A 144,179-nucleotide genomic window follows, 5' to 3' on the forward strand; every position below is an offset into this window, starting at 1 on the left:
TCATTTATTAAAAAGTGCTACAGTACTGATTCAGCAATTTTCAAACATTATATACTGATGATAGACATATATTTTGAATATTTAGGTGATGTAATTGTTTACCGTGTTTTGTTTACAGTCTAACCTGTCTTAAGCAGCCAGCCATGGGAAGCAGACAGTTTGGCCGCTTAAGCCAGGTGACCGCTGATCGGAGGTGCAGCCAGTATATGTATTTTTCAGACTTCTGACCAGTTTAGTCTTTAGGCCAGTTTCTTTTTCGGTTTTCTATTATTATTTGACCAGGACACATTGACGTGCATTTGCCTTCACAATACGAATGGTCTTCCTAACAATCTTAAGACTCCGGTGTGTTTTGTTTTTTTTACAACAAGAATTGTTACAGACAATTTTCCAACTTCAAAACAAGTCTGTTTACAGTTTTCGCCATTTTGGTAATGGAAGCTACTTTCCGCGCTTACTGTCTACGCTAAAATCTAAAATTGACGTTACGTTCTGTAAAAGATCAAGTTGTTTATATTTCTTTCAAACACAATAAATTTCATATAAATTTAATAGTATTTTGATAAAGAAATATAGTAAATCACAAATATTATGCTACTAATTAGATATTGGGTATTATCTTTAGACACGAGGTGACACGCTAATTGCTGATAATTACTGACCATTTGACAAAAAGGGGATCACACCTTTGGTTATCAGTTTTAATTGAGAAGCTCATGTCATTTCGTCGTTCTTATGGTGAAGTCACGCGAAACTTAGCAATCGTGTGTTTCTCAAAAATCGGGTATCTTCGGTGATTATCGCCTAAAAATAACTGGTTTTGGAAGAAACATGGCCACTGAAAAGGGTCAAATACGGCGGATGGGAGGCAATTTCGATGGCCGCTGGCCGCAAACAGGAGGTGGCCGCTGAATAAAGTGATGAAATATAGGAAAATTCGTCGGGGGCGTCATAAAATGACTGCTGATTGGAGGTGACCGTTAGTACAGGTTAGACTGTATTCATATAGCACAGGAACTGTTTTGTCAGTTCTGCTGTTTAATTCGCCTATTCAGTAACAAGAGTTTTCTGAAAATTTCTTCTCTCCAGGGTAGAAGAGATCAGTTGAAACTTGAATACATTGTGTATATCTTACATTATTATACCCCCACAAAACAAAGTTTGGGGGGGGGTATATAGGAGTGAGCTTGTCGGCCGGTCGGTCTGTCTGTCGGTCCGTTGGTTTCATGGTTTCCGGATGATAACTCTTGAAAGACTTGACCAATTTAAATTATTTTTGGTACACAGATGTAGCATTAGAAAATACAGGTCAAGTTTGACTGAGGTCAATAGGTCAAAGGTGAAGGTCACAGTGACCCTGAACAGTTAAACGGTTTCCTGATGATAACTTGAGAATGCTTGGACCTAGGATCATATATTTTGGTACACAGGCTTATCGTCTTAAAATGCAGGTCAAGTTTAACTTTGAGGTCAGTAGGTCAAAGGCCAAGGTCACAGTGACTCAAAATAGTTAAATGGTTTCCGGATGATTACTTGAGAATGCTTAGGTCTAGGATCATTATTTTTTGTACACAGGTGTATCATCATGAAATGCAGGTCAATTTTGACTTTGAGGTCAGTAGGTCAAAGGTCAAGGTCACAATGACTCAGAATAGTTAAACGGTTTCTGGATGATGAGAACACTTAGACCTAGGATCATATGTTTTGGTACACAGGTGTATCATAATAAAATGCAGGTCAAGTTCGACTTTGAGATCAGTAGGTCAAAGGTTAAGGTCACAATGACTCGGAATAGTTAAACGGTTTCTGGATGATAACTTGAGAATGTTTTCATCTAGAATCATAATATTTTGTACAGGGGTGTTACATGATAAAATACAGGTCAATAACTTCAAATTTTCTTTTGAGGTTTGTAGGTCAAAGGTCAAGGTTAAAATGACACAGAACAGGAAGATGGTTTCCAGGTGGTAACTTGAGAATGCTTGAGCCTAGGATCATGAAATTTGATAGGGAGGTTGGGTATGACCAGCAGATGACCTCTTTTGATTTTTGTGGTCAAAGGGTCACAGGTCAAGGTCACAGTGACATTTAAAAAGGTTTTCGGACAATAATTTCAAAGCAATTTGGAATAGGATTAAAAAAACTTATTAGGGATGTTGGTCATGACCAGCAGATGACTCTTATTGATTACGAGTTCCAAAGGTCAAAGGTCAGAGTGACCTGGAACATTGATACCTTTTCTGGACAATAACTTGAGAACGCTTAGGCCGAGGATCATGAAACTTTATAGGGATGTTGATCATGACTAGCAGATAGCTTATTGATTTTGAGGTCGGTAGGTCAAAGGTCAAGCAAGTTTGACTTGATATTGGCTTAGTTCTGTTACAAGGCCATAAGGTGGGGGTATAATTCGTCACTCCTGTGACAACTCTAGTTTTAATTGTTTGGCTAAAATGTAAGTTTTGTACGCATGTTTCGTGCATAAACATTTTTGAACTTTTGAAAAACTTTTGTAACAAACAACATAAACATTTTGCATTTATCTTCACTAAGCTATCTTGAAGCCAATAACAGATCAAATCAAAATTACAACTTAAAAGATTTGGTATCCAAAATGGCTAATATTTATATTATGCCATTGATACATTATTCAGAATATCTTTCAAATTATAAAAAATGTTCCAGGTCCATCCTTTTAGCTTTATAAAATGACATACAATATCAATGTTTTCATCAAATATATAAAAAAGGAAGTACTGAAAACATGTGTTACTAAACAGACAACACTAGATCATGTATACAGTGTATTTCATGCAAATGACATAATAAATATTACTTACATTCCAGTGCTTCAGCATTCAGTTTTAGACCACAGCAAGAATACTAGTTAAACATTTTTGAATGCATGTTTTTATGCCCCCGAAGGGAGGCATATAGTTTTTGAACCGTCTGTCTGTCTGTCGGTCTGTCCGCAATTTTCGTGTCCGGTCCATATCTTTGTTATCGATGGATGGATTTTCAAATAACTTGGCATGAATATGTACCACAGTAAGACGACGTGCAGTGCGCAAGACCCAGGTCCGTAGCTCAAAGGTCAAGGTCACACTTAGACGTTAAAGGATAGTGCATTGATGGGCGTGTCCGGTCCATATCTTTGTTATCGATGGATGGATTTTCAAATAACTTGGCACGAATTTGTACCACAGTAAGACGACGTGCAGTGCGCAAGACCCAGGTCCGTAACTCAAAGGTCAAGGTCACACTTAGACGTTAAAGGATAGTGCATTGATGGGCGTGTCCGGTCCATATCTTTGTCATCGATGGATGGATTTTCAAATAACTTGGCATGAATGTGTACCACAGTAAGACGACGTGCAGTGCGCAAGACCCAGGTCCGTAGCTCAAAGGTCAAGGTCACACTTAGACGTTAAAGGATAGTGCATTGATGGGCGTGTCCGGTCCATATCTTTGTCATCGATGGATGGATTTTCAAATAACTTGGCATGAATGTGTACCACAGTAAGACGACGTGTCACACGCAAGACCCAGGTCCGTAGCTCAAAGGTCAAGGTCACACTTAGACGTTAAAGATCATTTTTCATGATAGTGCATTGATGGGCATATCCGGTCCATATCTTTGTCATTCATGCATGGATTTTAAAATAACTATGCATGAATGTGTGACACAGTAAGACGATGTGTCGCGCGCAAGACCCAGCTCCGTAGGTCAAAGGTCCTAAACTCTAACATCGGCCATAACTATTCATTCAAAGTGCCATCAGGGGCATGTGTCATCCTACGGAGACAGCTCTTGTTTTACATTGAATTTATATAAGAATGGTAGAAAAGAACTTTAAATGGAGAAATGAAAGATACTGGTACTGATGATAAACTCGGACAGATGATAAAGCGAATCAACTTCAAATTTTTCGATTGCAATTGGTTATTTATATAACTGAACACGCCGTCAAATAGCAACCACTTACAGCACCAACTGGTGTAAACAAAAACAGAATTGGTAAATATTCTGTATAAATAAATGACTTACATTTATCTGTTTAAAAAATATTTATCCAAAATTACTGGAGAAGAGGATGATTTTTGCACATGCTCTCTGTCAACACATGAAGGCCTGACATTGTGTCACTTTTCATTACTTGATCCTGAATGACTGTTGTGGCATTTTTGGGAAAGTTTCAATATAATATTATGGAGAAAATACTGTAAATAAAAAGGTAGTCAAATTTATCATCAGTCAACGTTCGTACAGTCCCCAATTTACATACCCCTTTCAGGGCTTCACTTCATGGGACTTCGCTTGCTAAATATGAATTTGAATTATGTCAAATTTTCAGCAATTGTTAAGCTTTATTTTGATACCAACTATTGATAACAATTTGCAGAAATAAAAAAGATACAGGTAATAAACCTCATATTCTGTTCGAGTTTATCATCAGTACCAGTATATCAGATTTGCTTGAGCTGTCCTGGATTGTTTCACCATGAACATTTTATAGAAAATGAGAAACTTGTAATCCTAACAGAATGAAGAGTCCTAAAAAGATTTCTTTGACAATTATATTCTAGTTTATACATGTCTGACCAATTAGTACACTGAATAAATGAGTAGATTCCTTGTAAATTATGTTTGTAATATTTTATTGAGGGTGTACTTACAGACTACCATAGACTGTGTGTGATACACAGTACAACTATATTCCTTGTATATTATATCAAATTTTAAATTCAATCTATGCATTTTAGAAATTTTTATATACCCAAAAATATTGAAATGAAATAAGTATATATAAAACTCTCAGTAGCGGAAATTAGATATAGCAGTAATATATAAGGAATTTAGTTGTACTTTGCATCATACTTCTACTTTAGAATACATTTAAAAAATACTGGTTCATCAGTTTTAGCTCGACTGTTCTAAGAAAAAGGAGTGCTATTGGACTTGCATTGCTTCAAGTTTTTTTTTATAAAGTTAACATCTTGTTCATTACTTAAGGTATTGAATTGAAACTTGCTGTACTTCCTCATAGTGACAGTGTTTGTTAAGATGTGGGCATGATGTCTTAGCCAAGTTTGATAACCAGCAAGATAGCCCCTGTTGCTCTGGAGTAAATGCTCTTTGATGATAAATCAACTTTTAACTCGAGTAATTCTTATCCAATGTTCATCAAACAAACTGGGGGCATAATTGTAAAAACCAGCAAGATAGTCTCTGTTGCTCTTGAGGTGTAGCCTTTAAATGAATACTTAATGTTGCAAAAATTACAGTGTCTGCTCTCTAACCTGATCAGTTCTTTTCTGATGTTCACAACACTTGTACGGTTACCAGACAGCTAGAACACGGACTAGGCGTACGGATACTGGATGGCGAGACACTTACTAGAATTATTGCCTGTGGTCAGCAGATGGGCCCTTAATTGTTTTTGGATAAGTAAATCAGTAACTTTGAAAGTTTTGCTTGTAAACAGACTTCTCAGTCATAATGCAACTACCGGACTGTAACTGCCTTCAAACTCTCTCTATATATTTGTCCTTGGGGCCTCCATGGCAGAGTGTTAAAGGTTGCCGTTTTGAACCACTCTCAGTTTTAAACCACTCGCCCGTCACTGCTGCAGGTTCTAAACCTTGCTCGGGTAGTATACTTAAATGTGAAGAAGTCATCAGTTTGCCGCTTAAGGAAGGTCTGTGGTTCTCGGAGCCCATCCTTGCTTGAAAAAATTTCTGGAGGGGTACCTTGGAGCTTTTTGCCAAGAAAAATCTGCTGGAAAATCACAAAATCATTGTATTTTATCAAGGTGATGTTAAACCCAACAAAAAAGCAGTATGTTTTTATTATGGTGAAATGACCACTCTGAGTTGGATTCCATAACTTTGTCTTTATTATAAGATGCTATTATATGCAACCTTTGGTTCAGATATCGTACACAAAATCTAAGGACTGTTATAACACTTGTAAATCAAAATCCCATAAATGACAGAGTCATCTCTATTTAGTTAAAAATCTACTTTTATTACATCAGAATATTCAAGTTTTGAATGACTATACAATATTCAAATTTTAATAAAATAGGGAATGAGATTCTTATTTAGATATATAATTGAACTTGTTTTTTTTTCAACAAAAAGGGAGAAATAAAGCTGATATCCTTGCTTTAATGTAAAAACAGAAATTTTTGCGAGGGTTTAATTTTCGCTTCTCAATTATTAAACCTTGCAGACATACTAAAAATTTCAAATGCGCAAAATTATATGTGCTTTTACAGAAAGTAATGGATACGGAAAAAGATAACATATCTCAATTCTTTAAGTCACTCGGAATGCAAGTAAAATTTACGTTGGATACAACTGACATCTTCAGAAGTTCTTACTTCTTTTAAAAAACCATGCAAAATCACATTTACACAATATGAACAATGAACAAAAGTAATTTGAATTAATAAAAAGTCCTAAAGGAATAAAAGAAAAGTTATGCATGGAAATGAGTCCACACTTGTTAGTTAAAATCCAGTTTTACTAAACAAGAATATCCAAGTTTGAATAGTATTTGGACATTGGAGTTTATTGGTCAAGCCAAGCATATTATTTTCCTGAAGAAATTTCAGGATGGTTTCCTGTCAAAAATGACAATTGCACTCATTTAGATATTGAAGAATTTTGATAAAAACCTAAGTAAAAGTGATTTCTTACCAATATTTGAGCTGCGCCATGACAAAACCAACATTTGCGCAGTCGGGTCAGGGTCCATGCTGTTCGCTTTCAAAGCCTATTGCAATTAGAGAAACTGTTAACGAACAGCATGGATCCTGACCAGACTGCCCAGATGTGCAGTCTGGTCAGGATCCATGCTGGTCGCAAACGCACTGTGTTAGTTTTCTCATGGCGTGGCTCATTTATAGTTTGTTTATGTTTTAGTTGTTGAGATGCTAGTTAGGAAGCTTCACTTAAGGTGCTAATAACAAAGTCCTTTAGCAATCAATTGAAAGTTCAAAATGTATCTTTAACTAAAAATTGTAATTGTTTTTAAGTTACAAAAATGACATTATAATCCAAAAAATTAAAGACTTTAATAACAAATAATACATATCAATGTCTATAAAAATAATTATGATGTAAAATGTTGTATTAAAATAATGTAAAAATATGAATCTTAATATTTACATTTTACAAAACTATACACCAGGTTTAATTAAGACACCAAAGATGGGGAAAGTGTTCCCTGTAGTATGATTTCTCAGCAAATTCTCCACTAAATGCTTCCAAATTCCTCTCCAAACAAATGACACCCATTTTTAAACTAAGATATTTTAGTAATTAAAATAGTTATAGATAGATACTTTTATTTCCTCCATAATATGAAGAGCACAACATACATTACATATTATACACAGACAAACAAATGAATTAAACATTAAATTCACAATAAAATACATGTATACTAAAATACTATATACAAAGAAGAACCCATCCACAGCGAAAGCAACTATTTCATATATTTATATAATAATGCTTCAATCATTCCTACATCTGTAATGATAATGACAGATATGTGAGACTTTATCTATAATCTGGTTGCTGATCAATCATTTCAAGAGGTATAAGGTTTAGTAAAACGTTGTTAAATGTAAGAAAGTATACTGTAGAATGATGTAATATCAACGTCAGTAGTCAGCTGTTGCTGGTTTATTGCATGTAGAAGTACACAACTTTTTGTTCAAGCTTCAAAAAAGCTGGCTTTAAAGCAAATGATTTGTAACTATGGTCAGTCGTCTACAAACTAGCACTCAGCAACGGCACGTCTTCATTTTCTTCATTCATTTCACCATGGTTACCAGCTACATGTATATCAACCATGCAATATTCCTCAATATTACTGCTGTCCTGTATGGTATTGGCAGCCAGATCTAACATGGGAACATCCCCATTCCCTGCCGACTGTGCATTATTTTCAGTCAGTGTTAGCAAAGGTTCATCGTCTTGCCATCTATCTTCACTGTGTTCATTTGCTGCTGGTACATCCTGAACACAGTTCGAACTGGCATTGCTCCTTTCACCACATCTATGATCAAACACCTGTAATGTAACAACAGAATGATATATACTCAGCTCAAAAGGAAGTGTGCACTCTTTAAGTTTAAATATTTCAAAAAATTCCCCGACGTTTTTGTTTCATTTTTTCATACACTAACTCTCAGGTATAACTCAAAATCTAAAATGCACACCAATTTGTTTACGAACTGATTTAAATTTTGGTACCAAACATAAGTTTTCATGAAAATAACCGAGAAAAAATAACAGAAAACTAAGTGCACACTTCCTTTTGGAACAGAGTGTATTTGCAGTGATATATACAAAGGTAAATAATAGCTCTGGTCAGTAGATGAACCCATCGTTTTAGGGGTAAGGATGGCAATGGTCAAGATCTCGCTGACATTTAGACTGAAAACAATTTCTGATCTGATCAATAGCCTAACTAGAAACAGGAATTTTGTATGTGACCAGTACATGCTCCCTGTTGTTTCAGGGGTCAGTCTAATAAAGATAAAGGTCATAGAAGCTTTGAAAACAAAAGTAAATTGTTTCCAAAGGTCTGGAAAATTACTGCTCATATAACCATACACTTCATCGCATGACCATCTATTGGCAGTAGATGATCCCCATTGTTTTGGTGTCAGGGGTGACCTTGGAACTGGATGGTTTGAGATAAGTCACCTGAAAACGATTTGGCATATAATCTTTAAACTTTATTGCATGACAGTATTGACTTCCTACCGATTCCTACCTGTTTTATGTTTGTCACGTCAAAGGTCAAGATAACGCACACATGGGACATTTGACATGGACTTGAATTACTATAAAATAGCAGATTGAATGTGTACCTCTTCCGTGGTAGACTCTTGCTCTTTCTTGCGTCCACATATATTTACACCAATCTGTATGTTAGAAAGGAAAATGGCAACACCTGTTGCATACATCACCACCACTATGCCGATAAATACCACACTCAAGTATGCTTCGGTCGCAGTCACACAAGGGTTTTCTTGTGCGTCTTCTACCTTATACTGATAGTCACCTACACTCAAAGCATACTCCTTTCTGTTTTTCGGCATATATAAGTAACCCTCCGGACATTCGTGCTCACATTTTCCATGTGATAAAACTGCTCTTTTACAATCAGTAACATTGATACATGTAAAGTCATTCAAAACTTCATTTCTTTCACATGCCGAGACACATCGTCTTTCTGACATGTACTTTTGTATATACGGAGTGCTTTTTGGGCACGTGTAGACCAATTTATTGTTCCCTATATCATTCATGCAATCGTCAGTACAGTTGAATCCATCGTCCATTAGGCACGTATTGGCTGGACATATTGCAAAGCAGGACTCTCTATATCTGAAACTGTAGTTTCTAGGGCACTTCTCAACACAGGTTTTATTTACAGAATAACTTTGACACGAATCAACACACGTTCCGTTTAGTTCATATTTATCACAAGATTTTACACAATTCACTTCGCTAGTGCGACTATTTATCTGTTTGAATCCTTTAGGACATTCGCTCACGCAAGTCATTTCATGGACGCTCGTCTCTGCTGGACAAATTTCAACACATTCATTTGTAAGTATGTTTTTCTTGAAGTTTTTAGGACATTCTTTTAAGCACGTAAATGAATTCTCGACCCTGTAAGGATATGAATTTGGACATTCGGCTGCACAGTGAGATTCGTATATATACTTTGCGTCATTTGGACAGGAATCGGTACATAAATTATTCATAATGTACTTTTTACAACCTGTTACACAACGGAAACTACCAATTTCTGTTACGTATTCAACGTGGGTATCATTCGGACACACCCATAAACAGGTCCTTTCAAATTCTTTCATTCCTAACGGACACACATCGACACATGTAAAGTTATTTGCTACAAGTGGGTGTGGACACTCTTCACAACACCCTTTTACACTCTCTTCAGTCAAATATAAAGATTCAGGCTTATAACATGTATACCGTTTGTCCATTGGACAGTTCTTCACGCAATGCCCGTCGAGCGCGTACATAGAAGTTTCAGGACATCTGTGTACACAACTTGTATTGTATATAAAATAAGAATCTGGACATCTTTCTGAACAATACTTCTGCTCAGGCCAAACCCGCAGACACTTTCCCATTTGTATGCACACTTCTAAGCTGATTAAAACATGCTTGTCTGTTGGGCACTCTTTCAGACATTTACCATCGACAACAAATTGACCTTCATTGCATTTGGATACACACTCATTAGTAGACTGAAATGGATTCTTGGACGATTTATTGCAAGTTTCGCGGCATTCGATTCCAACCAGTCGGTTATCGTCAGAAATGTTTCGATGTAACGTCTTTAAACTAGAGCAATTGCTAGCACATTGTCCGTTCTCCACAAATTTGCTGTCGTGAGGGCAGGATCTGATGCAGGTATTATTGTAGGCAAAAGTATGTTCACCACACTGTGACCGACAAAATCTCAGCTTTTTAAATTTGAAATTAATTTGCTCCTCGATAAGTCCACTGCTTGCGGGGCAATTAGGTACACATGTACTGTTGAATATATACTGGTCAGCACAGTCCTGGACGCAATTTGAACCGTTGGTAAACGCACCATCTGGACATTGCAACACACAGCCAACTGGAGTGCAGTACGGTAAATGGTCTGGACACTTTTGGCCATCCTGACATTGATTACATTGTACCTGCAAAGTGGCAAAATGTATGGTTAGCTAATTTAAGAATGTTAATAAAATGTACATGATTGTGTTACTTTACATATATTTCGAAACGTCTTAAAATTCAGAGCATATGAAAATCAGTTAAAATATAATTACTATTTTTGTCGATGAATTTGAATATAACGGTGTCTATATCACACCCGTTCACCGGTTCCGAGCAAAACAGTTCGTGGCGGACAAAACAGTTCACCGATATTTTTTTCCGGCATCTGCATTGAGGTAAGTATTCTCCATCCAAGAATCGGTTGGTGCAAAATATGTAAAAGATTTTTATTTCTGTAAAAAGTAGCATGAACGAAGAACATGCCATGTGCTTCCCGTTTAAAAGTAACCTATATTTAGTAAGTTATGGCGAGTTAAAAATGTGATTTTGTTGAAAGAATGTGGAAATGAAAGTTTAACGCGGTATATTTAATTCACTTTTCAACTAAGGGCTATTGTATTAACGTCAACCTTTAAAATAATGTTTGCTCTGAATATTGTCCAAGTCTTAAGCGACAAAACGCAATATTCAACGAGTTATAGACATTCAAACATGACATGGTCGAAAAAAAGTGTGGCGGCATTGCACAGCACAAAATTATTTGTGTGGCGAGCAAGAGCAGTCCCGTGTCTTTTTTATTTTACTCTAATAATAAATGGTCTAAATAGTGATATCAAGCTCGTAACTCTTAAAACATAACGTTTTAAATCAGACAACAGCAATTTACACTAACTTTTATTAACAAATAGGTGTAAGTCAAAGCATAAGTAATCACAAAACCGCTTAACAATGTAATATGACATCAACACGTCTTCCTACATTTTTGAATTATGGTTACAGTGTTACGGTAGTTTGATTTGATGCCTTACAGTTTAGGAACGTTCCCCTTCAGTTATTATATCATTTGTAATATTTCTTTCAGGATCACAATGCAACCTGTACTACTACTGCAATACAGCAGCTGACGTTTATAGGCACTTAATTCAGCACCTCTGTAATAGCCATAGGTTTGACACGTTAAAGTACAAACAACTTGAGCTTGACTGACTGACAGAAAAGCCCGATTCAAAAAGGAGTTTGAATTATGTCCAAAATATATGCACGTGTTGAAGAGATTAAAGAAGAACATGTACAGACAGAACTTATGAAAGATTTAAGAAATGAAGTAAATGAAACGAACAGAGTAATTGGTGACAGAATAAAAGATTTGAGGGAGTCTATTGTATCATTAAATCGCGGCATTGAAAAATTTAATAAGCTGGGAAATATCGAAGATAAACAGAGGACGAAATCATGATCTGCACCAGTGATCGTTCGCTTGAATGAAATTTCTTGGCTTTAAAGTGCCTATAAGCATCACATCAAACTACCGTACCACTGTAACTGTAATTAAAAAAAAATGTAGGAAGAAGTGTTGATGATATATTACATTGTTAGGCGGTTGTATGATTAATTATGCTTTGACTTACATCTATATGTTAATACAAGCTAGTGTAAATTGCTGTTGTCTGATTAAAAACGTTATTTTTGAAGAGTTACGAGCTTGATATCACTATTAAGATCACTTATTGATGTAAAATAAAAATGACACAGGACTGCTCTTGTCCGCCACACAAATAAGTTTGAGCTGTGCAATGCCGCCACACTTTTTTTCGACCATGTCATGTTTGAATGTCTATAACTCGTTGAATATTGCGTTTTGTCGCTTAAAGCTTGGACAATATTAAGAGCAAACATTATTTTAAAGATTGACGTTAATACAATAGCCCTAAGTTGAAAAGTGAATTAAATATACCACGATAAACTTTTGTTTCAACAGTTTTTCAACAAAATCACACTTTTAACTCGCCATAACTTACTAAATATAAGTTAATTTTAAACGGGAAGCACACGGCATGTTCTTCGTTCATGCTACTTTTTACAGAAATAAAAATCTTTTGCATGTTTTGCATCAACCGATTCTTGGATGGAGAATACTTACCCCAATGCAGATGCCTGAAAAAATATCGGTGAACTGTTTTGTCCGCCACGAACTGTTTTGCTCGGAACCGGTTAACGGGTGTGATATTATAATTAAACATTTTTGACCAGCGGCCTATAGACTACGACATGATATTTACGGGCAGATTCTGACCGAGGCAAAGTAAATAATTGTACAATATTTGTACTTATGTTTTAAAAATACAAAAATATGTTTTCGTTATACATAATACACTGATTTTACAGCAGATGTTTTTGAATTATAGGTAAGAAGATCTCGCTAGATGATAAAAATTGGGTACACCTGCGAATAAGACAACAATTAAAGGCCTGGGAAATTAACATCAATTGAGCTCTCAGACTGGATAAATTAAATTTTACCTCGACTATTTAAAACAGGGAGCATGTAGATAAGTCAGTAATTATTCTCGGAAAAGGTCTGCATAGTGTTTATAGACCTGTGAGGAGATCTGAAAATCATTCACGCTACACTCGCTTGGTTCACAACTCCACTAACAGATCTAACACCATGCACACCTATCCATCGAACATGAACTTTTACTAAAAATTTAAGGTTAACATTTTAAGTTGATGCGGTGAATTTAAGCCACTAATTGAAAACAGCCTGATGTTCAGCTTTGTCTTCAAATGAGGAGGTAAGATATTTGCAGATGAACCACATGGTAGCATCACTCATGTTGGTAGTGAACTCTTTATTTGTTTGTTTCGTGATACGGTGTTACTGCACCCTTTACTTTGGGGGCTGCCCTCCGAACATGTCAAATTTAAAACGTGGGGTCAAGGGAGACGGGAGTTTGCCTCAAAAGACAGTGGTATTCTTGTCGGAGGGGAACGGGGAATAAAGAAAGCAGCAATTCAGGTTATATACAGTTTTGATGTGTTTACACTAGTTAAAGCAGATAACTTTTAAGATATACTTTATTTGCAAACACAAATAAGCAGAAAAACAAACCCTTCACTTTAAAATTATCTAAAATAAAAATTTCTGAAAGCTTGTATTATCTTTATCTCTGTTAACTTCGCCAAGAGAGATAATTTTTCCCGGACAGTTTTTTTTTTAAAATCATAAACAAACTTATTTCAGGGTTTTTTAACAAGCTCGGTTCTACCAATTTAATTTTCAATGACATTTTTAAATATATTTCCCGAAAAATGCTCTAATAATTTGATATGGGACACCCAAAAGCACTGCTTTTCGTATATATGAACTTCTTTTGTCATTTTTTTTTGCTTTTAGAAAGAGTATTATGTAAACAAAAATGTTTCATTAAAAAAAACTGTTTACGAGCAAATAGCTAAAATTTTGGTTCCTATTTTAAACGTGTGACGAACAAGCGCTAAATTTTATAACAATATAAATCTTTAACGGAGTATTCAGTATGTTTGAAGATGGTCATACAGAAATAAAGATTACACAAAAGATAACTTAATTTCAACAAACGTTGTAGTTCATTTATTTTTTTTCAGCTTCTTTTGGAAAAACCCCTGAGAAAAGGACCTTTTTGTGGATCCTGGGGGAGGTTTTTATCAACCCCAAAAACTCCGCCCTTAAAACGCTGGTTTTGGGTGTTGGACAAAATTACTTGGTATCCCACCGGACAGGAAAGCTACAGGTAGAGGGGGGGTTTGCCCTTTCAGAGTGCAGCGCGTTCATTAAAAACGATGAAATAACTTTTTTGGTCTTGTAAATCAATGCATTTTGGGGGTAAATTTTACAAAAACCTTTTGGGGTTCTCTTTTTTCCCGCGGTGCCCCACCTTTTTTTTGTAATTGTTTTTTTGGGTTTTTTTAAATTCTCTTTTTTTTTTTTGTTTTTTCCACGAGTCCGTAATACCCCTGCGTGGGGTTTGTTTTGGGGGGAAAAAAACATGTTATAACAAAATTAAAAAAATACAATTGAAATCATAATTATATAATAAAAATAACCCTTAGGTTTTTTGCAAATTTGCCCTCTGTTGGGGTTTTTTTTTATTTTCAATAAGGGGTTTTTCCGTGGGGGGGGGGGGCACGGTCTTGGGCTTCAACACTGCCTACCCATGTGGGTTTTTTTTGAACCTCATTTTTGGGGTTGGTTTTGTTTTTTAGGGTTTTAAATTTTTCATGTGAGGGGAAGGGCCCCTTCTGCGACTTTTCGGAAGGGCGGGTGGTTCTACCGAATTTTCCGCCCGTGGGCAAAAAAATTTATCTAAGCTTTGCATATTTCAGGTCGCTCTCAATTACGAGGTATGGAGGGGGCGGGGGGGGGGGTTTATTGCCGACCTTGCCCGATAAAAAAAGTTGCTATTCACCCCGTATTCACGTTGAATATGTTGTTTTGAAATTTTCTGTTACAAAAATGAAATTACTAAAAACGTTTTGTTGTAAAGTTGAAAAAAGAATGGAATATGGGTTTTGGATAGTACATTGTTCTTGATCTAAAACGAATAAGGGGAAATGAATTTCAGACCCCATTTGTCTTATATTTAAACATGTGCGCAGGTAGATCTGCTTTTTGGTGATTAAAAATATTAAAATAAAATTATTTTAAAATATATCTTAAACGTACCCGCTTATTTTGGAGCTGTGATCGTTTCATTGTCATTCTATTTTAGTTCAGTGCTCAGTGTTGAGCTATTGTGATCATACTGTGTCCGTCGCCCGTTGTCGTGCTACGTCAGCGGTCAATAGTTTGAATGTTAACACTCTAGATGTTACAGTTTTAGCCCAGTCTCAATTATACTTGGTCAGAATATTACACTGAATAAAATCTCGGACAAGTTTGTTACTGGGTTACAAGATCAGTTAGTAGGAAATCCTTGTTAACATTCTAGGAGCCACTTTTTGTACCTTATCGTTATGGAAGTTTGTCAGAATGTTTGTCTCTATGAAATCTAGGACAAGTTCAACACAAGGTTACCTGAGGTCAGACATTGATCACCAGGTCAAATCATAGAAAACATAGAACTCACTTTCTGTTTAAGAGTCCTCTGTGGCCGAGTGGTTAAGGTCGCTGACTTCAAATCACTTGCCCCTCACCGATGTGGGTTCGAGCCTCACTTGGGGCGTTGAATTCTTCATATAAGCTGGCTGACTTACGGACGATCGGTGTTTCTACCCAGGTGCATGCCCGCTCGCGAAGAAATAATGCACAGAGTGGCACCTGGGTCTTCCTTCACCATCAAAGCTGGAAAGTCACTATATGATCTTTAATTGTGTCGGTGCGACGATAAGCTCAACAACAACAACAAAAAAAACATTTTCTGTTTGACCTTCTTAAAGCTTTGTCTATGAAATCTAGGTCAAGTTCAAAATTAGTTTACATGAAGTAAAATACTAGGCCACTAGGTCAAATTCTTTGAAGAAAAATGTTAACTCCCTAGAAGCCATATTTTCTGTGTGATTGTCTTACAATTGTGTCAGAATGTTTGTCTCTATCAAATCTAGATTAAGTTTTAAAACTGGGTTACATGAGTCAAGAAATTAGATCACGAGGTCAAATCATTGAAAGACCTTGTTAACACTCAAGAAGCAACATTTTCTATTTGATCATTATAAATCTTTATTTGTTTCTTTAAAATCTGACTCGGGTTTAAAACTGGGTTACCTGAGGTCACTGAGGTACTCTAGGTCACTAGATCAAATCATAGCACTCAAGGTCACATTTATCTTCATGGGATTAGGTAGGAGTATTTGTCTGTTTAAACTCTAGAACAAATTTGTAACTCGGTCACTTGGGAAAAACTAGGTCATTAGGTCAAATCTTAGAAAAACTTTGTTAACACTTCAGAGGCTACTTTTCAACTTGTACACAATAGATCCTTGTCAGAATGTTTGATTGTATGAAATCTAGGTCAATTTCCAAAGTGGGGTACCAGAGGTCTAGCTGATTTACATAAAACATGGTCCAAAATTTTGTATCTTTGAAATCTAGGCCAGATTGGATACTTATCTGGGTCTGGAATTAGGTAAGGTGAGCGGTGCAGGGCATTCAGAGCCTTTTTGTTTTTGAATAGCTGTCAGACATTAATTATAAATCTTAATGTAATACAGGTAGTTGCTTCTTTTTAAGTTCTGAACAAGGTGTAATTGTAAAACCTGGCGACGAAATTCGTACAACGTGTGTGTACAAGTCAACATCAAGGGACACAACCACATACTACGGAGACGACACAACTGATGAAATGTGTTTTTCATTTTTGAGTTATTTCCCGGCCGAGAAAACCAGAAGAAGTAAGATATTAATAATATTTTAATACGTGGTTGATAATAATTGATTTTATGTCTGTGTAAAGAACATACAGCGATTTGAAAATAGGAGTTTAAAAGTCCGAACACTTTTAAGGTATTTCCACATGAAGCAGCAGAATCAGTCATTTCATAGTTTTAAATGAGTTCACGAAATATATATCTGTCTATCGGTCTGTCCGTCGTCGTGTTAACGGTTCTTCCTTCTGTCGGTCTACGTTCAATCTAATAGTTTGAAAACCAGTTCCTAGAAAATTTCCAGAGCAACGTCACACACAGCGCACAACATCACATACAATGTCATGATGCCACTGCTTATGTTTGAAAAACTTAATGTCTATTATTTGTAGATTTCTTTTACATTTGATTTCTATAGATCTACTACTGTTAATTTCTACATACATCTTTGGCTATATTGAAGCATATTTTGAAAAGTTCCGATTTTTTTTTTATTCTTCTCTTGTTTACAGTTTTATCCACCTTTTCCGTATCAAGCTGTTTTGTCCTTTGAAGAACTTTATCTCTAAAAATTTATTTCTTATATAAAATTCACATAATAGGTCCTTAAGAAATCCAAAGGTGGTAACATAGACTTTAGAAAAAAATCTTTAAAAGTTATTATTTTATCGTTAGAAACCTTTCAGTTGTATATTCAACCATTTTGGATTACTTAAAAGCTTTAAAATAACTAGTTTGATTTTATTTTTGATGGATTTTACTATTTTTTACAAAGTGTTTATTTTAAGCTTTTTATGTCGAAACACACAGCTAATTATTCAGGTCATAAGATTAATGATGAGAACAATCAATATTCATTTTAAACAAATTAGGAATTACACTGTTTTTTGTTGAAAAACACTACAAACTTCTGCTAAGGCGTGTCTTATGTATCGTCTTTATGTATCATTTTATGCACTCTCTCTTTGGGGGCGTAATATAGTAATTGCAGCGTCCGTCCGTCCGTCCGTTCGTTCGTTCGTTCGTTCGTTCTTTCTTTCGTTTGTTCCAAATTGTCCGATCTGTTACTTTGTCATTCAACAAGAGATTTTAATATCACTTGGCACAAATGATCCCCATAAATCGACGATGTGTCATGCGCAAGACCCTACCATTAGTATAAAGGTTAAAGTCACACTAGGAGGTCAAATGTCAGCAGGGTTTTTTTAGCTCACCTGTCACAAAGTGACAAGGTGAGCTTTTGTGATCGTGCGGTGTCCGTCGTCCGTCGTCCGTCCGTCCGTGCGTGCGTGCGTGCGTGCGTCCGTCCGTCCGTAAACTTTAGCTTGTGACCACTCTAGAGGTCACATTTTTCATGGGATCTTTATGAAAGTTGGTCAGAATGTTCATCTTGATGATATCTAGGTCAAGTTCGAAACTGGGTCACGTGCCATCAAAAACTAGGTCAGTAGGTCTAAAAATAGAAAAACCTTGTGACCTCTCTAGAGGCCATATATTTCACAAGATCTTCATGAAACTTGGTCAGAATGTTCATCTTGATGATATCTAGGTCAAGTTTGAAACTGGGTCACATGCCATCAAAAACTAGGTCAGTAGGTCTAAAAATAGAAAACCTTGTGACCTCTCTAGAGGCCATATATTTCACAAGATCTTCATGAAAATTGGTCAGAACATTCACCTTGATAATATCTAGGTAAAGTTCGAAACTGGGTCACGTGCCATCAAAAATTAGGTCAGTAGGTCAAATAATAGAAAAACCTTGTGACCTCCCTAGAGGCCATATTTTTCATGGGATCTGTATGAAAGTTGGTCTGAATGTTCATCTTGATGATATCTAGGTCAAGTTCGAAACTGGGTCATGTGCGGTCAAAAAACTAGGTCAGTAGGTCTAAAATAGAAAAACCTTGTGACCTCTCTAGAGGCCATATATTTCATGAGATCTTCATGAAAATTGGTCAGAATGTTCACCTTGATGATATCTAGGTCAAGTTCGAAAGTGGGTCACGTGCGGTCAAAAACTAGGTCAGTAGGTCAAATAATAGAAAAACCTTGTGACCTCTCTAAAGGCCATATTTTTCATGGGATCTGTATGAAAATTGGTCGAATGTTCATCTTGATGATATCTAGGTCAAGTTTGAAAGTGGGTCACGTGCATCAAAAACTAGGTCAGTAGGTCAAATAATAGAAAAACTTGTGACCTCTCTAAAGGCCATATTTTTCATGGGATCTGTATGAAAATTGGTCTGAATTGTTCATCTTGATGATATCTAGGTCAAGTTCGAAACAGGATCATGTGCGGTCAAAAACTAGGTCATTAGGTCTAAAATAGAAAAAACTTGTGACCTCTCTAGAGACCATACTTGTGAATGGGTCTCCATAAGAATTTGGTCAGAATGTTCACCTTGATGATATCTAGGTCAAGTTTGAAACTGGGTCACGTGCCTTAAAAAACTAGGTCAGTAGGTCAAATAATAAAAAACCTTGTGACCTCTCTAGAGGCCATACTTTTCATGGGATCTGTATGAAAGTTGGTCTGAATGTTCATCTTGATGATATCTAGGTCAAGTTTGAAACTGGGTCAACTGCGGTCAAAAAATTGGTCAGTAGGTCTAAAATTATTAAAATCTTTTGACCTCTCTAGAGACCGTATATTTCAATGGATCTTCATGAAAATTGGTCAGAATTTTTATCTTGATAATATCTAGGTCAAGTTCAAAACTGGGTCACATGAGCTCAAAAACTAGGTCACTGTGTCAAATAATAGAAAAAAACGACGTCATACTCAAAACTGGGTCATGTGGGAAGAGGTGAGCGATTCAGGACCATCATGGTCCTCTTGTTTCCTGTCCGGTCTGTCACTCAACCATCCATCAAGGGGTATTTATATTACTTGGCACAAATGTTCCCCATAATCATAGGATGTGTTCTATATATATCCTGAACCCTAGCCAAAACGTTAAGGTCACACTTGGATGTCAAAGTTAAGTAGTGTTATTTTCCTGTCCGGTTTATAACCCATAATAATAATATGACGGCGTGCAATGCATAAGACCCAGACTTCTAGCATAAAGGTCAATGTCACACCCAGGGGTCAAAGTCAGGAGAGGACAACCGTAAGCTGATAAATCTTTCTGTCCAATTCCTTAATTAATGTTTTGTAAATGTTTCATGTATTACTGAAAATAAAGTATGTTTAAACTAAACTAAAGTCAGTAGTGTTTTTCATGTCCGTTCCATAACTCTGTCATCATTGAAGTGACTTTAATATTACTTGGCAGAAATATATCCCATAATGAGACGATATGTCATGCTCAACCATCAGACCCCTAGCTCAAAGGTCACGGCTACACTGTCAGTAGTGTTTTCTACTGTCCGGTCCATAACTCATCCTTCAAGGGATTCTGAAATAACAAGGCACAAATGTACCCCCGAGACCCCTAGCCTGAAGGTCAAGGTAACACTCAGTAGTCATAGGTCAATAGGTTTTTTGTCCTGTTGGGCCCATAACGCTGTCATCCATCAAAGGATTTTAATATTGAATGACACAAATTTTCCACATAATGAGACGACATGTCATGAGCAAAACACAGATCTCTAACTCAAAGGTCAAGGTCACACTTGGAGGTCAAAGTTCAGTAGGTGTTTTTTCCCTGTGCGGCGGTCCATAACTCTGTCATCATATAAGGGATTTTAATATTTCATGGCAAAAATATTTTTCAGAATGAGACAATTTGTCAATTTGTCATGCACAACACCCATACCCCTAGCTCAAAGGTCACACTAGCAGGTCAAAAGGTTTATTTCCCTGTCCGGTCCATAACATACAGGTTATAAACAATTTATCAAAACATTTACCAAAATATTACATATCAGCTACCATTTCCATTCTTATAAAGCAGTAACGGGGATGGGGGGGGGGGGGGGACATTGGCCTATATATCAGAGTGCTAATTACAAATCTCATTTCAAACAATTGTGTTTTTGATTTTTAGAAATGTTAAATTCAGTATAGTTACATCTTGCAAACTTTAAGGTGTAGAGATCCCGATGGAAGTAAGTAGTACCAGTTTTTCAAGGTCATAGCAGGATGTCTGATATGCAAACACGAAGTGAACAAAATATGTATCAAAATCTTAATTTGAATGTGAAAAGTTTAATTTATTTACACATCCTGCATATATGCAGTTGAAAAGTGTATTAATTCTCTGTATACGAGTTTCAGTTACTTACTGTACTTAAAGAGATTATTACACGAGTTAAAATTCTTTTAATATTGAAGTTATTAAACGAGCCGAATGGAAATTATAAGATGCGAGGCTCTGTTGAGCATTATATCCTTTTTTCGATGAGTTTAAAAATCAGTGTGGAAAGACAAAAATGTTATATTCTTTTTTTCACATGTTAGCTTTTCCTGCTGAAATATTTAAGAATAATTTATAGAAAAAGAGTGTTTTATCAATATTTATGCACGACGGGCGGTTATAGGTCGGGCGTAATAATATCGCGAGGGCGCAGTCCGAATGAAATTATTTGTACGACGTATTACCGCCCGAGTGTATAAATAGTGTTAAAACACGGTTTTGCTAAAAATTATTTCAATTCTAATATGCCCTTGTTAATCTAAAACAGTAGATAAAATACAGAAGCGCTCTTTCTTTGTCGCAACAAAAAACTTTTGACGTCACCGCACGTTAACGTGACATCATTCTAGCGTAAGGGTGTTTTAACAAAGGCAAACATATTACAATAACATTTCTTCTTTCTTTATCTTTTATAGACTAAGTCAATTTGACCAGCGTCGCTTATACATGTATTTAAAACGACATCAACGTCAAAGTTTTATTACGCTGGTGAGCCTAAATTATGTAATGGCTGTATATTTCACTCCGACGACCTTAAACATGTGATAAAAGTAATCATATTGATCTTGCTCCTAAATGAATTTGAACAGGATTGAATTGAATGAACAGATACAAAACATTGTTGATATCTTATGTATCATATCAGCAATTCTTCAGCATAAAACTTTTGTAAAATGTCAACATCAAAGAATTTCAAATTTTTCACGTGCAAGAATTTCACATTGGGAGACTTAATGTTGGCCATTAAATCATCATTTAAAAGACGTATTTAAAAAAAACTTACTAACACACGGTAAACACTTTGTATGATTTATAACATATATTTCAATCTTACAAATAAAGCCGCAACTATTGAAATAATCTTCAACAGATTTGGAGGATGAAAGCTTAAGTATAGCTCAGTACAAGTGACTATCATAGTTGTATTGTAAAAGCAACGAACAAAATCTTTTTGTACAGATGTTTAATATAGTGTTCCTTTACATATGTAAAGTAATTGTATTTACGTTTTTTCACCATAGGATGCAATGCATGGAGAGATACCAGTCCTTGTGATTGGAAGGACAATGATAATATAGCTCTTGGTTGCGACTTTAGGTCTTTGCGATTAGAGTAAGTTTCTTCTAAATATACTAATGGCAGTTACTAGTAGGTTAGAAATATCAAAATTAAAAAAAAACTCCATTTTTATAGCTCACATGTTCCACCTGCTGAGTGGCTATGAATTAAGTGTAAAAAATGATATGCAAAAACAAGAGACCAGCAATACGTTCCTCTTTTCTATTATAACCTGGTCCTTCTGCAATACCATCCTTGGTCTTTTGTTTGAAGGCATAATGTTTTTAACATTGATTTTGAAGAAGTGTAGTAAACGATTTAAAATCATACATAAAAACTGATTTGGAAAAAAGATCGTTAAGTTCACAAAAATCACAAAAATCATAACAAATCATTTATACTTTCAGTAATCCAGAGATGAGGCACTTGGTTTCAAATGTAACCAAAAAGTGTCTCCCAGGTTTTTGTAAAGTCGAATGCTTGCTGTATGTTCGTGAAATAAAGAAGTTGCCATGTTTCGTAGGTGATGCAGATAAATACGCGAGATACATAGCACTGGTGGAGAAGCCCCAAAATAATACGCTCCAGTATATAAGTAACTTTTATGCAGCATTAGACTCATGTGACAAGGAATTGATGGATGAACAGATTCATGCACTTAAAACAGCATTCAATATGGAAAAAAAGGAGTCAGAAATAAATGGCAGTTGTGTAATGAACAGGTGCGACAATGAGTGCGGGGTGAGTTCCGCCGAAACGGTTGTGTTTGGTGTTCAAGTGTTCATATTCGTGACAATGCTTCATCATGTTTTGTTTGGCTATCCTGTATTCTAGTATTTGTAATTCGGGATAAATAATTATTTTTTGTTTGATTTAGTGTAACACCGACACAACCGATTGGGCGCAGCCAGCTGAATGGCTTCCTTACATGAATAATTCTACACCCTACCAACATCGGTGAGGTGGGGGGGGGGTGATTCTATGGAGGCTCCTGGAATTAGTAATTATAGTAGTTTGAAACATGATAACAAACTGAGTTGTAAATTGTCATACATCTGTCATATTATCAAAGTAGTCAACCGAGGTCAACATTTTCTAGTTTTTCTAGTGTAGATATTATAACATAACACAGCTGAAAAACTCTTTTAGATGTATTTGTTTATTGTACAAAGTAGCCTATACATGTGTATGAATTCATACCGATCACATTGACAAATTAAATTGGTTAATTTTGCGATTTCGTAATTTTATGCATTAATAAGTAAGTTGTAAGTACTTCTGTTGGCTTTATGTTGTAATTATAGTAATTTCAGAGTCGAAGTAAAAAAAACTGCTTAACACCTATCGTGTAGAATTTTATGCAAGCCATCATAATTTATTTATTTTTGCAGTTTATTCAATAATCAGGGGATAAGTGCCTATTTCATTGTAAGACCATAATATCTTTCGCCAAGTTAACACCAGAATGCAGTTTCACAAGTGAAAGTATATCATATGCTGTGAAATATATTCTGATCGAAACAACTTTTCTTTTTTTATTTCATGGATTTTCCGTTCCAATGAATATAGACATATTTTCATTACAATGTATTTTAAAGTAGCATAGAACAGGGTTAGGTAGCTGTAATCAAATACCGTATATCTAATGAAATTGTGGTATACGTGAAAACAGGATATCAAGTTTCCGTACTGAATTTATGGAACGAATAAAATTTGTAATACAATGCGAGACCCTCTGTTTAGCAGAACATAAATATCGTTGTTTTTTAAACTCAGAACTGGCACTACAGTATTTTAATATTCTATTTATCTCTTGCGCAATAACATTAAGGAAAAATATCCAGTCGTGACTCAGTTTATTATGAGTGATTATTTTCCTATTATTAACGTGACAAATGATGTACTTTCAAGCCAGTCTATAAAGAACGCCTTTATTGGCAGATGGTCTTTATTCACAGGTTAAATATACTGTAAATATTAAATTTGGAAACAAAACCAGCAGTATTTAGAGTCAGGAGGAGCCTGTTCAGGGGTGGTCTTTAGCGCTGGTTTGACTTAGTGTTGGTATATTATTGGTCCTTTGAGATAATTGACTCCATTTAATTTCACTAAAATTGAATTCCACTTTAGCTAAGGTGCTTAGGGACGTGAGAAGTATTGCACATTTCATTACCGCTCGTGAACATACTCGATCAAACCGAGTATGGTATTATTTTGCTTGGTTACAGTATATGCTTCCAAAGGATCCTCTTACAGATTTGATTATATACAACAAGCGAACTCAGTGAATTATTAAACTTTCTCCCGCGAAATGTATGTCTGGTCCCAGTCGGATTTAAAAAAAATGTCGCAGAAGTGAGAATGTTACATACATGTTCCTTTCAATCCATTTCTAGGGCTATAATTATATCATACAAGTAGGGCAAGTGAGAGGACATCTGCGGGGACGTATTTGCTAGTTTGTAAAAACCATTCGCAAAACTGAAATAGATTTAGTGCTGGATAGACAGAAATTGCAGTTTCGAAAATTTTTAGATTAAATATAAAAAGTCTGTTTAGATTTGCTAAGAAGTCTTCCGCCAATGAATACAAACACTATTTACAAAAAAAAAAAAAAAAAAAGAAAGAAAGTACGCACTACTTTGACAAAGATATCAGCAAAAATGATCATTTTCAAACTAAATCAGAGACAATAACACTTATAGGACAACGATTACATTAAAGCAGCTACTGTATAATAGCGCTTTTAAAAAGTGGGTCATCACAAGAAATTCAATGATTGCTGTTGTTAATGGACAGTAATCCTCTAAGTATGTGCAAACAAATGTTAAATGTGATGCAACAGGACATTGTTGTATTGCTGCACTGTCCGGCTATGATAGCGCAATCAGATACAGAAGTGGTAAATAGAACGCGGATGCAGATGGTTTACCAAGACAGCATGATCATATAGCAAAAATGCACGTTAAACAATAGATAAAAAGGTAATAAAGGCACTTAATTTTCTGCATATTAACATAAGTATGCACCATCGGCTTATAGTATAGATTCCAGGAATCTTACCTGATGTCGATCAACTCCTTCCAATGATCTTCGCAAAGATGTCATTGAATCAGGTTCTGTTGGAAGGAAGACTGGTGAAAAGCACAATATGGCGCTCTTCCCACATTTTACGTATCTAAGGAAAGAAACAAAACCATCTGCTAAGCAGACTTGTACTACAGACCCTGAGATGACTAAGTACTTAAGGGAATGGGACACACTAGAGGTAAGAGACGATGTCTTTTATCGACGTGATATCTTGAAGAAACAAGAGACTTCTAAAGAACCTCCGAGAAGACATTTTCCTTATTCACGAAGGTCGCGATACGACAACCTATCTATTCAGACAAGTCTCTTTGGTATGGATACATGGATCAAGGAAAAAGTCCATAAATCTAGCTGTATAAGACAAGAAACCTTCCTTAGCGTTGTGATACTAGTAAACATCAAATCATCTATTGACTTCCTCAGTCAGAAAGTTCGTAGGGTGCGTTTTCAAAAAAAATATACTCCTCACCTGTTTTTTGTCGTTGTTTTTATCTCAAAATTTTGATAGATTTGAATGAAAACTGGAAACGAAATTGAATGATTATTTTATTATAAAACAAATAACGATAACAATCGAAATAATCTCATTTAGTCTAAAGGTTACAAAATTAAAAGTCATGTGATCAGTTAATCCAAACATTACAGCAGTACACTTAGAACGTACCGAATAAATGAAATTCAAATTATTACATACTTATTTTTCAAGTCCGTTAAGTTAATCCAAAAATTGCAGCTGTACACTTTGAACGTACCAAATTGATGAAATTCAAACTATTACATACTTATTTTTTCAAGTGCGTTAAGTTTAAATGAAACATCCATCAATTATTAACAAAATAACGTATGAATCAGGTACGTAACATATAACTAATATGGCACCACATTAATGGATGACGTACGTGGCATGAAAAAAAGTACTAGTACGTAAACATCGATACTTTTCAAATTTATTGAGAAAAAAACATGTGTTATTTAATAAGTTAAATTGAATATACAATAATAAGATTATTACCCCTGCATCGAAAAATATGAGCTCAATATCTTTCGCGAATTGTTATTGCGCAGAATCTCCACTGCAGAACTCGTATACGTGTCTGGACACAAATCTGATAATTTACTAATGCACACTTGCAGAATAGTATCCGATGTCAGGATAAAAGCTTCCTTGGAAAGTGCAAGAATGGTCGCAAAACTGATTAATCCCCCAGGTGACACTACTAATGGTGCAATGACCAGCACCAAGTTGCACTTATTTTGTGACGCAAACTTTTGGGTATCCTTATTGCAACTGTAACGGCTAAATAAATTTGTACCCAATTATTATTGTTGTTGTGATTTATTCAACTTAATTGATCAGATTAAAAATTAGTGGGTCCTGTTTTCATTGAAATATGGCAATATACTACGGAGTTAAGAATAAAAGGCAGTGTTGAGTTTAAAAAGTTGCTGAATATATCGTGGTAGTTACAAACCAATTCGCCTAATATAGTTTTAAAAGACCACTGCCCGATCGCGAGTTTTGTATTTCCTGATACGTATAAAAGAGCAGAAGAAATGGCAAAACGAGCAGTAGAGACCAACAAAGACGATGGGATACCCGAGCTAAAGCCAATGCTATTGTAGCGCGCTGTTAACAAACAGCTCTTGTTTTTCTTATATATATATGCTTTATATAGTTAAACTCTATGACAAACAAGGATAAATATCAAACAGGGAATGCCACGTTCCAAATACACAGCCCGAAAATAACAACTAAACACGCACACACAAACACGCGCGCACGCACACACACAGATACACACGCACACGCATAGACACGCACCCACGCACGCACGCACGCACACATACGAGGACAAAACAAACAAATAAAGGAAACCCACAGCACGCAGAAGTGTCCACTTATAATATACACACTCGCATGCAAAGCAAACACACGATGACAAAACAAACAAAATAAAGGAACACAGTAGGACACCACCTTGGAACGGCCAGTGGCAAAAAAAAAAACACCACTGGGGAGCTTAAATCGGTTGATGGTGCGCACCCAACCTCACTCTTACCCCAACATGGTCCAAAGTCACGGGACATTGTAAATAAAAGTAATCCCCGCCAGGTGAATCTCTAACACATGCAATGGAAACAAAAGGCATGGCAAGTAACACACAAAAATGCTCCTGTATAATAATATAAAATAAAATCTGAAATGTAGATCCCTCGGAAGCACCGAGAACAAGGCAAACAGTGAAAATTGCAAACTCGGTCTGACTGAGTCTGTTCATGAGCAGTAATGGAAAATGCAACACTGCTCATGCCCCCTAGCACCGGCTTAAGCAGTATTCAATCTTAATCTAAATGAGTTGAAATCAATGATCCCGATGGACCAGAAAATATAACAACACTGAGATGAAGTCGGGGCGGCTTTTTACGGCCGCCACACAGCACTTGACACCCGCTGTTGTGAAGTAAATAAAATCTGAAATGTAGATCCCTCGGAAGCACCGAGAACAAGGCAAACAGTGAAAATTGCACACTCGGTTTGATTGAGTCTGTTCATGAGCAGTAATGGAAAATGGAACACTGCCCATGCCCTCTAGCACCGGCTTAAGCAGTATTCAATCTTCAAATCTAAATGAGTTGAAATCAATTATCCCGAAGGACCAGAAAATATAACAACACTGAGATGAAGTCGAGGCGACTTTTTACGGCCGCCACACAGCACTTAACACCCGCTTTTGTGAAGTAATTAAGCAAACCTTAAGAACCAAAAACGTATGTATTCCATTGCAGAAGGCAGAGCATCAAGAGAAACACCCTTAAGGGCCCGACGAAACAGGCCAGGAGACAGAAATCAAAACAGTTCAGTCCAATCGGGATTTAAGAACTGCTTATCACAGAGCCCCCCTCCCCACCCTTCTCGTCAGGGAAGCGTAGTGTCCAGCTGTTAACGGGTTAAACACTAAACATGCGGCGTGTCGCAAAACATTTGGGTCGTAACTTCTTTTAATAAAATGTACGTTTTATAGTTTTACCAAATACAATTGGAAAATTATAATGACCCAAAATTTTACGAAGTTTGTAAACCACACCGCTATAAAAATCGCGTTTTGAAATGCCTTCTCGCAGAAGTGTCTTTAAATTACTACTGAATTTTAAAACCAAATCAGAATTACGAGAGTAAAATTTAGTAAAATATTTACGCACTTTGTAATAACAAGTTTTAACAATGACTACAACATTCATTTCCGGTCTCACTTTCCCTAACACTGCTTTATTCTCCTCACTTTTTGAAATAACAGTTGGACGCGCACTCCTGACTGTAGCGCTCGTGGGAGTTGTTGGCAAAATCGTTAGATAGAAAGGTAGAATCACGATGCTGTTCTTCACTAACAGCAATGATGTACATTTTTGCGAAGAAAAATACATTGGAATGTATATCCTGGAAAATTAAGGCTAATTAGATAAACTTTTCAGAAAAGTACAAAGCATTAAGATAATTTTGAATTATCAATACAACTGTCTAGCAAATAAGTATCGAGATAATGATGTAAATTATAACACAATAATCTGTATCTGTATCAATACGACGCAGGACCACGTCTGAGTGAGTTACTGGTCGTTTAATCGCGACTCGTGAGAGCCGACTTAAAGCTCTCCACTTGTCTCTCGCATGCAACAGTTTCTTCAAGTTTATTCCATTCCTGCACTGTCTTTATAAAAAAAGAAGAAATGTTTCCAAGGAATCATCCCACTATTGAGATAATAGTTACCTAAGTAATTCTTTGACACTTTACGTATAGCATTAGTATAGCATTTTGAAAAGAACGTGATTATTAAAGGTGCAGGTAATCCAGACTAGGCTGGTATCACCCCAGTATTGAAGTACTTCCGGGTCATTGTATCCTATGAAGCAGTTCTTTGAAATTGTGAGATCTGCATTTTGAAGCCATCCCTATTTTGTCTGGTTACATATCAAATGTATTTATTGACATTTTGTAAATTTTGTTTCTTTTCTGATGTCTTTAACAGTTGTTTTGCCTGTTTTCTGCAGGAACACATTTCTGTGCGGAAGGATTAAAAAAGTACCCCTGACCAGACGGGGTGCGTATAAATATTTGTACAGTAATTGTGAACATTGAAATGTGAAATAGCAAAAACTTTCATTGTTTATGTAAATTGTTTTCTAGTCATAAATGACTTAAATAATGTTAAACTTCAGAAATACAGAGCTGCCTCCCATTGCTGTAATTTTATTGTGAAATGTTCATGTTCAAAATGCTTGTTCTACTATACAGCAAAGAAGGAGAAATGATACCGGGCCGACACTAGCCTGGCTCCCGACGTGTACTAGCCTGATGCCCGGCGTGTACTAATTGTAGGTACAGTAGTACTAAATAGGTAATCAAGCAGCATTTCCGGGCTAATCGGATAATGACGGAAAGAAAAAATCCACAATTTTTCCCCAGTTTAAGTAACATTTTCATGTTTTATGTAAGCCAGTTCCTCTTTTTACTTCATTGTGGAAATATACTTGACATTTTGGTTGCATTTTCAAGGAGGTTTTGTTTTGCATTTACAGAAATGTAAATAACCCTTATTATGTGTACATACCCAAATTTTAGCTGTCAGTTTGGAAGATATTCATAGTGATGACCTGTAGAACAAGAAATCTCTCTTAGAAGATACATGACCTCTACTTTTCTTGGTGTTTTTGGTGGTTTATATGCCATTTTAGAATATAGGGCTAGTAATTCTTTTTTTAAATGGGCTTGGCAATGTTTTACATCTCTTAGAAGAGCGTTAATTTTATATAGAATATATAGCAAATTTATTTACTACTGTACAGCCCATTGGAAATAAGTTGCAAAACTTTAATCATCATCATCATCATCATCATCTTGTTCTTCTAATTACTACACTCCTTCATAACTTTGAAGATTATGTGTAGGCGCTGAATAAAAAATTAAGGTGTTTTTACATCAAGTTTGTACATGTACTTTCCAAATTTTACATTATTAAAACTTTGTACACTTGTAGCTGTTTAAAGACTGAGGGCTGAGATCAGAACAGGCACAGTGACATAAGCTTTGAAGGAGTCAGTTGTGGTTGCTGTGTGTGCGACAGCGAGCAACATGTTCCACTGACCTACTGTTCTGAGGAAAAATGAATGTTTATAAGAATCTTTGCATGTGCCAATGTATCTGAATCTGTATATGTTACCATGTCCATGCCGCGTTCTTGAATCGGCTGGTATTATTTAATTCTTTTCCGGATATATAGATACTACATGGTGGACAATTTTAAAGGACATTATTAGACGGGCTCTAGTTCTTATTATCTCTAATGATGGCCAATTCAAATTTGTTATATCAAAAACTGAGCTTGTATTATGATAGCGATTAGTGACAAATCTAGCAGCCCTTCTCTGAACTTTTTCAATTTGATCTATTTGGCTTTTATAGTATGTGGGTCCCAAATAGTACATGAATATTCTAACTTTGGTCTTACTATAGCTTTAAATGCATGTTCTTTCACTTTAGAAGAGTTAATTTCTATATACGCAGAAAGCCAAGGGACTGCTGATTTGCTTTGTTAGTTATTTAGTTTATGTGCTTATTCCATTTCCAGTTGTTTTGAAGTGTAACACCTAGATACTTTGATGACTGAACTTTTTCTAGAGTATGATGATGTAGTTTATAATTAAACTGGACGGGATTCTTTTTATGCGTAATACTAAGGATGTTACATTTATCCGGATGGAAATGCATCAACCAATCCTGTTCCCATTTACCAGCAGCTTCCAAGTCAGACTGAAGAAGTTTAGAGTCATTTAAGGTTTTAATTTCTCTATAAATTATGCTATCATCTGCAAAAAGTCTTAAAGTACTGTGTTTTATATAGTCAGCAAAATCATTGATGTAGATCAAGAAGAAGATAGGACCCAGAACTGTGCCCGATTCTTTTTATGCGTAATACTTAGGATGTTACATTTATCCGGATGGAAATGCATCAACCAATACTGTTCCCGTTTACTAGCAGCTTCCAAGTCAGACCTAAGAAGTTTAGAGTCATTTAAGGTTTTAATTTCTCTATAAATTATGCTATCATCTGCAAAGAGTCTTAAAGTACTGTGTTTTTTTTATATAGTCAGCAAAATTATTGATGTAGATCAAGAAGAAGATAGAACCCAGAACTGTGCCCTGGGATACACCAGAGGTTCCAGACACCTTCCTTGACAGTTCTCCTTCCAGGACAACTGTCTGGGTTCTATCCTCCAGAAATCCGAACTCCAATTGAGAGCATTACAAGATATTCCATAGTATTTTAATTCATTCAATAGATGGTTATGTAGCAGCTTGTCAAATGCTTTGGCAAAATCCATTATGATAATATGCGTCTGGATGTTGTTGTTATGAGACTTACTAATGTTTTGGATAAAAGAAATAAGCTGAGTTTCACAAGAACGTCCTAAATGGATTATCCTGTGCATATATATGTCTCTAAACTTATTAATTAGCTCCATTTCCTATAATGTTATAATACCTGTGATAACTACCTGTAATACTTTGTGATTACTATGACATATATTCAGCTGCAAGTACGGAATTGTTACGTTACCAGAGATTTATCCAAACCAGTACGGACTGAATAATGAAATAAAAAAAAAAGATAAATACTTCTATATGGATGTTCCAATAGTCTGTCTTATTTTTTAACGAATATTTTGTAAATGCAACAAAATTTAATTGAAACAAGCTCGTGTTTCTATTATTTTGTCTGTTTGCGGAGACGCTATAATATTCGACCAATCAGAGTTGGCCACAATCGATCTTTAGGGCAAGAGGCGCCGCCATTGTGTAAGAAAAGTGAGGGATCGAGGCAAATGGACCCACAAGCTGCCTTTGCTGACGCTGTTGCCCGTGCAAGACAGGTATATTTGATTTAATTTTCTTTTAGAAAGTTTGATTTACAAAACTGACACAGTTGTTTAAACGTAGAGGCGTAACTTAAGCAATTTGAGTTGATTTAACTCGTCGGCGGAAAGCACGCGGTCGTCACCTCGTGGTTGTTATATTTTCGTGGCATTCTTTGGCGTACAGTAGATTTAATTCATTTTGAATTTGCAGAATTCTGATCAATAAATACACGTTGTTATTTTGGCGCATCGTTAATTGACTCGACTTGATGTTTGAGATCGAATTTTATTGTAAAATTTGTATGAACAGGTCGACTTTGGTTGGGAGATGTTCTCTTTATCTAAACATTGTCCATCATTCGGAAGACAAAATTTCTCGAGATCGAAAGACTAAAATTAGTTTCAGAAACAAAAATAAATGAAAGAATACTTAAAACTCTCCTTTTTGAATGGATTAATTTATTTCAAAGATTGAAGATTATAAATCTTTGTTTTATCAAATTTTCAAAATCCAAATTATTTGGGATTTTTTATGCCCCCAAAGGGAGGCATATAGTTTTTGAATCGTCTGTCAGTCTGTCCGCAATTTTCGTGTCCGGTCCATATCTTTGTCATCCATGGATGGATTTTCAAATAACTTGGCATGAATGTGTACCACAGTAAGACGACGTGTCGCGCGCAAGACTCAGGTCCGTAGCTCAAAGGTCAAGGTCACACTTAGACGTTAAAGGTCATTTTTCATGATAGTGCATTCGTGTCCAGTCCATATCTTTGTCATCCATGGATGGATTTTCAAATAACTTGGCGTGAATGTGTACCACAGTAAGACGACGTGTCGCGCGCAAGACCCAGGTCCGTAGCTCAAAGGTCAAGGTCACACTTAAAACGTTAAAGGTCATTTTTCATGATAGTGCATTCGTGTCCGGTCCATATCTTTGTCATCCATTGATGGATTTTCAAATAACTTGGCATGAATGTGTTCCACAGTAAGACGACATGTTGCGCGCAAGACCCAGGTCCGTAGCTCAAAGGTCAAGGTCACACTTAGACGTTAAAGGTCATATTTCATGATAGTGCATTGATGGGCGTGTCCGGTCCATATCTTTGTCATTCATGCATGGATTTTAAAATTATTGGGCATGAATGTGTACCACAGTAAGACGACGTGTCGTGCGCAAGACCCAGGTCCGTAGGTCAAAGGTCCTAAACTCTAACATCGGCCATAACTATTCATTCAAGGTGCCATCGGGGGCATGTGTCATCCTATGGAGACAGCTCTTGTTTTAAGCATGAATGATTTATAGTGCTTAAGCAAACTTTTATGAAAACATTGAATTTAGGCCAATTAGGGCTGTGGTTTGAATAGAAAAAATCGATATGATATGTATTGCAATAAAGAATGATCAATATACGATACTGGTACTGATGATAAACCCGGACAGATGATAAAGTCGACCATCTTGGAAATATTCGCTTGCAATCGGTTATTTATAAAATTGAACACACCATCTAATAGTTTCCACTTACAACACCAACTGGTGTAAACAAAAATAAAATTGGTAAATATTCTGTATAAATAAATGACTTACATAAATTTGTATAAAAAATATTTATCCAAAATTACTGGGGAAGAGGGTGTTTTTTGCGCATGCTCACTGTCGAAACATGAAGGCCTGACATTTGGTAACTTTTCATTACTTGATCAGGAATGACTGTTGCAGCTTTTTGGGGAAAGTTTCAATATAATAATACCAAGAAAATTTTGTAAATGACAAAGTGTTCGAATTTATCATCAGTCAACGTTCATACAGTCCCCTTTTTACACACCCCTTTCAGGGCCTCACTTCGTGTGAGTTTGCTTACTAAATATAAATTTGAATTATTTCAGCAAAGGTTAAGCTTGATTTTGATACTGACCATTGATTACAATTTGCAGAAATAAAAAAGTTACAGGTAAAAAACCTAATTTTCTGTTCGGGTTTATCATCAGTACCAGTACGTATTGGCGATTCAGTACAACAGCTAGTAGGAACTTCTTCAAAGCTGCAACATGACAAGTCCAAAATAATTGTTTGTTTTGGGCATGATCGTGAGAAACTCTGTAGGCTCCTAAAACTCTGTGGGCTCCTATTAATGATTTCACAGTAGATGTATCGGTCTATATTTTGATGCTATATGTCGGGAAAATGCACATATTTCTGCTTAGAGTTGTAAATTTCGACTGAGAACTTAATACGTATGCAAGGCCTTTATTAGTATACCTGATCTTTTATGTTTGTTTTGCTTTCAGTTTATTCTGGACTTGAATTAAACATGTGCGCTAACAACATCCATGTAAATCGAATTCCCCACAACTAAAATTACATAGCAGGTGCGTCCGAAATGGAAAGTTACCGGCGTGACATCAGAATTTCATTTCGTTTTAGCAAGTAATTTCCAGTCAGTGCGCAAGTGAAAATAAAAAGCCAACGAAAAACAGAATTTCCTTAAATCACGTGCTTGATTTACACGAGTCTGATGAGACGCCATGCTTATCGGCTGATGTCTTTGAACTTAGCTATCAAAAACAAAAGTGAAAGTACTCATTGACTGTTTTTGGGATATAATGGCAGCCCAAGGTTACAAAAATACACTTATTTTAATTTCTCTGAATATTTTATTGAAAAGTGATAAAAAAATAAAGAAGATTAATTTTATTTTGTGTTAAAAGGGGCATTACGTGAAGATACGGAATATATCGATATAGGAAGAAAGTTGATACGCTTATCAGTGTAATCATGAATATTCAGTTCATATTGATATACCGGTATATTGATCCAGCCCTAATAGAATTATATATGGAATTGCGATTTGATTTTAAAACATGATATACTGTTGTGGTGGCTTAATGGATAAGTTGAAAGTCGAAGGTTTGAGCCCTGTCGGAGAGGGTCTTGTTACTGAAGAAAGACTGGTTGGTGAGCCGTCAGCTACACTCAAAATCCTTCATAACACTATTCGATATACTGCAGTATTTGGTATAACGTGGTACGCTCTTGCAGGGATTTTTTTACCGTTTCAAACATGGGGCCCGGGGCAAATTCAATTTGGAAAAATGGCGCGTAAAACCTGAAAATTGGGAAATTTTAAAAATAAGTTTTACCATTGTATGAAATTTAATTCAGCATTGTATGTCACATTACAAATACAACTTACAAGTCATTTTTTCTGTTGTTTTTTGTCTCTTGAAAGTGTCTACTAAATTGCACAAAGAAAGTCACAAAAAAACTCTTAAGACAAAGAAGGGTCAGTAAAAGTTACTAAAACCTTCAGATTTTGGTGGGTCAGTACCAGCTTCACTTGTGTACAGTGTTTTATCCAATGTTTTATAACCAGTCTTGGTCCGAGGATGTGTTTAATTTGTCATCGGCGTTCGCTTACCTTACCGAATCCTGGGACTTTATCGCAGTGGCCTGTGTTTCTCAGCCCTTGTTTAATTGACAAAGCTGAAGCTTGACAGCTTTTTGTTGTCAGCAGCATACTTTTTATGACTTTATTTGTGTAATATAATATTTACTATTTATTACTCGATACATTTTCATTTCCGGGAAAATTGGCGAGCTTGATTAAATGTGATCGCAGGGTCTTGTATACGGAACATAGGACAGTTCGCAAGATTTAATCGAATCGGTAATTGAGTGGTTATTTGATTAAAACAGGAACAGCGCTAAATAAGGAACAAGAGTCAAAACGAATAATCGGAAACCTGAAAATTGATCAAGATTACCGCAAAATTATTTTTTGGCAGATTTCTGGGTAATTTAAACCTCAAAATTGGGAAAATAAGCACATTTCTGCAATTGGGATAGTGCCGAAATTCGGCCCAAAATCGGCTTTAAAAATCCCAGTCTTGGCTCCCGAATTTTCCAAGACCAAAAAAATCTGCACTTGCGGAAGTAATTTATTTTGATCATAACCAGTTATAAAACTACTGGTCAGTGTAACTTAATACCTTTTCCATGACAACTGTGACAAAAATAAATAACTATAATAAATAAATTAACACTTTGCTTTACTGTTACTAATGAAAGATATCCCAACATTTTGTTTCAGATCGCTGCTAAAATCAATCAACCAGGCCAGGGTGGTGCAGGGGATGGTGTAACACCAGGTAAAAGACCATTAGACGCTGATCCAAACAATTTTGGTGAGTACTTTAGTGTGCTCACATATGGCTCGAGCAAAGATCACAGACTTTTTGAGAGGATCCTTGAAATTTTGTTTTATCTTAGTAACCTTGTTAAAAAGTAAATTGATTTCAAATTTCAAATCGAGGAAATTATCCTATTCCTATACAGGATAGTCTAAATAATGAGACCTTTGGTAGATCGATTTTACTTTCTGATATTTTACATTCAATGTGGGATGTTGACCAGTCAAAAAATTTAACGATATTCAACTCCTGAGTACAATTATTTGGGCTATATACAGGGTGTGGAATTCCTATGTCCGATGTGGGACTTTTTGCCAACAGACAGGTGCAGTTTTTCGTTCCTTTTGTCAGCAGACAAGCATACATTTTCAGGTATAAAATGGGGAGCAAAAAGCAAGAATAATTCAGTAACGCTGTTGCTAAAAGTTAATGGAGGTGATAAAATAATCTTGTCTATGAAATCCATGTTTTACCCACAGAGGGCCTCTTGATTGCTGCAGTTTTGGAAAAAACACACTTCTAAATTTAGCATCTTTTTCACGTCTAAATTAAGTATCTTTTTCCGCGTTCTAATTGGCACTTGGTCTCGGTCTCGCATGATTTTGCACACATTAACTCTATGAATAGAAACCGGAAATGTAAACAATTCTTGCAAACTTGGACAACTTTGTTGACAGAACGTTGGTTGCCGATAGTCGGGTAATGACAAAAATCAAAAGCACAGAGAGATCACGAGTACGATTCAAAACGAGTCAGGTCATTTAAAGAGTTTCAACTGACTTCACACAGGCAATTTTTCGGCATGGCATTTGAAAATCTGGACGAGTGAATTTTGACTGCGGGCAAGTGGATTTTTGTCTCATTTGTCGTAAAAAATATTGGGATTTCCACACCTGTGCTATAGAAGAGTGATACTACCAGGGCTTGGCAAACAAGTGTTTTTTTTATGCATTCATTAATATGTTGTATTTCATATGATTCCGAGACGGGCTACTTTTATCATGTGATGTCACATCACAATGTCAAGCACCAAGACTCCAGCTCATGCTGTCTTAAAATAAATTTTAATGCACTGTTATTTGAAAAACTGGCATGCACAATGTAATAGCACCTTGCCGAAAGTAAATGTTGGCTGTAATAAAGACTTGAAAATCCTTAACAGAATTCCTATATACATGTTGCAGTTTATAAAATTGTTAAAAAATAAAAACTGTTATTTAGGGGTGTTTTCCTGGTTGTTCTTCGTGAATTGCAAGACTAATTCAGATTTTGCAGTAGAATCTGTAAACATACTGTTTTCAAAGAATTTGTCAAGCCCTGCCGAATCGGATTTAAATTAATTGACTGTAAGAGTACAGTGAGAACTTACTCAAGCTCTTCTTGCTGTACAGGGTTAGAAATACAAGACTGTATACTGTTGTAAATCTTCAAGTTAATATTTCACCATAGTTCTTGCATATTTAGGCTCAACATTGGCAAAGTCTTTCTGTGTGATCTGTAAGAATTATGTTTCATCATATGGTGAAATAAACTTTGGTAAATGTAAGAAAACTTCAAAAACAAACATTTTCTCAGTAAAGTTTTGTCATAAGTCCTCTCAAAGAGTCTAGAATGTTTGTAGTGCGAAGGAAAAGGTTTGCAAATCATAAAATTTATATTCTCCTTTTCTACAATATTTTGGATCAGCTAAATATCTTTTGTAATCTTTAATTGTAAGTAATATCATTTGAACTAGTCCAGATTTTTACCCATTTTAATTCGTCAGTGAGTTGCAGCTTAGATTTAGTGCTAACTGTGTGCCAGTGTTTTTCTTTCGAAGATTTTTGAATGTTTCACTCTGACCCATTATCAGACCCATTTACTTATAGTATGGGGAGCTGAAGGATTTTTTTCACCAAGTTAGGAAATTCTTTAAATGTGAATATTGTTATACTAAGAAATGTTAGATAATTATCAACAAGATGTCATACTCATATTTTAAGGGAAAACAAATATCTTTGTAAAGATCTGACATCTTTATTTGGATGACTGAAAACGTGTGAATATATAGAAGTTCCAAAAATGGGTGAAATTCTGGCAGTATTGATGTACTTTTGAGTTTTGACAGTTAACTATAATGCTTAGGACAGTAATTTTCAGAGAACTAACAGTTTGAATATTAAACCTGTTAAAAGTGTTTGTTAAAGTTTAAATTGAAATGCTGAGTCTGTTAGCATGATGTGTATGTTAGCAAGGTGTTGAAATGTTTTGTTTCAGACGAACCAGAATCAAAGAGGAGCCCTTTCTTACAGGACCGTATGTGTTTTACATGCTATAACCTACACTTTGGGATCCCTTTATGGGGTCGTGCTGCGCAATTAACATTCATTGTTATTTTCACTTGTTAGGTCAAGGGATGAGTTTATTGATTATAATATATGACAAATTGTTAGAATTTTTCTTGATTGATAATTGTCAATAACCTAGGTAACTGTTTAGAACAAATTTTAAAAGTTTATTTGTCTGGTTACAATGATTGGCATCCTGTTTTGTTTGGTTTCTTCAAGTAATTACATGTACATTATTAGAAAGCTAGAAAAACACGTCAAATGTTTTCATTTGTTTTGCTTCATTTGCTAAGATTGTGCAAGTTGAGTGAATTTAACTCTTTTTTTATTTAAGGCAATATTTTTATTTGATTATGTAATAAAAGAATTTTAAGAAGTGTGTAAGGGAGTCTTTGTTCATGTAAACACTAACCCAACAAAAAGCTTCTGAGGGTTTGAAGTAGCAAGTATATGTTAACTTGCACAATGCTCTTGTAAGCCACTTAAACATGTACATTACTTTAAAATATTGCCCGTACTTTCAAATGAATAGTTTTTGACATACTGCGTCAGGGCAAACATTAACCTGACTAAACAGAATGATGTTTATTTTGATTTGTTGGTTGTGTTCCCATTCAGACTGTAGGTATTAGCGTCAGCTTTTATGTTCCATTCAATTCAGGTGTAAGGTCGTAGCTAAAGTTTAAGCGGTTGTCTCTACATCAAGCGTTAAAAATATGTAGGAAAACTGCAAGTTTTTATGCCCCCGAAGGGAGGCATATTAGTTTTCAACTGTCAGTCCGTTCGTCACAACGTTAACTTTTTGCATGAAGGCAACGTTAAATTTTTGCATGAAGGCACTTTACTCGCGGATCACTGCACCCAGGACCTTCAAACTTCACATGCTGATAGTACTTATTGAGTACACGACCCCTACTGACTAGGGTCACCAGGTCAAAGGTCAAAGCGCTGCGGGGTCGGGGGCATTTGTCACCATTAGTGACAGCTCTTGTTCAGTCTATAGTGGGATAAAACATATTGCCTAGATGGATGTGCATACTATCAGCAACTTAGTGTGAGGTTCTAGTAAGAAAAACAAGTCATATGGGTGACTTGACTTTGTGCAATATATACAGTTTGTTCACAAAGTCAGAATTTTATAGGTTTTTCGTTGGTGGTCTTCAGAAAGGAGGCATAGTTGGTGTTATTGGTTGTGTGTTTTCTTTTTGAAGTTCAAAAGACAACCAAACAACTGAAAATATTTCTGGAAGTTCTTGCAAGCGTGAAGTGAAAATTCAAATAAAGTTTTTAGGAGAATATGGTCCAGAGTTTTCACTCTGAGAAAAAACACTTGCATGCAGATACCAAGTCCCTGATACTGATTCAACCTGTACTAATTGTAAAGAAAAATCTGAAGTACCTTGCCCATTCCAGGAATATTTCTTTGTCCTCAGTTTCCGATTCATTTGGGGAAGTTGAGAGTTGCTTGCTTGCTAAAAACAAGCAGTCCAAGGTTAACTGTCGCAATTGGAACTTAAACAAAGTTGGAAAATCTGCATTAAACCAGACAAAACAAATGGACAGTTGTGGGAAGGGAGAGGGCGGAGGGAATGAGCCTGAAAGTGGTAAACTGCTTAAGTGAGTTAAAAGAACATTACGAACATTTTACATCAGCATTTGTGCGGTCAACCCTTCAGAAGCTTTTTGTATCAATTCAAGTTGATGAAGAATAAAATAAGTCTGCTTTTGATAGAGCTATGTGTCATCCTATACTCTTTTTCAGAGGAGAAAATTATACCAGGCCACTTATTGTCATTGATTTCCTTCATCATTATTTCGTTCATAATGTTGTTTATATATATATTGGGATTTTTCCAGCTCCAGATTTTATTTTTAAACGTGTAGTTGTACTGTTTGTCACTATATTCCAAAAATAATAACATGCTTTTTAGATGAAAATTTGTAATTTCATTAATTATTCACATTAACACGTATATGCATGCATTTGGGAGTGAAAAAATCCCAATTTTGTTTATTCTATTATAATTTATTTGATAAAATGTAATGCATATTTTGATGTACATGTTTGACAATGTATAATATTGCTTTTGTCACATATATATATTTACAATAATATGTACTATTTTCATATCGGTGCATACACTTGTGTATGTAGTTTTTTATGTGACAATTTATAATTTTCTCCTCTGTTTTATGTTTAGTTCTCTTTTTAATATTCAGTCCCCCAAGTTTCTTGTTTCTGATATCCTTTGTTTAGACTCTTTGATAGTGTCAATGTTCCTTAACAGACACCGTAGTTGTATATTTACTGTGCGTGTAAGGGAAAAGAAATGTTAGAAGGTTTAATTGAGGCTTAATACTACCAGCACTGCTTAATCTATTCTTGCACTGATTTGAAAATATGTCATGTTGTTGTAAATATAGAAATATCTTGTTCGATTTTGTGTATTCTGGATTGATGAAAATGATAACTTTTTGGTCTTAGATTTTTTGCAGTGCAAGCCTTCTCGCTATTGGAAAAGAAAAGGACTTACAGTTTTTTCATGTTTAAAATGTTTATCTACCATGAAGCTTATTGCAAATACATATCAGTTTGTTTATCTGAATTTTAATGTACATGAATTGATAACACTCAAGTCCATTGATTGAATGTAACACATGTTTCTTACAATGCGTATGACATAATTGTTTTAACAGGGTAGTAACTTGCGTGTTTACTGTACTTTCAGCCGCAGGTGGATATCCAGGACTTAATCAACCAAGGTATGCATTCAGTCACACTATTTCTAAGGCAGTTTAAGGCAAAATTGTTTGTGTACTATACTTGGCTCTTTGGTCCAAAAACTTGGATTATCAGGTAAAATGGCTCGTAAAAGAAATGTGGAGCATTTGGTTTAAGAAAACATATTTAGCTGTTCAGTGTAGGGATTTTTCAAATTTTTGGGGAGAAAAGTTTTCATAAATTATGCATTTTGGGGGGAAGATGAAGGAAACTGAAGCTGATGCAAGATTACTAGCACATGTGATTGGGGACTACAGTGTTATTTGTGGGTCACTGTATGAAGGCAAAAGTCCCAGCAAGTAGAAAAAAAGATGGTAGTGTTTGAAGTTACTAAGTTTACTACTTGTAGACTGTATAGACTGTGTAAAATAACCAGAGTTTAAAATGTTTTAATTATAGAAATACTGAAGCAGCCCAAGCAGCAGCTCAGGCCGCAGCCAGAATAAATCAACAACTAGGGGTCTCCTCACCAAACAGCGGGATGATGCAACCACAGAATGATCAAATGAACCTCGGAATGGTCATCACCGAGGAGTACAAGGTGCCCGATAGAATGGTCGGACTAAGTAAGTCTTTTTGCGCTAATATAATCGGCCTTAAAAAAAAGTAGTAACACTTTGTGCAATACTTGCTGGAGTTTGAGTTTTACTTCTGCAAAATGTCATATAGATAAGTTTGCTAGAAAGTAGGCAGTAATTTTAAAGTTTAAAGAGAATGATGCAAAGTGATCTTCAGATTCTTCAAAAAGGGTATTGGTACTGCCACGGATAGAATTCAACTTTAAAATATGTTTCATTTATCATTTTTACAAGTAAAAGTTCAGCTCAAAAATACTAACTACTTGCATTTTTGTTCAACCATTTGATAGAAATTTTATATACATAAATACCTGGTTGGTTTTTGCTGACATTTTGTGTAGTCATGAGACAAACTGTTCCTGTAGTAAACATCATAAGACAAAGCATGTTTTGCTTGTGTATAGGACACCATGCATGTCTCTGAATGGCATCCCCCTTGTTTTTGAAAAAAAAACCCCCCCCCCCCCCCCGTTTTTCGATTTGAGGAGCACACTCGGAGGCTTGGCAGTTCTGTGAAGTGTTGAAGTCTAGCAGTGTGCAAGATTAAACACAGTTTGATAAAGATTTCTTGCTCTTGTAGTTAGATATCTTGCAAAACTGGGACAATTTATTCCATTTACATTATTCCATTTGTAAGTAGAATAGTTTTTTTGTAAATAAAGATTTTGGATCGAGTTGATAATGCATGTCATTGCCATTCTTTTACATGTCTTGGTGAGCTATGTGATCACTCACATCTAGCATCTGTCCAGCATCTATCAGTCCATCCACATTTCTACAAACAAAATCTCTGAAACTGTGGTGGAAGTTGATGAAACTTTGCCTGGATGTTCCTTGGGTAGTCTTCTTCCAGAATTGTTCAAACTGTTCCGCTTGATTGTACAATAGTAGGGACTGCCAGAGCCAAACCCCTAAACAGATTTTGAAATGATTCCACATAAATGGTCTACTGATTCCCCACCAAAATTGTTCAGATTATTCTGATTCATCAAAACACATGGCTGTAAAGGAGTTTGGTCACTTTTCCTTAGATGTTTATAGAGGAAATCATTTGAAACTGCTGGCATGATTGTTGTGTGAGACCCTCTACCAGGATTGTTTAGATTATTTGGATTTGTCAAAAAACATGACCGTCTGGGGGCTTGTTTACTTTTCCCTATATGTATTTAGTGGAAACATAATAAAAATCTTGTGTGAAACTGCTGGCCCGATTATAAAATAATTTCACACAAATGGTCGTTGTGTGACCCTCTACCAAGATTTTTCAGATTATTCTGATTTGTCAAAAAACATGGCCACCAAAGGGCGTGGTCACTTTTCCTATAATTATGTGTGTAGTGGAAACTGTTTACTGTGTCATCATAAGCGAACAAACGGACTAGGGGGAGTTTGGGGGTGGGCGTGGCAATTGATCTAGGGCCATGGCACTCTTGTTCAAAATGCTTGCATTTTGAGAGTAGGCAAGCTTTACTTAAGATGGAAGTCCTAGTTTACGGCTAGGATGTTGCAAATATCCGAGAGAAATGTTGCTGTTGAATAGGAGCATACTTGAGTTCTTCAAACTGATCAGGTTAAACACAATTTGATAAGGATCTCTTGCTCTTGTAGTAAGAGATCCTGAAAAATTGTATGTCATTGCCATCCTTTTACATGTGTAGTTAGGGAAAGTGATTGAAAGCTAAAAGATAAATTTATTTAGTGTTAGATATTGTCAAAGTATAAAATGAATGAGCATACTCGGAGGCTTGGCAGTTCTGTGAACTGTTCAGGTCTAGCAGTGTGCAAGAATAAACACAGTTTGATAAAGATTTCTGGCTTGTGTAGTTAGATATCTTGCTAAACTGGGACAGGAAGATTTAGTGAGATTATGTTGGTGTTTCAACGTGACCGACTTGCTAAGGTCACCGACTACAAATAACTTGCCTCTGACCTCTGTGGGTTTCATTCCCATTGGACTGTCATGTTAAGGGGTAAAAGTCCCTTTTTTTGCCTGCTTGCATTTTGAAGTTGAAAACTGGCAAGGACGAGTGAAACATTCCCATATAGGCAACAAACCAGGAGAGTGCTTATTGCAACATAATCGTTACAGTAGTTCTCAAAATGTTTTGTTTTGAAGACTTGACAACAAGATGATGTAAATATTAGTTGCATAACGATCATGATTACACAGTGTGTGTAGTTGCTTTGCTAAGGGTAACAAAGTACAACAAGATACTTTAGATAGTGACTATCATTCCTTTGTAATCTTTATTATAAATACATGTATACCTGTTTGGATGTAAATATATTTTATCATTGTTTTTGTTATTATATTCACCGCTTCATTTCCTGCACTGGGTCACATTGAATCATAAATGGCTTACAAAGCATCCTAGTGTATGTAGTTTGACTGCTATCTTCCTGAACTGGGACAGGAAGAATATTAATAATTACAAATGTATGCTAGTTCTTTATTTGAAGATTTAAAAGAAAACGTCTTGATTAAGTTTAAGGACAAGTTCAGGTTTATGGGGGAAGGAAAACTACACGTTGTTACATGTATCAAGTTGTTGCCAACAAATGGTTTAAAGTATGAAACCCCTTAATATGCATCTAGATCTTGGAAAATTAATGTATATTGTTGTATCTAAGGAAGAAAAACTAGTCTTGAATTGTGTTGTTTCATTTAATACAATGTTATTAAAAGTGACACTTTGCTTCTTTTCAGTTATTGGTAAAGGCGGTGAACAAATTACAAGGTTACAGGCAGAAACCAGTTGTAAAATACAGATAGCACCAGGTAAGCCATTTACAGTCTACAAGTTGCAAACTAAAGTTTTCTTGTGTTTTAACATGATGAATAAAGTCCTGTCATACTGAAGTAATTCATTTCATTGAAGTAATTCATTTTTGAAATATCTGTGATTAATATTATTATTATTATGTAATTTTATGTTTTTGTTTTGAATTTATTGTGAGGTCATATCTAAATCTGTATGAAGGTAAAAATGTATTTGTATGTACATTACTGGCTACATTTTAAGGATTTATTCATGTTAAGGGTCAATTTAAGGTGAAGCTTTGTGAGGATTATTAGATTTTTGACAGGACTAGTTATTGCCCTTTATCCATTCTGTGCCTTGTGCAGTGCTTACATATGAAGACATGTGTTGTTGAATTTCTGTAGGGTTGATATTAATAGTTTTACAAAAATGTGAATAAAAAATAAAGACTTATTTTTGAAGAATGAAACTAAAAGAAAATAAAAGCAGTACCTAAAGCATAGTTTGACAGTAACATTTACAGGGAATTTTCAGTCCTAAACAATCCGTTCAATAAGCAAGGTCATATTTGAATTTGTTAAGTAAAACGAGGCTTGGTACTGATAGGTTTTCTCTAGGGCATGCTAAATTAATAACACCAGGGTCTATATTGGTGTGTCAACACTAGTGATGGGCCTACAATCGGCGACAATATGATAATTAGGGGTGTAACGATACATCGAAATATCGATGCATTGCGATACTGAGTGTCCCATAATATGCATTGATAGAAAAGTCACGATCCAATAACAATCGCCGATAGTTCCTTCAACAAGCGATAGTTTCAATAGTTTTGAAATTTTAGTAAATACAGAAATAATTAATAATTTATAAACCAAGAAACAGAGCCAGCTTTCATTTGCGCCTCTGAGAAATGGTTACGTCTCCATTACAATAATTACCCTCACGGAAAAAAAATACCATAAAGGACTGAGAAGTCTAGGAGATAATTAATAAATTTAGTTCCTTAGAAACTATGATTAAATATATTTAAATAACCTGTTGATCTTAAATGAGAAAAAGTACTATGGACATGGAGAAAGTAGGCTACTTGTATGATATAGCAAACTGTTCGGTAGGGCCCTTCATTTAGTGCTGGTACATCTTGGTCTGATCAGTCAGTTTTCATCTTTTTCGATGCTTTGGGTTATTAAACAAGTTGACATTCACAACAAAATGGCCGATTCGTTTGAGTATACTTTGCACAGGTTTATTGATTTACTTATTGTTTCAAAGCCAAGGAAGGCAAGAAGTAGAAAAAATGTTAAAAAATATTTAATGTTAGATTTATTTCTGTCCATTTCAGTTATACAAACATCTCAGTGTGTATTAACAGCAATTATAAACAGTGCCGTGTCTTACACTGTGTAATAATGCCAGTTGGTAGTTTTACTGTATAAAACATGGTGGCCGATAACTATTGCAATAGTATCGCAATAGTAACCTGCAATAGAATAGTATCCCAATAGTTTTTCTACAGTATTGCAATAGTCAAAATTGGCCTCAATAGTCACCCCTACTGATAATCATTGATGTGACATTCAAGCAACTATCACCGACCACTTTCATCAACAGATAAATTACTTGGATAATGTAGTTTTATTTGACCACCTTCTTTCTGGTATTTATGTTCCTGGTAATTGTACCACTGAAAACTACTTGGAGTACCCTTCTGCAAGAAAAATGGCTTCTGTGGGGCTATCTTAAAAAAAAAAGTAACTTGATATATATATATATGTGGCCATCCGAGTGCAAAATATATTGGAAAGCAAGGAACAAAGAAACTCTGTACGAGTGTAGCAAATTGTAAATATGATGTGATAACGTCCAATTAATTGCATCAGTTACCTTATTCAGTCAGCGCTGATTATTTGGCTTGAAGATCTTTAATACCGATTTGCCCATCACTAGTGAACACCTATCCCCACCTCCGACTTTATCAGACTGACTTTATCTTGGTTTACTGGGTGGTTTAAGTTCAGTTCATAAGTGCTAAGTGCAAGGCATAGTATGTTTTTGTGTGTGTTTGTTTATACATGTATATCCTTGATATTTCAGAATGTGACGGCTATGGTACGTTTGTTTTATAACATCAAAGATATGTGCAGCATTCATTGCTGTACAATAAAGTTTGTCATACTTTTCTGTCTATTTTGGTCATGCAGGGGTTTAGAGTACACTTGTAATTCCCACACTGCTGCTCTTAAATTGACCCTTAATGTTGTGCTCTGATGTACAAAATTGTAGTGTAAGATTTCTTGGCTTTGTGTTGTTACCATTTTTTGCATCTTTGCAAGTTTTTTTTTATTGTTAAATTCTCAACTTTAGTTGTTAAAGCCCTTTCTAAGTGTTACAAAATAACAAAGCAGTACTTAAACTTTGGCGAGGATTATCATTTAGGAAACTTCAATATAAAAAGATTTATTTTATTGCAGATAGTGGTGGTATGCCCGAGAGATCTACAACATTAACAGGATCCCCTCAAGCTATTAGGTTTGTAAAAGTGCATTTACATTGTTATAGTATATATGCTGCATGTAACACGAGACATACAGGGCTTGACAAATCCGTTTGTCCACTTGTAAATGGGAGTAAAAACCTGCTGCAGGCAAGTGGAAGTTGCTGCAATAGTCTAGTAGGACGAGTGCGATTTTTGGCCAAAATTCTATAAATCCAATGAAAAAGCTGAACAAAGTCATATATTAAAACGATTGAAACAGTCGATTCGTCATTTGTAACTCTTAGATCTGTTGCATTATGATAACTTTGCTAGAAATAGATTCCAGTATGTAATGTTTTGACCAGACTTAGAATTAGATGCTGTGGATTAAATTATTTTTCCTTGTTGAATGGCAGGATGAGTACAATTTGTAGTTCAGTGAGTTGAAATTCTAGGCAGCTTGTTCTAAGGAATGACTTGCTTACAAAGAATTTGTTGAGCCCTGACAAATAAGAAAATTTTAGAGTAGATGCTGTATGGTAGAGCATTTTGGTCCCAAACTTAACTGGCTGGCATACAGAAGGCTATGTGTTACAAAAATGTGTCTTTGCCATGTCCTCCCACATATTATCGTAGCTGAGCACTTACGATACTCAAAAACCAGCAAAGCAAAACAAAAAAAGTTGTAAATATTATCAAGGCTTGGATTTAATATGGCTTTTGGAAAGACTTGTTTACATGAAAAAACATTTTGGGTAGTGGTAGGGAAGAGTACCTGTATTAATGTAGAAGGCTATTTGTTGATGCAAGCCTTATATATATATTCCATGACCTGTTTGCAGTAAAGTAAAAGAAGAAATCAACAAAATAATTCAGAGAGCACAAGGGTCTGACCAGGGAGGAGGAGGAGGATACGGTGATAATTCAGGGAATATCGAAATCTCTATACCGGGCAACAAAGTCGGTCTCATTATCGGTAAAGGTGGAGAAACTATTAAACAGTTACAGGTCAGTAATGTTAACTTGAAAGATAAGTTTTTATGCCCCCGAAGGGAGGCATATTAGTTTTCAACTGTCCATCCGTTCGTTCGTTCGTCACAACGTTAACTTTTTGCATGAAGGCACTTTACTCGCGAACCACTGCACCCAGTACCTTCAAACTTCACATGCTGATAGTACTTATTGAGTACACGACCCCTACTGACTTTGGCGTCACCAGGTCAAAGGTCAAGGTCGCCAGGTCAAAGGTCAAGGCGTTGCGGGGGACATTTGTCACCATTAGTGACAGCTCTTGTTTAAAATATATGTAAAAATTTGGTGAACCACTCCTGAAAAAGGAAACTGTTTTTACTTTTCATGTTCCCACTATTGGAAATAAAACCCTTTTGACATTTTTGCAGGCCTATATGACCCATTTTTGAAGATGGCCTAGATTTTATCAAGGTAATCATTCTGACCAAACTTCATGAAGATCAATTGAAAAATAGAGCCTCTATCGCATACACAACGTTTTTTCTTTAATTTGATCTAGTGACCTAGTTTTTGACTCCAGATAACCCATTTTCGAATTTGAACTAGATTTTATTAGGGTTTTCATTATGACAAAATTTCATGAAGATCAGTTGAAAAATAATGCCTCTATCACATACACAAGGCTTTTTCTTTGATTTGACCTAGTGACCTAGCTTTTGACCTCAGGTGACCCATTTTCAAAGTTGCCCTAGATTTTATCAAGGTTTTCATTCTGACAAACTTTCATGAAGATCAGTTGAAAAATACAGCCTCTATCGCATACTCAAGCCACATGTTGACGGACGACAGACAGACGCCGGACATCAAGTGATCACAAAAACTCAGGTGAGCTAATAGCAAGCAAATTGGCTCAAAATTCCTATCTTAATTTGATGTTGAACTGTGCTGAATTGTACTGCTATTGAATCATTTTTGGTTTGAGATCATGTAATGGCTATGTAGCCACTTTTTGTCTATTTACTATACATATCGAAAAATGATTACGTGCTTAATACAATAAGGTAACATACATACCAGCAATGGTAGCGTCATATGCTATTCCTGCGCTACATAATTTGTTGCCCTTCACAGCTGCAAGTACGCTGGCTACTCTGTTCCCGTGGCTAAATTTAAAAGAGAAAACAAACTATGTCATTATTTCAATGGGCATGAAAACTGTCTCGGTAAATGTGTTTTTTGCCTCGAATAATCAACTGAACAAGTCCAATACTACATGTTATACATGAGAAAATATCGATATATTATTACCTATCGGCTTTCTGGTTTTGAAGAGGTCTTTAAATCTTAAAAGGCGCTAAATTTGTCCATAATAATTATTTCAGAAATCTATTGTTTACAAGACTACAGAGACAGAAGAAATCGGTGCCAAACATTAAATGCAAACCTTCTGTCCGCAACTGAGTGACTAGGTAAATGAAACTATCGGCTATTTTACAAGCCTATTATAGATATATATTCTCGTTCAGTATTTCAAGTTGTTTTTAAGTTAAAAAAGACATACTCAGTAAGATTATCTTGGGACATTTCCGTCATAGCTTTTAGGCTTTGTCAAAAAAATGGTTCGTTAAACTCAAACACTAATAGAAGTAATAATGACTAATCACAATATCGCAAAATCTAAAAACATCAAAAATTTCCTCTGAGTTCAATATTAATTTAATGATGAGAATCGTGATGATTTTTCTTATAGTTTAAATGGAACGTAAATGTCAAACATGTATATTAGGAACTAGAAATGTGTCCATGGGACACAGATGCCCCCACTACATGACATTAGTCAGGGGCCAGAACTCCTACAATACTGAATGAATCCGGATGCGAAACCCCAGGTGCACAACTACACATGCTGACCAACATTCCTGTAAACTTTGGTGATTCTAGGTCAAATACTTTTGGGGCTATGCGCGACACAACATTAAAATGACCAATTTTTTACTAAGTCAGGGGCCATAACTCCTACATGACTGGATGAATCCGGACGCGAAACCCCAGGTGCACAACTACACATGCTGACCAACATGCCTGTAAAGTTTTGTGACTCTAGGTCATATACTTTTGGAGCTAGGCACGACACAACATTAAAATGACCATTTTTTACAAAGTCAGGGGCCATAACTGCTACAAGACTGAATGAATCCGGACGCGAAACCCCAGGTGTACAACTACACATGCTGACCAACATTCCTGTAAACTTTGGTGATTCTAGGTCAAATACTTTTGGAGCTATGCGCGACACAACATTAAAATGACCAATATTTTACTAAGTCAGGAGCCATAACTCCTACATGTCTGGATTAATCCGGACGCGAAACCCCATGTGCACAACTACATATGCTGACCAACATGCCTGTAAAGTTTTGTGACTCTAGGTCATATATTTTTGGAGCTAGGCACGACACAACATTAAAATGACCAATTTTTACAAAGTCAGGGGCCATAACTTCTACATGACTGAATGAATCCGGACGCGAAATCCCAGGTGCACAACTACACATGCTGACCAACATTCCTGTAAAGTTTTGTGACTCTACGTCAAATACTTTCAGAGCTACGCGCGACACAACATTTTCGGAAGGACGGACGGACGGACAGACGGAAGGACGGAAGGACGGACGGACAAGAGCAAATCTTTATGCCCCCCGCCCCCCCCCCTCCAAAGTGGGGGCATAAAAACAAACAGTTGAGTCTATTTTTCAACACCTTTTAATGACAGCAAGCTCTTAGGTACTGGAGATGGGTGGGGTATATGTGGCTGGAGAAAGATTTGACAAAGCACATTCTTCGTTTTCTAGAACAAGATTTCCATTATTTTGCCGAATACTGTTTATTTATATCAAAACAACATTTCACTGTACAAAGTTATGTAATTTGTTTTGCTCGGTCTTTAGCCCATTATCTAACAATAATCAATTTATGTAACAATCAGTTAACTGGAGTCTGTGCTAGTATTACATTTATGTCTACAAGTAACTGACAATATCATAACGAGGTGGATTACAAACCAGTTTAAACGTAAATATGAACAGAACAGAACAAAACAAAACTTCACCTATAACGAACACGGTTATAACAAGTAAGCGGTATTTAGGAACATTTAAAAATGCTGTTGTTATTTCGTGTGGTTATAGTCAACATCGGGGAAGTCATTGGCGAAGTGGTTTGCAGGTTGAATTACAACGTCAGTGATCCGGGTTTGATTTTCGGTTGCGGCTGGTATCCCGACTATTTTTCAGTTCTTGGAGATTGACTTAAATTGATACTAAGTATCGGCCTACACTTGATGTTTTGAAAGTTAATATGACACCTGCCGTGGGCTTGGCTGAAAATAAATCACTACACCAATTCAAGACGGGAACTTTCAACAACTACTGAAGCTAAACAAGAAAGTTTATCTTTATAGTTATACCGAATTATCGGATATAAGGAACAAATTTCTGTTTCCAAATGTTCAAAATGCATGGAAATAACCTAGGTTATAGCGAACCCGAAAAGGTAATTTTTAATATATTTATCAAAGGATTTCACATTAGTATTGGGTAGACATGGTACTAATAATTTTAATCATAAAAACATTGTGTGATTGTTGACATACCTCAGTGACATTAAAAACCAAGTTTAACATTGAGATCTTGATATGATAGGAATGTTGTCTAAGATCTTCTGAAATATGATACGTGTAATTTAGCTACCTATTATGCCACTGAAATATATATAATTACAAATTATAAAGAAAGAACATAATTATCTCAATGTTAATTGGTTTTCAAATATTTTATATCGTATGGCTTTTAAACCTGTACCATATCTGAACATTACTCGTTGTAGTTATTTGATTGTTATTTGATTTTATTTTCTACCTTTCGACACAGGCACTTGGGGTTAGGACGTCCGCACCCTCCATCGCCCCTGCCAACTGTTAGCCAGTATTTTTAGAATTATAACACCGAGTGTAGGTGACGATTACTCTCTCATAGTTTGATATGAAATTTAATAAGGATTGACAGTATAACTAAAAATAGATATAGAATATATTTGCTTGTTGCGGTGAAAGATGTAATTTTGTTTCATCGAATGAGCTTCGAAAATAGACACTCGTGAGAATGCAATTTCTGAAGTTCACTCGATGAGATAAAATGCACATTACACAAAAGCACACAAACATTTTCTTTTATATTTTATGTTTTATCGATACAAAAAAAAGAAAAAAAAGGTAATCTTTTATTTTGTCGATTTAATGTTCACCGCTAAAAGCCCCAGGAAGCAAAAGTGACTAAATACAAAGTGTGCCAAAGATATATCCGAAAAAAATATTTGCCACGATTTTTTTCCATAAAGCAAAAGTCTGTATGTTTAATATAATAGTTATCATTATACTGAAACGGCCGCAATATTAAACAAGAGGATCATTATGACCCTGGATCGCTCACCTGAGTAATATGAGCTACATGTTTCAAATGTCAAACTGATGATTTTTAGAAATTTCTTGGAAGATTTTCCGATGTACAATCAATTAACCCCTGGGGCGGGGCCAATTTTACCCCGGGGGTCATGACTTGAACAAAGTTTGTAGAAGTCTACTAGGCAATGTTACATATCAAATATCTAAGATCTAGGCCTTCTGGTTTATTTTTAGCAAATTTATGAATATTTTCCTATGTACAATCAAGTAAACTCTGGGGCCGGGTGAATTTGACCCTGTGGGTCAAGATTTGAATAAATTTTGTAGAGGTCTATTAGGCAATGCTACATTTGAAATATCTAAGCTCTACGTCTTTTGGTCTATTTTCAGAAATTTTTTGAAGATTTTCCTATGTAAAACCAAGTGACCCCTTGGGCGGGGTCAATTTTGACACCAGGGGTCATAATTTGAATAAATTTTGTAGAGGTCTACTAGGCAATGCTACTTGAGAAGTAGATTTTAAAATTTTTCCTTTCGGTTGCCATGGCAACCAGAGTTCTGCATGGAATTCAATTCTTTGAACAATTTTAAAAGGGGGCTACTCAAGAATCATTCCTGTGAAGTTTGGTGTAATTCTGCCCAGTGGTTTTCAAGAAGAAGATTTTTTGAGAAATTGTTGACGGACTACGCACGACGCCCGACTTCGTGACAGGTGAGCTAAAAATGCGAATTGAGGGAAAACAATGCTGGATTTATTTTATTCATAGTAAGGGTAAAATGCCTTTTTTGTATAAGCGTGTAATGACATGGCACTGCTGTTGTGAATAATGTTTCTTTTAGAGAGTAGTTGGAATCAAAAAGCATAGGAGAATTGACTACTGCTGACATGTGCACATATAGAGAATATGGAACATTAGTTTACCTTCCACACAATATACTGTTTTGATGATTTACTATTCAATGACAGTTTTTGCTGGGCTGCTCATGCATTTGCCCGCAACTATTTAAATTCAGTGGAAGAAGATTTGCAGAACAGACCATTTGACTAGTGGGTCTAAACCATACTATTTTTTTTCTCTGAATACATGGTGCATAGTGAGGTGAGAGCTAAAATTTAAGGAGGTATTCGCTTGTTGACGGTACCTTGCATTTCCCCTACCGTCTATGAACAGGCTCAATCAAACCGAGCCTGCAACATTTTCATTTATGTCGTGTTGGGCGACTGTGCTTTTCCATTGTTCTGTTCAATAAAGATTTGGTCTGTACACTAAAATTACTAAATGAATGACAATGTTTGAGGCATCCAAAAGGGAAATTATTCAAAGCGGTCGCAACCGAAGTACAGTAAAAATATATTTGATATTTTTCAGTGATGTTATTTAATTTTCTTTTGTATCTAAGTAATTCATCCTAATGCATAAAATATAAACATTTTAGAATGACATAATTAACCTACACTTGCAATAGAATAAGCATTTTCAAGTCGCCTGTATAGGACTTACTCTGTTACGTGTAATGTGTCCGGCCGTTCATCGTTAAAATGCTCAGCAGTCACATTCTTATTGTCTTGGACAAAATTATAACTCAATTCTGTATTCTGAAAAGTAAGAAGGGGGTGCATGATGCTATGTCCTGTTTGAAGTATCAAAATTGAACCTATCATATACAATACTTTATAACTTCATTAGTGACATATTTCAACGTGCGTCATTAAGATAAAAGTGATACAAACTAGAAAATTTAAGATTTAAGAAAATAAGAAAGGAAAACTTACAATGTTTCTCTCTAAATCCAGTAAATGTATATCTATTCCTCCATCCATAATTGCAATTGTGACTCCATTCTCCGGTAAACCCTTCTGCCCATGTTTGTTCAACACCCATACCATAGTAATTACTATTGGTGATGTCCGGCTATATCAAATAAATAGATTTGTGCCCTAATGAGTAAAACTAAGTACTAGTAATATATTATCAAATTAATTACAAATTAATGTATACTCAGATTTAAGTGCCTTTTTAAACATTTACTGAATTTAGTCTTAGGGTGTACGGAGGCTGCGTTTTAGGAACGTAGCTTCCCCTGTTAAATATTCTATTTTGCTTTCTACCACTTTCCCCGAATACCCCATCCTGTTATATACCCCTAACCCTTCCCCCACCACACACACACACACGCGCGCACACACACACATACGCACACGCACACACGCACACACACACAATGAAATGTTCTTTTTGGATTTTGGAAGCAATCCGTCTACAATATTTTTTCCGCGTTCTTCTTGTGTTTGGAGGTCTACTTTGCGACGTATGGCTCTATGGCTGTTTTTGGGATGCCTTTACCTTTTACATGTTTTCTACGCATTTGTTGTATCCAATATTTTAGTTATGAAAATGTTTGATAACAACTTCACACGTATGGAATTACACTTTAACCCAAAAGGCAAAGCAAACACCCTTTTATAAATTTAACGTAGTAATGTTGACATCCATATCACAGAAATATTTAACGTTTTTGAACGTAAACATTGCTACGTCATGCTTTCGCGCGTAATGCCATGCTGTTGCTCGTAACAATTTGTCTGTCTGTCTTGCATGTAAAATAGAAATATCCTTCACTAAAGAACACCAGCTTTTACATTTCAATTTGTAGAAATATTTACCAGAAGCATTATTTAAAGCTAAAAGGTTTCCATTAATCTTGATGTTGCAGTATGTCAAGAAATGACCTCATACCGACATCATACCTTAATATTAATAAATTAAACAGAACCAAAAACAAGAAGTTGCACCAACTGAATATAATCATAAGAGTACTCATTGTGTTATAAAAGTGAAATGTATTTTTAACACTAAAAGCGGTATATAACTTGCCATTTGCGGACTAGATGATTCGTCATAATAATCCGCTTTCCCTTGTAGAATGGTGTTTTTTTCTTGAATCTTAACAGACTCAACAGCCACTATCTGCAAATAATCACGTAAACAGCCATTAATTTAAATCGAATACTTTGGGTAAAATTAAGAAAACGTTCTTTTTTCAATGAAAGACATATATTAAGCATATACATGTATTATGTATTAAGATCTCTGCTATTTTGATTTTAACTGGGCTTTTATTAAGGTTATCTTATATCTAGCTTATCATAAAATAGACGACAACGCACTGCTATAGAATAAGCAGGTCGCTATTCAATCTTTGAATATGTATCTCAGGCCCAATATACACATAACAAATACAAAACTTTGGAAGCCTAGAACAAAACGATGCAAAATAAAAGCATAAAAATTCTTTGGTTGTCTGTTAAAGAGAGGTAATAAAATGTGCACCCCCTCTCACGCCCCATACCACCAGCTTAAGCTGAATTCGATAAAAGTAAAACTAAATAGACTTTACCAATCCATAGGACCAGAGTCCAATCCATATAACAACACTGAGTCCAGCTACGGGAAACTTTACAGCCGCCACACGGAACTCCGATTGTTCTTTATCATTGGGAAGTAAAGAACGCAACCAAGCAACCTAACAGCGAACTTTTGCCTGTTTTTCTTCATTTGAGTTATGATCAAGAAATTTTACTATTCAGATAAAATATCAAACGGTGTCCACTCATGTCGTTGTGAGGCAAATGCCTCTTTGTCAGCTCCGTTTCCTGCATGGTACACACATTTACATGTGTAATCCTATAAAGACTTTAAACTATGCTATGTTTGAAATGTTAAATACCCTTTTCTTATTGTCATCAATAGCTGTCTGCAGTGACTGTGAAAGTGTCCCTTCTCCATTATATTTGAATATGTAAGTTGTTGGTGTTATCTGAAATGTTGCAAGCATCCATTTTGAAGGTTTAAATAAAGTGTTTCAAGCGCATATAATTATTCATAAGTCACATATTTATTTTAATACTCACTGCTTGATCATTTACCTTCATCAACAAAGGAATAAAATATTATGTGAAACTAGACAGTGAATTAGAATCTGTAGGATATTGATAAATGTTTGGACAAGGTAAAGTGCTATTATTTTCGCACAAAAATAATTGTTGATTTTGAATGTACACAATAAGTTATTTCAGTTTTGTTTTTTTTGTCTTTATTTTAGTGAGCATTCCTTTGTGTGCTAATAACAGTTAAAACAGTATCCGTTTCATGTACCTAACTTTTTTTTTTACTTTTTTGCAGATAAATTTTATCATACCTCTTTTTTTCTAATTTCAAAGTCTGCGTCCCTTTAACGATCCACCACGACTTAGTGACCTACTTTTTCACCCACAAAAACTTCATGAAAATCGTTTTCATATTTCAAGTTTTCAGATGGACAATTTAGGCCCTTCCTGAATAAATGTGTTTTTAAAACTTCATCTGCTAACTTATTCATTCAATATCTGTTCAGCATAGTTTTAAGAATATAGAGGAATAACTACCTTATACTGTAGAAACAAAATGTTATTGATACTTTAGTTACATACATTGAATTATGTACATATTGCTAAATTATATCAATAACAAGTTAAGATATTAAACACATTGTCTTGGCCTTATATATGTCACTGTCAATTTGTAACTGGATACTTGTCATTTCTCATGTTCTTTATGCAAAGCATGTATAATTACCATCATGGAAACACAAAAGAATACAGTTATTTTGTGGTGCCTCTGTAATGTCATTCATTAACCTGATACGAAGATGATATCGCATATCCTCTTGACAGGAAAGGTTCCTATAAAGTTTCTCTAATTGCAACCGTAGGCTGCTGAGAAATGCTCTAGACAAGAATTGCGGGACGGTAGGACGGACGAAGCGGCACCTATATGCTTCCCAAAGATATACAATTGTATAATGATGACTGAAAGATCGCTGTTAGGAAAACGTACAGCAGCTATTAAAATTTTGATATACTGAAGAAAAAAACAAAACTCAGTACAGATTTTGTGAGCAAAATTTCGCAGAACAACTAAACAAGCGAAGAAAAAGTCCTGGTATATTCTTAACTAAGTTTCAAGAGGAGGAACTTTTTTATGTTTGTGTCTGAGTACGGATGTAATGTGGTCTTGGGTGGTGGTTCGGGGGTTTGTGCGTCGGCAGTGGTGGAATATTAAGGCACAAGAAAGTGGGGGAAAGGGTAAGGATGGACGCGGGAGTTCTTCCTAACATTTTCGCATCATCACTCAGTTATATTCAAATTTTAGAGTTTACTTACATTCTGCATAACATTTCAATATAAGTACATATAAAATCCGCATAATATTGATCATTATTCTACCATGTTCCTTTAAGGTCAGCGCCTGCTCAATAAATACACGAAGTGCGAAGGTACGACGGAACGATGGCGAAGCACGACAGTACGATGTCGAAGCGCGACAGTATGATGGTGATAACATGACAGTACCAGTACGATGGAGAAGCGTGACAGTACGATGATGACAGTCCTGCGTATTGTCGCGCTTTACCCCCGTCTGTCGCGCTTCGTCATCGTACTCTCATGCTTCACAATCGTCCTGTCACCATCGTACTGCCTCGCTTCGCCGTCGCACTGTCACGCTTCAACATCATAGTGTCACCATCGTACTGTCGTGCTTCTTCATCGTACCATCGCGTTTCGCCATCGCACCTTCATGTTTCGCCATCGTACTCTAGCGCTACACAATCGTTATGTTACCATTGTACGTGGCGGTTCGCCATCGTGCTGTCGCGCTTCACCATCTTTTCTCCGTTTATATATGAAGCGACTTTAATAAAGATTTGTAGTATTGTCTACACTGTCCAATTATCAAATAATTGGAACGCTTTTCGGCATGGGTATTATCCAACTCCATTGTTTATTCAAACGAATATCAAACGATTATTCAAACGTGTGTATCATCAGGCAGGATGATATTCAAAACATATGAAACCTTATATATTTTGAAATGTTGTATTCAAAAAATAATCTCCGTTGGTCTATTGTTATTTTACATTGTTTACTTGATTTATAATAAAAATGAATATAAACCGGAAGTGTGTTATTTATAAACAAAATATTATAGTATTCATTATATGTATGTTATATATAACTGTTTTGTGAGAAAAGCTTTTTTAATCAGCTATTGTATTTCGAGCCACGAAACGTTGCCAACGTAAGATAACAAAGCAATACATGTTAACCCAATCAATCCTATCTTAAAACCACCAACCTTAAAGTATTTAAGTATGTTTTTGCGAAAACAAAATGTGTAGCTTCTTTAAATAAGATTATAAGTAAGTCAATCCAAAGCACGAACCTCCGTATGCGGGCTAAATGAACTGTTCTGCGTATGACTGACAGGAAGGGGAAAGTACGATTGTGAAGCTCGAAGGTGCGATGGACAGTACGATGGCGAAGCGCGACAGTGACAGTACGCTGGTGAAACGCGACAGTACGATGGCAAAGCGCGACAGTACGGAGTCAAGCGCGATAATACCGATGGTGAAATTATGATGGTGAAGCACGACAGTACAATAGCGAAGTACGACAGTGCGATGGCGAAGCGTAACAGTATGATGGACTATCACCATGGTACTGTCGTGCTTCGCCATCGTACTGTTGCGTTATCACCATTGTACTGTCGAGCTTCGTTATCGTACTGTCGCGCTTCGTCATCGTACTGTCGTACTTTGTCATTGTACTGCCGCGCTTCGCATCGTACCGTCGTACCTTTGCGCTTCGCGTTCCTAGAGAGCAAGCACTGGCCCTAGCGAAACATCTTAATATTCAGAGCATAAGACTCATAAATTATTTCGGCAAATAATGGCTGTTCAAAAATAGTTCAAATAAAAAGAATGCTGAGAACTACGAACTTTCAAGATGAAAGCTATTGTTTGCGCCGTAACCGACGCCATTTTAATGCGAGAATTGTTGTAGGTTTTTAGCTTTTTCTGTTTTTTTTTTTCAGTTCTTCTATACCTAGCTGACCTAAAGATGTCATTTCTTTTACTTCACACTGGCAAACATCTATAAGATAATACTAAATGTACGAAATATTCAGACAGAGGTTATTGTCAAGCGGTGAAAGGATATCTTTTCAAACAATAATGGAAATGTAATAGTGAAACACCGCTCGCTCGAGGTCACAAGGGGATGAGCAAAATGCTCGAGTTATCCATGGTTTCGAGTGACCTAAACATTGACCAACATACGAAAACAATGAAGTTTTATTGTATCAATTGTCATCGGTACCATTTGCAGAGGAAACGGGGATACATAATAATAACAAACCCGTGACATTTAAAAAAAAACGTATCTATGATGTATATGTAATAACATACTTGCTTTAATCTAAAGCAAACAGTAATAGATCAATATTTGATCAATAAAACTTTTCTTTAACCTTTTATCAATAATTAATCTTAATATCAGATCAAATATATCGACAAACAAACATTTAAGATAGTCGGGGAATAGACAAGGCAATTTTCACGAAGTGCGAAAATTTTTAATTAAACGATACATTTTGATCGCCGAAGCTGCAAAAAAGTTTGACACCTCTGCTCGAGTTAGCCAGAAGCAACAAATAGTAAATTAATACACAAGGACCAGGTGTCATGCTCGAGCGATCGAGTTATCGATGCTCGACCCAGCCATGGTAATTTCACATAGAAAATAGAAGGAAATCGACCGGGACCACATGAATTGCTCGAGCGAGCCCGGGTGCTCGAGTCATCGATGCTCGAGCGAGCGGTGTTTCACTGTATAGTAATAGCTGCTCACTATAAAAACAGCGCAAGGATTATCCAATATAAATTGGTGCTTGTCTAAAATATACCTCTAGTGCATTCCTCAAGTCTATAGGAGTATGCGAAAAATAATGTGTTTAACCTTTAGTTAAATATTTTAAATATTTGCAAGCAATTTGAGCTTAATTGTTTTTTTTTTTTTTTTTTTTTGTTTTTTTTTTTTTTCATATTGTATATCGATTTTCGGTTTTGTATATAGACAATTAATTAATAATTTGTACTTGTTCAATGTCAGTTATTGTATGAATAAGTAAACCCGCTTTATAATAAGACGTTAAATGAAATAAAATATTTCGTTTGCCGATTTGTTATGTACATTAAAACTCCCTACCTCGTATAAAAGAGTAAAATGTTGTTTCTCCAGGTACTCAAACAATTCCTGTTTTTCATTTAAATCTATTTTAAATGCAACCATATTCCGTCTATCAACTGCAAATACACTGTAACAAATTAAAAGACACAGAATATTAAAGAATATACGAGGATCTATCTTAGCTGTAGACATTTTTCGTTATTCAACTTGTATTACTTCTTAAGGTTCAAAAGATTGTGAATCAAGTTTGTTATAACTTTTTTTATTTTGATTTTATGGATCAGTGCCAAACTTTGTCTTTGTCATTGTATACAAAAGAGTGTAAGACACTCTAATACAAATACGAGATTATTAGTTTATTTAAAGCAACAAAAGGACGTTCCATCTGCCGTCTGTTGACAGTACCTTTGTTCTGTGTCAATATAATTAAATTAAAGGTATGAATCGCGGTTTGAATAATTTTTCATTTTAATACGAAACACTTTGTGTTTAAAGGTCACAAAGGGACATTTGACGCGGCAACACTTTTCAACAGTTCCATAAAAAGAAATCTACAAAACGGCGATTCATTTTTTAACTTAATTTTATAACCTTGTTTCAACATGTGAAATCTGAAAGTTGATAAAACCTCCTTTTTACTATTACTTTTTTGTTTTATTTTCAATATCGAATACTTGATTAACATGGACCTAAACGTCGTGTTAAACAGCTTCACCTGTGATAAGATCTCCGAAACTCTACTGGTATTTCATAATTCTCGAAAGGTTTACCATTTTTAACGCCATATGCATTAATACATTTTATACATTGTCACAGTACACACTTAACGGGTTTTTAACCGTAGTAAATCTGAAACATGATAGATTACTTTAGGAATAACGATCAATAGAGCTATGTTTACGTTGCACGTTTGGTAATATTATCGTTCAGACATATTGTATCTATTTAAACTTAATGTGTGTACATCAAACATGGAGAGGGTCATTTATTTTATAACAACTATGATATATACCGTCAGGAAGCCAGTGATTTACCATTCAGATAACGGAAAAAACCTCAAGGCCTTAAATCAACGTACAACTTGTTAAAGGTAAGATAAGTTTTAACTAACATGAGACTTTATCTGCTTATTAACAGCTATTTATTTAAGGTGAAACTGTTAAAGTTATTCGGCTAAGGAAATTTGCTCTTTCTCTCGTATAATGAGTTTTATACTGTTGAAATTAGAGCAATCAATAGAATTAACATATTGGAGGTAATGACACTGCTAGCGGTGGAAAAATTTATGACACATGTACAAAGATCTAAAAGAAGGGATATTATCGATACCGAAATGTCATCCAGACTACAATATCTCCCTCTGTACAGTATGTCCTAGAACCGACTGCGATGTGATGCCCGCTAACTAGATGTTAGAAAGGTTAAGTGAAGAACTGGGGCTAGAACAGATAAACACTTACAGCAAATTCGTTTACGGCGATGGCTCAGTTGTTGGAAAATATTATAGTGCTGATCTGATGCACTTAATTCGGAAGGGTATAAGCGCTCTCATTAAAAGCATCAACAAGTCAGTAAACAATGTAACAATATGCATGTGGCTACCAGTATGCGGATAAAAATAAACCATATAACCAAACAGATTCCCGTCATTCAGACGTTAGGCCAGGTAGAAAACAGACCCGTACCCCACGACGAAATCTACCTATGCACAGCAATAGAAATATGTACCAGAACCGGAGTATGTTGTACAGGCAATACCAGCGTTCCCCGAGAATCACGAATCAACGTCGAGATACAAACACTACTGAGAGTGGACGGCCCATAGGCAACAAAACTAACTCGCGTTATGACTATTACAGTCCTGAAATGCGATATAAAACAGGATGGGGAGGCAACAGTCGACACATATGTTGCACCGAAAACAATAGGACAAAGACGACAAACACTCTCACTGCGTCAAAACTGAAAACATTAACGAATATTAAGCTCAGTTGTGCTCAAGCTGTAATAATGTAATTTGTAAACGTACTTTAGATATTCCACAAGGTAAAGATATATGTGATAAAACATAAAAGTCTGACATAAATAATCATCGAAGGATGTATAACTATTTACCATTATTTTAATGGTCACAATTATTACAGATGTTAATAAGTATGTTTAATTTATTCTCATCTGCATCTGAATGTATTTATTCACAGTCTTATATTTACATGAACCAATATCACAGTCGGATCTATATACTTGAGAATGACGAAAAGACCAGTTCTAATTCAAATAGTACAGTAAGTTTATTTAATTTCAATTTGATATATTCAGACTGTTTAAATGACATCATTCAATCACTACTGCTTCAACGTAACAATAATTTGAACTCTTTTCACCATGCTAATAGACAGTTTGCGGCCACTTCTTCTCATAAAAATAGTTCTGCAAATGCGAGGGCTGATGATAATAAAAATGATAAAAAGCCGTTTTGTTATATAAATAAGGGATTACTCATAGTAAATCTAAAAATACAACATATACTTAATAAACTGGACGAACAAAGGCGACATTTATTAAAACAATGTCCAATAGGTATTTTAGGACTTTGCGAAACATTCTTATCAAAAAAGATTGATGACTGCAACTTACATATCAATGGCTACGTTTTTGAGAGAAAAGATCGTTTATTGAAAAGTGCGCTGGAGTACTAGTTTATATATCGCATAAAATCCCATATATACGACGCTATAATTTAGAGACGGAAAATGTGGAATCCAAGGACTGATAAAGATAGTTCGTCAGTCATTGATCAAATCTATGCCACAAGGAAAGACTTGATTACTGACATAATAGTGCCCGAGTACGCAATCAGTGATCACTACCCAGTGTCATTTACGAGATCAACTAAAATAATCTTTTGAAAAAGAATAGAAATGATACACTAATTTATAGATCTTTCAATAAATGGCATATATTTGATACAATTACAGACTCAAATGATGCCTTAGAATTACTATAATTTTTATAACATATTGAATAACAACCTTCTTAAGCATGCACCGACTAAAGGAAAAAAGAATTAATAAAGAAACTCAACCCGCCTGCTTCACAAATGAAATAAAAGAGACAATCTATCTAAGAGATTATTTTCACAAAAGTAAGGACCTCGACAATTACAAGAAACCCGGAAATAGAGTCTCATATTTAAAACGGAAAAGTAAGAAAATATTTTACAATAACGCAATAAAAAACAACAAAAGCCCAAGTTTTCTTTGGAAAAGTCTAAAGGTTATATCCAATAAGGATAAAATTATTCAGGGCATAATTATTCCAAATACACTTGTAACAGAAAACAATGAAATAGTAGACGGAGAACTTGATATAATAAATCCCCTAAGCAAACACTTTATAAAATATTTCAAATTTGATAGATAAAAAACACATTAATTTGTCGGTGACAATTTTTCAAATTTAAAACATTATCTAGATGAAAAATCATCATTTTGTAATTTGAGATTGATTTCATTACTCATTTGGAAGTACAAAATATCATATCTAAAACTGATTTTAAGAAATCTACCAGGATATACGGAATAAGTCCATATATTCTGCATGACTGCGGAGCTTTCATAGCTTCAGCTATCACATATATAATATTAAATTAAAGCATACACAGTGGTGTTTTCCCGATAAATTAAAAGATGCTTAAGTTATTCCATTTTTTTTAAAAAAAGGGAATAAGCAGACATTGACATTGTAGTTATAGAACAAGAGCTCAAAATAATCTTAGCCTCATTAACACATGGTGCAAAGTAAACAATATGCCATTTCATCTGGAAAAAAAACAAAATGTATGCTTCTAAGTACAAATTACAAAATGAAACAAGCAAGGAATCTTGCACTGTTTATCAATGGAAAGAAAATTGAAAATCTAACAAGTCAAAATATACTTGGAACCTGTATAAATAAAAATTTAACGTGGAATGCACAAGTTTGCAGTGTTGCGAATAAACTTAACTCAGAAGTTGCACTTTTAAAAAGAATTTCGTACTTTTCGACCGATGAAATGAAGATGTTATATCATAATGCATATATTATATCAACCATGGACTATTGCACTACTGTTGGGGCTTGCCTGTAAATCAGATACTGATAAAATATATAATATACAAAAGTGGGCAATTCGTGTAATAATGAAAACATGTATTGCAAGCAGCGTGTTCAAAAATCTGAATCTGCTCACTTTTGAGAACAGATGCAATTATCACATGGCAGTACTGGGTTTTTTAAATGTGACTATAACCTTGTACCAAAAATATATGTCTGAATTATCATAGTTTGCTTACAACGAAAATCTTCGTTTCTCGTTACGTAAATATCTTTCTTTGTTGAAGCCCCAAACAAACTTCTTGAAACAAACATTCTCATACAAAGCCACACATTTATGGAATTCAATTCCATCAAACATCAAACTGCACGATAATCTATTAACATATTAAACGAAAAATTAAGGATTATTTATTACGAGTACAACGTTACTAATACTGAGATTTTTTTATTTTTTATTTATTTATTCTGATCTTCATCAATTATCATGCATTTTTGTGACATAGGGTAGCTTTTAAATTGTATGATATTGATGGATGAATGTACTTGTATGCAAATGATTTACAATGATTTAGTCTCCTGGTAAAATATTTTCAAATCGAGTTTGTTTTTAAAGTGTGTTTGTCGTATAAATTGTGCTATTGTTACGCATATTGTTGTAGATATTGTGTTTTTGCATTTATATAATGCCATCATCATCATTATCATTATTATTATTATTATTATTATTATTATTATTATATGGAAAACATCAGAGTTCAAGAAAAATTGGACATAGAAAAATATCCATTATTTGATAGTTATATATTTATTCAAATATCATCTATCGCTAAAATTTAAAACAAACGGCATTTTATACAAATCATCCAAGAACAGAACTATACTTTATGTTAAAGAATTAGAAATGCCGCATCAAATAGAAAAGCACTGTAGTGTAATAGAAAGTAAAGATAAACATGCAAAATCTAGAAATATCATTCTAATTCAAATATTTAGTGATAAATCGATTGAAAATTGTTTTGATGTTTTCCATTGCTTCCGGGTTTTATAAATCTTATGTGTAAAAAAAATTATGTTTTTTTAGAAATAGTTAGAAAGAACAAAAAATATTGTCAGCAGTCCAATCGTTAGTACTGTAAAAACGTAAAATCACGTCACGCGGCATAGGCCTATAGTGCTATCCGGCGGAGAACACATTTCTACTACCATCGACTGTACGACTATTCTCTTTCAACGCATAAATACGACATGCGGTACTCGACATCAGTTGAAACAAACGTTAAACAATGCGATCTGTGGACGTAATGAGTTAAAAAATCACCGTTAGAACTAACTTAATTACTCGTTATTTAGCGTAGGTATTGAAAGGGATGTGGGAAAGCTTTATTCAAGGATAGTTTTTATTGGTTCGCGAAAGTCGGTCGCAAAACGTCGCTGATTGGCTGATACCTTTTACTTGTAATGTTAACAAAAATAAAATACAGCGAAATGTACCGGAAGTTCAACCAGGAAACCATGGTAGGTCTCTGGACTGCGGCTCGTCTCTGGATTAAAACAAAATTCTGATAGATGGTAATGCGAATCCAAGAACAGGATGCAGTACATTACTTAAAAACTGCTGTTGTAAAGGGTTTTCCAATCTATTACAAGATCATTTGAACCAATCAAAATAATACCAGACTCAGTTCGTCTGTAATTAAAAATCAAATTTACAACACCGCTCTCGCCCCTTAGAACATGCCTAATTTTGATTCCAAAAGATTAGAAACATAGCAACTCTAAATCTTAAACACCTCAACTGTGTATTGAATTACTGTTGTATTCAGTGAAGAGGGCACACTGTCGTATGTTTTAACTGACTTATCTCACCTCAAAGAATATGAATTCTACTTAGGCAGAACAGTAGTACTCTACTTAGGAAAATGACCGTTGATATATTCATGTGCCTTTCGTTTCAAATAGTTTTAATTTCACGATATTAAATGACAGGATCAAAGTCTCTCTTTATAATCTTAATGTTGGTTCATGCATATTTATCATTTCAGATAACTCCTTCAGTATACATTATCTAGTACAATGGAGATGAAAGTACAAATCAGACATTACAGCTGATATCAAGTAAATTTCGAAATCATATATCATTGTATTTTTTACACACAAATCTATCTTTCCCTTATCCTCTTATCAAAATGTAAATGTAAGACCTTAAATCTAAATTATTGTATAACGATTTATAAGACGACGATGTGTTTTTCCTATTGATTAGGCAGTCAATGATATCAAGTATTTAAATCACGCTTAACACTATAAAGACTAGTGAGATATGCCTGGTTTAATATCTTAAACTAATACAATAACTTGTCTTGAATAATGTCAAGTATAATCTAATTTTTTGGCCGAATAGTATTCAGCATTTTCCTGCGCACATTCTCTCCAAATCTGGGGCCAATGGAAAAGGGCCGAAACATGAAGAAATTAAATACCGAATAATGAGATAGATAGAAATTGCCGAATAAATTCGCTGATTAGAAAAATGCCGAATAGTGAATTTCAAAATTTTCTTAAGTTACAAGGTTTTTTTCAATAGTCAAGAATGTAGCACATTCAAATACCATTCAGCGTTGCAAGTAATGATGTCCTGTGTCGTTTACTTTTTTCAGAAATTGATCTGAAAAAATCATTATTCGGTATTTTGTTTGATATGGAAAAGGCGGGAAACACTAAAATTTAATTTTCCGCCTCTCCTGAAAACCACCATTTTATTGTTTGGTAATATCGATCGACAATTTCGCGATACAATATATCTTGGAAGCCTTCGGTGAAGGTAATTTCGTTTGATTGTGTATACCGACTTAAGCGGACCGCTATCATTCAGATACTTTGTGTGGACTACACGATTCCTATGGGAAAGAAATATAACAACACAAAAGTACAATAATGTTATTAATCAAGCGATTTCAATAAGTGGAACTTACAGTATTTATTTTCTCTAGTGAGTATCTTACCATTTGAGTTGTGATAGAAATTGCTTTAAATTATGTCACGTAAGGAGACACAAAATTGTACACATGTGTGTTGATCAAGAGAATACAGCCAGCCAATCACTTATTATACATACTCGTGCCTTGTTTTATTCTTATCCGAAAGTGTTTGCAGTTTACAACTGACATTTGAGTTCGCCACTGTCACAAACTGACATACGGGCCTTATTTTATCTGTAGTGTAAATGCAGGTATTGCATCATCTTTTTGTAAATTTTTGAGTTATTGAGGTAAATGTCAGATTTCACGCATGAAATACCTCTCATGTTTTTCTGTATTTCATAACTTAAATTTCCATGTAAATTTCATTAAATTCTGTTCAGTAATAAGAAAGTTGATATTTTATAAACTTCAGTAATTTATGTTTTTATCCCCAAAACCACTATAATGGGCCTCAAATTGTCAATTTAAATCCGCGCCAAAGTAGTTAGATTCCCCGGCTATATCGTGAATCCCGTGGAAACACAAATAGTCGGAGTCCACGACTTAGCCGTGAATCCCATGAAATTTAGTATTTGGCGGGACATTACCCTTTAAATAGACTGGACTAGATATGCCTGCGCACACCACCTTACGACTTTATAGACGAATCTATGTCTGAATTAAATTTTCTTGCTAGAAATTTATGCTCGATCGAGGTAAGAAATTTATTTGTTAGATTTTTGTATGATTTTTGCATTACGATTTTTATTTGGTAAATTTTTGTTCATTCTACAGAATTCTGTAACATTTACTTTTCGGCATGTGATTTTGGCTAGTTTCGGTATGTCAGGATAATTTATTAAATTTTTTCAGACTTTTGTAAATTATTTAGAAAGAGGAGTCTAAACGTTTCGTTTATATAAGATGTTAGATTTATACTGAAATTTGTATCGTGATAATTGTAAAGCACTGTTTCAAAAACTTATGTCAAACATTTTGTTAATTATGGAACGCCATTACTGCATTGTATTGTTATGTATAAATCTATATGGCAAGTCTAGTACCATGTATGTAATATATTATTGTAATATGAAATTGTGTGACAGTCTATTGCATACACATACAATGTCCGTTTTGTTGTATGGCATTAGATATTATATGGATGCCAACTATGATATAACGTTTGATTTATATTGAATTTTGTTAATTTGTAGTTGTAAATAATGGCTGCAGTTTATCATTTCCATTACTATAATGTTTCATCATATACTTTTCATATCTTTTTCATACTTTAACTTTAGTCTTTTAAGTAAGTAATCTTTGTAATAATGGAAGTAATAAGTGACGTATTTTAATCACGTGACGTCTGAACTTAGTAGCACATATATTTTGTATAAGTAGCACGTATTATTTATGGGAGCCTACGGAGGTATGGTGTACCCAAAGGAGCAGTTTTATGCCCTGACTTATTTGTTTTGCTATGGTGCTTACCATATGTTATATATTTTAGCTTCTTCCGCCAGACGATTTTACCTGGTGATGTCATAACCCGGAAGTACAATGCCCGAGGTTCACTTGTCTTCACTCGCCTGGATGTGATATTCCCAGCGCAGAGCTTTCGTCCCATGGTTGTGCCGTAAACCGCAAAGACGATGATTTTTGTTATCCTCTGAAGTCAGCTCAGGGATGCAATCACCTACCACCATAGGGAGCCAATACGGAATCAACGTATTCACGGTTTAAAGGGACTAGAAGATATGTTGTCATATATTGTTTGTGCTACTTAAAGTTCACAATTACATTAAAGACCTGTGTCACGTCAGATTAGAATGGAAGTATAAGAACTTTTGTATCTAGAGATACTGAATTTTTTTTTTTTTTTTTTTCTTTCTTATAATCAGTTTTTTTTTTCTTTTCATATCTATTCATTGTAAATAATCATCTTATGTAAATAAATTTGTAAATATTGTAAAGGGTGTTGATTTGTTTTGATGGTTACTGTCGCCGGTTCGGCCTTTCCTGTCACAGCCACCAATATTATTAATCTACTATCCAGCATATTAATCGCGATTATTATTGCATAAATAATCCAAACTATCTAAATGTCTGTTTAAGATAAGTCTCATCTTTTCAATTAATGTGAGTTTTGCATATTTTCTAAATAACAATTTCCTCGAAAGTTTTCAGAACTTCTGAAAAGAACTTGTTAGTACACAATAACGAATAAGCCAAAGGAATCGTTCCAATCTACAACAAAATGTACATCGACATCGTACGTCCTTTCAGTCTTAAAGTTAGTTATTACATGAACATGTTAGATATTATTTTTGTCATTATTGTGTGGTGTTCTTTTATGTAAAACAAAATGGAGTCATTCAAAAATCTAACGGAAGTGACTTCTCCGAATTGGCCCTCTCTTTTGAACCAATCCTGCTGATAAAATCATTTTTAAACCAAAGTAATCTGATTCATATGAGAAAAAAAACAAACAAAACAAATCAAACCGTTTGGATTTTGCATAAAATCGTCTATGAAGGAAACTGACTTTGAATTCGATTGTATTAAAGAAAATTTAATTCCAGATACACCACCATGGACCCTTCATGCCCCTATAGTTCTTTTCAATTTGAAAACTGCCTTTAGAAAGTCTGAAACAAGCCCTGAAATATTCAAGTCCAAATATCATGAAATCAAGTCAACTTACAAGGACTACTTTGCAATTTACACAGATGGTTCAAAAGATGAATCAAAGGTTGGCTGTGCTGCTGTAAGCCTCCTTCATCAGTCAAAATTACGTTTACCAAATAATGCAACAACATTTTCAGCCGAGGCCAAAGCTATTAATTTAGCTCTAAATTTTATATAAAAAAATAATGAAGAAAAATTTATTATCTTTTCCGACTGCCTTCTGTTTTACAGTCAATTCATGACCGAAATATGGAAAATCCATTCATTCAAAATATTCTTCTAAGGGTTCATGAACTATCTTTAAAAAAGTCCATCATATTTTGTTGGATTCCCTGTCATGTTGGTATTCTTGGAAACGAGGATGCTGATATTGCAGCAAGGAAATCCCTTTCATTATCCCAATCAAATTTGAAATTACCACATACCGATTTTAGCCCTAATATAAACAAATACATTTTATCTTAATGGAACAATGTTTCATTTAATAAACTTCATGATATCAAACCTACTCTAGGGGAATGGCACCAAGGGAACAGATCTGTTCGCAGGGAAGAAATTGTTCTTTCCCGCTTTCGAATAGGTCACACCCGTTTGACTCATTCTTATCTTTTGAATAAAGAAGATCAACCCGAATGTGTAGCATGTCAAACACCGCTAACTGTTAAACATATTTTAATCGACTGTGTGGACTTTGCTACACAACGCAGTACATATTATGACGTTCCATCTTTGAAAGAGTTATTTGAAAACGTTTCAGTCGGAAATATATGTTATCATTTTAAAGCAGATAGGAATTTATCAAAAAATCTAACATTTCATATTTTTATTTACATCTTTTGCAATATTATTATGTTTGCAGCTGATATTTTAACAATACGTATATATATTTTTACATAACTGATTTACATGGATGATTTTAGATATGCTTTACATTATGCAGAGTGCTTTACATTTTTACATGGATGTTTTAGGTATGTTTTACATTTTTACATAAATGTGTATGCTTTACAGTTAGCGTTTGTAATGCAGCTTCTATTCGGCGATTTATGACTATTTTTTGTCGATTTGCTGTAAAACCCACCTCACTTACTCACTTATTACGCGGGTCGAGATGTAATCCCTGAAAATGATGGTCAAAAACATTTAGAAAAATACAATATCGCTTTTAAAAATAATTTGAAACGAGAAAGTTTACATGCTTACCTTATTTCTTACATTAAATGTTTCTGTCTACATTGATTGTGATCAGAATATTCTTCTATACCGATTTGTTCTAAACCGAATTATTGTTTTCTTCAAGACATGTCAATGAATACAGCTGAAATCACAGAATTGTGATTAATTTTCGCAATATTTATTTAGATCATACGAAAATATTTTAGTAGTGAGCATAGTCAGGAACCACAAAAATGTTTTATCCCTGTGTCCAGCTTCTTTCAAAAACCAAGGAACGACACAGCATTTTTGATTGTGGTCGACAAATGTGCCAAAAATGTTGAAAATTTCAAATTTGTTTTAAAATCGATTAAAAGTTAAAGGTTTTCCGTCCCTGCAATAATAAGATTTTTATCTATGTCATATAATTTCTTCAATGATGGATAAATTAAAACCTTTTGCATGCAGTTTCATAAAGGAAGTGATCTTGTATTCTTGGAATTCACTCCTTTACGGACTTTCAGCTTTGATGCCATACATTGGCTAACGTGAACCATCTCCTTTGACGGGAATGCCCATTGGCCTTTGTTTCACATGCAATGAAAGAAGATAGACTTTATGGCACCTTTCTTGCGCAATAAATATTTCCAGTGAAGAGCAAATATCGCCAAACAAAAGAAGATAGCTTTGTGTGGTTTTTTTATTCTCTCATTATGAATAAACTATTCAATACAATTATTTTAGGAACTAAATGGCTAGATTAGATTATCTAGAAAAACAGAAATGCCACTAATCGTAAACGATATGTTCGAGCAACATACATGTATATCTCCCAATCAAAAATGCTGTGTTAAACTAAATTTTAACCATGCCAAATCTTCCTTCTCTAAGGTAATGAAATAATGAAGTATTTTATAAAATACTAAAGACAGACAATTGTTTCAATAATTAAACGGATTGTAAACTTTAAGGTGGCCGGCCCCAGTGTGCCTTTTTTTGTAATGACTAGCGTGTTTCTTTTTTTTTCACGTTATAACATCTACAGTATGTTTCCCGAGGGATTCTGCGGAATTATAAAATGAACCAAACATGCCCTTTTCTTTCATTAAACGTATTAGAAGCTAAAATGAATGCAATGTCCGTCAACGTCATTTTAATGTTCATAAAATGCGTTGGATGATAGGGCTGTTTGATCATGTTGACGTCATTTCCTCTCGAATTATCCGTTGTAGGGCCGTAATGTGTTTACCGATGGCCACTGAACACGAATATGTAAAATAGAAATGTGTGTTAACAGTATGTAAGCGCGAGAAGAATCCCTCTGTTAACACACGTTTACTGAAGACAAATATGTGTGAAAAATACCCGATAAAAATAATACAAATGGAAGTTTTATACTAGAATATGTGACAAGAATCAGTAATTTTGCAACTTGCTGTAATACCGCGCTTATAGGCTTATAGGCTTTGCTGTATAGATTGTTGTTCTTTGCATCTTTATTCAAAAATAGCTCCTGACATCGACATTTATGCGCATTATACTCAGTCTAACAATTAGGCAGTACTGCATGGGAAATTTTATTATACCCATGCAAGAAGAACTTATACATATAAAGCTCTTTCAATTCATGTCTGAACTGGCATTTGCAAGTAAATATTTTGTATTTTATACCATCTGTCATGTAACTATGTAGAAAATTAGAAAATTCAAAATCACTGGGTGCTAAAAGAATTGAAATCCTTTGGAGGTGATGGTGTATTCGATTTAAGTAACAATATAGCGTTCAAATTAGCATGCGTGCTATGATTAAGGAAACTGTCGGAAATAGGGTCTAAGTGAATAAGTTTTACACTGTCATAAAATCACAATCACGACCATTTCAGTACCTTTGCGTTAAATTCTGTTTATTACAAATTATTTGTCCGGTCTTAACGACATTTCAGTTCTTCTTTATAATATATAAGATAAATGCACTCTTTTTATTATACGGATATGCTAGACACTTAAAACTATAAGTATGCATATATATTGTAGTTATTTTTGTACAAATACAATACAGGTATTCCCAAATCAGGAAAATGTTTTGCTTGTTATATGTAACTTGTCAATTTGTTACAGGTTGGGACCCTTGTAAGCAGGAAAGGAAAGGACGGAACATTTCTGGTATGAAGTAGCATTTGGAAAGCAAATAATTCGGTATGTTTCCATGTCATTTTTCATAAATTTAAACAACCTTAATTAAACGTATGATATATTATTTCAAGAGATTGATTACATTTACTGAAAGTGCGCGTTAATCAATTGGCAAGGAATTATTAAGAACAATTTCTACCTAAGACAACTTTTATGAATTAGTTCAAATGGGTGTAGTGAAGAAGAAATGGAGCATAACTTCGTAAATGCTTGTCCGGGCTTAACTTCAGCATTCATAGAGGCATTTGAAAATAACTTAACTTAGTAAAATGTTCACCATAATAAGACAGCATGTCATGCGCAAGACCCAGACCCCTAGCTCCAAGGTCAAGGTTACACTTAGAGGTCAAATTTTAATTTGGGTGTTTAATGTCCGGTTTATAACTCTGCCGTCACTGAAGGGATGTCATACTTAGAGGTCAAAGGTTGACAGGGTCTTTTTTGTGTCCGGTCCGTACCTCTGCCAACCATGAAGGGATTTTGAAATAAGTTATAATAAATGTTAACCATAATAAGACGACGTTTCATACGCAAGACCCAGACCACTTACTCCAAGGAGCAAAATAAGGGAGATGTAATGCAACAACGATATAAAGACTTTATAGGTTGTCCATGGCACCCTCGCGTAAACTTTAGTATGCTAAATTTCGAGAATAACGACTGTAAATCATTCATACTACCTCTTCAATGAGATCTTATGGTGGAAGCGGGTGGCAAAGGAACTTCAGGACTAGACACAATGTTAAAAATATATTTGAGATATATGCACGTTCTGGAATTCACTGCTAAACTGACACGTCTTCCTGGTCATTGAAATGATCTCTTTCAGAAAAGAAGCTTAAAATATCCTTAAAATGGGTACAAGTGTTTTTGACGTTCCAGATAAAAATACAACAAACACGGACTTGAAAAGAGTTTTTGACTTTCTCTGATTCATAAAATACTAGTATATTGTCAAATACTTTCGGAGAACAGGCTTGTACTGGTACAGAATCCGGGAACACTGGAAAAGTTAATCACAAATCAAACAAATAAAAGCTTGTTTGCATGATGACATTTCAGCATTGTGACTAACCAAGGGTTCTATTGACATCTATATCTCGGGGAGGTAGTTCCACTTATAAACGCCGCCCGCTGGAGGCTAAATGAACCTGAACACGGCTAATATCAATAAAATGAAAATGGATTTATTGAAATAACAATAAATTTCATATCGAATTTTGTGTCCAAAACAGCTTTATTAATCAATTTCCATTACATGAAATGATGGTTCAATACACGTACTATACAGGCTGAAAGCATTACACCATTTAAGTTTGATAATAATAATACCAAAAAGTACAAATATATTGAGTCATTTAAACATCCTATAAATAAATATCCAATATTACTTTAATATCATCGTAACGTAAAAAGGGAAATCATGTAAATAAACATTAGAATTATACAATAACATTAGTTCTTTTAAATAAAATGAACAATACACTTGTGGAAGCGTGTTTAGTTTATGACATGCATTCATAATGCGCTGTCCGTGTGTTCGAATCCAAGGCCTGTGTCATTCTTACATTTCATTCTCCATACTATCTTACACGATATTTAAGACTAAAATCAACGCACGAATGCGTTATGACGTGTCCTCATTTTACTATTTACGATGCAATATTTCTTTTGTTATTTCAACTCTTATAACAAAATTAGTGAGTTCTTATACGAATGATGTCATTTTGAAAACCACGTTAGCCAGCATGGTTAATCTGATATAGGCAAAGATAGTTTGCAGGCATAAAACGCAAACAGGCAATATAATAGCGGATTCGATTTAAAATAGTCCGTTAATAAGATATAATAAACATTTGCAACGACGTTCACGCCCTAAAGCACCGACTGAATCGGATATTTTTCTATTATGCTGAAACATTGAAGAACATTTGCCCAAAGAAACTTCGACGAATAGAGTGCGGATTTTGAAATATTGCTTCAACTATTTTGTAACCGCTTAGTTAAAGCCCGTTTCGAGTGGGGGAGGTCGTCATGACGTGGGTTCAGCTTCCTGAACATGTCGTACCAAAGACCTGAAAAAAATGGTAATGATTGCTTCCTCGCTTGGCGCTCAGCATTAAGAGGATACAACTAAGAGTGGTCAACCCGCTGTCAGTATTAGTTGACTGGGTGAGGTATCACGTGCCTACGGCGTGATATTCAAATGAGTCAGCACTATAAAGTTGGGCACTATGCCCACTGCTACAAATAGACACTGTTGTTTATTAGACTAAAGAGTGTTGAAGAAGACAATAAATCCGAACACGCACTCAAAGTTTTGTTATCCTATAAAAAATAAAGAAGCACGCTTATATCCGTAATACTAGAAAACTTAAAGGATTCGGGACACTCCTTTTCATGATGTAACATAAGTCAGTGTTCGTCTATCAGTTTGTTTGTATGATATCAACAACAGTTAAGTGAATTAATTCGGCAAATTGTCCTGACTTTTATAGTAATACTAACCTGTTTTCCCGCTGGTAACCATTTAAGTAACTTTCTTACATTGAATACACGATTAAGATCTCAAACCCTCACATGCATCTGAGCTGGACACACAAACTTCTATTATGTAATTTGTTGCCGTCCCTCATTATCACACCGATATTATCAGTTAGTCATTGGAAAGAACATTGTTTGATAAAGAGATGACGTTAATTGACAGGGCATCACTGTTAATATATGTAGGGATAGGATTATATCTAAAATTACCAACTGTAAGTACACCCGAGGTTAACTCTGGGCTCGAAGCGACTGAAAAAAAAATTGTTTAATAAATTCTAACATTTTGAAAAGAAAATCCGTAATTTTGCTGCTGAATAATTGTTTTGAGTATCTTGACTCAATGGAACTTCAATGTTTTTTTTTTATTTTTCCCGAAGAAAACGGTTAGGTGTATTGACTTGTACTAATAGAATTGTGTCTTGAAGAATAAATGTGTTCTTTTCCCTTTTATTTTCGATGCACCTCTGATTGATAATACCATAGTCCATTTCGACAATGTCCAACAAGTGCATGGATAATATTTTGCTTCTGTAGTGGCTAATATATATCGTAGAGAGTTTTACTTAAAAAAGGCTAACAATGATGATACCACTGCTTCGTTTTTAGAGATACATCTCTCTCTCCCTTGATAATGGTAGTATTTCCCGGTAGACTTCAATCTTTATATTGTCCATTTTCCTTATCTTGATGGAAATGTACCCCTTGTTACATCTTATAGGGTATATTCACAGCTAATAAGATTTGCTAGGGGCAGTAGTCATGTTAAAGACTTCAATTTTCGTAATATTTCTATTAACAGAAAGCTCCTTTAGCAGGGCTACCGTTATCATAATCTTCGTAAATCGTTTGCTAAATCATTACAACGTCATTCAGAATTACCGATTAAAAGTAATCCACAGACTCTTCTTTGACAAGGTATTTCACAGCCATATTTTCATGGAGATGTGATTTAAAAACTGCGTACAATTCTCATGGATAACCATTTAGCTATTTCCGAACATTATTCATAAAAAATATCAAACGTCTCATATTATTCCATGGTATTTAGTACTTACATTTCTACTTTAGACTGGTTTGATATTCGTCCCCTGTACTTCTTCGCCGTGCCTTTAATGGAGTTTCCCTTGGTGCTCTGGCTTCTGTAAAGTGATAGAGTACATATGTGTACGGTTCCATGGATTCAGATTTATATGTTTTTACATGAACATTTTTGTGTTTATAATGTGTTCTTTTGGTTACTGTTACATGTTCTTGTGGTTATTGTTACATGCAATAGGGATTCATCTGGTAGGGAGCAATTTTATTTATACTGTCTTGTAAAATAGGAACATGGTAGGGCTAAAAGAATGAGGCTTCTCGTCAATAATATATCTAGTTTCTTCAGGGGTAGTTTTGCCACTGACCGTTCCAAGGCGGTACACTATTGTGTTGCTGCTTCTTCATGTATGTTAGTGTCTGTTTGTTACCTATTTGTGAATATTGCACTCGTCTGTGTGTGTACATGTTCTCAGCCATAGTCGCGTGTATACAGTTTCACATACCCATATGCCCATATGTGAAGTGCTGTATCTGCGTTCTTTGAAGGTCGCTTTTTCTGTTGGGCTTTTGTCCTTTTTGTGCCCACCCCGCCCCATTTGTGTGTGCAGGCGGGAGGCGAGGATGGGGCACTTAGAGTTACCCTTGTCCATTCGTCCATCTATCTGAATTTTTGTTGTGCATATCTGAAAAAAATGTATTTGACCCTCGGTCATGTTTTTTAGCACACAGGGCCTAATTGCACGAAAACACACAAGTAATTACTTAGTAAATAATACTATGTTTAGTAGTATTGGTCTGCAGTATTTTTCAGTCAGGCAAATATGATTTTTACTATATAAGCACGATAAAATGTACTTAAGTATAATTCTCATTTCAATACTTCTATAACATTCAGAATTGTTATGTTTTGATCTTAGAAATAGTCATGTATGGTTCTGATATAGATGAAAAAGTAAACATTGAGGACGCATAAAGGGCAAAAAGCATGCACTTGAAATAACAGACTTAGCTAAGCTATTACTTAGGTTTTTTCGTGAGTGTGTTAATGGGATCACTCAAGCCAGACCAGAGATTTTGACTTAGTACAAAAGCCTTTTGTCAGTCCGAATTGTGTCGAGCATATCTCAAAAAGTGTTTAACCACAGTCATCAAAACTCACAGGACTGTTATTCAGCCCGTGACGTTGTGCACCTGGTGTTCTTTTTGGGGGATTTCACACAGTCAAACCAGAGTTATGGCCCTTGAATTTGTCCAAAATGTGCATAAATTGGTCTAAGTTTGTGTCGAATGTATCTTAAGAAGTATTTGACCAAGGATTATGAAATATTACAGGAATATTATTCAGCATGTGAAGTTCTACTTCTGGAGTTTAGTTAAAGATTTCATTAATCAGACCAGGATTATGGCCTTTTACGTTGTCAAATGATGCACAAAAGGACATAAATTTGGTCGCACGTGTATTAAATCTTACTTGACCGAGGTTCTTGAAACATAATAGAAATAATAATTAGCATAAGAAAGTGTGCATCTTCGGATTTCTGTCCATCAGACAGTAGGTACGGCTCTTTATGAACGGCATACATGTTTGTGTCTCATATATCTAAAATGCATTTTACTTAAGAGTCATAAAACATTAAAGGATTATAATATAGCATGTTAAGTTGTACAGCTGGTGTTCTGTTTTGGATTTCACCTAGCCAGACTAGAGTTAGCCAGACTAGAGTTATGGTCCTTGACTTGTTTTGAGACATACCGCATGTTTAGTGTTCAACCCGTTTACAGTTGGACACTACGCTTCCCTCTTTGATTGCGTCTGACGGAAGAAGGGGAAGGACTCTATGATGAGCAGTTTTTAAATCCTACCAGGACTGAACTGTTTTGATATTTGTCTTCTCGCCTGTTTCGTCGGGCCCTTAAGGGTGTTTCTCTTGTTGCTCTGTCTTCTGAAAAGGCATTGAGTACATACGTTTTTGGTTCTTAAGGTTTGCTTTTTATATATTTATACACGGGCATTTTTGTGTTTTACATGCCATGCCTTTTTGTTTCCATTACGTGTGTTAGAAATTCACCTGGAGGGGATTACTTTTATTTACACTGTCCCATGTCTTTGGAACATGGTGGGGGTAAGAGTGAGGTTGGGTGCGCACCATAAACCGGTTTAAGCTCCCCAGTGGTGATTTTGCCACTGACCGTTCCAAGGCGGTGCCCCACTGTGTTCCTTTGTTTGTTCGTTTTGTCCTTGTGTGTTGACTTTGTGTGCGCGCGTGTGTGTATGCTTATTGTTCGTCTTGTCCTTATGTGTTGGCTTTGAGTGTGTGTGTGTGTGTGTGTGTGTGTGTGTGTGTGTTGTTCGTTTTGTCCTGATGTGTAAGCTTTGAGTGTGTGTGTGTGTGTATGTGTGTGTGTGGTGCACGCGTTTGCGTGCTGGGGGGTTCGTTTTGAGGAGGCTGCGCTTTTGGTGCGTGGCATTCCCTGTTTGATATTTTTCCTTGTTTCTAGTGAAAAATACACATAAAATGCTTAAATGTTTGAGCTGCATATATCTTAAAATATTTCACATAGAGTCAATGAACTATGTAGGAATATAATTCAGCATGTGAATATGTGCAACTGAGTTTTTGTTTAATTACATTTTGCAAGGCCAGAGTTATGGCCCTTGACTTAGTCAGAAAAAAACGTTTGTGTAACATATTTCTCAAAATGTACATGATTTAGGGTCATTAAACTAACAAACCGAACGGAACCGTTCGAACAACTTTGGTAGAAAACCACCAAAGAAATACCCAGAACAGGCCTTCAAAATTCATTCAGTGCTTTTGGAGGAGATGTCGTATAAAGAAATTGTTGACGACGGACGCACGCACACACAAGGTGTGTAAAGACACTAGCTGGCAATGGAAACTTTGTGCTCAGCTGAGCTAAAAATCGACAAAAAGAATTTGATAACGTTTCACTTTTAAAATTTTTTTGACGAATCGGAATAATTTGAACACTCTTGTTACAAGGTTACTTAAAGACCTTTTGTGTTTAATTATTCAAATATCTAATCAGCGGGGTAGGAGATTTTTCCATTTGTTAGCTCTGGTGGCCCAGCACGCGTTTGAAGTAGAAAACTACTAAAGAAATACCAAGGCCAGGTTTCATCAACATCCATTCAGTGCTTTAAGGGGAGGTATCGCTTAAAGAAATTGTTGTCGACGGACGGATGCACGCGCACACAACCGACAGATTGTGAGCTAAAAATCGACAGATGAAATTTTGATAACGTTTTATGTTCAAATATACAATAATGACACAACTCTTTGAATCAAATCTATCTTTGCTATGCTCACAAGGGCCATGACTTTTCAATAAAACTTAAATCTTGATACTTGGTTAATTTGTGGTTTGGGTTCTAATCTACAAAGTCACTATTTTTAATGAAAGGAATTACGTTTCAACATGAATAACATGCTTGAATTTGTAACGAAAGAAATTATTTTTCAACATGAATAACATGCTTAAATACAAAACTGTTTAGTAAAATAGAGAATCATTATAAATACCCTGTTACGCGAGTTAAGAATTATTATAGAAATTGCTTTTCAAAAGAACCATTTATTAATAATTGATCAAATCTTTAATATAGAGAAATCAATAATTACGGCTAAGACATGTGGGACAATGTTTATTTGAACCTTCATATGAAATAAAGTTTTGCTTTATTTAGTCAGTTTCGAAAATAAAACTTGCCGGACTACTTTTTTGACGTGGCACACGTTGGGTTTAAAGTCAAACCGACAAAGTTTAGGTTATATGGTGACTTTTTCAGCTTTTGCGGGGAAAAACAATTCGAAGTCAGAGACCTAAACCACCCTGCCACGTAAGCGTCCGAATAAGAAAAACAAATACATTTATTCACCTGTTACGCTTCAGCCGATCTTAACCTAGCACGACAGCGCATGTACCTTGCGCATAAATACGCTAGTAAAAGCTACCAATCATTTGATTTATCGATTTACACGTAACGAAATAAAAACATAAAAAAGGAATACTTATGAAAAAGCAATGTCTATTTTTGCAATCATTCATTTACTATTTGATAAATGAACAATTTGTCCTTTCAAACCAAATTATTTTTCAGCAGGTTAAATCAAGTCAAAGTGATCTCGGGATTGAAAATTGGACAGGCCATAATTGGGGATACGAGTTTAACAACAAGCTCTTGTTATAACTTGTATAATTCTAGATAAGATATTTTGAAGCAGGAAGGTTGTTGAAAACAACAAGGATCAATATCTCAACAGAGACAAAGACAACAAAGAAAACGCACTTATGGGTCCGATGAAACAGCTCAGAATAGCTCAGTCACGAAAGGATTTAAGAACTTCCTATCACAGAGACCACCGCCTGTTTTGTCAGATACGCGTAGTTTCAAACTGTAAAAGGGTTGCAAAAACTGTGCATGCGGCCTGTCTCAAAACAGTTGGGGCATAAACTCTTTCAATAAAACGTTTAATGACTTAACCAACTACAATTGAAAAATTGCAATGTCCCAAAATCTGATGAAGTCTGTAAACAAAGCCCCAAACACCTCCCCCCCCCCCCCCCCCCCCAAAAAAAAAAAAAACGGGTTTTGATAGACCTTCTCGAAGAAGCCCTTACAAAATTACAAAATAATCATTAATATGTAATAATATGTTATCATTATTGGTTGACTGATGCACAAATATGTTCTTTGAGAACGGTACATAGAGCAATGTTTGCATTTAAGGTAGTTCTGCACGTTTGATAAACCGGAAGTGATGGCGTGACGCCATTTTTCCGGAAAACGTAGAATAAAGACTGGATTCGGCGTACGGAACAGAAAATCATTTTATGAATTAATTGCAACCTGTGAGTAAATTTATTACAATGGTACTGTTGCTATATTGTAAAGTCAAAATATGATATTAAAACATATCACATGTTAAATAATTCAAAATAACGTCCTAAAATTAGCGTGAAATGTCCAGTTTACTTTAATCATGGTCAAATATCTCAAAAATAAGCACACAGACCTGTATATTTTATTTCATCAAATTATAGGCCATGTCTTTATTTTCAACTGTGAGAAGTTTCATCAAAATCTACATTGTAGAAAAATTTCTATTCGCGAAAATGTTAAGAAAGTTATGATTTTCCCATAGACTCTCATTATGAAATATTGCGTGAGGTCCCTATTTTTCAAATCAGTCTAGCAAAAAATCAAGCACACGACCCTATCTTTTTTATTTGCTTAATTTTCTAGGTATATTCTGAAGTTTTGAAAAATCAGTGTTTAATCAAATTCTACATTGTAGAAATAATTTCGATCCAAACGTGCAGAACTACCTTAAGACCAATTATTTGGTAAAAGGATAAATTGCATTTTTACATGTGGTGAGGCAGTTCTTGTATATGTTAATAAATGTTTCTTCGGGATATTCCTATTCTTAACACCTAGTTAATAACATTACAGCAAAACCAGTGCTGGTTTGCCTTGGAACTGCTCTTTGCCAAGTTTAAAAGTAGTAGTGGATTGTATAAGGAAATATTTTCAAAATGTACAAAATCATGTTTGTTCTGGTATTGGCTTATATTCATGCATAAACATAGTGAGGACAGGCGTGTTTGGATTTTCACGTTTGCTTTTTACTCAAATACTAGTACAAGAACATTTTGCATTTTACATAACTTGCCTTCTTTTGCCATTGCGATTGTTAGGGACTCGCCTGGCGAGGATAACTTTTATTTACACTGTCGTGCGACTTTACAACAGGTTGGAAGTAAGAGTGAGGCTAGGCCACTGACAGCTCAAAAACGGTGTTTCACTGTTTTCCTTGATTTGTTCGTTTTGTCCTCGTGTTTGTTAGTCTTGTGCACGTTAACGCACTGTGGATTGCGCGTTTGAGATGCAGAGGTTTTGGAACGTGGCTTTCAATGTTGGATATTTATCCTCGTGTGTACATGCAATGAGGATTTTTCAGCGACACGGTTATATATACGCAACATGCTGTTTTTAATCATAGGATGGAAACTCATGAACATTGAACAATAGAACGCTGTGTGCAACCTTTGGGATGAATTCTGAAATCGAGCAGGTGCTAGAGTAAACAGATATTTATTTGGGCTCTTACTGAAGGCACTAGAATGTTGAAGAATCGGCTTTATATTATGAAAGAAAAGCGACGGTCATGTGATTAATGCAAGTGCTCTAGCTTATCTTTTTAACATATGTCATTCTTAAATGACGATTAATAGAAACTTTGTTAGCAATGGTAGCTGTAGTAATAAATTGTGAACAAGCAAACTTGTTAAGAAATACTACGAAGAAGTGTCTTGAACAAAAGTAATAATGCTGGCATTCTCTTGGGTCTTCTACCACAAACTGCAAATGTGTAGTTGCATAAGGTCGTAGACTGATTGATACGAGAAACTGCCCGAAAAAATAAACCTATCCTGTGACAGTTGGTTGAGAATGTGTTACAATCAAAGATTGTCCTATTTTGTCATAAATTCATATCGTTATAATATGTCAAATCAAACTAACTTTGTGTCAAGAACAGCATATATTTCTATAGAGCCTATTGAAATGACTAGAAGTTTAATAACAATCTTATACTACAGGATGGAAACTAGTAGACTATTTTTGATACTAGGATAAATATAAGATATTTCTCTGGCAGGAATTACATTTATTTACACTGCCCTGTAAATATGGAACATGGAATTAGAGTGATGTTTGGTACAGCTTTTACGGTTTAAACTCCCAGGATTGCCTTTCAAAGGCGGTGCCGCATTCTGTCCCCTGTTCTGTCCCTTTGTACATTTTACATTGCCTATGTATACTTTTGTGTACATATCTGTAATGTTGTAAACATACGTACATATACTTCAGTTTGAATTTGTGTTTTATTGGTAAATGAAGGAAGTAAGTATTTGATGCATAGGTCCCATAAGTTAAGTTATGCAAATATTTTGTTCTTTGTGTAATGTACATTGTGTTTACTATACTTATTAAAAAGTGGTTATTCTCATTTAAGCAACATATTGAGACATTTTCCACTTTCCATATATTCTGTTATAGGTTTATTGAAGAAAATACTAATTTAATAGACTTAGATCATTATTAAGATGTATGTTGTTGTTTTTTTTCTTACCAAGATAGACAATTATAAGTAATAATATTTTTAACATACTTCCATTTCTAACGATATCGGCTAAATGAATAATGTCAGTGCAAATCTTTGACAAATATATTACAGTGCGATGTTGTTGTATATCAATATTACTCCTCAGGCAAAGTACATTTAAATTTTTCTCTAAATAACTCCTGATAGGAAAAACAAACTTTAAAAATTATCGCCAGTAAGAATCTAACAAATTCTATCAAGCGATTATTGTTGATCATATGTTAAAGTTTCAAACAGATCTGTTACTTCAGATTTACCTAGTTTATACTATTCCTTTTAAGCTTGAATGTTTTGAAAGCTTCAACCTTATTTAAACCACTCTCTGACTCCGCTTCCTTGGAAAACCTAGCACTGGTGTCATAAGAGATGATCTTGTCATGACCTCAGTGAGGGCTCGAACCCACGACCACCTCGGGCTGAGCGACCGTAATCTTAAACACTAGACCACCATGCTCCTTAGATTTACCTTTTAAGAAATAATGATTGCGCGGATTACTATAAATATTAAAAACAATTGTTTATGTGTCATATTTTACGATCAATATTGTCAAAAGAAGAGTTGATAGTTTTTTGCCGCTTTATGAAATTCTTTAGATATCAAACAAATGCAATAGCTTTAAGTTTATGGAGCTTAGCCAAAAACAAATCAATATAACAGATATATATATAATTATATTTTGTAATATACAAAAACCGAAGACAAAAATGACGAAATGATAGAATTTCAACTTTAAACACGACGTACTAAAAGATTAAAATGGCTAGTTATACGTGGGATACTCGTTTTATTGTTTTTATTGTGTTATTTACGAGTATTAACATTGTTTTACAAGTTATCGCTGTAGACAGAGAGAGATTATGCGTTTTTAAAATAGAGTTAAAGGAAAAGCAAAAACTATTTGAGGACTTGGGGAAAGACGAAATGTTTACTCTGCTTTACGAGGTAAATGTTTTATATCACTAGGCGCTCATTTAACATTTTAGTTGTTTATACCCGCCGTCCAAGGTAATCCCAGGCGTGTTCTTTTTTACAGTTTAAAGATAATTGATGATTTTATAAAAAGGGATTTGACCAAAAGAAATCCCTGTTTGCGGGTAGTATACGCTTTTTAGAGGGTACTTATTTTTACCAAAAAACGGAGGACTCTTTTGAAAGTGATTAAATCTGTCAATATATTTAGAAAATGTGACATGGATTAATCCATGCACAAGGAAAAGAAGACACTAAAACATGCTGTTTTTCATTTCTATCTTTATTTCATCTGTAACAATATTACGCAAAACATGGATTAATCCATCTATATGTAGAGCATTAATTCTTAAATGACAATATTTTCTTTCTTAATCAAGATTAAGTATCTGTCATTTATAAATAAGCAGAAAACACAACATGGATTAATCCATCATTCAGTTCAAATGAATACTGTAGAATTGCATATGAATGAAAAATAATAAAAACAGTTATAATGCATGGATTAATCCATGCTTCCCGGAACAAAGCAATTTAAGCACACAACATGCATTAAATGTTTTTTTTTTCCATTTCACTGAGAAAAACTTCACATGGATTAATCCATCATTTCATTCCGTCTACTGACGAAAATTCTAAATTTAACTGCAGAAAAAACTATACTGTAAATTTTAACACACGGATTAATCCACTCTCTTCCAAACTGGTACATGCATTTTTATGATGGATTAATCCATCTCTTCCCGATGTAACAGAAACAGTGTTAAAGCAACTCAAACATATCAAATGTACATGGATCTGTTTTAAAATCTAATGTATACAATAAAGATTCAGACAGGAAAAGATGGATTAATCCATTCCTGATTCATACAGAAAAACCGTTGGTTAATGCCTAAAATGCAAAATCAAGGACATGAATTTATCAATCTAGTCTCATCCTTTGTTCTCAGAACAATGAAGTAAAGTACAAAACTTGGAGGAAAAGATGGATTAATCCATCCTTTATTGAACAATTTATATACAGACTATGAAAAAACAAACACTGCTGAGTTTTAATTCAATGACATGGATTAATCCATCAAGTCACATTGTATGTTTTCAAAACTGTAAGGTAAAATATAAAAGCTCATAGGAAAAGATGGATTTATCCATCCTGATTCATACAGAATAATTGTTGTTAACACCTAAAATGCAAAATCGGAAACATGGATTAATCCATCTAGTTACATTGTATATTTTCAAAACTATAATGTAAAATATAGAAGCTGATAGGAAAGGATGGATTAATCCATTCCTGATTCATACAGAAAAATTGTTGGTTAACACCTCAAATGCTGCATTTTGTACTAACACGACTATTCCTTACCCTTGAAGACTTAAAATAGCATTTTAAACCAATCTCATTAGATGCTGTTGATAAATATTTGTTTACATAAAAAAAGGGAGGAAATTTGTCATAAATTCAGTCAAAAGCTATCTACCCCGATTGTCCGAGTCTATTTGATGGCACAAATGACATTTCAAATCGGTATCTTTATTGGTTACTCCGATACACCCATTTTAATTTGAACCAAAAGTAGGTAATTTGTCATAAATTCAGTCACAAGTTATCTACTCCGATTGTCCGAGTCCAACTGAAGACAATAATGAAATTTCAAATGAGTTCTATAAATATTTACCGATATAAATCCATTTTTGTTGAAATTAGGGGAGGTAGTCATGCATTGGAATATGCATGTAGAAGATACAGAGTACAAGTCCATGCAACAATATATTAGTAAAATATTCATATTGATTAATGTTAAATCAAGAGTTATCCAATATAACTATTTCTTCCTATGGAAGACATAAATAACGTTTCAAACCAATCTCATTAGAAACCGTTAAGGTATATTCATTTAGATAAAACATAAAGGAAGTTAATTGTCATAAAGTCAGTCAATATGTATCTTCCCTGATTGTCCAAGTCCATCTGTTGACATAAATGAAATTTCAGATCAGTGTCTTTATTAGTTGCGAAGATATACCAATTCTAATTCGAAATAAAGGGAGGTAATTTGACAAAAAAAATCAGTCCATAGTTATCTACCGTGATTGTCTCAGTCCAACTAATGACAATAATGAAATTTCAAATAAGTCCTATAAGTACTTACTGATATAAATCCATTTTGATTATATTCAGGAGAGGTAATCAGATATAAGATAATTCTGGAACCTACGATTGGATCTGACAGATTCGTCATTTAAGTTTTATTGTTGTTGAAGATATTTTGGAAGTTTGCATCAAATAAAACCATAAATGAAGTCTCTATATGGCTGCAAAAGCCAAAATAGCAAATTTTGGACCTTTAAGGGGCCATTACTCTGGAACCCATGACGGAATCAGGCCAGTTCAAAAAAGGAACCAAGATCTTGTGGTGATACAAGCTGTGTGCAAGTTTGTTAAAATAAAATCATAAATGAAGCTGCTATTGTGCAGAAAAGGTCAAAATAGCTAATTCTGGCCCTTTTAGGGGCCATAACTCTAGAACCCATAATGGAATCTGGCCAGTTCAAGAAAGGAACCAAGATCTTGTGGTGCTACAAGTTGTATGCAAGTTTGGTAAAATTCAAAATTAAACATTCGATTTTGTGTACTATTGTTACAGATGAAATAAAATAGAAATGAAAAACAACATGTTTTAGTGTCTTCTTTTGCATGTGCATCGATTATTCTATGTCACATTTTCTAAATATATTGACAGGTTTAATCACTTTCAAAAGAGTCCTCCGTTTTTTAGTAAAAATACGTACCCTCTAAATAGCGTATACTACCCCCAAAGAGGGATTTTGTTGTCAAATCCCTTTTTATAAAATCATCAGTTAGATCTGTTTACAGATTTTATTTCAATCGGATTGCAGTCCGGTGAGGTCGCCGACCAGGTCAATATTGCTCGTCTGTAGAAAGTTCCTGGTGACACGTGCAACGTGAGGTCGCGCGTCGACATGCTGTAAGACCAAGGGACAACGACAGTACGCTGTGATTGCCAGTCGAGGCGACCACATGCGCTACTGATTGCGTCAGTGAAATTCCTCTGTCCAGTCTTGAAATTCAAGATTAAAACATAATGAAATGCTGTCTAATTAACCATCAATACGTTTAAATCATCAGATTTGCGAATGGAATTGTTCTTTTCTAATTTTGAGTCGCATATAACAAAATATTGTACAATGAGTTTGAATGGGGCGTTTCGTTTTCTCGTTCAGTGTAAATGACAAACATTACCGATACTAGTAAATGTATAATATAGTAGTAATACAATCGTTTGTTAGCTAAGAAGTCTAGAAATATATACGGGAGAATTAACAAATAATATTTAGCAATTTTTATCATTACTATTCAATACCCACCACGAGCTAGTGACCTCCTGTTTCCTCCCACATGAACTAAGTGCAAATCATTCGGCTTATACTGGTATAATACACCTATTCTACAAGATGACAGGTTGACAATTTAGGCACTGCCTAAATTAATTTTTTTCAAAACTTTATCTGCATACTTATTCAGTCATTCTCTTCTCAGTATAGTTGTATAAACATAGAATAATAACTATCTTACACTGTAGAAACAAAGTGGGGTCTAAACCCACCTTACTACATAAAGTACTGGGCATACGATTACATTGGTTTAACAATATATTTAGACATTAAACACATTGTCTTGGCATTATATATGTCACTGTAAATTTGTAACTAGATACTTGTTATTTCTAATTTTCTTTATGCAAAGCATGTATAGTTACCATCATGGAAATACAAAATAATACAGTTATTTTGTGACGCGTCTTTAAAGTGGTGGTGGTTTTTAAGGGGTGGGGATAGGAGTGACAAAATATTGCCGCATTATTCGTCTGACCTTTGTCCGGATAACTCATCCTATAGTTTCAAGGGATTTAGCCAAAACATACAAAAATATATCACTATTAGGTGAACTAGCGCAGATTACCAAGACAAGAAATGCCATGTCCAATTTTGTAGGTCTGACACTTGGAAATTTTACCGAAAACTGTATATTGCACAAAGTTATATGTTTGTGAGTTATATTATGCTTGTGCATATTGTGAGGACATACATGTTTCGTGTCTAACAAGGAACTCTTTGAGAACGTATTGACGTATCTTAATTACTTTCATCAATGAATTGTCAATATGCAATATTTTATATATTCATTGCATTTACCCATATACAGTAATAATTTACAGGAAGAGTGGTGTATCATAAAAGGCAAACAGTTCAATGGAATTCAATAATCGTTTTTCAAAAGAACATTAATGAATTGAAATTGATAGTAAAGACGTTTCTGTAATTAAGTAATGTCATAACTATTTCAGATAACTCCAACAACTTATATTTTCAAATATAATGGTGAAGGAACTCTTTCTCATGCGCTTCAAAGAGCAAAGGATGCCCATAAGGGACAGGTATTTAATAATAAAGCAATTTAAATGTTAGCTGTCAACTTGTATCTTGTTTTTTATACTTTTACTTCTGATAGTAAATATACATGTATATAAAGTATGTAGCTGTGTGTCTGCTTTTAAACGTTTAATATATATGTTACTGATTTGTTAATATTACCCTCAAAATGATATTTTGTAGATAGTAGCTTCTGAACCAGTTAAAATTCAAGAGGAAACTACAAAACTCGAAGGTGAAACTAGATATGATGACACATCATCACATATAAATCTGGTAACGTATCTTAAAGCATTTGAAAATATGTTGCGCTATCATGAACTTTTTAAATGATAGTTTTCCATTCTACTAGTATATCATTATTACCAATATCTGTTTTCAAAGTTGGAGAATGTATTATGTATGAGGTACATTCTGGTTCCATGTCGTTGAAGTTTCATGAATTTAAGTAAATTTTTGTGTAGGTTCATTCGTATTTTATTATACAGGTCAGTATTGCATCATAGTCACACTTAAATAATGTGCTGATAAACAGTTGAGATACGTATGACTTGTAAAAGCGAAATCATATTTAAAATCTTTGAAACATAATGGTTGTGTCGTTCTAAAAAAGGCAATTTCCAATAGCATGTATGTTTTTTTTTTTGTATTTTTTTTTTTGTTGTTTTGTGTGTGTGTGCGTGTGCGTGTGCGTGTCATACAATCTTCAGAAGCAAAAGGTGACGTGTTCGATTCTTGCACAAAATTTGTAAAGAAATATTAGAAATATATTTTATTAAATTTACCATATGCCAGATATTTTAGCGTTATTTGGTCATTTGACATCACGTTCCTTTTGAGTTACGCATTAGTGGACAGCACTACGTACTATGTAACATGATTTGTTACCAGCGCGTGAGTGAAAAGTTCTAGCTGTTAACACGCGATTAATCTCCTGTTGGCATATCCACTGAAATCGTTAGAAGCCGCAACAATTATATGCTAGAATTTGCGGTCATCTTCATGACGGCAATCAAGGATATAAATCAGTACAGAAAAGTTAAAGTGTACAAAAACATTTAAACTAAAACTTTGCAGCAAAGATAAGTATTCAACATCGGAAACATTATGCTTTTCTCATATCAAACTAAGCCGAACATAGGTTAATTCAGTGCATGAAGAGAGGTAGTAATGATGCTACAGATCAAGTATGGTGCAAATTTAAACCAAATTATACTTCAACAAAATTAGTGAGACAGACTCACAGCCAGTTATTTACCCACACTTTAAAGCCAAGTTGTGCCATTGACATTAATCATAACATCAAAAAATGAAATTGCATATCAATAAAAGTTATTACAAAATAGTTTAATATTATTATTATTATCCCCCGCCGATAAAATCGGGAGGGGGTATTGAAATGGCGTTGTCCGTGCTCTCTTAAGGAATTCTCATCTTTTAAGTTCAAATGTACATGTTAAATAGCAACACTTGGTGCTAAACTACTCGAAAACGATATTTCGTTCTAGTTACACTTCAAGCTCACATTTCAAATAACCCCATTTAATTCTAAACGCTTAGTTTATTACAGTAAACATATTCCATTCAAAATAATTTTATTAGTCAGGATCAACATAACATACATTTATTATGTATACTTAAAACATTCATTTTCTGTTAAACTGATTTTGATGCTTCTTAGTTACATCCTTATCATTTTGCCGGAGATATTGTTTGTCATTCCTCACCACAAACCTTGCGGCGGGGGATACCAATTCATCAAGGATGGAGAATAGAATATGTTACGGTCGCTTACGCGTAGCTTGCACATTTAAAGCCAATCTCTAAAACTGCACCAGAAAGTCGGCTCTTTATATGGTTTACATGGTAAAAGCACTGGACTAGCACCCGAGCGACCAGGGTTTGAATCTCGCTACAGGTACTTTATATTTTTCGTCATAAAATGCTTTGTGCTTCGATTTGTTACGGCAAAAGTTGTAAGATTGGGCTCGTCCAGGATATGGACTTTATTTCGTGCCGAGAATTGCACTTTCTATGCCAAACTGGTTTACACATCATCAAAAATGATGGCTTCATAAAAGAGGGAAAGTCCTACTGTCGCTTACACATAGCCTGTACGTTTAAAGCCAACCTCTGACACCTGAATCAGAGCGTCATTTCTTTGGCTCAAGACTAGCGCTCGAGCTACCAGGGTTCGAATCTCGTCACAGGCAGTTGCGAGTTTTTCGTTTATGCTTTTATCCTTTGATATGACTAAAACTCATAACGAATGTTAAACAATATATTTTACCCAACGTTGCAAAATTAATCTTCTGTCTCTTAAACACTTGGCTTGTACTATTACATTTTGATAGTGGTATTATACGCCTCAGATTGTGCCCATTTCATACACTAAATAAGAAATTCAGATTACGAAATTATTATCCGAAAAATCTTCTAATATATCTTCACGTTTGGCATATTTGATAGAAATATCATTTTCGGCCAAAATGAATAATCTTCCACTCAAGAATAGTCTTTTCAGCTATTAAACATAATCTTTCTTGAATACTCTACAATAATGTAGTCTATAATATACACAAATATATAATAATGTAGTCGATGAACACGTAGAACGTAACTAAGCAAAAGAGCAGCGGGCTCGGTTTGACTTAATTAGCCTTTACGTCCCCTAGCCCCTCTTTAAGCGAAATTCTATTTCGCATATATGTTGAATAAACTTCGTTATCCGAAGCACCAGACAATAATCCGAAGTAGTCATTCAGGCACAGCTTTCCCAGTAGGTGAAGAAAGGTGGTCAAAACTGTATAGTATTTGACATAAATGGTCATTGATATGCAAAGGTTATAAAATATTGCATTGTTATGCGTACGTTTTTCCGAAATCGGTAGTATTATGTGATGGCGCGTGCGTCCGTTTCTCTGCCCGTCCGTCTGTGCATATAGCTAAAAGGCGATGACAAGATGTGCAAACCGTATGAACTAGGTCGATGGGTCAAAGGTCAAGGTCAAGATTGAAGCTCAAACGTCACATTTGTCCCTCATACTCCGTGTCCGGACATAACTTCATGGTATTGACTTTATACTAGTCATATAAGTAGGTGCCGATTAGACAATGTTAAAAGCGCATAAACCAGGTCAGTTGGTCAGATGTCAAGGTCATAGGAAGGTCAAATCTGTCTGTCAAATTTCATGCCCAGAGAATAACTTAATAATCTTTCAAGGTATTGACTTCAAACTTGGTATATAAGTAAATGATGATGAGACAATGTGCATAATGCATGAACGTGGTTAGTAGAATTCAAAGGCCAAATTTATTCTTTGTATTGTGTGTCCAGAGCTATAGTTGGGTGCTGACGAGACATTTTGAGCAGGGCAGCAATCGACATAACTTCTTCCTACACACACACACACACACACACACACACACCCCACACTCATAAACTCTTAAAAATCAATTGTCATTTTCATGTGTCTTAGCATTCCGTTACAGCCACCGCACAAAACATACCAGCTCCATATGTCGCCATATTACATTTATTTTCTCACCCAACACACACCAAAGGCAAATTTGCTTCCTTTTGCTCTAATTTAGAACTTCGGGTGTATATTTTCCCACTTTTGTCATTACAATAGAAAATAAGGGCTTTCTGAAAAGAAAGGAAAAAAGCAGTTGATTAATTTCCATGTTACAGTCCGTTGAGAGTAAATTGCAACAAGAAAATTCGATGTATTGGTATCCCCATCGAATGGGTTTGCGGTGAGGAATTGCAAAGTAATGTATACGGCAAAAAGTTAAGAATGTTCCTAAGAAGCAAATAATTTCGTAAGTAAGGATCAATTTAACAGAAAACAATTGTTTCGAGTGTACATAATAAATGTATGTTACATTTTGTTCATGACTAATGAATTTATTTTAATGGAATACGTTTACTGCAATAAATTTAGTTTTTAGAAATATATGGAGCTATTTGAAATGTGAGCTTGAAATGTAACTAGAACGAAATATCGTATTGAGTAGTTTAGCACCAAGTGTCTCTGTTTATCATGTACAACCTAAAATAACAAATGTCCTTTAAAGACGGCAAAATCAGACGGGTGGGTGTGTGTGTTTACAACTTCACATGCTAATAAATTGATTATTATTCATGGAAGGTTTGAAAAAATAAACAAAAAGGAAAAAGGAAAAATGGGAGTGAAAAAATATTTTGGGGAGATGGGTGACCGGATGAAAGTACAAAACTTCAAATATTGATAATAAATGTTGATGAAAAAAAAAATGAAGAAAAAAACGGAGATGGGGTGCATGATGGGGGTGACTGGGTGAAGGAGCCAGGCTAGGGAAGGGTACAACTTTGCAGGTTGATAAATACTCATGGAACGTTTGAGGTGGAGGGGTGTGTGACCAAGGCGTTGGGGTGACCGGGAGTAGGTACAGAGCTTCACATGTTTACAATAAATGTTCATGGAAAAAATGAAATAAGTTCAATGAGATTCTACCAATAGATTAGTTTGTTATGTACAAATATGTGGATTTTTAAACAATTAAAAGGCATTAATCCTGAAGTTACTAAAGTGATCCCGACGAAATTGTGTGTGCAGTACCACAATATAACGATCTAAATTCATTTTAGTTTCAAAGTTCTACGTCTAATATTTCACACGTTATGAAGCAGAAATTGCCATATTTATAGTACCCTATATAGTTGACACTAAGGGCCATGACTCTGGTGTTACTTTGGCAATCTGAATGAAACTTAAAGGACCTTATAAGCTTATAGTGGTTAACATACATGTATATATGAAGTTTTATTTTAATATTCTCAACCACGTATTAGATATGGCTACTGACGGATAGAAAGAAAGACCGATGGAAGGACGGACGGACGGATAACGCAAAAACTATATCCGTCCGCCTGCGGCGGGGGATAAAAAGATGATAAGCTAAATTGTTTTTCATATGACGGTACCTGTAAAGTAAAAGTACTTTTGAACATCTATATGACATCTGAAACAAAACTTACGGCAGTGAAAACTACACATTTTGTTCAGTTATATACATTTGTTTAAAATACATCTCCTCATTTTTCGAATTATTTTGATTTGTCCAATAACATGGCCACCAGGTCGTAATGACTTTCTCTATAATATATGTATAGCGGGATTTTTTAAAAAGCTTCTTGTAAGAAACTGCTTGCCCAATTTTATGAAATCTTTATTTCTTTTCTTTAAGCCCGACCTCACCAACAGCAGTTACTACGGTATGGGTGTAGAGGAAGCATGGTCTCAAGGTTACACGGGCAAGGGCGTCACCATAGCAACTATGGATGTAGGAATAGATACACATTTACTGGACTTGGAAAGAAATATTGTAAAAAGATTGTACTCATTCATTTGTTCCTTTTATCATTTTTTAGCCTTGTGCACACGTTAAACCTTTTTTGTATTAGATAATACTGGTTTCAATATAAAGTAGGAAATGAAGTATAACTTTCTCAATTCCTTCATAATTTCCAAGATGGGTACCAAAACAAACACCTTTGCAACAATTTCGAAGGCTTTCTACAAATAAACAAACCAGATTTTTTAATATTTTTATAACATTAACAGAAATCGATTCTATTTCATCAGCGCTTGCTAGCTGAACATAATGGCGGAAAAATTCTGCTTTATTTTAAGAATCAAGAATGGAGTTATAATTTCGTGCAGGACAACACTGATGTGACTGCTGAACACTTTCATTTTGACCACCCAGTACTGGGGTAAGCCTATTTTACAAACATTTATATAGATACCCTAGGGAAATATAATATTCATATCGTATTATGTTTTTGACAAAAGGTATATGGCAAAAAGAACAATTAATTACTTTATATTTGTAAAGCACTGTAAAGTCGTGTTATTTGGGTGCCTTTTTAAGATAGCTTCTTTCTTGTTCATTTTTTACAATTCGGTTAATTGTAATTTCATTAACCAGTAGCACAACTACTGAAACGGAGAGGGAGCAGTTTTTAGCTTACCTGAGCACGAAGAGCTCAAGGTGAGCTTTTGTGATCGTCCTGTGTCCGTAGTCCGTCGTCGTCCGTCAGTTGTCCGTCCGTCCGCCGTCAACAATTTGACTGTTAACACTCTAGAGGTCGCAATTTTGGCTTTATCTTAATGGAACTTGGTCAGAATGTTACTCTTAATAAAATCTTGGACGAGTTAGATATTGAGACATCTGGAGTCATAAACTAGGTCACCAGGTTAATCAAAGGAAAAGCTTGTTAACACTCTTAAGGTCACAATTTTGGCCCAGTCATAAAGAAAATTAGTCAGAATGTTACCCTTGATAAAATCTGAGACAAGTTTGATATTGCGTCATCATGGATTGAAAAAATAGGTCACCAAGTCAAATCAAAGGAAAAGCTTGTTGACACTGTAGAGATCACATTTATGACTGTATCTTCATGAATCTTTGTCAGAATGTTAAACTTGATAGTCTGAAGGTCTAATTGTAATCTGGGTTATGTAGAATTAAAAACTAGGTCACCAGGTCAAATCAAAGGAAAACCTTGTTAACACTCTAGAGGCCACATTTAAGACTATATCCTCATGAAACGTAGGTAGAATGTTAATCTTGATGATATTTAGGTCAAGTTTGAATCTGTGTCATGTTGGGTTAAAAACTAGGTCACTGGGTCAAATCAAAAAAAAAAGCTAGTTAACACTTTAGAGACCACATTTATGACCATATCATAACTTGGTCAGAATGTTAATTTTGTTGATCGTTAGGTCAGGTGAGCGATACAGGGCCTTTATAACCCTTTTGTTTGTTCAAAGGTTTGACTGTTTTATTGTGCTATATGTTAAGCCATGGAACATTTGCATAACAAATAATTATATAAATGTTATATTAAGCACATTTAAAGCTTTATTCTAATATTCAATTTTAGCCATGGGAATAACATTGCAAGCGTACTTGCAGCTGAGAAGGGCAACAGCATCTGCAGCGCAGGAATAGCATATAATGCAACCATTGTTGGTAAAAAAAATGTTTTTGCTTTTATTTCCGCCCAAAAAAGTGTGTATATTATTAAAACCTTGCTCTCTCCTCATTTATAAATATACCAATAGCTTTGATATTTTGCATGGCGATTCATCAATGTTATAAGAAACAGCTATACATATTACCAGATGGTTGTGTTTTCTTTCATCACTGCTTAAATAATAATCTAAAATGAAATCTGATAGAGACATAATAACGCATAGAAAGTTTACTTTGGTTTAAGTATTGGTAGACCACATAAAGTTACGTGTCCAACTCGGATTCGACCATCAAGCATTCAAATGCACATTTCGGCAGCTGGCTTAAGTTGTCTTAAAGTCGAACAGATTTGAAGAACTTTTGCCAGTAACTGTGTCTCTAGATTAAGCAGAGTTTGTCTTACACACGCTATATTTTGTAACAACGCCTCAACAAAGTGATAAACACCAATTTTTAAATTATTTTACACACATAATTGACTAAACGTTTGATATTTGCAAACAAAGTATGCCGATGAACTGTTCAATAGCATCTGATGATAGATATATATAGATATAGATCTATAAGTGTGCAATTTCTATCTAGAATATTCATTTTCTGTATGGAACTTCTGTATAATAAAATGTACATTTCTGAATATTGATTTCCTATTTTTATCAAAGATTAATTCGTGTAGGCTTGAATCAAACGACGCACATGGTCAGTGCAGGTGTGTATCAATGAAGTAAGCAATAAACTCAAGTTTATGTCATTGAAAAATAATTTTTGATGAAAAAGCAAGACAGACAGAACATTAGGCTATTGTCATTCTTAAGATTATCCTGCTCTGAAAAGTTTTCAGCCTCGGCTGATCAGTGGTAGAATCATTTCCCAGATGAAAAAAATCAGAAAGACAGCAATGTTCAGCTATTATCATTATGTTCTAATCCTAAAAAGATGATGACATCAATATAATTTCAAACCAGCTTCCAGTTTATTCTAACTACGTTAACAAGATTAAAAAATAAAGGTATGTATCATCAAAAACTTACTTTAAATGACAATACATTGCATCGAATTAAATGAAATGCAATAAAAAAGACGAAGGAAAATTTTTTTAATGATACCGTGACATCGGACGGTAGGTACAAAACTCAATCTGACTAAAGTACATCTTCTTTTATGCTACGCTTAGGATCTGAAGACAAGCTATTGATAGCTTCGTTCTGACGACCCTTCTATTACAACATTTTGTAAGCTTAAAAATCTATATTTAGCCTGGGATTTTTATATTTGAAATTTTAATGACGACCACATCGCGTCTACGCCCTCGTGTTTTGTGAGAAATCATGGAAGCGAGGGGTCCTAGGTTCGAACCCCGGACTGACTGCACATTTTTCTTACTCTTTGACATTCAGCGCTATTTTGATAATGCTTGTTGAAACAAGTAGTCTGATTGGTTCAAAAAAAGATTTGCGGAAATAGAAAAGAAAGCAATATTGGGAATCCGAAATATACAGAAGACGAATGTGAATGGGTCATTCTCAGATCTTCATTTAGAAGATCAAGTACTTTATTCAGATTGATACAAACCTTACATTTGAATCCCTTCCTGTCACAGATACCACTACCTTAAAATAAGACAGGCACTAGTCTGGTTACTGGTTCATATGTGTGATATAATCAATACAAGGCATATGCAGTGGAAATGTCATTTATTTTATATGACGAAAATATAGAAAATATACACCGGACATATGTCTGCATATAAACAACACACATAGGTGGGGTCCAAACCGCCACAACAACTTGTGATTGCAAATGCAAGTTGCCCCCACCCCAGAAACCAGACTAGTTTATGTAGGCCAATTATAACAAATTTCTAACTAAATTGCAAGATAAAAGTACTATGAATATATAAAAACAAGGTAAAATTATGCCGTGCGAAAAGCTCATAATAATCTCATCTAGGTTCCCAAAACAAGAGCAGACTTCTGCTGACCTCTTGTAATTCTATACTAACATGAAAAATGGCTAGGATTTCTATTATGGTATAACAAACAGGATAACTTGAACAATCAGTGACAATCATACTCGACAGTTTCTTCTGTTTCATATAATTTCCTGTGTGGAAACAATCCAGTACTGGCCTTTTCCAACATAGAATTTTTCATAATAAATAATTTCTTAAGGAACAGTCTTTTTGTACTGTCCTCCTTTAAACTAACAAATTGATAATACACAACTATCTTAAGGAACAGTCTTATGCTGGCCTCCTCAATACAAACTAATTGTTTTAATAGGTAATCATTCCTATGGAGCAGTCTTATACTGGCCCCCGTTCCTTATCCTTTAACGAAAACTATATGCATATCAGTCATTCTGCATATTCCAAAATAAAGCACCATAACCTCTTGGTATGAACATAATACAACTATACATCTAAACGTAGTCATGCAGGAGAAGTCTTGTACTGCCCTCCTTCAGAATAGCCAGAGACATATAGTTCAGCTTTATAGACTTAAGGTAGATAATCTAACGTAATTCTGTAATGCACTAGACTTCCAGCGGCCCATTCTTTTGATTGCATCTGCATGAAAGCATTGAATAGCACAATGAGTGGCAGCACCAATCCTGAAGGAGTGTGCTTTGTATTTTGATGTTTCTAAACTATAAATCCTATCGCTGCTTTCTGGTAATCATTGAAAAAAACGGTAAGTTATCGCTGTCCCACTTTCTAGTTGAAAAAAAGGTCCCGTTATATGCTTAGCAACTGACAAATAAAGTTGTGTGGCAGCTACCGGACATACACATGACTTGCGCTTGTACACAGGCAAAAACAAAGTAACCGCCTGTTTACTATGTTTGAATTTCCGTAACCGCAGCTCCACACCAACCGTTATCCCATCAATGTCGACTAATTTGACATCAGAAAATTGTATGACTGAGTCTTCTTTTTTACCTGGTTTCCCACAAATCTCCCCAATTCTCAAAAAACCATGAAATGCTAGTATACACATCGTTGCAAAAGCAACCCGTGCATACAGGTTAGGTATTACCTTAGGTAAGGCTGTGACAAGCTGTCGCAAAATTTCATAGGTAATTGCTAAACGAGAGTCGCCTATCTCAGAATCCCTAAAATCTTTTGCCCCTTTGAAGAATTGCTTCACCAAGAATGAGCCACTGAAGTCATCATACCCAAAAGCTTTATTTATATACGCTAAAGCTGACGAATGTGCGGCAACAGTATTATTTTTGTACCCTTTATAAATGAGGCTAGCCAAAAAATTCAACAAATTTGATACTGATACTGGCAGGTGGTGTAGCGTATTGTTGTCTTCACAAAAACTGACGTAACGTTTCCAATATAATAGATAAAGTTTCTTTGTTCTTTCACTAATGGCGTGCGACAGTATGCTTTTGGCCTGAGCAGTCAAATTTCCCACAGATGTTCTGGGATTGGAATGGGATCGCGCTTCAGGTGTGGGGCCAATTGGAAAGCTTTCTGAAATTTAAAACGAGAAAGACTATCAGCCACCAAATTGTTTCGGCCTGGTACATGCAATGCCCTACAAATGATATTGTGCTTCATTGATAAAAGAACTAAATGGCGAACCCAGTTCATCATTATCTTGTCTTTAGAAGTCATTTTGTTTATCACATAAACGGTAGCTTCATTATCAGAATGAAATATTATTTTGTGGTTAGCCATTTTCACACCCCAAAGCTCTACCGCAATAACAATAGGAACAGAATGATGAGAATGAAAATGATCTGGCCACCTTTCTGCTACCCATTCTGACCCAAAAACTGCCGCACACCCTATTGTTGATGCTGCATCCGTACTTAGATGCAATACATCCGAATTAATCCATTCATCCCTCAAAAACATACAACGACCATTAAATGAATCTATGAAGTTACACCACATGGAAATGTCTGCCCTTGCTTCTGTGTTTAACCTTATGAAATGGTGTGGATTCAATATCCCCCTTGTTAAGTCATACAATCTGCGAAGAAATGCACGTCCAGGGACTACACAACCACAGGCAAAGTTTAACAAACCTAAAACAGACTGAAATTGTTTTAGGGTGACCTTACGATGTTGTTTAATAGACTGAAGTTGTGATTTAATTTTTACAATTTTATCTTCGGGTAGTCTGATTTCCATAGCATCTGAATCCACCTCTATTCCATAAATGGTTAAACAAGTGGTTGGTAGAACCGTTTTTTCCTGTTTTATAGGAATATTGATATGTTCACACATTTCTAAAAATGTTGAAGTGGAACTTTTAAATTACTTTACAAACAAAAATCCATATTCTAATGTTCATAATATGACCAAATTTCAATTTGAAAGAAATATTACTTTTTAGCCAAATCTGGAGGCATGCTGTTTTAATTCATGGTATATAATGTAAAGTAGAAATCGTTGTTTTTCTTTTTTACAGTGCTAAAAGTGTTTCAGGTTATTCTATCCGATCACAATGTTATTCAGCACTGGACTGCATCAGACATTATCGCAAGGGCTATGATATACAAGCTTGTTGATATTGACATATCAGTGATGGCATGGTCGTTTGTTTCGCCTTTTCAAAGATTAGACTTGGCAACAAGGGAGGGTTTAACATATGGAGCTGAAACAGTTAGTATATAACGTGTTGTTTATCACGGACATAGTAACACCATCCAATATAATTCTAAAACATAAATAAATATGTAATAACGTCATACACAGAGGAGCCTGACTTTAGCGGAAGTAATATGTAACTTTTTTAAATTAAGTCATGTGTAAAATACATTTAATTTATACGGTATGGTAGAGAAGTCTGCTAAAATGTGATATTTTTGTTATTTTCAGCAGTGTTAAACTGTGTTCATTCATTTGATTGTACGTATTATCTATTGTTAAAACGTGTATGTATATTTGTGTTCTTGTCAATATATACGCAGCTGTAGGTTCCATTTGTTAATTGCGTATATACTTTTGTGTTCCAAATATACACTGCTGTAGTTTCCTTTTACTGGTTGCGTTGTTTGTCCCTTTTTATTCTTTTTGTATTTTGTTTATATATATTTAAGTGCACATTATATATATATAACCCGTTACCGTTACCTAGTGGTTAAGGCGTCCGCCTCGGGATTGGAAACTCGAAGGTTCGAGCTTGATTGGGAAAGTTCGTCCGGGGATGTTTGTGTTTAGACGCTTTCTGAAAAGGCCGGTTCCTGAGCCGCGAGCTATTTAAATGAATGGTAATTGCCTGGCGCCTAGTATGAATTGGAAAGTTAATAGGGGTTACTATAATAAACAAGACTATTACCGTTACTTTTTTATATACACTGCTGTAGGTTCCATTTGGTGGTTACGTTGTTTGTCCCTTTTATTTCGTTGCTTACTTGTTCTTGTATTTTTTGTACACATTCATGTATACGCAGCTGTAGGTTCCGTTTGGTGGTTGCGTTATTTGTCCCTTTTATCTCTTTGTTTGCTTGTCTATTTATTTTACATGAATGTAGACATCTATATATTCTCTGCTGTTGGTCCCGCTTGGTAGTAATTTTTGTTCAGACTCTGTGTTTTGTACACAGGAGGTAACTCCTGATGCTATTCAAAATAAAATTTGTATCATTATGTCCCCTTTCTTTTGAAAGCACATGAGATGATCAGAGCCAATACTGATTAAGTCAGAATATATAATAGAATGATTTTTTTCTCAAAACAAAGCTTATCTAGCCGGTAGTTTGGTGGATGCTTTGTTTGTCCCTGTTATCTCTTTATTTACTTGTTTATTATTTTTGTGTACATATCTATATATACACTGATGTTGGTTCCGTTTGGTTGTTGCGTCTATTGAATGTGGCAGTTCCTTTTTGATCTATGATTATGTTCGCACTTATAAAACTTAACACCACCAAAGCAATAAAATTATTATTACAACTATAAATTAGGGCAGACGTGGACTTGGTAAAATATATGTAGTATCAGCAGGACCAAGCGGGAACGAGTTGACAAACAATATCTATACCATCACCGTAAATGGCATCGGCAGACATGGAACTCTTCCGCAACATATTTGCGGTGATACAAGCGTGCTCGTATCTGGGCTTTCAGATGGAAATACTCTTACATCTACCTACATGGTAAACGCTTCTTCATCTTGCAAGAATGAGTTACCAAAAACGACTCTTATGATACTGAAAACATTTGCAACGTAGTTAACGGAATATATTGACTTAATTACATTAAGTTTTGTTTTACAAATGTTAATCATTTACTCTATTAGGTTGGATGTTGACATTTTGTTACAAAATACCTACGATATTTGTAAGCATTGTGATTAAACCTGATATCAAGTAATACTTACAAACAAATTTTGGTTCCGAGTTATTTTAGATTGAAGAATAATCTTTTATTTAATGAAGACTTTCAGATATTAACAAAGGAAATCATGCTAATACTGTTGAATTCAATTACATGATAAACTAGAAGAATTAAATAACATTTATGGTAACGAGAAAATGAATTGCATTATAATTAGATCAAAATAATTAAATGTTGAGGGAATTAAAACAAAACGAGGTACTTTGCAAACTTGTAAGAAGAAATGCAGCAAAAGGGTATATACAAATTCTTAATAAATGGAATAAAAGTAAATGCAAAACAAAAAGAAAAACAATATTATCAACAAAAATGTAAAATTTAATAAAAACAACAGTTAGGAACGTTCATGACAAATTTTTGACGAACTATCAGAACAATAAGTCCAGGCCCCGACGTTCCCATTACCGAATTTTATAACGTATTTGTAAAGACATGAAAATATATTTCCTAAATTGGGCCCTTAATTTTTCATATAGGAAGCGGAAAATGTCAAAATGTGCACTTTTTTTTGAAATTATAAATTGTCGATCAATAAAATTTATGCTGACGCTTTCACCGACTGTCAGACAAACTGTCACTTAAACTTTGAGTCAAAATATTGTTCTTGGTTGGGAACTCTAGCACGATGTTTTGATTTCATTACAAAGATATTTTACTGTTCATAATCCTTAACTCTTATATTTTTCAAGTCGTCTACAATGTTGAAATACAACCCTTAAATATAATAAACTGTTAGCTTAATCATCTGTTAAAGTTTGGAGCAGCCGGGTCCAAGTCTTTATTGTTTTCAGTTGATTAAAAGGCGTTTGTTCAAGCCATGGTAATCGATCAAACCGATACTGCTATTATTTGCTTAGTCTTATTTGCTAGGTTGTTTCCAAAGGGACTTCTAACATATTTCATCAACTAACATATCATCAGTTTCAAAATATTGTGGGGCGGATGTAAAACATCTTTACGTTCTTAAACTTTGGTGTTTTATAGCTTCTAGTCGTTTTAGGAGCATGTGTTCAATTCAGTTTTACTATTAAAGAAGTCCGCTTAAGGCAAGGGCGTCAGGGGTGTTGCACATTTCAACCGAGCCTGTTATTAATCATGGCTACTTTCTATCGTTCTGGTAATTCATTGTTTGCAAATTATGATATAGGGATAGACCGACACAGCAAAGGCGTTAATACAGAAATATTGAAATAACATGCAGAAAAATACTCATTTAAGAGATTAGTAGATATTATAAGTAATTTTGAATTTTCTGGACTAAATCTAAATACCGGTATAACAAAAACAATACTACTTCGGTAGAATCATTACAAAATTTGAATAGAATGTACCCAACAACGCAAAAACCATTAGAATGACTAATTATGATGACAAGGGGATAAATATAAAGTCAAACTTGAGCTTCGGAAACTGTTCATAACATTGACAGCACCGGAAATAAAGTCAAATATAAAGTGAAAATAATAAGATATCTTTAGGCTCTTTTAGGCTCTTTTTGACATTTTTCCGTTCTCCTTTCATATATCATCATCACATCTTCCCTTTTCTTTCAAGAAACACCTTCCTTCCACATACAATTGAATCGATGCTTATGTATGATTAATTTACAGGCACTTTAAGATCTTTTTGCATCGTTTATTGTGTGCTAGATTATGCTAATGTTTATACGATTGTATGTGTATATAGAAGGACGTAAAAACAGATCAACATCACTATCTTATATTCGTTTATCATGTCTGTTTAAGATCTGTATAACAATGTCTGATAAATTTAACAGTCACAAATATATCCAGCTTTTTCCATTAATCAGTGTGTACTCTGTATGTCAACACAGGTCACAACTACTGTTAACAACGAATGTACTGCTCGGTTTAAAGGAGTGTCAGCCGCCACGTCCCAAGTAGCAGCAATTATTGGTCTCGCTCTCCAGGCAAAGTATGTTTAGTAGACAATTTTCAGTAGCTACTCAATTTCGTATTTGATTATCAGCTTTTAGAAGAAAATAACATTCTTTGAATTCATTGCACATTTACAAATGAAAGTAAGAACATCAAGGATTTTCAAAATGTGGTAGACGGGTCCTGGAGAAAATAGAGACGGATAGCTGTGGAAGTCTGTGCCCATTCTGAAATGTTTTTCTTCATGAATGTCAAACTTTATTCCAGAAAATCTTAAAAAGAAACAAACACGACCACATATTCAGTATGTTCAGAAAAAGTTTTTATTAAACAACATTTGTCTCATTGATTGCAAAAAAAAAAAAAAAAAAAAAAAAAAAAAAAAAAAAAAAAAACATGTGATAACCATTCTTATAGCATTTTATGACAAAAAATCCCAACTGCCTGTGGCGGGATTCGAACCTTTGTCGCTCGGGTGCTAGCTCTAACCACTGAGCCAAAAGTAGACTCTCTGACGCAAAGATTGGTCATAAACGTATGCATAAGTATCTGTGGCTATGCATAAGCGACCTTATTACTTCCCCTTTTCAAAGAAACCATCATTTCTGATGACCTGCTTAATAGCCACTTTGGTAAAGGAAGTGCTATTTTCGGCACGAGATAAAGTCCGTATCCAGTACGAGCACCCATCGTGCGATAGTTAAGGTGTAACAGATTAAAGACCATAGCAATTTATGACGAAAAAATCCCAATTGCCTGTGGTGGAATTCGAAACCGTGTCGCTCGGATGCTAGTCCAGTGCCCTTACCGCTGAGTCAACTCCCTGATGCAGGTGTCAGAGATATATTTGGTCTAAATTTACAGGCTATATGTAAGCGACCGTAACACTTTACATTTATGATGAAATGTAAGCCAGTGTAAATTTTGGAACGAGATAAAGTTCGTATCTGAAAATAATCTTACGACTGTTAGGAGTTACAAATCAAAGCATTTTATCACAAAACAATCACATCTTGCTGGATTTGAACCTGAATCGCTCGTGTGCTAGTCGAATGCTCTAACCACCGAGCAAAAGAGTCCACTCCCTGTCGTAGTTGTTACAGATTAGCTTTAAACGTTAAACAGGTTATGCATAAGCAACCGTTACACCATCTTTCTTTAATTCCACTGGATTTAAATTTCCGGCTCGAAGGTAAATGTTTAAGCGGAACGACTCAGTCGCGTTACAGCACAATATTTACATGAGACCCGGGTATTTCTATTCTCACCTACAACCAGTGATATATTTCAGATTTTTTTCTTATTCATTTTCATTGCTACCATTTTGTTCCTTTATAATTCTTTTCCTTGCTTGATTGTATATATTTGCATATATGTCTTTATATAACATGCTGTTCATTATTCAATATAGTACATGCATTTAACTAATATCATCTTTGATATGGTACTAAACCTTTCTCATCTGCCATATCGGCAGTAGATATGTGTTGTTTCTATGCAAAATTGAAAAAAAAAAATGTCCTCGCTCAGTTTCGAAGCACACACGGCAAAAGATTCGTTGAACATAAATAGTAATCTTTACCTCTGAGCTAATTTGCAATCGATACAACATAATGAAATATTTAGATTTTGACCAGTTACAAATAATATTGAATTCCCTATGATACATCTAGGTTTATTTATAGTCATGTTTATAAACATAACGTTATCGTTGGGACATAGTATCATTTTGTGTGACCCGATTCTGAAGTCACAAAAATAAATTAAAAAGTCCAGAATTTTCAAGCCAGTGAATTTCGCAATAAGGCCAAGCAGGGAAATCTAAACAAAACTTCTTTATCGTGTAATGTCATGGAAGTATATTTAAATTTGGTTTGATCTCTGACCACATGCAAGTAAAATGTCTATAACAGAACCTTTGTAATCTTATAGATTATATCTTAATTGAAAAAAACATCAATAAAATCCCCCCTGAAGCCACCGAGAGACATAATTTGAAGTTTCAGTAAGTGTAATTTTTTCTTCTTGAATTGTGTTACAGCCCAAGTTTAATGCTGCGCGATATTCAACACCTCTTAGTACAATCAGCCGAGTACAAGGGACTAGACGAGACTGATGCCTTCTCTCGTAATGGGGCGGGGAGGTTTTGTACGTATGATTGTTTTATTGATAGCATAAAATTAAAAATCTACATTACCATTATGGTTGTAGGTTAACGTTAGACTTTGAAATGCATCGCTGTTGGTTCGAAATCTCGCTTTGGGTATAGAATTTTTATATGAGAAAGCTATCAAGCTGACTTACGGAAGGTCGCAGTTATACCCAGATGCCCGTCCTTGATGGAATAGATCCCGTAGAGCAACTTGGGACTTCCGCCTCCATCAAAAAAAAAAAAAAAAGCAACAGCGAAAACTAAAATTACTCTTGGATATACTCGAGAAACAACATTTTAATTTTGTTTATGTAAATTGTTTCATTACTGGAATGACATTCGACTTTTAGGACTAATCTAGTGTATTTTTCAGATCATCGATTCTTTGGATTTGGACTTCTAAATGCTACAAAACTTGTGACACTTGCTAAGAAGCGACAGAAAGCACCAGTACTATTAAATGCAAAGCTTGAACAAACAGCTGAAAGGTTATTTACTTTTAATTAATATAAATACCTTTTGTATATTGATGTCATTAAATTACATTGTATTACAAGTCAACACTAGTTCTTAAATGTAGGTCACAAGGTGTTTGAGAGGTCAAACTATGAACTTGTAAAATATATCGGTTTGTAAAACTTTCTATACAAATAGTTTATTCGTTGTATGAAAGTTATTATCTTTGTAACGAGAACCATGCCTTCGTTTGTCAATGGAGAAACAGTGCACTCTTAAATTTGAGTGATATCTGTCTTGTTCATTAAAATAAGAATGTGGTAGATGTGTGCAGTGGCCTACCATTTGAACTTCTGGGGGAGGGGTTAGGGCTGGCGTGGATTCTACTTGGAGCCAAGAATTCTTTTATTATTTTGTTTACCTTCTACGAAAGCCAGATTACTTTTCAGAGCTTTAAATGTGGTTATTCAGATTTTGGTCAACTAATGGATTTATGCAAAACTTAACCAGCTGACTTAATACACATCAGATCCACACTTGAGTGTTTTTAAAACTTATTTTTCCAGTCTTGGTAGCCAAACCAAGATAGCCTTGTTTTTGCATAGATATTAAACATATTTGCCTTAAGAAAATACAAACATAAACACATTTGTTTTAAAGCTGTAAAAGATTTACATTGACAAGTATATATTTTGCCAAAATTAATTACAAATGCAAGTTTGTAAAATTACTATTACAGTCAAACCTGTGAACAAAGACCACTCTTTGGAACAAGCAAAAGTGGTCTTTGTTCACAGGTGGTCTTTATTCGGGGGGAAGGGTCACTTCTCAGTTAGCCATTATCATGCTGATAAAAAGTATTTTTACAGCTTCTTGCTTTCTTTATCTTCTATGTGTTAATTCGGCCAGTGCAAACTTGCAAATTTTCAATCAAGCAGTAGTTATTATGTTTGCTATAATGCGAAAGTCGTGAAAATGTAAATCATGTAACAATTTGAATGTAGTTTAAGATTATGTTACAATGAAATATATTTGTATCTTGATGAAATTTATATTGTTTGCAGTTGTATACCTTTATAACTAATCTTATTTACATCAGTAATCAGCTTAACATTTATATCATAAAACACCTTTATTTTTAACATTCGTATCATATAAATACAAGATTCAAACTGATTATGTTGCACATTAGAATTTCAGAAGACGGACACTCGTCAGAGTACAAGTTTTGTCACTGTTGTAATGCTTCGAGTAAGCAACCATGTTTAACAGTAATTGAACATGTTGTCATATCTTTGGTATTCGAAACGTATACAAGGCAACTTAATATGGATCTGACGTCACCGTCTGGAACTCGGTCCAAATTAATGAGAGAATCTAAGGTAATAATTTAAGTAAGCATTTTGTAACGTGTTTTCAATTTACCTTAAACAGATTACTGAGGAAGAATATAGTTTTGATTCATTAGACTGTGTTCCTGTATTTGTTTGTTTTGTCCTTGTGTGTTTATTTTGTGTGTGTGTGTGTGCATTTGCATGCGCGTGCGCGTGCGCGTGCGCGCGCGCGTGTGTGTGTGTGTGTGTGTGTGTGTGTGTGTGTTGTTTGTGTGTGCCTTTTTAGAGGCTGCATTTTTGGAACGTGGCCTGTTGGATTTTCTTCCTTGTTTTCATAAGTTCCACCTTTCAATTGCAGCGATTGGATGGGACGACAATAGGACAGCTGGTATCCGTACATTTTTGGGATGAATTAGCAATCGGCGAATGGACGTTTAACTTTCACAGCATACCTTCATTGAGAAGTATTTAATAAAATGCTTTCTGGAAGATTAAGGAATTGTTTAATTTACTAACTGTGTAATATCTGACGGCAAAGGAAATAATAGCTATAATAATTTCAGAGAATAATTCAATCTACGTAAACTTCTACTACAGATTCTAACAATGTCTAACTTGATTTTATCTAATTTACTTTATATATATAGTGCAAAATATTCGGATTTTTTGGCGTCTAATTGCCATGTTTTTTACAGGTTGTTCACAGACAAACGTCTCCAGAGTATCAGTGACATTATATGGAACAAACGCAATCCAGCAGGATGTCAAAGGTCACAGCTGTGACTACAGCTGTCGTGATAATGTTGAATATGAAAACAAACGCCCAAAACAACAACCAGATCAGCCTCGCACTTTTCTATTTTTTTCCAATAACATAGCTGCGGATAGGATTTTATACTTAGTAATTGTGTTTGGTTCTCTTGGAATAGCTATTGTTTTAACTAAATTTATATAAACTTGTCTTACAATGTATTCTAACTGGGTGATTTGGCTGAACTAGCAGCACACAACTCAGTTTTCTGGCCCCACAAAAAAGTTACTTTTGAACATTTTATGTAATAGATAATGACCTTTGCTTTGTCGTTTGCAACTTCTTTGTTTTGGTTTAGATGAACATGGGTCATCAATGGTCACCACAGAAAAGTCATCAGCCGAGAAATCTTCACAGAATCTCAAATGGTGTTCGTTCTTTGACTTGTTCACTGTTCAAACATTAAAATTGTGTGTCTGGAATAGGGCTCGATTAGGGACGGGTTACTAAATATTCTATGACTTTGGTGTTAGCCATTAATATGTCCCGCCACCTGACAATGATTTGTTATTAAAAAGGTTTAGCAGCATGTATGTCTAGCATCAACTTAACACATAAGCAATTATTAAAGTAACACATTGGATATTGTTACTTAAAGGCATACATTTTGGTAGTGGGCAGGGATTTCTGTTTTTATTTTCACAGTTGCGGGCTAATAACTTTCGCAGTATGGTTCTAATAATCAAAGGTCATTGATTTTTGGAAAGTCAGCCAATCTTATATCTGTCAGAAGAGAAAACAGTGTAGTTTAACATAAAACGATCTCTATTGTGTTCAAATATGGGCACTAGGAACCTTTTAAGGGCCGCTAGATATTAACCTAGAACAATTTTAGCATATTAAACAGCTTGATGGAACCTCATCAAATTTGGCCTCGCATCATTGTAAGGTCCTCTCACAAGTTTGTTAAAAAATATGCACTGGAGCCGTTTACTGGTCGCTAAAACTAAATATAGAAAATCTATAAACAACTTCATCTCATAAACAGCTTCATGTATTTTCATCAAGCTTGGTCATAAGCATACGGGCTACCAGAGTTAAAAAACCTTTAAATGACTTTTTGTCATGAACTGCCGGATAAATTGTCACTAAACTTGGTATGTAACATCCTTCTAAGGTCCTCTCCTATATTTGTCAGATAGTTCCGCTTGATTGATTTTGGGGGCCCTTAAAACAGCTTCTTATACATAACTAAACTTAGTCTGTATCATTCAAGTAAGGTCATCTCTCAAATTTGTTTACATTGTTCCGCTTGACTGATTTTAGGAGCCGCGAAATATTTCTTTGTTTTACTCAACTGATGTGACAAAACTTAAAATGCAGGAGCATTGATTTGGTTAGAAACTTTCTTGTATGAACTAACATAATGTTAGTTCGAACAGATCGCATAAAAATATGTATGGTCCTATAATTGCTGTATCTTTGACATGAATGTCTTATATATTGATTCTTAGTGGCTTATATTTCTGACCATGTTATTGAAACCTCTCAACTTGCCCTAATAGGTTGATTCCAGTCATATACTAAAACCTGTAATATAATGGAATTGAATTTATTATGGAAGATATATATCTAAATATTTTAAATGACGGATGGCATCCTGACTTTTTATGGAAAATTTATTTTATTCTTCACTGGAATTGTTTTGTACATACATTATTCTGTCTAATAATAATAGTATTCAAAATGTGATTCCTTTGCTGCATTGTCATCATGCTACGTAAGTGATACCAATGACAGAAAGATGTCTTACTGACACAGTTTAAGTGGTATCTTCAATGGCATGGAGCTTATAAGTCTATATTTTTGTCTTATCTTTGCACATTTTTTCATAGACACAATCGTTACAATATATGATACATGTTTTAGAAGGAAACGCACTGTTTTCTAAATTTTCAAGTTCTATGTGGTTTTGTTATAACTTTAAAATAAAAGCTTATCTCAGTCTTGTCATTTGATTAACATTTGTTTGAAATGTGTACAAATTCAAACTAGATTTTTTAAATGTTTGCCATTCACACATCTAAATTAGTATTTTACTATTTTCTTGATATCATAAAGAGCAATTGTTCAAGATCTAAAACAAAATGCATTTCAATGTTACAAAATAAAATGAAAATGATACAATTTACTATTGAAATCAAAAATCAAATATTGATGAAACACAGTAAGACGTATTATTTTATTAATAAATAATAATATTTATTTTGGCGCATCAAGCTTGGTGTGTATCCAAGGTTACCAAATTAAATTTGGTATTTGGATACACTCGGCATTTTCCGTATCCAGTAATCATTAGCATGTGACCACTGGTCAGTCAATAGTCGGCATGTGTACGTAATTTTGCTTCAAGTAGAATGCTTAGCTTGGTCTTGCATTGGTACAAAATGCTGTCAATTATCGTAAAAATGGATATTGGCGGCGAAAACCAGGATTTCAAAGGTACCTAGAGTTAACTCTACAGTTTATCGTAAGCACTCCTACAGATATGCTGCTCCTGTGTTGTGGAACTCTCTCCCAGATGATTTTAGATCATGTGCTAATTTTAGCCAGGTTAAAACCCTTATTCAGTCATGGAATGGCACAGTATGTAAATGTACCTTCTGCTCTAGGGGGGAGGGTTCATAACACAGACGCAGCATAAAGTTAAGTGCATGCTTGGCTAAATGTATTCTCAAGCTTAAGTTTGCTTTTGTTCCTTTTATATTTGTCTTTTAGTTTTGCCGCTTTATATATATTTTTCAAGCACTGAGCTTCATTTTGCCTTTGTAGTCTGCTTACTGCTAAATTGTGTCTACTGTAGATGTGTGTAGTGTGATTTTTGTCTTCCTGAATTTGCTGTAGCTAAATGTTTGTTTTGTATGTAATTGAGACCTACTTGTGTTTGTTTCTCAAATGTTGTATTTCTGCTTTAGTTCATGTTGTATTCATTTTGTGTTTATTGTAATTACACCCCTTTGACAGAACCAAAAGAACATGTCTGTGTACCTATTAACTTTAATGTGAAGTACCTTGTTGCTTGCAACCCTGCCTGTCTTTTGGAAAATCTAATGATAGAGCTTATATGTCATGTCTGTATGCAAATTCTTAATTAAACAAAGTTAATTTTTAACCATAATACAAATCTATATTCCTATGTTATTCAATCATGTTCATTTTAATGATTATTGATTTACCCTATGAAAAAGATGCTAATCAGGTCACTTTCAAATCTGATTTGAGTGATATTCTGATTTTTAAGATATTTCTTAACTATAGCACCTTTGCCCCATATTTTTGGTCAACTTGTAACTAATTTCATCTTTCTAAGCAGTTTTAAACCAAATTTGGTAGGATTAGCATGTTTCTCATAGATTTTATGTTGTAAATTATCCTTCTTACTTGTAGCTTACTTACTTTTGTTAACATACACTTGCTATATAGTCGGTTAAAAAAAGCTCTTCAGAGCTTTTGTTATTTGTAAATGTCTTGTCGACTCAAAATAAATCTTATCTTATCTTATCTTTTCTTTTTTGTTTATTACAATAACCATAGGAAAGATAACTCTCTCACACGGTTTCACATACTCATGTTTAGGCCAGGATAGAAGTATTAAAAAACTTTGTTTAATACACATATGTAATAGGGTAATTGCCATGAAAATATATGGATTTAAATTTCATTTAAGTAATTATTATTTTTATACTCTAGAGTCTGAAAGAATGTTTGTATGGAAATACTGTACATAGTATAAAGAAACAAAACAATTGTGATCGTTGATATTAATGCCGCCTATTACAGTACTCTGTCTAGGGTCAGAATTAAGGCAAAACGATCAGATGTAAATGTCATCATTGAAGTTTTTAATTTGCCATTTGTTTACTGTCTTACATTTTAATTTAATAGACATCCTGCATGTTTTTACTAGTCTATTAATGAGACATCGGGTAGATCGATTTTACATTCTGAAATTTTACGTTGTCTGCCTAGAGGAATATTTACCAGTCAAAATATATATATATATATATAACAATATTCAAGGCTTGATTACAATTACTGGGACTAGCATGTCCTAAGCCTTTAGTAGAATCAGTGATAGAGAATTTGGGGGGAGAATTTAGCTGCTTATACAAATATAATTTCACATGGGAAAGTTACAAATACTATATTATATATAGCAACATTATTATCAATTACACAACTTTGTTATAAATGAGCATAGCATTCCGACCTGATTATCCGCTACAATAATCTGGCAGATAAGTACCTGCCTTGAAAGTAATCTATGTAATTTATGGCTGAATAATTGTGTATGTCAATTGAATATATAGATAAATTTTATCTGAGGTCAGTATTTGTACACTTCAGTCGTTTCAATCGGTCTTCATAGAATGAAGGGATTGTAATTTCGTACAGGCAGTAATTTTGTCGGCAGTTATTAAGCTAATTCTCTTAATTAATAAATATTTAGCATGATCACTAGGTTCTAATGTTTCTTTTGTAGATATTTTTTTTACATCTAGCGTATAACATTATCTCTGCTAAGTTGGATGGCATGGTTTAATCATGCAGTCACCCAGTTCAGTTTCTATATCTATAGATCATGTAGATAACGCAGAAAGAAGCTGAAAATTTTGCAAAGTGGAGTTTGAAAAAGCTTTCTTTTTACTTTGTCATGTTACAAATTAGCTTTATTATAACTGCACTTCTACATTCTATATAAACAGGATAACTGAATAATAACAAATTTGGTTATTAAGGAAATACACTCTGCATAACCACATATTGTAAAACACTGGAAATGGGTTGTACTTGATTTGATGGAAAGTAGGATAACATTTATTATGGTTGCATTTATTTCAGCTGAAATATTTGTAAAGTTTTCTTTCAGAAATACACGTAAAATTGAGAAACTATGCTTTGCTTCAAAACAGTTGCATTAAGGTAATAAACCTTATATGGGGATAAGTCTGTTCAATTTTTATTACAGTGCCAAGATGCTAAACTTCTAACTTATGTATTACAAAGTTCTGTATTTAACATGGTACCAACACCAAGTTTAATATTGCAAGACAATGGTACTATTACGGGCAAAATCAGTGTGTTTCATGTGCAAACTTTTAAGCCTGATTCACATTTAATGGGGATGATTTGGCAAAGAACTGGTCCCTGTGCCTGTGGTCTCCTGCTCGCAGCTTAAATAATATATGTTTTGAAACAGGTAAATTTAAGGGATATGGAGGAAACCGTAAATTCATCAATCCAATGTTGCAAACATATAAAACCCCAAAACAGATTATAGTTAAGCAATTAAAAACACTTTTAGCATTTAATATACATATATATTTAGGTCGGCAATCACAATTAATCTAGCGTACAATAATAAGAAATGTTAGTAACTAAACAAAAGTATTATTCTAAGAGTAAGGTTCGTTATGTGAATGTTTTAAGTGTGGCAATCTTGCGAATTTGCATGACAAACAGTCTGCCTGTTTTTGATATTTTCAATTTGTCTTTTACGCTACGAGTCTATAATTTTATAATAAAAACAACAACAACAACAAAAAGAAAACAACAAAAAAAATTTCCATGATTCACTTGGGTTAAAAAACAAATTAAAAAATAAAAAATAAATAGGGCAATGATTGTAATATAAATTATACTAAAATCAGCATGTTAAGTGTGTCGGGCCCTTAAGGGTATTTCTCTTGTTGCTCTGTCTTCTGAAAAGGCATTGAGTACATACGTTTTTGGTTCTTAAGGTTTGCTTTTTATATATTTATACACGAGCATTTTTGTGTTTTACATGCCATGCCTTTTTGTTTCCATTACGTGTGTTAGAGATTCACCTGGAGGGGATTACTTTTATTTACACTGTCCCATGTCTTTGGAACATGGTGGGGGTAAGAGTGAGGTTGGGTGCGCACCATAAACCGGTTTAAGCTCCCCAGTGGTGTTTTTGCCACTGACCGTTCCAAGGCGGTGCCCCACTGTGTTCCTTTGTTTGTTCGTTTTGTCCTTGTGTGTTGACTTTGTGTGCGCGCGTGTGTGTATGCTTATTGTTCGTCTTGTCCTTATGTGTTGGCTTTGAGTGTGTGTGTGTGTGTGTGTGTGTGTGTGTGTGTTGTTCGTTTTGTCCTGATGTGTAAGCTTTGAGTGTGTGTGTGGTGCACGCGTTTGCGTGCTGGGGGTTCGTTTAGAGGAGGCTGCGCTTTTGGTGCGTGGCACTCCCTGTTTGATATTTTTCTTTGTTGTTATATTTGCTGGTCATTTGGGATCATGGAGTCCATTTACCATATGTGTAATACGTTCCGCTTAAGCCAGTGGTAGGGGTCCTAAGAGGTGTTGCACATTTCATTACCTCTCATGAACAGACTCAATCAGAGTTATTATTCTTCTTGGTTGCTTTTTTGCTTCCAAAGGATCTTTTTACAAAACTTATTATTTAGTCATATACAAGCAAATATATATGGTAAAAAACAGACAACATTAATCAACATATAAAGAAAACATCAAGTATAGTTTAAATAGCATTTCAAGAACAACATTTTTCAAGGATATTGTTTCTTGGTATAAAAGTATCGTTTGATATATTTTGTTAAATTGTAAATTATATTTTTACTTATTATGAGCTGACATAAAAGAACTACATTTATTCATACGAGGTCATGATACAGAATAAAGATATTTCTCTAAAAGATTGTTTATACTACAGTATAATGTCAAATGAAACTTGACCACATTTTGGTTCCTATAATTAACATATTCGGTTCTCGCTGTCAATGCCGTTATAACGACCGGCTTCAATTTCTATAAAAGTTATATGACCTCAATCTTAGACGAGCTAGTTATTTTCTAAGAGTATCATTTTTAACGATATTAAAAATCTAAACTCTCATTAAAATTACAATAATTTTCCCCTCATCGATGTGAGTTCGAGCCTCACTCGGGGCGGTGAATTCTTCATGTGAAGAAGTCATCCAGCTGGATTACGGAGGCCGGTGTTTCTACCCAGGTGCCCGCTCGTGATGAAATAATGCACGGATGGGGCACATGGGGTCTTCTTCCAACATCAAAGCCAGAAAGTCGCCGTATGACCTATGATTGTGTCGGTGCGACGTTAAACCCAACAAATAAATAAATACAATAATTTTAATATTTATAAATTTAGTAAAATAAAAGGAGCATATGATCTAGAGACGGTATAGTACATTTTCAAATTCGGCTTTTCTGGGTGTCTTACAATGTAAAATGATAGCTTAGTGCACCAATTTATTTTTATAAAAATTCTTCATTTCCTTATATAAAAAGAAATATATCTGGTATCTAAATACATCAAAGTGACCATCTTAGACTATTTAAAGTCAAATGGACAACATAATGCAAGCTGGTGTACTTTTAAACCTGATTTACTCAGAGTTTGGGTCTGAACTGACTTCAGAATTTCTCGGGTAGGACCTAGCCCCTATCTAAACAATGTCATCATTGTAAATCACTGCATGGAGTCATTCTCTGTGTAACTTTATGTATATAAAATATTTAAAATTAATCAACCCTCTAGTACCCCAATCTCAATTCGAAACCCCCTAGCTTGGTGGTTTTTTTCTTTGTTTGTTTGTTTTAAGGTCTGCTTGTGGCGCAGTAAAATTTGCCCCTCACCGATGTGGGTTCGAGCCTCGCTCAGGGCGTTGACATCTCCATGTCAAGAAGCTATCCAGCTGCTTACGAAAGATTGGTGGTTCTACTTGGGTGCCAGCCCGTGATGATATAATGAACTTTGAGACTTCACCATTGAAAGCTTGAAATAATTGCCATTTAACCTATAAATGTGTCGGTGTGACGTTTAACAAAACAAAAACAAAACATAAAGTCAAATATTAAGCAGAAACATTTTTATTTTAATTTTAGTCACAGCGACTCTGACCTTGAGCCATTGGCCAGAACACATACTATAAATCAGTTTGCAATAAGCTGTGCTTTGTCACAATATCCCACAGCGAAATTGGACACTTAAAATACCATAAATTTTGCAAAGAAAACCCCTATATAATAAACATAATGTAAGTACTAAGGATCATAACTCAATTCAAATTTTGCTAACTATTGCAAGGCCACATTTCCAAATAACATTATCAATATACTTTAAACTATGTTTGAGATATAACTCAAAATGGTAAAAACATGGAATAAAATCACGGTATATGTAGAGTATAAAGGGCCCTTGTCCGAAAATTTTAAGGACGCATTTTCCTACAGCATTGATTAATTTTGCCATGTAGTATTAAAATTCATTATACCTTGTTTGAGATAAGAATCCGGACTGACAGAAAATATGCTATTTATGTATTATATGTAAAAGTACAAAGGGTCATTAATGTTGTCTTCTCCGAGCAATCCAAATGAGCCATCTGGCGGACATAACTTGAATAAAACCACTGTATGAATACTTTATATATGATTGCAAAGGGCAATACATTTTGTCTTCCGCAACCAAGCCGCATAGCTCTGTAGAAGTTAGCATTTCTACAATGTTTTATTGAAATCCTTCCACCCATATCTGAGACGGAGGCAGTATGGAATACAAGCTATAGTATTATGTATACATGTACAAATGGCCATACATCTTGTCTAACTCTGGCAGTCCGACCAAATTTGTGGGGTGACATTTCCCTGCAGCAGTTAATATTTCTACCATTTTATCTAAAAACAATGTCATAAATGACTTTGGACGGACAGGCGAACGGACGGAAATACGGAAGTTCCTACACATCTGTATTTATGTGACTAATATTTGTTCTCTATTGTTTTTAAGCTACGTAAAAGAAAACAAGCCACATAAAATATTACGGCATGAATGACATCAAAGAAACGGGACAGTATACCTTTTGTTTCTAAAGCCATCTAAGTATGCAAATATAAGCTCGGATGGACGAAAATACGACAAACAACGCCAAAACGTAACCCCTCCATCTTTGGCGGGGCTTAAAATGCATGGTTTGCAAATGAAAATAGGTACCAAGTCGCCTTAGCCTCTAATAAAGTTTTAGCGGAGTTCTCCCAATCTTTTTCAACACTTTCAACCAGAATAATGTTTAGCTCAGTAACTTTTTTACGGAAAATGATACTTTGTTAAGTTTGTCTGACTACGCACATTGATCCAGTTAACACAAACATCAAAAATAGGTACTGCCAAGTTGTTTGTATTTTTCGTTAAATATTGCTCTTATTTAATATATTTTTTATATTCCGAAAGTCCACTCCTTAAATAGCATTTAAATATGGAAAATCCAGTTTTGAATTTTTATTAGTGTCATACGATTAAGAAATGATTTATAAAAAGAGTGCTGCTTTAACACTATTTATGCACGATGGGTGGATATACGCCGGGCGTAATAATTTCACGAGGGGGTGGGGGGTCCGTGGCCGAGTGGTTAAGGTCGCTGATTTTACAAATCACTTGCCTCTCATCGATGTGGTTTCGAGCCTCACTCGGGGCGTTGAATTTTTCATGTGAGAAAGCCATCCAGCTGGCTTACGGAAGGTCGGTGGTTCTACCCAGGTGCCCACTCGTGATGAAATAATGCACGGATGGGCACCTTCCTCCACCATTAAAGCTGGAAAGTTGCCATATGACCTGTAACTGTGTCGATGCGACGTTAACCCAATCAAATAAATAAATAAAGTCATTTGTACGACGTTTTACCGCCCGAGTGTATAAATAGTGTTAAAACACGGTTTTGCTATAAATAATTTTGATTCTAATATGCATTTAATCTAAAACAGTAGATAAAATATAGTAGCGCTCTTTCTTGGTGGCAGTAAAAACTTTGACGCCACCGCACGTTAACGTGACGTCATTCCAGCGTAAGCGTGTTTTAACAGAGACAATCCTATTAGAATATTATATATGCAATGCAATAATATTTCATTATGCCATGATCATGACATTGTAATATATCATATGGTTACACTACCCTACTCAACCAGTTTTTCAATGTTTCAACCTTCGCTGATAAAGTCAATGTGATATTATACGTAGTTTGTTATGCTTGGCAGCACAATATACTTGTAGTATTATATTTAGTTTTAAAGTGTTTAGTTATTGAATTTGAAAGAAATTTGTAAAAAAGCCAGTTATTTCTTTCATTGTTAGAATACCCGGTACTACATGTACTACTCTATGTTATACACCAGTCACACATACGGCGCGGATAGCTACGTTTAGCCACGGATAGAAACGTAGTTATCCGTATCGATCCGTACCTGTGCCGTACCTCAAAGTAGTAATCCGTATCAATCCGTATTAACACTTGGTCAAAACGTATTCAAGACGTACTCCAAACTTGCCCGTTTCTCCAACTTATGAACATGCACAAAAATTTGAGCGATCTGTGGCCATTTGAGCGTGACTTAGTCCAACTTGGTCGAAACTTATCCATCCGTAGTTAAACGTATTAAACGTAGTTATCCGTACTGAAACGTACCTTGCCGTAGTTTTACATGATGTAAAAGATAATCGTAATGAAAACGCTGGCTAAACGTGGCCTATTTATATGAAACTTACCGACCCGTTACTAAACCTTAATGCGAACGTAGTCATGCGTATTGATCCGTAGGTTAACGTAGTTATCCGAGGCTGTCCGTACTTAAGCGTAGTTCAACGTAGTTCACCGCAGATCCGTCTACGCGCTGGGCTAATTGTCAGGCGCAGTAAAACGTAGTTCAACGTAGTACGCCGTACCTATCCGTACTTATTCGCGTCCTGTATCTTTTTGTTCCCCGTTTCTCACCATTTTTCCGTACTAAGACGTACTGCTCCGTACTTATCCGTGTCCACTCCATCACAGATCAATCATATCCGCACCGTACCTCAACGCACGGAAATATCCGTATGTGTGACTGTAGCTTTATAGGATCATCCAACTTTAAGGCGTTGTATAGTCAGTGTATGTCTTAGTCTGTCCTGGGACAATTAAAATCCTTCATATTGCCATTATATGGTCATTGCATATTAGTCTGCCTTGAGGCAATTACAAAATTCTATAATATCTAACTGAAATCAAATATTTTCCTTGATCACATTCTTAAGAAGAAATGTATTATAGGAAATTTGAATGGACTCCATGATCCCACTGAAAATATTACAATACTTCAAATTGACATAATATAGTCACTGTCTGTTTTAGCCCGCGTTGAGACAATTAAAATACTGCGTCTTAACATTATGTGGTCACTACTTGCCTTAACCAAAAAGCCTACAGTTCCACACTATATATTTGCTGCTTGCCTTATCCCGCCGTGAAGAAACTGCACGACTATTTGTCGTTTTATGTACTCAGCCCATCAAAGTACTGATATAAATGCAGATTTGTTCACTTTCAGGAGTGGTCAATTATATTCTTAAGTCGGTTTTAGTTGTATAATATTGAGCCCTGTCTAAATTCTAAGACCAATACCACATAAGTAGTGTCGGGTGATCACCCCGTCAGCCCTAAACCTAAATACGCACGAAACATTAATGCAATCTTCGTACAGTCAAACGCAATCTCTTTAACTTAGAAATGTGTGTTGCAATTTCATTAAACTTACATTGACTAGACACCAGAAATTAGATAAAATGTCTTCTAAAACAAAGAATCGTCACTTTCTATAGTAACAGATGTAAGTGTGCTTTGATTAGAAAACATTGCTTTCAACGACTGTAAATATTTGACTTCATTTTATAATTTTCATTTGATTAAATGGTAATATCAAAGTGTTGTACACGTTTTTGCATATTGTTAACTCTGGTGATGTTTAAACATATATATATCAGTGAACCCGTCATTTGATTTTTTATGATATTTAGCAAACCTATAAACCAATATGCTGTCGATAACATATCACAATTTAAAGACGCAGTGAGGTAATTGTATTTATTTTATTACCTCACCTCATCTTTGACAATTTTCCAAAATGTATATACATTCTTTTGTTAAAAGAAATTGTACTAGTTTTAAATTACGGAAATCCACTATTAAGGATGACTTCCTGTAATAGGCCTCAATTTCACGAAAAGCATACATACAACTAGATAATGTAAGATTTGAAAATGTCAAACGATAGAAATAAGGTGCATATTGACAAGTTATATAGTGACAGAAGTTCTAAAAAATTTCCTTTAGATTACCTCCCCTGATAAATTTGGGTTTTCATGAGTTAAACTAGAAAAAAATAATTTTCTCCTTTTCCCTAAGGGGAATTTTAGATTTCTTTTTGACATTTGTATCAGAATCATATAATGCAGTTTTCTACCACAAAATTTTCTCGAAACTCAAGCTCAGATTCTTATAATCAAAGAAATTATATATTTCCCATAGGCATCAATGTTAACTTCAATACCGATTATCTCCAAAAAAAATGATAAAATTCGAAAAATCTCTCGGTGAAACGTTTTTAATTTTGAATGTTTTTAAAGTGACCAAATTTCATTTAAATATTACCATCCAGTTACAAGATATGAAATATGGCTATTACACCATGTTATCCTTAAAATAGTATATAATATTGGAAAATCCGGATTGCATTTTGTTAATATATAGGGACAAACAATAGTGTTTTAAACCAAGCTACTAAAAGTATCACCTTTAGTACAAAAGTTATCATTCAATGATTTTTCTTGACTGAATTAAAAAAAAATGTGTAAAAAAATAAATATTGTATTACTGCTGATGCTGCAAGTGTATTATATAAGTTCAGAAATCTCACGTAAAAAATTCGTTAAAAGGTTCGCGATAAAAATAAAGGAACATGACCAAGATTCTGTGTTTCAAGGATTGCAAAGTCTTAATTGTCGGATGGTATATCAGGCTCGTATATAGATTGATCGTATCATTTTATTCGCCCGGAGATGGGCATATTAAAACCGCACTGTCCGTCCGTGCGTGGGTGCGTGCGTCCGTGTAAATTCTTGTCCAGGCTGTAACTCTGTCATCCATGAAGGGATTTTGAAATAACTTGGCATAAATGTTTTGTATAATGAGATGAAATGTCATGCGCAAGACCCAGACCCCTAGCTCTAAGGTCAATGTCACACTTAGAAGTCAAATTGTAACATGGTCTGTTTCTTGTCTGATCCATAACTTTGCCATTTATCAAGGGATTCTAAAATAATTTGACACAAATGTTGATCATATTGAGAAGATGTGTCGCGCTTATGACTCAGGTCTCTCAGGTCAAAGTCAAGGTCAAAAATGATTCATACCTAAACTTTTCTAGCATTGTTAGGCACGCATTAGCGGCATTTGTCATTAATAGTTACAGCTCTAGTTCAAAAGTATATGTATCACTTAAGTTACGAACACCACTACTGTTTACTTCACTATCGTTTATGCTCATCTGTATTCTAGAACCTGTACACGAAAAGGAAGAAAAAAATGAAATTTTGTTTTCTACAAAGAAAAAAAATCTGTTCTAATATTTTTCACTTAATATGGCCCACCTTCACATCGCAAATTATTTCTGAGCTATGTTTAAGCCTGATATTTCTTTCGTACTTAAACGAGACAAGCATGAGCTCGATGTTTTGAATTATTTGTAGGTTACAGACATGAAGAAGTCGAATAAGTAGTGTGCTCGTTGTTCTGTTTAAAATAGAATATTCCGTTCCTGACTGTTTCAGTATTTGTCTGTCTAAGAACAAAATGTCAGTGTTCCATCTAAGTTATAATTATCCATATCAATCCAATAAAGATTAACGCAAACAAATATTAAAACTGTATCCGAAAGTGTTTTGTCAATGAAGGTCTTTCGGACGTTAAGCAAAAACTACCAAATGGTCATATTTTGCGATTTTAAGTCGTACATTATTATTGCATACTGACACATTCATCCTTGTTGTTCTTATACCTTGACTAGAAATAGCCTGATATTAAAAATATACCTTTTGTTGTATTTTTGTTAAATTTTGCCGCTTATGTATGTAACGTTATGTAGCGCGTTTGCGCTATTTTTCACGCTGACGTTACGTCAGTTTCGCTGTAAAACGTCAGCATATTAAAATTGCTAACCTATAGTTTTTCGTGATTGGTGGTATTTTTCTATTTTATTCTTATACATTGTCTGGCATATTTGTGTTAATGTTTTCTCTTAAGGAAATTCAGTGCGTTTGATAAACCGGAAGTAAAGGTGCGACGTGACTTTTCCGGATAATATAGAATGCTGAATGACAATACGTTTATGCATTTGTAAAACCTACAACGTCACTATCGTTCTAAAGATAAAATTTGATAACAAAAAAAGTTGACATATGAAATAATTCCACAGACTGGCTAAAAGTCAGCTTGAAATTTCATGATATCTTTAATCATGGAGAGTTCTTTCAAAAAAAAAAAAAACACAAGCAATTTTTATAAGCATATTACAGAGACTGTATTAATTTAGGTGTGGAGAAGTTTCCTTAAAGTCTGCATTGTAGACTGAAAACTTTCTATTCGCGAAAACTTTATCAAAATTGCGATTTTCCTATAGACTGTTTTTATTAAATCTTGAAGTCCTTTTTTCATATTTGCCAACGTGCGGTAGTACCTTACCCACGAAAACATGTGACGTTTATGTTTTTTCACTAGGATGTGTGCTAATTAAGTTGTTAGATGTTATCTGCTTTATTCATTTTGAAACAGATCACTCCAGAGTCGTTCATATTTGAGTACTTTGGACCAAGAGCAAATATAAACCACCAGTAGTATAAGAAAGGATGGTGCGAAAACAGTATGACCTTGCCTGACCCCTTGCCCTATTCTATAAGTGGACTTTAATCTTACCCTAAACTTAAAATACTAACTTGGTACCCTTTATACCCTGAAAATCTTTTAAATCTTTAGTTAAACCGAATGAAAACCTTTGATTTAACCTAAAAAAAAGATTTAGTCTTTGGTCCGGACTGACCAATGCTGGACAATTTAAAACCCACAGGTTTTAAACCCAGTTAAAAGTTTTAAATACATATGATATAGATGAGTTTACAGAATAAAATATATTGTTTGAAAGAAAGAAGATTTACTGATAATATAAATCCTCATTATGTTATAACAAAAAACGGGAGAAAAATGATAAGGGCTACTTGTCATCTTGTGGAAAATGAAATCAAAGTTTGTTAAAAGTACAGGGGGTAATTTAGATATTCACAAAGCAATGTTACCTTTATTACCTAAGAAAGGTTTAACACTCCCAGGAAAAATTATTGTGGGCCAGGAAATCCCCAGATAATGGGCCCCCTTCAATGACTGATGCGTAATATGGCCATTTTTTTTAGCGAAACTTATGCTCAGAACGTTAAGGCCAAAAACAAACATCTCTGGTTAAGGTTTTAAAAAGATATGGGTAGGTAGTTAGGGATTTATTTTATTAATCTGATTTAGAAATACTGGATAAACAATAACTTCTCTTACTAATCAAACTTATTTGTTTGATTTTTTATCCCATAACAGTATAAAAACAGCACGAATAAGAAAACAATAACTGATAAAAAAGATGCACAAACACCGGAGTGTATGCCTTTACGCCTGTGGTTTTGATTAGAATGATTCTATTATGATTGCACAAAGTTCAGCCAATTCTGTAGGAAATCCATCCATTCGATAGTATAATCACGTACATATTTAATTAATTCAGCGTTTTAGCTTCAAAAATGATCCCAAAAAAACATTTAAATCGATTTTAATATAGACCGTCGCAACTTTATTTAAAAAATAACAGGTCGTCCAATGTAAGCACGTGTCGTGCTGTTTTAAGCCTCCGCTATATCGGCGTGTAAAAAGCCGTTTAACTTAATATAACATGCTTAAACCACATGATCTTATGCATCAATCATATGTTGTTTTTTTTATTATAAATTACTTCAACATTTATTTTAAATACGGCCGATTTCAATAAATGAACTGCCAGGGTGCCGTGGATGAAAACTGATTCCGCTGACTGTCTGAACTGTCGCATAAAATATTGTATAAAGATCGCCAATACCTATAAGTTTGGTATTGTTTCCGAAAAGATTTACACATTGATCAATCAACACATACATTATTATACTAAATACAAAACGCGAGGTCGGCGCGTGACTTGATTGACATCTGTCAGTAGCTAATTAATTTACGGCGCTCCGCTGCCATACGTGAAGTTTCCGTTTGTGGCGGCGAACAATATTAAAAATCACCAGGATTTTGATTGACAAAGGGCAGAACTTTCAAACTCGAGACGATCCGACGCACGGGACATTTTTTGCGGGTGAAATACTAGTTTTTCTAAATTTTCGCGGGTCAAAATATGTTGTTTTTTTCGTAGATTGATACGGTCGGGGGTACAAAATTACGGTCGATCAGGTGGCAAGAAACAAGACTTTTTTCGGCCATAAGTAACACTTAATATAGGCAAGATAAAATGTTTTTATTGAAAACAAATAACGTCTGATAACGCTTAAACTCAATTTATTAAACGTAACGAAGTTATACACAATGTTGTTATAATTTCTGGTCCTCTAGGGTCAGGAGTCACTCACTCTTAATAACAGGATAAAGCAGTTGTTAGGGTTGGGATGATGGTTATGTATATAGGGGTCGGTCTTAGAGGTGTCGCAAATTTCACTATTCCGTAAGCATTTTTAACGCCCATTTACTTATACTTTTCTTATAACATATTGACTTTCACATTTTACGTCAGATGAGTGCCGTTATTTCAATGTATGTCGTTTGCGTTAGAAAGTTTATTGATATTTTTAATATCACTGCGGTTTTACTAGAAATGTATATATCATTTATAGGATACAGAGGTACTCAGTACAAAGCTAATTACCTATAAAACCGTTCACGAACAGACCCAATCCAACAGGGTATGTTATTATTTTGCTTGATTGCAGTCTTTGCTTCCAGTATTTCTGTGGCCGAGTGGTTAAGGTCGCTGACTTCGAATTACTTGCCCCTCACCGATGTGGCTTCGAGCCGTCCTTGAAACCCTCATTTGAGGAAGCCATCCAGTCGGTAGTTCTACCGTGATAAATTAACGCACGGAGGGGCATCTGGGGTCTTCTTTCACCATCAATGCTGGAAAGTGGCCATTTGACCTCTTACTTTGTCGGTGCGACGTTAAACCCAACAAAAACAAATTGCCAAATAGTTAGTCTATGTGTTATATGGAGTTGAAATATTTAACAACGTAACCTTTTTATCGTTGATAGATTCACAAAAACCAAGTAACCAAATGAATGAATGAGTTGGGTTTTACGGCAAATCGACAAAAAAAGGGTCATATATCGCCGAGAAATGTTAAATGGATTACGTTAATTGCAAAGATAAATAAAACCCATTGAAGTAAAAGCGTAAATACTAAATAGGGGTAAAAAAATCAAATGAAAACTTAAAAATAAAAAGCGGTGAATAATTTCAAATAAGGTTCAGATTTTATGAATATCCCTATTTCTTTTCAAAACTGCAAAATTTTGTGGGCTGAAATTTGCTCGTACGCTCTTTAGGGGTTTTCAACATTAAGTATGAGTTGCGCTGTGGATCGAGTCTATACAGTCGTTTAAAAATATTTTTAATAGAAAGTGGTGTTTGACATGAAAACATTCAGGGTGATCTTCATTGTTCAGCAAATACGAATGAGTCAACCGAGTATGACCTATTCGACAACGAGAAAAAACCCAACTTCCTCCTGCGAACAGATCTATTTCCTTGGTGCCATTCCTAAAGTAGGTTAATTTCACGAAGTTTATTTAACGAAGCATTGTTCATGAGGACTGCCATTTAGTTAAAATGTATTTGTTGGATATTTGACCTAAATCAGTATTGGTAATTTCAATTTAGATTGATTTAATGGAAAGTGATTTCTTTGCTGCATATCAGAAATCTTCTTTTCCATAAATACCAACATGACTAGGAATCCAACAGAATATGATGGACTTTTTAAAAGATAGTTATGAACCCTGAGAAGAATGTTTTGAATGAGAGGATTTTCTGTATTACGGTTGTGTATTGATTGTAATACAGAAAGTGAGTCAGAAAAATGATAAACTTTTCTTCATTATATTCTGAAAAAAAATTAAGGGCCAAATCAATTGCTTTTGCTTCTGCTGAAAAATTGTAGCGTTATTTTGGTAACGAAAATTTTGATTGATGCAGATGGCTAACGGCGGCACATCCAACCTTTTAAATCATCTTTTGAACCATCTGTATAAATGGAAAATGAATCTTTGTAGCCGACTTGTTTTCGTTATATTTGGACTTGAATATTTCAGGTTTTGTTTCAGACTTTTTCAATGCGGTTTCATATCAAAAAGAACTGTTGGAGAATTAAGAATCCATGGTGTGTATTCAGACTAAATTATCTTTTATCATCAATTCAAAATCTGTTTCCTTCATAGAATTATCAATTCGAAATCCAAAGGTTTAATTTGTTTGGTTTTCTGTCATACAATCGTGGTATTTGGGTTTAAAATATGATTTTATGAGCGGGGTTGGATTTGTTGGCAGCTACCCCAGAGCATATTGCAATGACAGTTTTTTCACGTCTCGTATAAAGGGAGGGTTCCGTTTGCTTCAACATACAAGTTTTCAACAGGCGATGTTCAATGCGCCAAGAGCAATACGAAGACCTTGTTTAGAATAGAAATCCAGCATCTGTAAATACGATTTTTCTGGCTGAACATAAACAACACAACCGTAATTTTAGCTTGGATCGAATCAAAGCTCTATACAGTTTTAACAAAACTTGCGATCTGCTCCCCAATCAGTATGAAATTACCTTTAAAAGATTCAACGATTTAAAACATTTGGCTTTCGGGAAATTTATGTGTGGTATAAAAAAAAAGCTTTTTATCAAAAATAACACCAAGAAATTTGCTTCGTCAACAGGGGTATTTTTGTACCATTTAGGAACAGCTCAGGGTCACAATGTTGTTTCCGTAATTGACAAAAGTGGACACACTGATTTTTTTGATTGGGAAATTTAAAACCATTTCCATGGCCCAAGTTTGAACTTTTCAAACACAGCTGTAATTGGCGTTCAATCGTACGCATATTTTTTGAACGATAACCATATTAGAAAGTCATCAACATAAAATTTGAACAATCTATCCCGGTGACAAACATTTCACAATATTTTTAAATTTTGATGCTAAAAAGTGTGACAGATAAAATGAACCTTGTGGACTCCTGTTCTTGCTCAAAAGAGTCAGAAAGGGTAGAACCAACACGTACTTTAAAATTGCGATCTGATAAAAATTGCGATTAAATGTTGGAAGACGACCTTTTAAACTAAGTCGTTAAGATCATTCATATACCATATTTCCATGTAGTGTCAATAAGTTTTTTCTAATCAAAAAAGACAGACACTAAATGCTCTTTTTAACAAATCATCACGAATAAAATTTCCAGTCGAACAAGTTTATCAGTTGTGCTGCGCTGCTTGCGAAAACCGCTTGAAAGTTTGTAAATTAGGCCTTGAATTCAAGATACCAAACTAGTCAAAAATTGATCATACGTTCTAGCGTTTTACATAAACAACTGTAAGTGCAATCGGTCTATAATTACGGGGGTTTTAGTGCTATCTTTCCCGGGTTTTGGTATTGGAATAACTATAGCTCCTCTCCAGGATCTGGAAAAAATGCCAGTTTTCCATGTAATATTATAAATTTCAAGTGGGAGGTCTAATGATTCTTGTGGTAAATGTTTTAAAAGTTGATAATGATTTGGTCCGGACCAGCTGCGTTCGTGACATTTATCTAAAGCGTCAAGCAATTCTGTGAGTGAAAAAGGTTTATTATAATCTTTATCATTTATTGAATCAAAATTTAAAGGTTTACTTTCTTTAGTCGATTTTAGTTTTGAAATTTTTTTATCATAAAAGTTGATTTAAGAGTTTTTGAAAAAGTTTTACCCAAATATATTGGCAATGTCCTCCTTGCTAGAAAGCAAAAGACGGTCTGACTTTGTAAGATGGGAAACATTTGAAATTTTCCTTTTCCACTTATTTTGCGAATCATTTCCCAGACTTTTTAACCGATGACCTAGAATTAAGTTTTGAAACGTAAAGAATGCCATGATTTTTTCTTTGCTTGTTTTAGTTCTGCGAGCTTTTGCTCTCAAATTTTAACTGATTGTAGGTTTTCTTTTTGTGGGCCCTAATATTGAAAATTTTTAATGGCCGCTCTACGTTTTCGAACAGCAGTCTTACAATCATCATTATACCAAGGGTTTTTTTTTATGTATTTACCATTTTTTTGAAGTTTTAGGAATGGACTTGTCACAATACGGACAGAAGAACTGAAAAACCGATCAATAGGATCATAAATTAGTAAAATTCTCCAAAGTCAAATCATTTTACATAGCGTTTCAAAATTTCTTTTAATCAGCTTTATTAAATTTGAAATATGAAGGGTGGTCTGATGGCAGATTAGAAGTATTGAAATAATAATTGGAAAATGGTCACTACCATGCAAATCATCCAGTACTTTCCATTCAAAATCAAGAAAGATTTCGGTTTACAAAATTGTCAAATCAAGCGAAGAAAAGTTACCTGTTGCAGATGAAGATAAGTTTTGGTTTATCATTTAATAAACAGAGGGCATTTCTTTCAATAAAAGTTTCAATAATTTGACCTCTAGTGTTGCGTCAGAACAGCCCCAGAATCATGATGACCATTAAAATCTCCCATAAGCAAAATGGTTTTGTAATTGTTTTTATAAGATCATCAAATCTTCATGATTTAGTTTAAATTTGGGGTATGTAAATCGAACAGATAGTAATCGGTCGGGTGTAATGTTACGTTATTGCAACTGACTGGATATCTGTATTTAGAACAATTTGTCTGTGCGGACATGCATTATTAATAATAATAGATGTACCACCAGACGCTCAATCGTGTTTGGTTTAGAGTTATACCTGAATAATTTTTGAAAGCTATTTTGTCCGTTTCCTTTAAAATGTTTCACTAAGGCATAAAAGTGAAGGATTATATTTTGATAAAGAGAAGGGGGATTTTTATTATAATTTGCTTTAAGTCCACGCAATTCCACTGGATAATTTTACTTTCCATTTACAAAGGCAAAAAAAAATTAAACGACTGGGAAAAATTAAATTATTAGTGTTGCATTGACTCGGGGGAAACCTTTTTATTTCCCCCCTTTGTGCTGGTTAAACTGGGGGGAGCAGATAATGGCGGATCGTCATCATCCCCCCCTGTTAACCGTTTCATAATCATGAGGGAACCGGTTATGGGTTTGTATGGGATCATTTGATCCCTTTCCAAACCCATCAATTTCCAAGTCAATTTTTTTGTTTGGGTGTTTTACTCACCCCACGTTGATTAGTGTTTGATGAAAAGTTTTGTCGTGACGACGGCGTACCTGAATACTTAGGAACATTTTGTATAGCTGGTGGCAGTGTTGGTTTAGCAGCTGCCCTTTGAAGTTGAGATGCCCTCTGAAGGTTTTGCTGGACTTTAGGCTTTTTCATTTGGTACAGAAGTTTGAGTTGGATTTTGTTGAGGGAGTCACTGAATCGTTTGAGTACAGACATCAATGCACTGTGTTGATTGCTAGAGACAGATTTAGTTATTGATGAAAAAGTTTTTTGCGAGCGTTGGAGATGTTTAAATTGGCATGGCAATTTGTCTTGCTTCTGGAAATCCAATGCCCCGTGTGAATTTGACATGAAGAACCCCCTTTTCGATTTTCCATGTCTTGCAATCACGAGACTTGGCTGAATGTGCTCGTTGCAGTTTCACACAACGCAATGGACGACTACAAGTGTCGTGGTCATGAGAATGTCCATCCTTCCGCATTTTTGGCAAGTGTAATCGCCTTTGCATTTTTTTTCATTGTGCCCAAACTTAAAACAATAAAAGCATTGAAGAGGATTAGGAATATATGTTGTAACTTTTGTAATGAGTATCCAACTTTTTACGACTGAAGGAAGAAACGGAATGCCCAAAAGTAAGAATAAATAGTATTTGTGTGAATTTCTTTTTTCCCAATCGCTTGATTTTTATACGTCTAGCGCATGACATGTTGATCTGAAAGGCCTTGCACAATCTCCGTCTCCGAAACCCCTGCAAGGTAGGGCAACGAATGACCCCCTTGAGGGTTTTAAAATACGGTTGCAATGCACTTACATGGCCGGTTGTAAAAAGAAGTTAAGGAAAGGGAAATTTCGTGAATGTGAGCTTTCTCAACTTCAACAAACAGATCACCAGTTCGCAGTTTTTTTACTGATTTCGGTACACCAGCAATACCTTCGATGGTTTTTTCAATATAAATGGCGAGAGGCTTTACATTTTGAATTTTTCGTCTGTTGACTGGATTAAAAGAAAAACGTGGCATGCCATGTTGGAAGTGTATGGTCGGTGAGGATTCTCACCTTCCGTGCCGTCAGAATCTTTTCGGTATGGGGGTCGTTTTTATTTTGTTTCCATATTAAATGTTTATAATTCGTCCACTCGCAGCCCCACCCGCCGCGGATTCCCAAAAAGGGACATGAAAACAGAGCGGAATATCCAGCTCATACAGTTAGGGATACTGTAGTGATATACTCGGCCAGGTATTTTCAATCTTTTTCATATCACCAGTTGTAATGCAGAAAACAAACATGGGATTCAAGGGATTGTTTACTCTACCCAACCGATTGGCCCTAAGCCACCGCCTTCTAGGAAACAAGATTGAAGTACATATGAAAATATATTGTTAAATACATTTGTGTGAACGTAATATGAAGTTTATTGAGCGCAGTAAAATGTGACAATACAGCAGAGTAAAGACAGGTTTTGCGTAACGTATTTTGTTCCAAAGTTTGTGTTTGTGAAAATATAAAAATTATCACATAAAGATGCAGTTTGAAATAGCAATAGAAAATGATAAACGTAAAGATGGGTGTCCTAGGGCTTGGCATGACTAGCCGATTGATCGTATCGGGCCAATACGACCGCCAGAACGTCTACACCGAATTAGAGGCCAAAGATGTGTATTGGCACCCACATCCCGGGAAGAAGATCGCGCACATGCAAACAAGTACGCATCATCTCCCCGGGATGCCATGGGCACCTCAACATCCAGGACCCTCCCTCCCGGCTTACGGGCCGCCACCCACGGCAAACAGGTGGCTCCATTTTCGGGGGAGTTGTACCCCTCTGCATGGAGATACAGCCAGCATTTTCTATCCCCCCGCCGGCAAGGGGCGACCAAGTAACCAGATTTAATAAATAATAAAAAGTAATATAGGTAATTTCTCTTTTTTGGCAATTACATGGTCTATTCATGCACATATGAGAAAAGAAATTACACATATCACATGCTGAAGCATAAAAAGTATTTTGATTTACTGAAAACTGGTTCAGATTTCCAGACTGTTGTAAGAAGCAACGCAAAGCAAAGAAACGATATTTGCATAATGTACCATTTTCAATTAAACAGAGGAATTTGACTGACTTTATAATAGGCGTTGTCATACTTGTCATTTTAGCAGTCCCATTTTACATATAAGACAGTTATGTTTTTGTTAATCGTTTTAAATGATAATAAAAAGAAACTATCGACAATTAAAAGAAACTTAGCTGACAAGTTTCAAATTTCAAGTGTTGGTACAAAGTTGCAACTTAGGAAAATCGAAATATCCTGACTGATTAAAGAAGTAGACCAAATGTTTGTGTATGTTTGTTTTGTTTTGTTTAAATGCCAATTTTTTAAATTAATTTCACCCGATAAAAAGTCTTTTTAAAAATGTACGACATTACATTTCCTATTTGTTTAGTAAATATCGAGTAACTCTTTCTGTTTGTATTATAGTCTAAATATAGTTATATTTATTTCAGAAGTAAGAAAAGAGAGGGGTCTTGGGGAGGTCTTAAATTGACATTTTTCCCCCACATTGATAGAACCTAATGTCTTTGACCTAATTTTTTGGGCGTCGTCTCCTCTAAACTGAAAAAAAAAACAAAAAACATTTTAAAACGCTGGAGTCGTTTAAAAAAATTTAATAGAGAAATGCCCAAGTTTTATTCGTTCGTTCAAATATTTTTTTTTTGTTCTTGCATTATTTTTTACCTGCAAAGACGGGTTAAAAGGCTTTAAAATAAGTAATTAATATTGTGTTAAAAATGACTTTTTTTCAAAACAAATAAATTTCAGTCTATTACCCCTCATTTGTAAATTCATATTTCATTATCTCGTGAAAAAAAATTTTTCGGAAAGCCTCTTTGTTTTGGCCAATTTCGACAACCTTCTAATATATGACTTTTTTGTGACAGCTCAAAATAAAGTAGAACCTATATTGTACGTAATTTTTGGGCATTTTATGCAAATTTTCGACAATAGTTCTTAAAATATTGAGAGCAGCAGAAAGTGTTCTATGTTTGCTTTTCAAACAAGAATGATTGTTATAAATTGCAAACTTTTACGGGTATTTTTTTAATCCCGGGGGAGGTAACGGACTAATTCCCGGGAAAAAAAAAATAGTTTTTTTGCCCAACCCCCGGAATAACATATCATTTTACCCTTTTCTAAAAGAAACCGGCTTTTTCCCATAATCGTTTAATGTTTAGGGGAATTTACTTTTTGGTTTGGAATGGGTTTTTCCTTGACCCCAAAATCTTTTCATTTTTCCCAAAATTTTTTTATTTTAACACAAAAAATAATTGCTGACTTTAAATTTTAAAATGAGCGTATGTAGTTCAAAAATAATTTTTTTTTTTAGATTTTTTATCTTTTTTTATGGGGCATTCCTTTTTGTTCTAAAACTGTTCCATTTCTGACAAAACCTTGTACTTTATTGCAATAAATTTTACCATACCCCCCCACTTTTTTTTTTTTTCAAAGTCTGCGTCACCTTAAAAAGGGAATGAAGACAGGTTGCCCCATTTTTGAACACACGGCCCCCATTTGCGTTTTTTTATGTAAAGCTGCTAAAAAAACAAGTGTTTTTTTATGGTATAAGCATGAAAATGTATTCCCTCTACTATTGAAAATGTATTTTAATAGCTTGTAGCACCCCTGGTGGTGCTTACTTAAGCTGCGAACGAGTTCCACTTTGGTTTCGGTAAAAGTTGGGCGGACACACGACGTACATGAAACGGGCTCGTGGCGTTAAATTAGTATGAACTTGCCATGTGCGTCGATTTTCTGCCAGAAGTCTGCATGGAAAGTATCATCTTTGGTTATTATGTCGTCGGACAAATTCACTTCAAATGCTGGAGTAATGCCAATATTAATGGTTATTTTATTTCTGTGGCTGTTGGGTTCCCATAAAAACTGTGGAGTAAAAGCCGATCCATGCTTCTGCATGCTTTTTGTCGACACGCATTACCCCTGTATCTGTAAGACAAAGCAAGTCTTCTTTTGAATTTATGACATTTTTCCCAACCTCGTACATAGAGGCATTTCTCAATGTATCAAAATACCCTTTGAACATACTGATAAATCAAGGAGTAAAAGCTCCCTGTGAATAATCACCATGTAGTCATTTTCTCTAAATTACTTGCAACAGGGGATCTGTTACTTTTATATGTGCATATCCTCTGTTCTTCTTACAGCTCCTCCTCACTTCTACTCCTTTTTGTTCAAGAACAACAAGATAATCGAACTCATCGGAACTTCTAACGCTTGTTTTTTCTGCCATGCTTCCTACTTTGACAAGTCGCGATAATGGCAGCCAAACCACGTTTAAACTGACTTTCGTCACTATGATCCGTAATATAATTTCTATAGCAGATATTATATCTGTAGCTTCGTCGCTACACATTTGGAAATCTATGTGTTTTTTACAGTAAAGCGAGAAAGAAATACGTCTGTTTTCAATGATTCTATTCTTCCAAAACAGTATTCTCTTCATTTCCATCCGTATCTTGACTAGATTTTCAGCCATCTATGACCCATGAATAGACAGTAGGAAGGAAACCTCAAATTCCTTATTGATTCTCCGTATGAGTACAGATTCCAAAAATTATAGTAAAATAAATACAATGTATTACTGATTGCATTTAATCAAACTGTAAACGGTGGAACTGAGTATTACTAGTCGCATAAACTTCAAACTTAATGATTTACTTCAAGATATGATAAAGATAAACATAAGTAAAACTAAAAGCGGTACATTTCAAGATCTTAGTGCTGGAGGTCTGAGGTTCGCTCCCTGATAGTCTCATATCAAAGACGTAAAAACAGTACAGGTAGCTTCCATGCTTGGCGCTCAGCATTAAATGGGAAGTTTTAGAACTAGTAAATCCGTAACCTGTATAATGTGACTGGGTGGGGTATCAATACTGATTAAAGTTGATACGTCCGTTTTTGTTGACAAGCACAACACTTTTCACGCAAATCACTCAATTCAAAATGTGAACGTTTTACTTATAATTAGTTTTTTGTTAATAGCACAAATAACACTAAATATTTGACTTACAGGCAAGGCGTCTACGAAAAAACTATTATGGAAACGAAACAACACACCTTGACGTTTTTATTTAAAAGTCATAATGTTATAGATTGGATGACCTAGAGGTAAACAAGATATTAGATAAAGTGACGACGAATGTTTGCATAGTTTACATGTTATTATTATATCATCTCATGGGACAGTTTTTTTTTTATCAAAGCAGCTTAATAGATCATTTAAAATTATAGCCCTTCGCTTCGGCGAGCTAGATAATTGCAGCTGTGACTGTGTGACATAAAATCATACTCTATATTGCATATACATTTGGTCATGTTTAACTAGGAGCTGAGCTTAGGTTTAGTGCGTATAGAGGGTGCAGGTATATTTGAACAGGCTATATACACCTCCTTCCTGTACCGTAAATAAAAGTTCGATGGACTTATGACGATGATAAATGTTTGTATATTGTACATGTTTATTATTTTATTGTCTCATGGGGCGATTCATTTTATCAAAGCAGCTAGCAGTGATTGTGCGACATAAAACCATATTCTATATTGCATTTACATTTTGTCCTGTTTATCTAGGAGTTGAGCTTAGGTTTATTGCGTATAGAGGGTACTAGTATATTTGGTCAGGCAATTTACTTCCTTCTTGTACCGTAAATTAAATTTCGATGGACTCCTGAATTGTTTATCCCGGTATTAAATGATAGTAGCAAGCACTTTACAAAGCTTCAAAAAAGTACTCGGAAGGCGGTAACCGCTCTATTCTTTTGTTTATTTCGTTCTTGTTTAATTGCTTTACTTAATTCAACTACAAATTATCTTTGCTCTTACTTATTTATTATTTAATGAAACAAAATATTATGAAGTGATAAGATCATATTATTTATTCTTTTAGCTTAACATTTTTGTGGAGACCATTTGACTATAAACCTTGAAACAGAAAAACATCAATTTATTGCATTTTAGCGGCTATTCTTCTAGGAATTATTTAACACTATCATAGTGAGACTAAATTCATCAAGATATTTAAAATAAAAAGAAAGAATCGACCAGGTTGAAAACTTAAATTGCTATGTCATTCATGTATATAAAATTTAGAGGTAATCATTCAAGTTATTAACATTAGTTTCTAAAATCAATTGGATAACGACATAACTAGTATACCACAAATAACTATATGAGATGAGATTCAGTTTAAAATACAAGTCTTTTTTACTCTGAAATCATTTCGTTGTCACCTTTCACGAAGCGGTAGCTGTTTGAAATTTGCTATAAGTCAAACTTCATGGTATTCAAGAATTTTTCTGTTAAACAGATATCGTTTCGACTTCCACACTTGGGCAACCTTTTATTGTCACAGTCTACAGTTCTCTCTGAAAGGCAAGAACCATGCCAGTAAGACAGACAGAGTTTTTGAAGGAATGAAACCTAAATAAGTACGTTACAACAGTGTCAAAACCACTTTCACTCAAAATATTTCCTTTAGTTTCTATGATGAACGTACAAGTTGATAACCTGTAGACAAACCACTTGTATATTTTACTAAACGCAGCAAAATATAAAGCCGCTAACAGAATTAACTGAAAGAAGGTAAAGAAATTTACGCCTATATTTTTGATGGGTTGTACGTCACACCGACATTAATATATACAATTTATTCTATATTTTTAATACTTTTTTTTTCTTTCACATGTATTTACCATAAAATGCTTGCCGATTTTCTGAAGACAATTATACTGTTATAATATGTCCTCACGGAAATAATGATTGTAGCATTCTAAACATTTTGTTAATTCTGTGTTGCGTTTGACAAACGGTAGAAATTTCGGAAGAGATAATGTCGATACGTATGCCTCAGCACCAGTGACGCAACTGTTTACAATTTTCAGGCTCCTGTTATCTACTTCTGTAGTTTCCTTGCAACTTATATCTTCAATCGATTTTAGCATTATTTCTGTTTCCTGCAAAAATTGTTCACAAGGAAACTTATAATCTTTGCTGTCCAAAATACTATGCTCTTTTAAAAAGACGCTAGGGATGTTCAAAACAAATTTCTCACCTGGCATAAAGACACGGGCTATTCGGCTAAGCTCAATATTCTCTTCCGTTTTTCTGTTAAACATATAATGCAAACATGAAGCCACCAGCTGTTTGAAACACACTGCTAAATTCTCTGTCTCATCACAAAGACAGTCGTGTTTCAGGACAAGTGTTTTCCAAGCATAAGATGGGAAGAATGTATAACCGTGGCGACTGTTGAAAATATATTTCAAGAGTTTGTAGCAATCTTTGTGATGCTGACTTAAACCCCGAACCAATTCAACCTCGCTCAGAGTGAAGGCCAAGCAGAAGCACTGTCTGGCTTCACAGGATGCGTTATTACGACATGATATAAGCAGGCATTTGCCATGCTCCTCTACCTTTGCAAAGAAGCGTGGATCAAACGTACCTTTGGCAGAAATAATATCAGCTGCTATATCTGTCTCAATGGCTGGGGTAATGTCAACACCTAGGGTAATTTTCTCACCAGAACACCTGGATTTCCAAGCGAATTTAGGTGTAAAGGCTGGTCCGTGCTTTTTAACATCACAAATGAAAATTGTCTCCGATTTCATTTCGCCAATATCTGTTCTACATGTAAGTCTGTCATCGTCATTCTGTAAAACATTAGACACTTCTTCTTTAAAGGCATTTCCCAACGTATCAAAATAAAGTGCGCTAGAATATCTAAATTTGCCCCTTGGTGGAAATTCACTTTTTAGGTATTCACCGTCCATCCATTTCCCCATATAGTACGTAAATATGGGTCAGTGATTTTGACATGTACATATCCTCTTCTATTCTCACATGTACGTTCAACTTCTATCCCACTTTGTTCTATCTTAAGAACAGCTAGGTAATCGAACTCATTAGGCTGACCTACACTAGTACCTTCTGCCATGCTTCCTACTCTTACAACACGAGAAAATGGAAGCCATGCAACCTTTGAAGTAATTTTCGCCACCAGTGTTTCTACCAAATAGTCCACACTCGATACAATGTCCTTTATTTCGTCCCTAGTAAGGCTAAAATTAATTCGTCTTTTAAGAAGTTTATTGAAATACTCAGTTAGTCTGCAATTCTTTTCTTCTTCAGACTTTCTTTTGGACATTTTGAAACCCTTTGATTCTACGATTCCTTTCTTTTTCTTCTCAACAACTTCGAAGTTATTTTCTACAAAAAAGGAGAATTTACTTCGTATTAAAAGAACTCATTGATATCAATAATCAAATCACAAACAGTTGCTATGTAATAGTTTCTTTTTGCCATACTAAGAAATTACACACAAAAATATTACGCGTGATTTGTGTTATTCCAGTCTGATATTGACATTAAAGTGAAAAAAAGGATATTGTTTGAAAATATGCATACAAGTATTATATCGCTGTCGCTTCGCTTTTGATCTTTATTATTATATCAGATTTGATATAATACACTATATAAGAAGATTCTCTTGAAACATAGAATATAATAATGTAAAATACTTTAACAAAGAAGATTGAAATGAATCGGTGTAATACATGGTGAACAAATCGATTATGGGTTCACGATTTGATCACGATTCAAATGGTATGCATATGAGCTAATGAAGCGGTAATAAATCGTAAACAAGTCGGGTTAATAAATCGGTAACAAATCAGGTCTGTATTTTGCAAAATAAGGAATCGGTGACAAATCGGGTGTGCTGAAGTTGAAATAAAAGGACTTTGGAAATCAGTGGTACTAATAAATCGGTAAGAAATCGTGCTAATGAATTGGTAATGAATCGTACTAATGAATCAGCATTATCTTAAGGGACGAAAACATGCCAGGGTACAAAAAAATGTAAGGATGAATTGTAATTCTCTAGAAAGGGTAGCATTTACTACAAAAATGGCAAAATAAATTATCTAATAAGTGAAGAACAAAATGAAATATATTTATAGTATAGCAATTGCAAAATTCAAGGGTAGCGGATACAAATTAGAACATATCTGTGTGTGTGTGTTCGGGTTTAACGTCTTTTTCAACAATTTTTCAGTCATATAAACGACGGTGTCTACTTGTAGCAGTGAGCACAATGCCGAACTTTATAGTGTGCCTCACTGGAAAATTTACGCCGTAGACACGTGGCATGATACCCCCCACAGTCACATTTCTGACAACGGGCTGACCAGTCCTAGCACTATCCCCTTATAAAGCGTTCTTTATCATGAAAACATATGACAGTCAATTATTTCTTTTTAAACTGAACAGCTTCAAATATAGCGTTAATATTTAATGTATGCACTTATACATGTCTTTTTACAACTATATTAGATGATCAAACATTTGTACTTACTCCATAACGGTTAAAATTCCAGTATTCTTGAGGATGTGTTTTCTCTGTGTGTATTTCAGTTATATCCCGCCAAAATACATTAAAGATGGCTGATAATACTCATGTTTCCCTCAAAAAACATTACAGCTCTACTTTTTAATGAATCAGTAATAAATGGTACTGCACAAAATATCTGTTTCTAATGAATTGTAAACAAATCAATTATTTGCAATGAATAGGGGCGTGACTTTCTCTGCAAAACCCGATTTGCTTCCGATTCATTTAATGAATCATAAACAAATGGTGTGAATAAATCGGTAAATCCCGATTTGTTCACCATTTATTCAGGATTTTGATACAATTGTTACTGAAGTTTTTTGTTTGGGTAATAGCAGACTCGGTTTGGGTCTGATACTGAGAGGTAAAGAAACAGGCAGCTTCCCTCGTGCCTCTTTTCATACGTTTTTATATTAAGTAAGATAGCAATTTATCAAGTTAGAATCTCCGTTAAACAGACTGTAAGATATAACAGTGTACATTTCTGTCTCAAGCCCCGGCTTATACTTACGATGTAAAATTCGTGTAAAGTTATAGGTGTTAATTTACTGTTTCAATATAATAATCATCATCCGAAAGAAAATGTGTTCATGCACTTACACACATGATACCATACACAACTTGACAGCAATATGTCCACAGCTGTGAAATCCAACATTCTAACACTTTTAAGATTTTCTTTTATATAATCAAAGAAGAATTTTACCATGTATTAAAACACGTTTCGAAAAATGACCTATGTTTGGCTATTCCTCCTTAAAAGGATTCCAGATTAGTATTCCTTCCTGGTGTTATTTGAACGTGTTAGAATGGAAATAGATTTTAGTTTGTCTGGTTTGTTGGCAAATAAAACATTGTTTTGAGTTCAGATGTGTCGTTATTAATCACTCAGGCCTTCTTGATTAGATTACTACGCATCCGAACTCAAAACCGTGTTGACAAATAAAACACGGTTTTGAATTCAGAGGCGTCGTAATTAATCCCTCAATCCTTCGGCCTCAGTGATTAGATTACAACGCATCCGAACTCAAAACCGTATTTCCCAAACAACAGCAACAACAACCTTTTTGCGACATATGTCAACAACATACGTATTTTACTACACATTCGCATAGTACATAAAACATAATTATATAAAACGAAATCAATAGACCGTAATGTTATATTTTGTTCACATTCTATGGGCCCAAGTTATTTAAACTTTATTCTCAAAGTTTTGTTTATAAAATTTGTTTTGGGGAAGGAAAAGTCTCGACTGAACGCTCTCCCCGGGGTTACATATTACTAAACCGAGGATTTGGAAAAAATTTGGTTTTTTTAAAACATTCCCAAAATCTTATTTGTCACAAAATTAAATAGTCCCTTAAAAAATCCCAACGCATTTGGCAAATTAATGGGGAAAAAATCCCCTGCTTTCCCCCTTTAAACAAAGGGGGCAAGAAATTCCCTGCATCGGGAAAGGTACAATACATGTGGAAATGGGACTGACCGGGGGCAATGTGTATACAAAGTATTTTAAATTTCCTTTTTTACTAATTTATGATTTTATAAAGGATTTATTTGATGTTGGATTTAAAAAATTATTTTTTTAGCGTTTAAATTTTTTGACATTTTTTTTGGGAGTTGAAAAAAAATGTTCTTTTTTAAAATGTTAGATTTTTGAAATTTTTGGGAAGAAAAAAAAGACCCTTTTGTGCAAAATATAACCCCCCCCCACCCCCCCGCAGGGGGTTAGAAGTAAAAGTTAAAATTTCATGTTTAATTTGGGTTTAAAGACGAAAAGTACCCCCTGGAATTTGGGTAGGGAAAATTATGTCCCGGCCCAGACCACGGATGTTAAAATTTTCCTTCCCGATTCCCGTCTAATGATAGTGCCCGGGAAAAGTTTCACTTAAAATAAAAAACCCCGCATGAAATTTTTTTGTCGGGGGGTCAGAGCAAACCCGGGGAAACGGGAACCGGGGGTCGCTGTCGTTGTAGGGAATGCTAAACCCTTGTGACGGAATCCCTGTTTAAAAGTGGGGGGTACGGAATGCCCATTAGGGAAAAATTTGGGTTTTTCCCTTTTGCCCCATTTGGGGTTCCCCCATTAATGGAAAAATTTTAAAACCAAAAAATTTTTCAAGATGATCTTATATATTTTTAAAGATGTGTCCCAGAAAGAACTTTTCTTTGTTTTAAACTTGTTAAATTTGGAAACGAGGGGGTTAAATAAGAAAGTAAGGGTAGATAATGTCCCTGACCCAAAAGAAAAAAATAAATAAAAAAAATGGAAAAACCCCAGGCCCTCCCAACACGTATAAATGGTGCAATTCTGAAAGCGGGTATGGTCCCCAGATGAAATAATGGCTTTTCCCTAAAAGGAAAAAATGGGGAGAAATTTAAAAAATGGAATTTAGGGGGGGTCTGGGTTTGGGGCCCGTTTCTATGTTTCATGTGCAGTTTTTCAAGGTTTCCTGTTCAACATTTTACCGTTTTCTGTTTGGGAAGATATTTAACGTTTAAGAAACTGCGAAATTGGGAAAATGAACAAGTTAAATTTTAGAAAACGTTGGGGAAGGGTTATTTAGGAGGGCTTTAGTTTTAAAAACCCTTATAAACCCCCCCAGAAAAAGATATGGTCCCTTAAAAAAATTTGACGGGGAACTGAGTAAATCATTTCATTAAAAAAAGGTTCCGCCGGCGGGACTGAAAAGTTACTATGTGATAAACCCCAATAAAGCTGTAATGAAAGAAATTGTTCAAGTTTTTTTCGAACCAGGTTTAAAAATGTAAATTGGGGGGGGGGGAGGGGGGGGGGGGGGGCGCAAATATCTTTAAAAGGGAAAAAGGGTAAAATTTAAAACGTACGGAACCCAAATTTAAAAAAAACCCCGGGGTTAAGTGTAAAAAACAAGAAAAGTTTCAGGGGAAAGAAAAAAGCAACACATCAAAGTATTGTTTTAAAAAACTGCGATTTTTGATTATTTGGGGGAAACCCATTTTTTTTTTAAGAAATAATTTTTAGCAAATAAAAAAGGGCTTTAAACTATAATTTCAAGATGGGTGGTTATACGGGGGCGTAAAAAATTTAGAGGGC

At 34.8% G+C, this 144,179-nt stretch overlaps 6 protein-coding genes across 10 annotated transcripts; 3 read left to right on the forward strand and 3 right to left on the reverse strand.

The window, feature by feature from the left end:
- Positions 1–6,037: 6,037 nt before the first annotated feature.
- LOC128548693 (proprotein convertase subtilisin/kexin type 5-like) lies at positions 6,038–15,352 on the reverse strand. The gene is made up of 3 exons (XM_053524056.1): positions 15,317–15,352; positions 8,895–10,751; positions 6,038–8,088 (listed from the first exon to the last, which is right to left on the reverse strand). Exons 1-3 carry the CDS (start codon positions 15,350–15,352, stop codon positions 7,786–7,788), a joined length of 2,196 nt encoding a protein of 731 aa, XP_053380031.1. The 3' UTR covers positions 6,038–7,785.
- A 1,435-nt stretch (positions 15,353–16,787) lies between these two features.
- LOC123546596 (uncharacterized) lies at positions 16,788–24,097 on the forward strand. Its single transcript, XM_053524543.1, has 3 exons — positions 16,788–16,980; positions 22,337–22,427; positions 22,781–24,097. Exons 1-3 carry the CDS (start codon positions 16,932–16,934, stop codon positions 23,205–23,207), a joined length of 567 nt encoding a protein of 188 aa, XP_053380518.1. The 5' UTR covers positions 16,788–16,931; the 3' UTR covers positions 23,208–24,097.
- Positions 24,098–32,223: 8,126 nt separating this feature from the next.
- Positions 32,224–48,576, forward strand: LOC123522809 (far upstream element-binding protein 1-like). Of its 5 annotated transcripts, none has more exons than XM_053524546.1 (9): positions 32,224–32,391; positions 36,469–36,526; positions 38,825–38,863; positions 41,625–41,658; positions 42,077–42,243; positions 44,963–45,034; positions 47,115–47,129; positions 47,492–47,549; positions 48,339–48,576. In XM_053524546.1, the coding sequence occupies exons 1-9, from the start codon at positions 32,344–32,346 to the stop codon at positions 48,559–48,561; spliced, it is 714 nt and encodes a 237-aa protein (XP_053380521.1). In that variant the 5' UTR covers positions 32,224–32,343; the 3' UTR covers positions 48,562–48,576. The 5 variants fall into 5 exon arrangements, with proteins under 5 accessions (XP_053380521.1, XP_053380520.1, XP_053380519.1 ...); XM_053524544.1 differs by having other exon boundaries at positions 32,232–32,391; positions 36,469–36,562; XM_053524545.1 differs by lacking the exon at positions 47,115–47,129 and having other exon boundaries at positions 32,229–32,391; positions 36,469–36,562.
- Positions 48,577–49,428: 852 nt separating this feature from the next.
- LOC128548668 (neuroendocrine convertase 2-like) lies at positions 49,429–54,835 on the reverse strand. Its single transcript, XM_053524025.1, has 3 exons — positions 54,702–54,835; positions 54,430–54,524; positions 49,429–49,631 (listed from the first exon to the last, which is right to left on the reverse strand). Exons 1-3 carry the CDS (start codon positions 54,813–54,815, stop codon positions 49,517–49,519), a joined length of 324 nt encoding a protein of 107 aa, XP_053380000.1. The 5' UTR covers positions 54,816–54,835; the 3' UTR covers positions 49,429–49,516.
- Positions 54,836–55,442: 607 nt separating this feature from the next.
- On the reverse strand, positions 55,443–61,197 carry LOC128548670 (uncharacterized). The gene is made up of 3 exons (XM_053524026.1): positions 61,014–61,197; positions 56,657–56,746; positions 55,443–55,896 (listed from the first exon to the last, which is right to left on the reverse strand). Exons 1-3 carry the CDS (start codon positions 61,185–61,187, stop codon positions 55,747–55,749), a joined length of 414 nt encoding a protein of 137 aa, XP_053380001.1. The 5' UTR covers positions 61,188–61,197; the 3' UTR covers positions 55,443–55,746.
- Positions 61,198–61,906: 709 nt separating this feature from the next.
- LOC128548912 (proprotein convertase subtilisin/kexin type 6-like) lies at positions 61,907–113,786 on the forward strand. The gene is made up of 15 exons (XM_053524549.1): positions 61,907–62,085; positions 74,015–74,092; positions 90,208–90,297; positions 90,476–90,568; positions 95,525–95,662; positions 95,971–96,053; positions 97,227–97,315; positions 101,749–101,942; positions 103,247–103,438; positions 105,514–105,614; positions 107,619–107,725; positions 108,103–108,217; positions 109,378–109,567; positions 109,878–109,983; positions 110,215–113,786. Exons 5-15 carry the CDS (start codon positions 95,555–95,557, stop codon positions 110,472–110,474), a joined length of 1,545 nt encoding a protein of 514 aa, XP_053380524.1. The 5' UTR covers positions 61,907–62,085; positions 74,015–74,092; positions 90,208–90,297; positions 90,476–90,568; positions 95,525–95,554; the 3' UTR covers positions 110,475–113,786.
- The last annotated feature ends 30,393 nt before the right edge of the window (positions 113,787–144,179 follow it).

This window comes from Mercenaria mercenaria, chromosome 15 (assembly GCF_021730395.1).
Source record: "Mercenaria mercenaria strain notata chromosome 15, MADL_Memer_1, whole genome shotgun sequence".
Taxonomy (NCBI): Eukaryota; Metazoa; Mollusca; class Bivalvia; order Venerida; family Veneridae; genus Mercenaria; species Mercenaria mercenaria.

What these genes read in the sequence shown, in the direction of transcription:
- LOC128548693 (XM_053524056.1), bottom strand. Translation starts at nt 15,352, where the DNA reads ATGACAATGAAACGATCACAGCTCCAAAATAAGCGG. An exon ending in CACAGCTCCAAAATAAGCGG is followed by an intron (nt 10,752 to 15,316) that starts GTACGTTTAAGA and finishes GCCACTTTGCAG; the next exon opens with GTACAATGTAATCAATGTCA. An exon ending in AAGAGTCTACCACGGAAGAG is followed by an intron (nt 8,089 to 8,894) that starts GTACACATTCAA and finishes GTTACATTACAG; the next exon opens with GTGTTTGATCATAGATGTGG.
- LOC128548670 (XM_053524026.1), bottom strand. Translation starts at nt 61,187, where the DNA reads ATGTCTACAGCTAAGATAGATCCTCGTATATTCTTTAATATTCTGTGT. An exon ending in ATTTTACTCTTTTATACGAG is followed by an intron (nt 56,747 to 61,013) that starts GTAGGGAGTTTT and finishes GCAACATTTCAG; the next exon opens with ATAACACCAACAACTTACAT. An exon ending in TTGATGACAATAAGAAAAGG is followed by an intron (nt 55,897 to 56,656) that starts GTATTTAACATT and finishes GATTATTTGCAG; the next exon opens with ATAGTGGCTGTTGAGTCTGT.
- LOC128548912 (XM_053524549.1), top strand. Translation starts at nt 95,555, where the DNA reads ATGGGTGTAGAGGAAGCATGGTCTCAAGGTTACACGGGCAAGGGCGTC. An exon ending in CTCTTACATCTACCTACATG is followed by an intron (nt 103,439 to 105,513) that starts GTAAACGCTTCT and finishes ATGTCAACACAG; the next exon opens with GTCACAACTACTGTTAACAA. An exon ending in CAGCATACCTTCATTGAGAA is followed by an intron (nt 109,984 to 110,214) that starts GTATTTAATAAA and finishes TGTTTTTTACAG; the next exon opens with GTTGTTCACAGACAAACGTC.
- LOC128548668 (XM_053524025.1), bottom strand. Translation starts at nt 54,815, where the DNA reads ATGGTATGGGTGTTGAACAAACATGGGCAGAAGGGTTTACCGGAGAAT. An exon ending in TGGATTTAGAGAGAAACATT is followed by an intron (nt 54,525 to 54,701) that starts GTAAGTTTTCCT and finishes CTTACTTTTCAG; the next exon opens with AATACAGAATTGAGTTATAA. An exon ending in GACACATTACACGTAACAGA is followed by an intron (nt 49,632 to 54,429) that starts GTAAGTCCTATA and finishes TTTTAAATTTAG; the next exon opens with CCACGGGAACAGAGTAGCCA.
- LOC123546596 (XM_053524543.1), top strand. Translation starts at nt 16,932, where the DNA reads ATGTGTTTTTCATTTTTGAGTTATTTCCCGGCCGAGAAAACCAGAAGA. An exon ending in GGCCGAGAAAACCAGAAGAA is followed by an intron (nt 16,981 to 22,336) that starts GTAAGATATTAA and finishes TTTTCACCATAG; the next exon opens with GATGCAATGCATGGAGAGAT. An exon ending in TTTAGGTCTTTGCGATTAGA is followed by an intron (nt 22,428 to 22,780) that starts GTAAGTTTCTTC and finishes TTATACTTTCAG; the next exon opens with TAATCCAGAGATGAGGCACT.
- LOC123522809 (XM_053524544.1), top strand. Translation starts at nt 32,344, where the DNA reads ATGGACCCACAAGCTGCCTTTGCTGACGCTGTTGCCCGTGCAAGACAG. An exon ending in CTGTTGCCCGTGCAAGACAG is followed by an intron (nt 32,392 to 36,468) that starts GTATATTTGATT and finishes ATTTTGTTTCAG; the next exon opens with ATCGCTGCTAAAATCAATCA. An exon ending in GGATCCCCTCAAGCTATTAG is followed by an intron (nt 47,550 to 48,338) that starts GTTTGTAAAAGT and finishes ACCTGTTTGCAG; the next exon opens with TAAAGTAAAAGAAGAAATCA.